General features: G+C 34.9%; 2 protein-coding genes and 1 pseudogene across 2 annotated transcripts; 2 read left to right on the top strand and 1 right to left on the bottom strand.

The window, feature by feature from the left end:
- The first annotated feature begins 12,657 nt into the window (after positions 1–12,657).
- On the top strand, positions 12,658–23,010 carry LOC132561169 (uncharacterized). Its single transcript, XM_060225896.1, has 8 exons — positions 12,658–12,983; positions 14,318–14,560; positions 15,713–15,843; positions 16,166–16,497; positions 18,103–19,057; positions 19,451–19,487; positions 19,843–20,163; positions 21,050–23,010. Exons 2-8 carry the CDS (start codon positions 14,374–14,376, stop codon positions 21,373–21,375), a joined length of 2,289 nt encoding a protein of 762 aa, XP_060081879.1. The 5' UTR covers positions 12,658–12,983; positions 14,318–14,373; the 3' UTR covers positions 21,376–23,010.
- Positions 23,011–31,896: 8,886 nt separating this feature from the next.
- On the bottom strand, positions 31,897–96,142 carry LOC132561177 (uncharacterized). Its single transcript, XM_060225903.1, has 7 exons — positions 96,124–96,142; positions 95,875–96,035; positions 49,265–49,455; positions 45,867–45,961; positions 45,327–45,427; positions 33,253–33,418; positions 31,897–32,394 (listed from the first exon to the last, which is right to left on the bottom strand). The coding sequence occupies exons 1-7, from the start codon at positions 96,140–96,142 to the stop codon at positions 32,174–32,176; spliced, it is 954 nt and encodes a 317-aa protein (XP_060081886.1). The 3' UTR covers positions 31,897–32,173.
- Positions 96,143–110,354: 14,212 nt separating this feature from the next.
- On the top strand, positions 110,355–111,078 carry LOC132561176 (putative nuclease HARBI1; annotated as a pseudogene).
- The last annotated feature ends 33,101 nt before the right edge of the window (positions 111,079–144,179 follow it).

The following is a 144,179-nucleotide window of genomic DNA, read 5'->3' as shown; positions in this document are numbered from 1 at the left end:
TCCGAGATATTTGGACATCTAACATATTTGTTATGCTACCAAAAATGCATAGTCTTATATTGTATTTTCCATTTTCATTCCATCTCTGGCTTGTTATGATTGGATCTGAAAACAGCTGGTAAGTAATAATTTCCTTATCATAGACCATGATAATATGATTCTGCTAATTCATTTGTTTCAGTTCTTCCTTTAATTTCTGTTTTGGTTATAACACCAACTAGACATGACATTAAAGTGTTATATCAGTAAGTTCTTCCGTATTACAAATATCCACAACATCTGATATAAGAGTAGAGTGGAATCCTCGTTATTGGGTGAATTGATTCAGGAATTGATGCTGAAGAAAATAAAGGCGATAAACTAAGGATATACTTTTTTATGAGAGATAATATTCTTAGAGTAATTATGACCTTCACAAACACCAGTTGATCCTTCTGTTTGTTTTCTTCTAGATATTATATGCTTTCTCGTAGTTTGTATATGTTTAAATTTAATGTCAAATCTTGCATACATTCGTACTCTTTAATCAACACCAAGACATGTTCAAGAATAGATAAATTAAGCTATTAAGATGTTTTGAATATAATCTCAACATGATCCAGTAACCAAAACATTTTCATTCTGTTAAATAAAACAGAAATAAAAAGATTCTTTATGACATTAAATAAATATAGAAGTTTATTTTGTTTCTAATACGACATAAAGATAGACTAATTTTATTCCAAAAATCAGAACATGTCTTTACTGTTGTTTTGGAAGACTTAAAATGCAATATTTCTGTTTCATGACATGTGTTAGACTTAATGTGAAAGGACCATGTCTCTTATTGTCCGAGATATTTGGACATCTAACATATTTGTTATGCTACCAAAAATGCATAGTCTTATATTGTATTTTCCATTTTCATTCCATCTCTGGCTTGTTATGATTGGATCTGAAAACAGTCTGTAAGTAATAATTTCCTTATCATAGACCATGATAATATGATTCTGCTAATTCATTTGTTTCAGTTCTTCCTTTAATTTCTGTTTTGGTTATAACACCAACTAGACATGACATTAAAGTGTTATATCAGTAAGTTCTTCCGTATTACAAATATCCACAACATCTGATATAAGAGTAGAGTGGAATCCTCGTTATTGGGTGAATTGATTCAGGAATTGATGCTGAAGAAAATAAAGGCGATAAACTAAGGATATACTTTTTTATGAGAGATAATATTCTTAGAGTAATTATGACCTTCACAAACACCAGTTGATCCTTCTGTTTGTTTTCTTCTAGATATTATATGCTTTCTCGTAGTTTGTATATGTTTAAATTTAATGTCAAATCTTGCATACATTCGTACTCTTTAATCAACACCAAGACATGTTCAAGAATAGATAAATTAAGCTATTATCATTTTTTGAATATAATCTCAACATGATCCAGTAAGCAAAACATTTTCATTCGGTTAAATAAAAGAGAAATAAAAAGATTCTTTATGACATTAAATAAATATAGAAGTTTATTTTGTTTCTAATACGACATAAAGATAGACTAATTTTATTCCAAAAATCAAAACATGTCTTTACTGTTGTTTTGGAAGACTTAAAATGCAATATTTCTGTTTCATGACATGTGTTAGACTTAATGTGAAAGGACCATGTCTCTTATTGTCCGAGATATTTGGACATCTAACATATTTGTTATGCTACCAAAAATGCATAGTCTTATATTGTATTTTCCATTTTCATTCCATCTCTGGCTTGTTATGATTGGATCTGAAAACAGACTGTAAGTAATCATTTCCTTATCATAGACCATGATAATATGATTCTGCTAATTCATTTGTTTCAGTTCTTCCTTTAATTTCTGTTTTGGTTATAACACCAACTAGACATGACATTAAAGTGTTATATCAGTAAGTTCTTCCGTATTACAAATATCCACAACATCTGATATAAGAGTAGAGTGGAATCCTCGTTATTGGGTGAATTGATTCAGGAATTGATGCTGAAGAAAATAAAGGCGATAAACTAAGGATATACTTTTTTATGAGAGATAATATTCTTAGAGTAATTATGACCTTCACAAACACCAGTTGATCCTTCTGTTTGTTTTCTTCTAGATATTATATGCTTTCTCGTAGTTTGTATATGTTTAAATTTAATGTCAAATCTTGCATACATTCGTACTCTTTAATCAACACCAAGACATGTTCAAGAATAGATAAATTAAGCTATTATCATTTTTTGAATATAATCTCAACATGATCCAGTAACCAAAACATTTTCATTCTGTTAAATAAAAGAGAAATAAAAAGATTCTTTATGACATTAAATAAATATAGAAGTTTATTTTGTTTCTAATACGACATAAAGATAGACTAATTTTATTCCAAAAATCAAAACATGTCTTTACTGTTGTTTTGGAAGACTTAAAATGCAATATTTCTGTTTCATGACATGTGTTAGACTTAATGTGAAAGGACCATGTCTCTTATTGTCCGAGATATTTGGACATCTAACATATTTGTTATGCTACCAAAAATGCATAGTCTTATATTGTATTTTCCATTTTCATTCCATCTCTGGCTTGTTATGATTGGATCTGAAAACAGACTGTAAGTAATCATTTCCTTATCATAGACCATGATAATATGATTCTGCTAATTCATTTGTTTCAGTTCTTCCTTTAATTTCTGTTTTGGTTATAACACCAACTAGACATGACATTAAAGTGTTATATCAGTAAGTTCTTCCGTATTACAAATATCCACAACATCTGATATAAGAGTAGAGTGGAATCCTCGTTATTGGGTGAATTGATTCAGGAATTGATGCTGAAGAAAATAAAGGCGATAAACTAAGGATATACTTTTTTATGAGAGATAATATTCTTAGAGTAATTATGACCTTCACAAACACCAGTTGATCCTTCTGTTTGTTTTCTTCTAGATATTATATGCTTTCTCGTAGTTTGTATATGTTTAAATTTAATGTCAAATCTTGCATACATTCGTACTCTTTAATCAACACCAAGACATGTTCAAGAATAGATAAATTAAGCTATTATGATGTTTTGAATATAATCTCAACATGATCCAGTAACCAAAACATTTTCATTCTGTTAAATAAAAGAGAAATAAAAAGATTCTTTATGACATTAAATAAATATAGAAGTTTATTTTGTTTCTAATACGACATAAAGATAGACTAATTTTATTCCAAAAATCAAAACATGTCTTTACTGTTGTTTTGGAAGACTTAAAATGCAATATTTCTGTTTCATGACATGTGTTAGACTTAATGTGAAAGGACCATGTCTCTTATTGTCCGAGATATTTGGACATCTAACATATTTGTTATGCTACCAAAAATGCATAGTCTTATATTGTATTTTCCATTTTCATTCCATCTCTGGCTTGTTATGATTGGATCTGAAAACAGTGGGTAAGTAATCATTTCCTTATCATAGACCATGATAATATGATTCTGCTAATTCATTTGTTTCAGTTCTTCCTTTAATTTCTGTTTTGGTTATAACACCAACTAGACATGACATTAAAGTGTTATATCAGTAAGTTCTTCCGTATTACAAATATCCACAACATCTGATATAAGAGTAGAGTGGAATCCTCGTTATTGGGTGAATTGATTCAGGAATTGATGCTGAAGAAAATAAAGGCGATAAACTAAGGATATACTTTTTTATGAGAGATAATATTCTTAGAGTAATTATGACCTTCACAAACACCAGTTGATCCTTCTGTTTGTTTTCTTCTAGATATTATATGCTTTCTCGTAGTTTGTATATGTTTAAATTTAATGTCAAATCTTGCATACATTCGTACTCTTTAATCAACACCAAGACATGTTCAAGAATAGATAAATTAAGCTATTAAGATGTTTTGAATATAATCTCAACATGATCCAGTAACCAAAACATTTTCATTCTGTTAAATAAAAGAGAAATAAAAAGATTCTTTATGACATTAAATAAATATAGAAGTTTATTTTGTTTCTAATACGACATAAAGATAGACTAATTTTATTCCAAAAATCAAAACATGTCTTTACTGTTGTTTTGGAAGACTTAAAATGCAATATTTCTGTTTCATGACATGTGTTAGACTTAATGTGAAAGGACCATGTCTCTTATTGTCCGAGATATTTGGACATCTAACATATTTGTTATGCTACCAAAAATGCATAGTCTTATATTGTATTTTCCATTTTCATTCCATCTCTGGCTTGTTATGATTGGATCTGAAAACAGACTGTAAGTAATCATTTCCTTATCATAGACCATGATAATATGATTCTGCTAATTCATTTGTTTCAGTTCTTCCTTTAATTTCTGTTTTGGTTATAACACCAACTAGACATGACATTAAAGTGTTATATCAGTAAGTTCTTCCGTATTACAAATATCCACAACATCTGATATAAGAGTAGAGTGGAATCCTCGTTATTGGGTGAATTGATTCAGGAATTGATGCTGAAGAAAATAAAAGCGATAAACTAAGGATATACTTTTTTATGAGAGATAATATTCTTAGAGTAATTATGACCTTCACAAACACCAGTTGATCCTTCTGTTTGTTTTCTTCTAGATATTATATGCTTTCTCGTAGTTTGTATATGTTTAAATTTAATGTCAAATCTTGCATACATTCGTACTCTTTAATCAACACCAAGACATGTTCAAGAATAGATAAATTAAGCTATTATGATGTTTTGAATATAATCTCAACATGATCCAGTAACCAAAACATTTTCATTCGGTTAAATAAAAGAGAAATAAAAAGATTCTTTATGACATTAAATAAATATAGAAGTTTATTTTGTTTCTAATACGACATAAAGATAGACTAATTTTATTCCAAAAATCAAAACATGTCTTTACTGTTGTTTTGGAAGACTTAAAATGCAATATTTCTGTTTCATGACATGTGTTAGACTTAATGTGAAAGGACCATGTCTCTTATTGTCCGAGATATTTGGACATCTAACATATTTGTTATGCTACCAAAAATGCATAGTCTTATATTGTATTTTCCATTTTCATTCCATCTCTGGCTTGTTATGATTGGATCTGAAAACAGCGAGTAAGTAATCATTTCCTTATCATAGACCATGATAATATGATTCTGCTAATTCATTTGTTTCAGTTCTTCCTTTAATTTCTGTTTTGGTTATAACACCAACTAGACATGACATTAAAGTGTTATATCAGTAAGTTCTTCCGTATTACAAATATCCATAACATCTGATATAAGAGTAGCGTGGAATCCTCGTTATTGGGTGAATTGATTCAGGAATTGATGCTGAAGAAAATAAAAGCGATAAACTAAGGATATACTTTTTTATGAGAGATAATATTCTTAGAGTAATTATGACCTTCACAAACACCAGTTGATCCTTCTGTTTGTTTTCTTCTAGATATTATATGCTTTCTCGTAGTTTGTATATGTTTAAATTTAATGTCAAATCTTGCATACATTCGTACTCTTTAATCAACACCAAGACATGTTCAAGAATAGATAAATTAAGCTATTATGATGTTTTGAATATAATCTCAACATGATCCAGTAACCAAAACATTTTCATTCGGTTAAATAAAAGAGAAATAAAAAGATTCTTTATGACATTAAATAAATATAGAAGTTTATTTTGTTTCTAATACGACATAAAGATAGACTAATTTTATTCCAAAAATCAAAACATGTCTTTACTGTTGTTTTGGAAGACTTAAAATGCAATATTTCTGTTTCATGACATGTGTTAGACTTAATGTGAAAGGGCCATGTCTCTTATTGTCCGAGATATTTGGACATCTAACATATTTGTTATGCTACCAAAAATGCATAGTCTTATATTGTATTTTCCATTTTCATTCCATCTCTGGCTTGTTATGATTGGATCTGAAAACAGACTGTAAGTAATCATTTCCTTATCATAGACCATGATAATATGATTCTGCTAATTCATTTGTTTCAGTTCTTCCTTTAATTTCTGTTTTGGTTATAACACCAACTAGACATGACATTAAAGTGTTATATCAGTAAGTTCTTCCGTATTACAAATATCCACAACATCTGATATAAGAGTAGAGTGGAATCCTCGTTATTGGGTGAATTGATTCAGGAATTGATGCTGAAGAAAATAAAAGCGATAAACTAAGGATATACTTTTTTATGAGAGATAATATTCTTAGAGTAATTATGACCTTCACAAACACCAGTTGATCCTTCTGTTTGTTTTCTTCTAGATATTATATGCTTTCTCGTAGTTTGTATATGTTTAAATTTAATGTCAAATCTTGCATACATTCGTACTCTTTAATCAACACCAAGACATGTTCAAGAATAGATAAATTAAGCTATTATGATGTTTTGAATATAATCTCAACATGATCCAGTAACCAAAACATTTTCATTCGGTTAAATAAAAGAGAAATAAAAAGATTCTTTATGACATTAAATAAATATAGAAGTTTATTTTGTTTCTAATACGACATAAAGATAGACTAATTTTATTCCAAAAATCAAAACATGTCTTTACTGTTGTTTTGGAAGACTTAAAATGCAATATTTCTGTTTCATGACATGTGTTAGACTTAATGTGAAAGGGCCATGTCTCTTATTGTCCGAGATATTTGGACATCTAACATATTTGTTATGCTACCAAAAATGCATAGTCTTATATTGTATTTTCCATTTTCATTCCATCTCTGGCTTGTTATGATTGGATCTGAAAACAGACCGTAAGTAATCATTTCCTTATCATAGACCATGAAAATACGATTCTGCTAATTCATTTGTTTCAGTTCTTCCTTTAATTTCTGTTTTGGTTATAACACCAACTAGACATGACATTAAAGTGTTATATCAGTAAGTTCTTCCGTATGACAAATATCCACAACATCTGATATAAGAGTAGCGTGGAATCCTCGTTATTGGGTGAATTGATTCAGGAATTGATGCTGAAGAAAATAAAAGCGATAAACTAAGGATATACTTTTTTATGAGAGATAATATTTCTTAGAGTAATTATGACCTTCACAAACACCAGTTGATCCTTCTGTTTGTTTTCTTCTAGATATTATATGCTTTCTCGTAGTTTGTATATGTTTAAATTTAATGTCAAATCTTGCATACATTCGTACTCTTTAATCAACACCAAGACATGTTCAAGAATAGATAAATTAAGCTATTATGATGTTTTGAATATAATCTCAACATGATCCAGTAACCAAAACATTTTCATTCGGTTAAATAAAAGAGAAATAAAAAGATTCTTTATGACATTAAATAAATATAGAAGTTTATTTTGTTTCTAATACGACATAAAGATAGACTAATTTTATTCCAAAAATCAAAACATGTCTTTACTGTTGTTTTGGAAGACTTAAAATGCAATATTTCTGTTTCATGACATGTGTTAGACTTAATGTGAAAGGGCCATGTCTCTTATTGTCCGAGATATTTGGACATCTAACATATTTGTTATGCTACCAAAAATGCATAGTCTTATATTGTATTTTCCATTTTCATTCCATCTCTGGCTTGTTATGATTGGATCTGAAAACAGCGAGTAAGTAATCATTTCCTTATCATAGACCATGATAATATGATTCTGCTAATTCATTTGTTTCAGTTCTGCCTTTAATTTCTGTTTTGGTTATAACACCAACTAGACATGACATTAAAGTGTTATATCAGTAAGTTCTTCCGTATGACAAATATCCACAACATCTGATATAAGAGTAGAGTGGAATCCTCGTTATTGGGTGAATTGATTCAGGAATTGATGCTGAAGAAAATAAAAGCGATAAACTAAGGATATACTTTTTTATGAGAGATAATATTCTTAGAGTAATTATGACCTTCACAAACACCAGTTGATCCTTCTGTTTGTTTTCTTCTAGATATTATATGCTTTCTCGTAGTTTGTATATGTTTAAATTTAATGTCAAATCTTGCATACATTCGTACTCTTTAATCAACACCAAGACATGTTCAAGAATAGATAAATTAAGCTATTATGATGTTTTGAATATAATCTCAACATGATCCAGTAACCAAAACATTTTCATTCGGTTAAATAAAAGAGAAATAAAAAGATTCTTTATGACATTAAATAAATATAGAAGTTTATTTTGTTTCTAATACGACATAAAGATAGACTAATTTTATTCCAAAAATCAAAACATGTCTTTACTGTTGTTTTGGAAGACTTAAAATGCAATATTTCTGTTTCATGACATGTGTTAGACTTAATGTGAAAGGGCCATGTCTCTTATTGTCCGAGATATTTGGACATCTAACATATTTGTTATGCTACCAAAAATGCATAGTCTTATATTGTATTTTCCATTTTCATTCCATCTCTGGCTTGTTATGATTGGATCTGAAAACAGACCGTAAGTAATCATTTCTTTATCATAGACCATGATAATATGATTCTGCTAATTCATTTGTTTCAGTTCTTCCTTTAATTTCTGTTTTGGTTATAACACCAACTAGACATGACATTAAAGTGTTATATCAGTAAGTTCTTCCGTATGACAAATATCCACAACATCTGATATAAGAGTAGAGTGGAATCCTCGTTATTGGGTGAATTGATTCAGGAATTGATGCTGAAGAAAATAAAAGCGATAAACTAAGGATAACCTTTTTATGAGAGATAATATTTCTTAGAGTAATTATGACCTTCAGTTCCTTCTGTTTGTTTTCTTTAATATTATATGCTGTTTTGGTTATAACACCAACTAGACATGACATTAAAGTGTTATATCAGTTTTCTTCCGAAAATAAAAGCATATTATAAATATCCACATCTGATATAAGATGTAAATCCTCGTTATTGGGTGAATTGATTCAGGAATTGAAGCTGAAGAAAATAAAAGCGATAAACTAAGGATAACCTTTTTATGAGAGATAATATTTCTTAGAGTAATTATGACCTGCACAAACACCAGTTGATTCTTCTGTTTGTTTTCTTCTAGATATTATATGCTTTCTCGTCGTTTGTATATGTTTAAATTTAATGTCAAATCTTGCATACATTCGTACTCTTTAATCAACACCAAGACATGTTCAAGAATAGATAAATTAAGCTATTATGATGTTTTGAATATAATCTCAACATGATCCAGTAACCAAAACATTTTCATTCGGTTAAATAAAAGAGAAATAAAAAGATTCTTTATGACATTAAATAAATATAGAAGTTTATTTTGTTTCTAATACGACATAAAGATAGACTAATTTTATTCCAAAAATCAAAACATGTCTTTACTGTTGTTTTGGAAGACTTAAAATGCAATATTTCTGTTTCATGACATGTGTTAGACTTAATGTGAAAGGGCCATGTCTCTTATTGTCCGAGATATTTGGACATCTAACATATTTGTTATGCTACCAAAAATGCATAGTCTTATATTGTATTTTCCATTTTCATTCCATCTCTGGCTTGTTATGATTGGATCTGAAAACAGCGAGTAAGTAATCATTTCCTTATCATAGACCATGATAATATGATTCTGCTAATTCATTTGTTTCAGTTCTTCCTTTAATTTCTGTTTTGGTTATAACACCAACTAGACATGACATTAAAGTGTTATATCAGTAAGTTCTTCCGTATGACAAATATCCATAACATCTGATATAAGAGTAGCGTGGAATCCTCGTTATTGGGTGAATTGATTCAGGAATTGAAGCTGAAGAAAATAAAAGCGATAAACTAAGGATGTACTTTTTTTATGAGAGATAATATTTCTTAGAGTAATTATGACCTTCACAAACACCAGTTGATCCTTCTGTTTGTTTTCTTCTAGATATTATATGCTTTCTCGTAGTTTGTATATGTTTAAATTTAATGTCAAATCTTGCATACATTCGTACTCTTTAATCAACACCAAGACATGTTCAAGAATAGATAAATTAAGCTATTATGATGTTTTGAATATAATCTCAACATGATCCAGTAACCAAAACATTTTCATTCGGTTAAATAAAAGAGAAATAAAAAGATTCTTTATGACATTAAATAAATATAGAAGTTTATTTTGTTTCTAATACGACATAAAGATAGACTAATTTTATTCCAAAAATCAAAACATGTCTTTACTGTTGTTTTGGAAGACTTAAAATGCAATATTTCTGTTTCATGACATGTGTTAGACTTAATGTGAAAGGGCCATGTCTCTTATTGTCCGAGATATTTGGACATCTAACATATTTGTTATGCTACCAAAAATGCATAGTCTTATATTGTATTTTCCATTTTCATTCCATCTCTGGCTTGTTATGATTGGATCTGAAAACAGACCGTAAGTAATCATTTCCTTATCATAGACCATGATAATATGATTCTGCTAATTCATTTGTTTCAGTTCTTCCTTTAATTTCTGTTTTGGTTATAACACCAACTAGACATGACATTAAAGTGTTATATCAGTAAGTTCTTCCGTATGACAAATATCCACAACATCTGATATAAGAGTAGAGTGGAATCCTCGTTATTGGGTGAATTGATTCAGGAATTGATGCTGAAGAAAATAAAAGCGATAAACTAAGGATAACCTTTTTTTGAGAGATAATATTCTAAGAGTAATTATGACCTGCACAAACACCAGTTGATTCTTCTGTTTGTTTTCTTCTAGATATTATATGCTTTCTCGTAGTTTGTATATGTTTAAATTTAATGTCAAATCTTGCATACATTCGTACTCTTTAATCAACACCAAGACATGTTCAAGAATAGATAAATTAAGCTATTATGATGTTTTGAATATAATCTCAACATGATCCAGTAACCAAAACATTTTCATTCGGTTAAATAAAAGAGAAATAAAAAGATTCTTTATGACATTAAATAAATATAGAAGTTTATTTTGTTTCTAATACGACATAAAGATAGACTAATTTTATTCCAAAAATCAAAACATGTCTTTACTTTTGTTTTGGAAGACTTAAAATGCAATATTTCTGTTTCATGACATGTGTTAGACTTAATGTGAAAGGGCCATGTCTCTTATTGTCCGAGATATTTGAACATCTAACATATTTGCCATGCTACCAAAAATGCATAGTATAATATTGAATTGTGTTTTCCATTTTCATTCCATCTCTGGCTTGTTATGATTGGATCTGAAAACAGACTGTAAGTAATCATTTCCTTATCATAGACCATGATAATATGAATGTGCTAAGTCATTTGTTTCAGTTCAGCCTTTAATTTAATAACACCAACTAGACATGACATTAAAGATTGGATCGGGAAACAGTAGTTCGAAAAGGTTAATTGATTTTGATTTATTATGACTTGACTTATTGTACATTTATCAACATTAGCACACTGTTAAAGGAGTAAGCTTATGAACATAAAATTTATATATTTACATATGTAGTAGTAATCAGGGGAAAGGGAATGGGGAAAGAGGGCGGTTTGGTGTTTGAAGAAAACCCATTTGGCAATGGATGGCTTTTAATAAATACAGAAATTAAAAAAAGATATATGTACATGTCAACTTTACGGGAACACGGATGAAGTTATTGCTTAAATGTCTTGTATTACTGATCATTTACTTCAACCCTTCTTATGTTAAGTCTGTGATTATAATGGTGTTACATTTCCTAGTCTTAAGCTTTTAATAGATGTTTCACAAAACCTATCTTGAAAATACTACGTTATGAATGTAGCGCAGAATGTGTTGACATTAACTGCAACTTAAATAAAAGCTTTCGACAGAATTAACATGCACAGGTTTTCTTTTTGTCCGAAATAATCAAATTAATATTGAAAGTCTTGAAGGCATTGAAGGACATCTGACTACTTTGTTCGGGTTCGCCTTTGTGCTTTTTTGGGAACCGCGGAGACCCCGGCCCCCAGGGCCCTATGGTTGGGACAATAAACGCTTGAATGATAACGAAAATATACTCGCTTTTACCTACACGTATGGGGTTCGATTCCCGACGCGAACATGAAAAGATGATGTCACCTTGCCGACCACGTACATTTCCCACCTGATTCTCCGATTTCCTCCCACAGTAAGACCTCTTACGTACTTCCATCTAGATCATTGGGAGCTTAAGTTAACACTAGCGATAACTTTAACAGCCTTTTAAGAATTACAAAATCTCAATACTTTACAGAACCACAACATACGTACTTTTACACTCTGTCCAGTAACGATTGCCGTCCTGTCTTCCTCCGGGCGATGAAACGAATCAACGAGCTCGAAATAATTATCCTTTCGAGCAAAGGATGAAAACACATATGGGAATTTAATTTCGCCTTTTTGATTCACAAAGAAAACATAACGAAATGACTTAAACCAGCTATTAGTATCCTTATTGATATACATTTCAACGACCTAGGATTGTCAGCTACATATATCATTACATAATACATTGGTGTTCAATAATGATGACGATATCAATAAAATGAGTGATGTGTACGCCGAAAATCAGGATGAAGCTTTTATTGATTGACAGAACAATGTTATTTTTACATTAAGAATTTATTTTTCAATACAACTTGTGATCTGATTCCAAACCTAGCACCGTGTCTTGAAACATTTTTACATATATAGCAAAATTTGTTTTGTTGTTGTTAAGGTATTGACTTTGAGATAACGGTGATATGGTGCATTATTTCTTTTCTCTCTCAATTTAGTTAAACGGCATTTTAATCAGTATCTAGCGTTATACGACGGACTCACGGAAAAATATCGACACATACGCGTGGTATTCACTGGCGCTGAAGGCGCCGGGAAAACTACCGTATGTCGTCGTCTCCAGAAAGAACCTGTCAACCTCGAGTCGAGAGAACCAACTGTAGGGGCTGTGTTACGTCCTGATTGTTTCTCAGTCAACTTGAATTCAAGAACATGGAAGCATGAAGGTAGTCGGTCACCAAATGATGTAGTGAGGACTCGTTTGGGAGCTGTGGTGAGAAACCAGGAAGCAAGGACTAGTTTGAGAAATGGTAATTTACAGTAGGTTTAGAGTGGTAAAGGTAATTAGCTCCAATCTTTTAACATAACTAAGCCACACTCATTTGTTGGCGTTGATCGGAGATCCGCCTGCAAAACGATTTAGCATATTGTAGCTACTAACACTGCTGATGTTAAACTTGAAGACATAATATTAATCAAGAACATATGTAATATGATCAGTCCGCAAGTATCCCGTACCATCAAAAAATATTAAATTGAAGAAAGACATATTATATGTCTTGATTTTGATTTTGAAATATGAATCGTATAGTTTCTGACCAGAGCAGACCTTTGTACACTATCTGCTTCAAATGCGGGTTCATAAAGGGAACATCAATATTCTCCATTACATTTCACATGATATTACTCTGATCAGCTGGTTGAATAAAATGTTCGAGATCTTTTGAAAAGTTTACGTTATCAGTTCTGTGATAAAACGCAAAATAGTAATTCCAAACTTGGAGTGTTAATTACCTCCCAACGTCGACAGCTTAAGAAAGAAGCAAATGTTCACCTGTACGTATTTATTATTTTTAGGAATATATAAATTCCACGAGATTAATGAATACTTTGTTATCATCATCTGAATAGATAAAAGTTATCCGTTTTAATAAAAGAAAGGGTCGTAATTAATACGAGAGACGTCCCTCTCAATAAGGTGTATGTGTACTTCTGAATGGACTAAGAAACACCGATACTTAAGTATTTTTCTTCCTTTTCTCAGATTTATATTGTATCATTTTGCACTAAATATGCCTTACTTCGTGGAGAAAATAACAAAGTTAGTTGAGTGTCGATGCTTTAACCCAGATACCTCTGAGGAAATGTAAAACAGGTGACACTAGATCATCTCTTTGAATTAAATATTTACAGCAAAATAAGCACAAGTAAGACCATTTCAAATTTTCGTAAAATGTTGTAAATCAATAAATTAATTTACATATAATACAGTTGGTTAAGCATACAATAAGAACTGAGAGCATTTCTTAAAATAACCACACAGGTGTGTAATTCACCATAAAATTTTGCTTTTCTTTTCTTATCCTTTCCGTACTTCGCAATTATTTGTTCAGTAATCAAAAGGCTTTGTATATAATCACAATGTCAGTTGTCGAGAAAATTAAAGTTAAAAAGGAATGGCTCAAACGGTTTTAGAAATGATGAATTTAAAACCAAAGAACGCTGAACATATGTCTTGTACGTTTAAACGGAGTACTTAAGATTGACATGTTGTTCAAATGCTCCGAATTTGCAACTGCGATGCCTACATGTGCTCAGACCACATTTGTAAAAACGATTACTGCTAAGTAATTTACTTTATTAGTGGCCGGAAGCAGCACAGGAATTCGAGAGCATTTATCATCACTATCAAAGGAACAAATGAAAGAGGCAATAGCAGTCTTACGGGCTTCACGATATGCTGACACTGACTTAGCGTTTCTCTCCCTGTGGGATATGGGTGGACACATGTCGTTCCAGGCTTCCCACAATGTTTTTATTTCGTCACATGGCGTGTATTTACTAGTCTTCAGATTGACAGATTTTCTCAGAAATAAGCTGGAAACGGGTAAGTGACTGAAAGGTGATTGTATACAACATGTATTAGTACAGGCCTGAATCATTTAACAAAACTACTTTATTGATACTGAATCGTCAAAAACCAGCAAATTCGCGGCTAGCAAATAAATCAACCCCCAACTGAGTGAAAAGGCCGTTTGATTAGCGGCTTAAAATATTAACCAAAGTTACCTAAGTTGGTCATCTACAGAACAATCATCCTACTAGTGACCCCAACAAAAAGAGCCTCGTATCTATTTATTACAAATCGACAATGTATTATAGAATTATTTATGTTCTCTGCTCTCGTGCTGTCTTTTTGTATCCTAGTTTTTCTGATTTAACATAAGAATATACAAGGGAGAATTCTGCTGAAGATCTATATTATATTTCTTTATTTATTTAATATATTTATATAAAAATGCGCGTGTTATTTTAATAATAGATTTTGAAACTTCTTATGATCTTTAAAATGTACCGTCAAAGCTTTACTTGGCAAAGACTATTTCGTAATCTTATCCTCATTTAATGATAAATGTTTTTTTCTGTTTTATATGGCCATATTTCTGTTTTCCACTTTTGTATGCTGCCGAACTAGCTCGTGTATATATTAAGTATTTATGTAGTTTGCAGATTATGTATGTGTATGTATGCTAAAGAGGTCTGAGGGATATTGTTGAATGGCCAGTCAGCATCTTCCTCGGAGAATGCTTCTCTTCTATCTTCGAGAGGCTAGCTAAGATATTTAGTTTCTTTCGTATTATTGAGATCCTTGCTAGTCACAAAATGGTCCAGCATTTATTTGCTTTGCGGTATCTAGGTCACCTCAGAGTCTGATTCTCATTTGAAAAGAATGTACTATTAAGAACGTGTAATTATTTTTAATAGAGCAGCACTTTCTACGCCAAACCTGTAGCTTTGATATATAACTGTGGTATGATAAACAGAGTCAAACTATACCTGCGTGTTTCGTTGTATAGTTACTGATATACATTCACGGTTTTACTTGAGAAACCGTCTCCGTCTCCTTTTTCCATCATATCTGTTCACTATATGTTCAAAATTACCACCATTTTCGTAGATTATGTTGTCTACTTTTGTTTGTTACTATTACGTGCAGATTATTGTTCCATTATCCGTCATTTATTTACTTTTTATACAGTCCGCCTGAAAAAATGGATCAGAATCATTGGCACGTTTTCTTCGTGTCAACTGAATGCACCACAAACGAGAACGTATGCTCCACCGATAATTTTCGTCGGTACATTTTTGGATAAATTGAAGGAAAACGAGGTATGTGATAAAAATATCAGTATATATCTGCTCTACTAAAACTCATTTGTTTTAGATAATTTTGTCGTTTGTTGTTTTTATGATGATGTTTAATTTGCGGTGCAAATCCTTATTCATATCTCTTTTCTGTAAGAAACGTTTGAGTGTTAACGTTCTCCACCATGACCAATCTTGATCCACAATGTGTCATTCAAAATAACCTTGATATTTTTCATTTCTGTTTGAAAAAAATGCCATTGTTAAATAACAATTGTCAATAATGGTGAAGTCACCAGACATGAATATTTTGAAAGTTACGTGTGTCGTACATTTTTCATTCTAGGACCACGACAAACAGATAGATATGATACGGTCAAGTATCTCAAAATTCCCTGAACTCTCAGTGCACCGATTTGTCAAGTTCTGTACAGTCGACAACAGCCTCGGCGATGAAGATAATGACCTAGAAATGTTAAGAGGTCTTATCACAGAGGCAGCTGTTCATCAGGATCAGTGGGACAGACAACTCCCTACAACGTGGTTAAAACTCGAGATGGACCTACATCAATTAAGAGAAAAAGGAAAAAGAATACTCACAATCGAAGAGATTATCGAGATGAACAAATCATCTCCAGCGCCATTGACCGATGTTAATGAGATCAAACTTGCCCTTGAGTAAGTATGTGTGAACCAATAATCAATAGATATATAAAACCTGCTTCCAATAATTGATGCTGAGAGCCAACATTCCTTTAAACAATCTTACGTTATCAAAGTTGTATACTGCATTATCCATTTATCGAATCTATGAAACAAATCTTATCCCATCAAGGCACGAATATATTGTAATCTAACTGTTAAACGCTGAATGCTTGATGTCTGAGATACAGGTAAGTACTGAAGATACTATTGTGTTAACTGTACTATAATTACTCGTCTCCTTTGGGTTATAACACACAAAAATAATAATTCTCGTAATAGAGAGCTCGAGTTGTTTCACTATAACTTTACCTTAGTCTCAGTAGGACATTGAGACTTCTTAATCACAAAACCCTATAGACCGGAGGGTATTTTGTATATAATTATCAAAGTTCATTCTTTGAACTGAAATCTGATATTGTGTCATTTTATACAATCATTCTAAGTAAGGTGATTCTGGGTTATACCTTAGCAATAATGACTGATAAAAAATATTTACACAAATGTCATGGAATGTTATAACTTAAATTCGTTCTCGTCGCATTAATGCAAATCGACCACACTTTTTGAGTACTTTGGTGGCATCCCCTGATTATGATACTGAATGAATTGTGATACAGTATTGTCCACAATTGTTGACAATACGGTTAGATGTGTTTTTTGTGCCTAGTGGTGATACTGTGTGATATTTGTCTGGTAGTGATACTGTCTGAGACGTGGCTCACACCTCACAGAGCAGCATCACCAAGCACGTCATACAGAATTATCATCAAGCACAGCTAACATGGTATCATCAACATGGTACCAGACAAATATCACATAGTATCACCACTAGGCACAAACACACATCTAACCACATCATCAACAATTGTGGACAATACTGTATCACAATCCATTCACTATCATAATCAGGAGATGCTATCAATGTACTTACACCAGGCACAGCTCAAACAGAATCATAACAAGGCAAAGCTCAGACGGTATCTTCAACAAGGACCGCTTACCCAGCATCACGACCATGCACAAATTACAGAGTGCGCAGCTCATACAGCACCAAGCATATCTCACACAGTATCCTTACCAGGCATGTCTCACACAGTATCAACACCAGGTAGGCCTTACAGGGTATGTTACCAGACACAGATCACACAGCATTATTATCAGGCACAGTTCACAGTATCATCGTCAGTAACAACTCACTCAGCATCGCATTGTGCACAGGTCATACAGCACTATCGCCAGGTACACCACCTCACACTCTATCATCACCAGACACAGTTCACACAGTATTACTCCCAGGCACAACTCACACAGCATCATCACTAAGTATAGCTCACAGTATCATTACCAGGAACAGCTCACAATCATCGCCATCGGGCACAGCTCATACAATATTATCACCAAGAAAAAAGTTAAGCTAGATAGTTATATGATATTCATAAAAAAACAAACAACAGTCAAAATTTGCTGTGCTTAAAAATAGGAAATCAACTTGATATTGCTCGATGTCGTCTTCATTCAGTACCTTCACTGCATCAGATCATTGGTTAATTTTGGGGTAAATTAATGCATTTCTTTTAGATATCTTCACTGCACGAGGTCAGTAATATATTTTCGGGAGTTTGACCACGTCATCAACGACCCCCAGTGGCTTGTCGATTTCTTCAGTATCCTGATTACCGATGACCAATTTCTCACTGAAGGCGACCTCTTAATGGCCAGGGACCAGGAACTGTACAAAACAAAGGGCGAGTTGACACAGGAACTGATTGAAGGCCTCTTACGTCTGGAGAAGAACCAAGATTTCATTCCACATAAATCCATTCTTCTGGCGCTGATGGAAAAATTTGGATTGATAGTAAAAATGCAGTTGTCAGGATCCGAATCTGAACATCGACGGTTCAGTGAGAAGTATACAATCCCCAGCAAACTTATGGAACTGCAGAACATCGATGTAATAACAAGAGAGGTCACCCGCCTAAAGAGAAGGTTCTTTGTTTCTAAGGCGTTATGCTTAGTATTCAACGATGTTTATGTACCTGATGAGTTGTTTCACAGAATCTTCGCCGAGATCCTCAGGACGTACACATCGACATCTTTGTCAACACAAAGCCTCGAAATAACGACTGAAATGGATCAGATGAGACCAGGAAGCGGTAACGCGTGTCTTTATAGAGGTTTCGGTTGTTTCGAGATCAACGACCTCTGCGGAATTATTCTGTCTATGCAGCCTGAGAGGTCCACCATTGCCGTGACAATATTCAGCCGAACGGAAACCGTTCTTCCCGAAGGATGCGGCAAACTTGTCAAGGTCTCGATCGAAAGGATTCTTCGTGACGCTTTAGAAATGAGTAACCAGCAACACTTTCAGCATACATACAAACTACACTGCAACTTCTTCCTGGGTCCATATGACACCCCTGTAGATCTGTTCGGCGTCATCCACTCAGAGAGGGGCGTTCCATGTAAAGGGGTAGAGTGTCTAGGGCAACACCTTCTGTCAAGAATAGACGCCAAATTTTGGGATATCACACAGGTATAAAACTTATTATTTAGTATTAACACGTCAGCGATCAAATCTTAATTACAGTTCCCTGTTGTATTGTTTTTATCTTTTTGTCTTACTTATGGACATGACTTCGTGATGGAGTGTTTCAGATAAAGAACCAATGCACCTGCATTAAAATTCTGGGTTTTATTACATCAAAACCTGTTATATTGTAGTAATTATATATATATTATTTGTGTTCATTGTGGATTGACTACGCGACATATTTGAGACATGCTTTCAATTTGTTTGTTTTCCTGCAAGAACACAATACGATATAGTCTACACATTTTTGCAACATTTCGGCCACACACTATCCACTACAACAAACTTCTGAAATGTATATACACGCAGTAAATTATCCATTAACGTTTGTTTTAGGATTCCGTACGAGTTCCAGTGCATAGATCGATAAGTGGTATGTATATATATATCTATAAATATGTATATAGCTACTAAACCATTACTGAAAGCGCTTAAGCTTCATGAAAACTACGTTTTTTGTGGATTTATTTTCAATATATCGAACCAGACGAATTGAGCAATCAGCATTTTCATATATTGTATATGTCTACATACAAACGATTATATTAATTCATTAACATGTCAGTTTAATGGCTCAACAATATTGCAAAACCTGTTAATTTTCGTCCTTGTTTATTTTACCATGTGCTGAATTATCTCTAAATTACCCTAAAAAGATTATTTATTAAAATCGTCATATTTTGGCCTTTATTTCAAGTTGAATAAATTATATTATGGTTATATTTCAGAACCGGCAAATGAGGACACAACGTTTCCTGACAGAAGGCCAACGCCGCGGGAACTTGGTCGTCTGTCCCGTCTAGTAAGCGCCTCGTCATATCAGCTGTTGTTTACAGAGCTTGGTGTTCCTATACCAGACATCGATTACGCTAAGAATGATTTGTTAAGCTTATCGACAGTAACTCTGATCACCAAACTGTTTCTGAATTGGTCCAATGCCTACCCGAATCAGACGTTTCAACACATCACACAGGCTATGAAGAACGTTGGCATGGCAACTGACCGCGTTGTTGAAATGGTCGAAACGGAAGCGGAACCACCAGGTGAAGGTACGGAGAAAATTACATCATTTTCATAGTACACCTGTACTTCCCTTTGATTTTAGACTGTTTTTTTTAGACTTCCAGTTTACGTATAGTTGATTCCGTCTTAGATTAGGTTATAATGGTTCGATTCAGACACTATCACAATGATTTTAACAGCTAACCCATTATAGTTTAGTCACGTTTGTTGTTGTCATGAGAAGTAGATATCTGCAAATAATGCAAATGTAGAACGGACCTTTTGGTAAGAAAATGTAGAACCATATTTATTGAATTCTAAATCTTTTAGATATAAGTATCCTTATATGCTTAATTGTAAAACCATCTGATTCAATCATACATAGCATTAACTAAGAAAATTGATCAAATTTGATGCCCTTTCCATTGACGATATCAATGAATAACGATAAAAATTTCCTGAAATATAACCTGATGTCAACACGCGTAAAGAGATAAGCCAAAACGTGGTATTTTCCATTAGGAATAATAATAATAATGTGATCATTTCCCGTTCCAAAAAAAGAACTGTTAGATCTTGGATTCAGAAGGTCAATATTGTGATAAAGCATTCCCAGCCCCCTCCTTCCATGAAAAATATTCCACCTGAGTTCGAGGAAGACTTACTCTCACTTTGCCCAGCATTTATGGCAGACATGAAGATATCTATATTTTGAAGGGTAGCGAAACATCAGAACATGAAAACTTATTTGAGAAACTATGTTTTCATAAGCCCACATCTCTTATTAAGATATGTAAAGAGATATTTTATTACCGGTGCTGGTTTTGTGGTTTTAATGATTTAGAAGATTTTATGTTATAGCTAAATATTACGCAATAGTTCCTGACTCCTTTTTTTATTTTTTCGTGTCATTATTTTCTTTGTTTTATATAGTACCATCAGAGGTTTTGGGTAGATCTCCAACTGATTCAGAAATCCAACAAATCATCAACTACATCGATATATCGTTCTACAACCTCTACTTAGAGATCGGATTATCACCTCCAATCATAGAGCAGCAAATGGTAAACTATCACCAAAACATCAGAGGAGTGTTGACAGCTCTTCTTCACTGTTGGAGAGATACTTTCCAAGAGGAGGCAACTATAGGCAGATTGTTGACAGCGATGAAAATGTGTGGGATGGACTGGTATACAACAGCAAAGATCTGGCCAAGATGTCAGGGAGAAGTTGTTACTAGACCAAAAAAAGAAAAATGAAGAAAAACGTAAATGTTCAGTCATGTGACATGATATACTGAAAAAAACAAAACACATCAGTACGGATCAACACGAGTACTCTACTCAATGTTATAAGTTAATCGATGAATCAAATCCAGGGAACATTTCTAATTATAGTTATTACCGTACGGCCTGTGGACTATTATCTGTGTTTTATTGTAAACATTAGGCGAATTTCTCGAAAGGTAAAACTCTTAACTCCACTGAAAGTAAAACAGAATATATGTTGTGAAAAGATATGGCTTGGAGTGAGAAGGTTGATAAAGTTCCATACATATTGTTTTATCACTAATATCAAAACAATCGACCAGAAATTTTTAACATTTTTGTTATATTTGTCACATGTTGTAGTTTTTACTTTTTTTACATAACAGTTTATTGATACATAACTTTTCTATTCTCGTGGTGACGAGAGTCCGAAACATTATCATTGTATACCTACATTTAGATACTTGTTGGGATTCACATTAATGTACTGTTACATGTAGAATCCCTACCTGTACAATGGAGTGGTATCTAAACAGAGAACAGTAGATAATTGGGATCATAGCGGTTGGTGAAATCATATCGGAGTTTGTAAATATTTCGTTTGTTCATATTTTGCCCTAGTTTCATTGAATTTGAGCTTGCATTATATTTATGTTCACATGTTGGTATTTTTTCATTTATCTGTTTACACCAGTGATGAGACAAAGTGTAGATCTATTTACGGTAGAAATCCAAAAAGAAAAAAGTACATGATTACTGGTATAGGTATATCAATCTCGGTTATGATACCAGGTCTTCGGAAATTCTGATTGCCAAAAATTTACGAAAATGATATAAAATATATTTATTTCTTATATTTTGTCGAAAATTAATCAACAACTGGCTAAAGTTTTGTAAGCTTGAGGAACAAATCACAGGATAGAGTTTTTATTTCGAATACTATCACATGATTAATGCATTTGTTGGTTGTTAACATGAACCAGATCCCTTCGCTGTGAAGTTTAATGTATAATCAACTTCTTGAGTTCGCCATATCAGGACGATATGCAGATGAATACTTCATTTGCTGGACCGCATTATTCATTAATCAAATATATTTTTATACGTGCAGGAATTGTGAAACAAATTTTTCTTTTATTTTCTACAGTACAAAATATGTATAAAATAATATATTGTAAATTAATATGTTTATAATTCCCTTGACATCCATTCTGCTTTGTGTTTGTCTATCTGGCTTTCATGAGATTTGAACCGAATTCAATTTATTGTTTTATATCAAAACAATTATTGGATTAGAAGGCGTTGTTCAAAATTATCTGACATGAAAATTACAAAATTTATCAAATGATGGAGCTAGTGCACCTCCCTGTCTAGATTTTGACTTTTCTTTCGATCACTTTGAATGTTCCTTAGTCGCCTCCTAGATTTCAACATTTATACCCTTAGCATCACTGCCGAGTTCCAGCTGCATGCTGAAGTTTAGATATTTTTTTGGCTCTAATCTAACTATAAATTTGTATTGAAAGGTGCGATTTACTTGTGTGTCTTTTATACAATATTCAATATCATTTAATATTTACAGGACTTGAAAAATAAATGCGTTTTCGTCAAATGAATTTTTATCTATATCGCAAGACTTAAACAATTTTTCATTTCTTTATGATATTGAGATCTAATATTAATTAATATTAATTGAGTATAGATGATATTTGGGGGAAATAAAGCTCCCCTCTTCCTTCATATGCTTTAGTTGCATTTCGCCTTCCACATTTAATAGAGTATATCCCATAGTCTCCATGCCAATCAATATCTAATACCTTTTCGTGTTAAGCACGCGCATTCCTAACGACGTTTTACTCGACTGTATCACGATTGTTCACCTACACCTTCACTTCAATGTCCTGTTTTCAACGTGAAATTTAAGTCGTGGATTAAATTTAGAAAATAAACTGTTCCTGTTATAATGTTACATGGTTTCATAAAAACTGACATGAAGTCTGTTTGGTGTGTCACACTGTTGTTAACTTGCTTGATTACACTTGCTTGATTACACTTGTGGACAAGTGTGCCTCTCAATTTAGATACAATAAGAAACAAATGCTAGAAGAGGAGGTTCAAACAACGTGGTTTATTTCAAGGGACACCCCTTGGAGAATCCCTTTTATTGCTTGTACAAATGTGTCAACTGTACGCTTTTTGCTTTGTCTTTTAATCAATAAAGATTTGTGTTTTTCCCATTTCAGAGTTGAGATGATTTTATTTTGCTTATTTACATATCTGACTAGATCACGTATTATACCCGATAAATCATATGGAATATACATACAGTTGAACAGGAAATTCTTTTACGCATCATTCTATTGGTGTATATATTATACGGATTTTTTTAGTATTGATTTAGGTCAATTTCTGATAAACTAAAAGCAGATTTACGTTTCACATAGATACGAATTCAATAGACCTAAGAATAATACGAATATTTTTTATTAAGATACGCTAAAATCAATATCTGAAATTTCATCTTTTTCATATTTATTTGGAAATTATTTCTTTACACAGCACGCATTTACATCGATTGCGCAATAAGTTTTGCTCGTTAATCACGAACCCCGAGTACCCAATATTTCCGAATCATAATACTGGTGATAAGTGTTACAAACCTTCCGATTACTATATCCTATAGAATTCAAAACACCTTCTGACCTGAAAAAATCTAAGTGCAATTCATAGAGCATCATTTTTAATGCTGAAAACATTTTCCGTAAAGAAAAATAGAATGCCACTGAAATTACATCAACATTCCAATAGCATTTGAAAGATTTGGTATAAACATATTCTAAAGATGGAGGCCATCTTGAATTTCATTTTCACTTAAAACATAATAGATATTGATCAGAATCCTGTATTTATTATTTGCATAAATTTTCACCATATCCTGCTGCGAAAAGTGTAGGAATGACTGACACGGACAACTGACACTCGACTACAGATGTCCATAGGGATCGCTTATTTTAGTCTTCTGTTCAGTTGAACTAAATAAAAAGCATAGATCATCCTTATTTAACTGTTTTAATACATATGAATAGAAATTGATAGTAACGGGGGATACAATTAAGTTTTTCTTGATATAATTGGTTTATATTATGTTAAAAAAAAAAAAAACAGATACAGATAAGTTTAAATGCAACTGTTAACTGATACGAAATACTGTGGAACGCCGAACTGTAATGGACAAGGACACAAAGTAACTGGCCTACACGTATATACATCCTCTGTTGGCTGACTTGCTTTGTTTTTATTCGGGCTTATCGAAACCGTCCACAAAGACCTTGACTAGTTGTTTGATTTCACCTTCAAATATTGTGATGACGCCTTGCCTTGAAATAACAAGAAATGTATTCACTACGTCCATGGGTTAACTGGAAATAAGAGAAACGATCGCTCCCTACAACCTTCCACCAAGCTGTTTGATAAACGTGATGATTTCAATTTCCCTATTATGAATTTTCCATTTCTGAATAGTAATATCCCTGCATCTCCAACCTGTGGTATTTACATGCCAAAGTTGATTCGATATTCAAGGGCCTGTTTCCATCGTTACGTTTTTCGTGCAAGAAGTCGTCAACTTACTGACATACTCGTAACACAAAGGATCAAAAGATGAAAATTGATGAAAATTATGGAGTGGCTTTTTATGGTCGCCATAGTGATCTCATTGAGGGACATTATATTTCTTTATGTGACATGAAGCTGGATGTGTTTGATGCTCTTTAGTGTGCATGTTGGTTCTGTTGTATATCCTGTTCTCAGTTGAGAACGTGACATTACTCACTTGGAATGACCAAGATTTTAATAGTGATGAAGCAGCAGACACTTACTCTTCCGGAACACCTGGTATTAATCTCCTTGTACTTTTTTCAGGAGTCTCCTGTGTAAGTCTTTCTTTTATTCATATGTTACTATAAAGTATATTGAACAGTTCATGGGGGTTTCTGACTACCTATATACATATGCTGATACGTTCCAGTGGGCATCTGACTGCATATTGCACCTGGCACAGATTATTTTAAAGTTCATGAAGACTAACTAATAGAGTTCATTTTTAAGGTAATTGATATATTCCTTCTCTGCCAGGTTACAGCATATGGATTCGTTCCTGGGGATATTTGACTACCTATATAAAGTATTGAGTAATTGTCTCCTAAGAAAATATGTAAATTATCTGGCTGTGAAGAAATGTCTTCACGGAAGCCAAGTATGTAGTCGGAATTTCAACATATTTCTTGTAATAAACATGAACTAATAGAATAGCCGCCGTTATCCTTACGTAGTTCTATGTCGAATGTTTTATCTGGTGTGGGTTTCAGGAGAAAGCAATCCAAATTATTTCTAGTGTACGGGTCTCTAGGTGGCCTAAATACGCGTACTCTTCCGGAACACATTATTATATTTTGTAAGGGTCTATTGAACAATAGTGGTATCAGTAATGTAAGCATAAAGAATCTGAAGGAAAAGCGAAACAACAGATATGGCCTTTAAAATCACGAGGGAGACGTCCACTTTCATCTGTAGCTGTGTATTGTTTCATAAATCAAGGACTACTTGTCTGAATGATAGTACCAGAGTCGTCTACATTAGCTCGACACTCTATAAACAGTTCTAAAACGATGCAGGGAGTTTCATCTCGTGTCTGAAAAGAATACATTGCCATCATTGTTAAAAACAAATACCAAATACCATTATGTCAAAATTACGAAAACCCAAACTCAAAGTCATTTAAACAATGGCAAAATATTACCAAATATTTATACGGAAAAAGTTCAAGGAGAATAAGACCACGTGTTCTGATAAAGTAAGTGTTCATCATCGACACCCGCCATGTAAACCTAGGTCAATTCAAGTTAATAATAGTCCGTTCTCAATGAGAACAAGGTAAACTAAGCATTGTACTCAGAATGGATATGAAGTGTTAGAATCCGGAATATCACAGCCAGCTAGTACTTGGAGAACTTCACAAATCCACGGATTTCATCAGACACTGGGCAGCATATAAAAGGAAACGGACTAGCTCAAATTTTGATTGAATCTAGCATTGAGTCATGTAGGGGACTCGTACCAGGCTTGTTGTGTTAAATGGCAATTCAACCGGCATTCGATATCGGGACGACATTTTAAGACCAGTGGTTCTGCCATTCTTAAGACGCCATGGCGTTGGCGCCATTTTTCAACAGGATAACGCACCAGCACACACCAGTCGCGTCAGCAGAACTTTCTTGCGGTAGAATAACGTACAGGTGTTAGATTGGCCATCTAAATCACCTGATTTATCACCGATTGAGCATGTCTGGGACGTTCTTGGGCGACGCGTGAGAGAACGTCAAAATCAGCCGTCAAACTTGCAGGAGCTGGCACAAGCCTTGATCGCTAAATGGAACAACATCTCTCCTCGAATTATCCGCCGCTTTACGAGTTCCATGGTGTTACCTTTGAAATTGACCCCAATGTCCTTTACAGTCGAATAAAATCAACTGAACGCAAAGTTTTATAATGAACCATGACTGCAGTTTTATCAGAATTGATCAATTACTTTATTCGTACATGATTGGTAAGGATTTATGAAGGGGTTAATTAATTAATCACAGAATAAAGTAGTGTTACCTTTCTTTTTTTGTTTAATATATACAGTAAACCTCGGATAAGTCGAAGTCGATGGGACCAAGTAAAATATTCGACTTATCCGATGGTTCGACTCAACCGTGTTTTTGTCTATCGCCTGTAATCGAGACATCGTATATTTAAACTGACCCTATGTTCGCCGATCGTGTCCGATAGCAAGGTATTAATGAAAAGAACAGTTACTGTAACCATCATTGTCACAAACACGTGGATAATGCATACAAGATTGAACAAAAGACACACGCTACACTGGGTACTTCGTGAAAACAATACTTAAAAATATACACGTACACATATTGTACTCATATTTATAGTATTTGGATCGTTGAGACAAATATTCTCACAACAACTCACGGGCAAAAAGTAAACATGAGATGTTTTATTTCAATGGCTGTTTGATCGCACAGTTCTTGGTTAAAGGAGATAATTACCTGTGCTGACTGATCACACTCGTTACCGACCAGGAAAATTTACCTGAGACAACGTGGCGTCTGAATGTTCAACACAAACATGGAATTTTTTGTACGATTTAGAAGGGACGGACCACAAAATATATTCGACACAACCACAGTATTCGATTCAACTGTGTTCGATTCATCCGTGTTTAATTTACTGAGATAAAGAGGAGAAAAAATCGGGACCGAACGAAACGTTCGACTCATCCAATGTATTCGAGTCATGCGTGTTTGACACAAGTGAGTTTTACTGTATATTTTTTGTAACTATGAGAATCAGCGTTCCTGATTCTCATTAACGTCGGTCTCATAAGTATTACTGGGTTTGGTAGGAAATGTCCTTATTCTTTCGTTTCTGATAGATAATTTTACGTCAGTAATCGTTAAATTGCATTCACTGAGATTTTGCAACTTCGGCAAAATAAATGAAAATCGTGAACTTTATTGAACCAGATTGTCAACGCAGGGTTAGGGTTAGGGTTAGGGTTAGGATTAGGGTTCGTTAAAGTCTAAGATAATTTCTTTCGCGGTTTCATTCATATATATAACACATTACAATTTTAATCTATATGATGTGGCCAGAGATTTAAAAGCATATCCGGCTCCACTATGTATTCACGTAAAATAATATCGTTGTCTTCTGTCAATGATTCTTTTTTCTGTATAAACTCATTTGTGCTTGAACGAGAAACAAGCGACTCAATGATTACCAATAGAGCAAATTCACATACTATGAAGTTAAGATATGAAAGCTTACTCCACTTTAAGATATTTGAAAGCTAGCCCAACTTTCAACATATACAATTGAAAGATCATGGAAACTCTATGTAGACAGTCTTCCCTGGAACATAATTTAACACAACGTGAAGTAACGGAGATGTCTGTGATAACAAACAGTCATGAGTCTTGGTTGAAAATAAAAACTAACAAGCCGGGTTTTTTTTTAAAATCAATTCTTTATCCCAAATAAGCATGGTCACCAACAATAAACACTTTGCCTCTAACTTACTACAGTAGTAGTTATTTATCCATTTGTTTCATGGACCGTTCGTTAATCTAAGATAAAAATATTTCGGACAAATATCATGATCGAATAATCTAAATATAACACAGGACATCTTATCACTTTGTATCTGTTGTCATTTTTTGAACACCAAAATTAATCTCGCTGTCGAACAGATAATTAAACATTTTCAACACATCGATATTAATAGCAAATTGTAATTACATTAACCGACTAGTCATATAACGACAAGTATGATGTAACATCACTGTCGCGTATAAAATAGACGAAACAGCTGTATTATATATCATCACTAACTATTTCTAAATGGACGAAAATCTGTGTGTGATGATGTCAATGTTGAGTCAAATAAGGATGAAACTGTATGATGCAGTTCCATTCCTTATTAAGCTCTGCTCTAATTTTAAGTTGTTTCTTTGGGTCAATGGTTTGACTAAACGACTGCTTTATGATGGCAGCTAACAATGGTAACGTATTTTCCAACTCCGCATATTGCTTTTACTGCTATGCTATTTTAACATGAAAATTTTAAATCTTATCAGCGATTGTTTTGATTTATTGATTTTTTAATGATTGCATATTGATGTTGTTTCACGAACACAACAATCCTAACCTTCTAAATGGATAATTAAACGGTAGATTAAAAGACAATTATAACTTTCTCCATTGGACAGATGAAAAACAGAGAAGTGTACTTTATCTGCTTGCGTTTTTACATGTATCATTTTAGTGAGATGATAAAATGACAAGAGCATATAGACAATTGACATTTCAGTATTGAATATCAGTATTCTTAATCTGTTAATCATTGATATGTAAATTAACTGCAATGATCATACTGGTATGTTTTAACATTTGAACACAAATACTTTGAGTTGTGTACTGTATGGTAATGGGGGATAATGGGGCAAATACTGTGCATTCAAAATCATTATTTTATAGAAGATAAATACATATCTATCTAATGTTTTCACAACCGTAATGATAATAATAGTTATCAACACACTTACAAAAGACAATTAACTCAATATAGGCGTGATTTTTTTTTTTTTTTTTTTTTTTTGTGAAAAGTAAAGCTTCCTGTATATGTATGTTCGACGTGAGTGGATTTCCAGAAATTACTATCGCTTTTGAAAGATGATCATCATTTTGTAAAGCCTCATTCCGCTTAATCATTTATTTTTTTCTCCTCTTCTTGATCTTAGTTTCTTGATTGGTTTAGTCATCAGGTGTATATACTGCTTGTATGTTGATCTTAGGATTACGTGAAAGCGATGATCACATTCATTGCGATTACAGTCGAAAATTCAAACTCCTATATCAAGAAATAAAACAATATAATCCGCTTCTCTTGGCTCTGTAACGAACATAATATACATTCACTGTGTCAAACACTGTAAATCAACATGTTACAACAGCTCATAAACTTCATTAAAAACAATAAAGTACAATCATATCTTATTGCTTATTCTCGCTTCTAGTTTCGAGAGAAACCGAGAAAGTAATTATTTCTTTCGAAAATCAAATTTACAAAGGTCGTTTACATCGACCGGATCTTAAAATAGTCCGGGATTCATATACACTCCAGACTTGTTGTTATTTACATTAATTTTATGTAAAACATATCATCACCAGGTCACTAATATTTTGTTTTTTATGTAACACATATCATCACCAGGTCAGTAATATTTTGTTTTTTATTTTGACATTACCATGGTAGAGAGTTCCACACTGTTCTCATCAACTGACAGTTCCTATTTCAATCTTTAGAACTTCTATATCACCCGAATGTGCATTGTAAACGCATGTAAACTTGTACCAAAGTTATTCCATGTAGATTAATTGTTTTTAAATTAAAAAGAAACTTTACTTAGGGAAAAATAACAACAATTAGGTACTCAATCACAGTGAATAATTGGTATTTCAATCAAATGAAATCAAACTTCTAGCTCGTTTGATAAGTATGAAGAGGTATCAACGACCAGTTATAAATATATATTAAATGTAATAACATTGTTAATTACTACTCTCCATATCTAGTAACCCAGAGTAGCAGCGCCACTAAACACAACCAGCGCATATATAATTATCTTCGAAACGATATTCTTAGATTAACAAGGACCTTTGATAACTAAAGGATAGGATTTAGATGTTTTTCGAAAGGATGAATGTTTACACCAAGAGTTACTTCCCCTCACACGGTGAAGTTACATCGATTGTAAATCGTGGTGTATCAATCTAGTAATTGATTGTGTTATTATCCACATTGTGTTGATAAGCGTGGTTCAATATTTTACATAAGAAAAGAAATTAATAAAAATAAGTAGATTAAAAAATAAATAAAAACTTTTTGGTGAATATCAACGACTTCACCATTCTACAAAGTACAGTTGTTATTTTTTAAATAAAACGGTTGACTTCGTTTCGTCAGTACAAATGTGTGTTCGTTAAAACCTCCGAGAATTTTAAGACATAAAACCATACAATAGTGGGTGTGCATTGTGTGTGTTCACCATATGATCTGTTTATTGTGTTTGAATGCGACGAACGATACACAACTGAATTCCCGACTCCTTCATTCATATAGGAGAGCGTAGTAGTTTACAATGCAAGATGTCAGCAGATTATTAAAGGTTTTTGTGTATGTCATCGAGTTGCGCTTATCTGATATTCCTTGGTAACCTTTCGATGTTGTTGGGGTTTTTTTAGTTTATTTATTTGTTTTTGCTTGTCTGTTCAACTTTTATGTTTATTTATGATTTTTATAAAGCTTGCTACGTACACAAACATCAAAATATGACTCAACAACACATAATAAGTAAATGTCCATGTCAATTATTAGTTGTTAAAAAAGCAAAAAATCAATATTTTGTAAACACACTTGATTAGTGGTTACTGGCGAAGTATTGCTGTGTACCGCAAATACGTGCTATTAACTACGCTCTATTGAAGAGGAGTTACCACGATAGTGGGAAGAGTTATTTCTCTTCATTGAATCTCGTGTGCCGGAGTTAAAAAACTGAAATCTACGGTCTATTTACCGCGAGATCACGAGTGTCATAGTATACTGTAGCAGTGGAATTGGTGTATGAAAGACGAAAATAAAAACTTTCATTTTTTTTTTTCATCTTTTACAACTACTCTCATTATGAAAAAACTATTTCAAAGCAGTAAGAAGGTATAAACTAAGCTGAAAGAAGCACTTGATCGAATATTGGTCACTTCGTTGTTTTCTTTACTTGTTCGTTAATGAGGGGTTTAAAATTCACTTACAGAAATTCCTGCCAAAATAATATACACGTGAAGAAAGTGTAATAATATTAAACAGCACCAACCTGTAGTTTGATATTTGTCTCCATGCTCGAGTTGCAGATATGACAAAAAGACGTGTCTAAAATCGCCTCCATTTAAAAAGAATTCTCTGTCAAGATCAGTATTAATAGAGATGTACTTATCGATTGTTTTGGTAATTATCAACTTTAAAACAAATGTTGTCGAAATCGCACTCTGTTACGTTAGTGTTAAGTGTCTTTGAACAAGGTTCAGGCCGTCAATCATTACACCACTTCCCTGTTTTCATCCCATTGTCCGAATGTCATATCATTAACATGACTATAGTCAGGCCATCTCTTCCTTACTTTGAGTATGGTTTGCGAGAATGGATGCAGGTCCGGGTAAGTGTCATTATAGACTGGAATATCCTCTCTGCCGGCTGACTGTCGTAGGATCGGAAAGAGAAAGCTGAACAGGAAGTGAAGTCCGTGACTGCGTCACATGACTTCCTGTCATCCAGTAATTCTCGATACGTTCTTGCCATGCATTCTAGTAAATTAACCACGCAACAGGGCGAATAATCTGCAACATACAATATAAAAACGATGTTAATATTTGAGTCAAAACATCATTAAATTTCTAAAGATTCGATATAAAAAGACATTTAATTAATATGAAAAAACAAATCCTTGAAAGATATAAGCATTTGCTTACGTATTGCATATGTGCATGAGTTCCTGAAACAACAAGATGTATCGGGCTAGAACAAGGTATTAAAAGGAAAAGGAAATGAAAAGTAGGTGATATCAATCTACACTTCTATCAAGGAGATTTTTTGGTATCGCTATAGCTGTTCTAAAGTCCGTCGAATTACCTTGCATTATATTTATATTTATCTATTACCAATTCAACAAACACAAGGATTCAGGGTTCACTTACAGAACAGTTATCAACAACACAACACAAGAATAAGATATCACGGTCAGTTATGCGTGTAACACAGCCTAAACGATACACTTGTAAATGTAAATGGAACTAGTGATAAAAAAAAAATGCTTTCAATTTTTCCTTCGACTCTGCCAGAGATAAATAAAAATTTCACAGTCTGGTTCATAATCAAGAAAGTTAAAATTGCATTAAATCCTGTTCAAAATATTGTTCTTTCTAACGTTTATTCGACTTTTCTGGCAGTAAAACTGATTAGAATGAATTGACCATAACCGGGATCTAAAAACCACATTTGTCTGATTAAATATAAACAGTCACAATGCATATATTTACAGATTTGAACGAAGAATCAAGAATGAATTTCATTACCTAGGAGACTGAATATCTAGAGGAAAGTAAAACGCAAAGCACAAGCTAAAATATAACACAGCAATAAGACAGGAACACCATTATTTGTCCTGTACTGTAGTCAATGTTTGTCTGAGGTCATACTTAGTTTATTGTCTAAGGACTTTGGTAGAGCATGAGTCGACCTTCCACATGCATGATGCCCTGATATAGGTATCAAAGCCTTCACGTTATTGAGTATGATGTACGCTTGACGGGAAGCCACCAGGTCACATGCTTCTATCTTTTCCAATACGCATGTCTCCAGTTCCTGAAACATTGCAATCAGAATGAAATATCTGTATTTGTATCTTATTAACATGGAAAATGTTTAAAGTTTAAGGAGGAACCAACAAAATACACCAACTTGTGCCTTATCAAATTAGACTATGGTTGTTTTCAGAACATATTTAAAACAAAAAAACAAGAAAATAACAATATGGCAACATAATTATAATTCAAACTCGAATTCCATAAAACTAGTGCAAAATATGAACAAAAGAAAGATTTACACTGAGACCCCTGAAAAAGTACAAGGATAATAGTATCATGTGTTCCGGAAGAGTAATCATCTTTTGCTTCACCGACGACACCCGCCATTTAAGCATTAGTCAATCCAAGTAAGTTATATCACGTTTTCAAGCGATAGCAGGGTACATAACAACGGAACCAACAGGCAAACTCACACTGTCCATTTACAGCTTCTTACGGTCTTGTTGTTTGTATTTCGGTAAACTTGGCATTTCATAAAATTTGAAAGCTCAGTGTGCAGATACCACGGATTGATACTATCAAGAACAAGACGCCCTTCTCTGATTGCTTCCTCAATGGCGAGTCGTGTTTAACAATCTGAATATCACTGTGGCAAATTTTGTAATGCTCATTATTTTGGAATATTAAACGTTCTAGCTTTAGTTCATTCTAAGGTATAAAGTTGTCCCGGTACGGTGATTTCATTCTACAAAATTACAAACAAAAGGTGCTCATGAATAAGATCTTGAGCACAAGAACAGAGTGACAGCTTTATTATCTTCATTCATTTTTCTGTTTAGATCATTCCTATATAGTTTATGTGATATAATCGTTTTGCTGACAATCTATTTAGAGCCTCGTCATCAAGCTTTGAGAGTTCGCGATGATACCTGACGTAGAGGTCTGTCCAAGCTTCTTTAAAACACGAAAGAATCTGTGTGTAATATAGCAGTAAGGATTGGGTTTCATCCTTTCCTATCCAGGTTTTGATAATCTAATTAGGAAGGGTGCCAAAAACAACATAATACATGTGTAGATAAAAAAATACAGAGAAAAAAGAAAGATTTATGATCCCTTATCTTGCAAGAAGAAATGTAGCTTTTGGATCCTACGACCATGAAGTATAATGCAGACCCTTTTCCTGGGCTCGGCTTTCTGATATGCACTGAACAAAATATACCAGAGTAATTACCGACTAGTAAGGGATTCCCACAATAAGTCAATACTCACGACATACAGTGATATATAGCAAGCATATTCCTTCCAAACTGACCTCAGAGTTATTGTACTTTAGAACGCAACACATACAAACGCTGACAAAGATCGACTTAAGAAATATCATGATTTTCTGCATGATCTAATCATTGTATTAAGGATTATTTTTACCATTACATATATAGTCAAGGGAAATGTTTGATTAGATGTGGATCTCTGGACGACCAGTTTAAAGAAAAATGTGTATTTATTACTCCCAACAAAATCGACACAGGAATTGAAACCTAATAGGCATGAACATTGATATCGTCTAATCCATCCAAAGCAACCAATCACGAAGGCGAAAGAACAATTAGGGCTGGGAAGGCAGGATACTGAAGGAAGTCAATTACCGGTAGAATATTTAAATAAAATACATCTTAAGAAAAACAATTCGAAAATACAGAGATACGACAAAAGGCATACCAAGCACTAAACATAAGCTTATGTGTTCTGTGTCGTCAATCATACGTTGATTTCTTCATGGTTGAATTGTTTACGTGCATCATGTTAATAGCAAAACGATATGAAGCAAAAAAACAAACAAACAAACAAAAAACAAATCAAAGTCTGCTTATGTTGAAAATGGTTGAATTCACCTCAGAGGACGTGTTACCTAAGTTGACCTTCTTGGTATTCCTATGTAATAAAGTAAAAGTTCTATGTAATAAAGTAAACCAGCTACAGTCGGAATGTACGGAAAATTGAATCATCATTTGGCAGCTTCCGTGGAAATCAAATTAGAACTCATATAATTGTGCTCTCTTCTACGATCCCATACCGAGGGTTATCGATTTCTGAAATCAATCAGGTCTGCGATCGCCCGACGTATTAATAATTCATTGAATTACCGGTGTTTTCATCTACTCTCACTTGCAGCAAGTATACGGCATTACGATATAACGATATTACCGAGGGGATTCATGAGCTGAGGATGTTTTGATTGTGTCATATCACAGGAAATCCATTTTTATCTGTCTCGTTATACACACAACGACTGCTTTGATTTTGTCCTGTTGTTTACATTTTACATGCAGCTTTAGCGAAATAAAAGATAACGGCTTAAAAAGATTAAAAAGAATGTAAATTAATAAAAGATAACAGCTTAAAAACATTCAAAAGAATGTAAATTAATTTTTTCAAACGTTTCTGAGATATTTTTTTCAAAACATGTGTTCTGCTTCGCGGAAGTATTTTTATTGCACAATTAATGAAGAATTTGCATACATCTGTCAACAATGCATAGACTTGTCATACTCATAGAGGTGTGTTTGGTTTCAATGTTGTTGGAACAGCTTGGGTTATGTAACATTATCTCAAAACCTGGACACCTGACAACAAATCTACAAAGTTTACTATTTTGTATTTTTTTACTGTTCAGTCGAGTGGCGCATTCATAACGCACTCGCCATTAACCTAGTGGTCCAAGGTTCGATTCTTGGAATGGACGTGAAAAGGTATGGGGGTCACCTGCCCGACCACGTGGACTTGTCCTTGATCTCCGGTTTTCCTCCCAGAGTAAGACCCCCGCGCGCTTCAATCCGGGCCAACAAGAGTGAATAATATAAGCAAGCTTTAAGCTTGTCTCGCAATTGTTGTAAAATGAATAAAGTTTATTTATCTATTACAAACTGCGTCCCTCTATTGGCTGACTTGTTTTTGTTTTCATACGAGGCAAACTTTATTGAAGAGTTTATCGATTCAGTCACAAAGACCTTGCAAAGTCGTTTAATTTCATCTTCAGATATATTGATAACGTCTTGTCTTTAAAATTCATTGACTACGTCCATCGTTTATATTCACAAGAACTTGAAACAAAGATACGACAGACTCTTCTACATCAGCTTCTTATCTCGATCACTCCCTACAACGAAATCAACATGACCAGCTTTCCATCAAACTGTATAATAAACGTGATGATTTCAATGTCCCTTTTGTGAATTTTCCATTTCTAGATAGTAGTATACCTGCATCTCCAACCTATGGTGTCTACATGTCACAGTTGATTCGATATTCAAGAGCCTGTTCCTATTATCACGAATCTCGTGCAAGAAGTAGTCAACTGCCTGACAAACTTGTAACACAAGGGTTCAAAAGATGAAGATTGATGAAAGTTATGGGGAAGTGTTATGGTCGCCATAATGAGAAATACTCCATTTCTGTGAGTGACATGAAGCTGGACATATTTCATACTCATTAGTTTGCCTGTTGCTTCCGTTGTTTTCATTTGAGAACGTGTCATTACTTACTTGGATTGACTAAGATTTACATGGCTGATGTCGTTGATGAAGAAGACGGAGCTAATTTTGGAACACCTGGTCTTATTCCCCTTGTACTTTTTTTTACGTAGTTCTGTTTAAATCTTTCTTTTGTCTATATTTTGCCCTAGTTTTATGGAATTTGAGTTTGAATTTTGTTGCCATATTAGTATTTTCTTAGTGTTTTTTTTTAAAAGAGAGGATAGATTGACGATATACTGCACACCAACACAGGAAATAACTTCAAGGTCAAATATAGTTGAAGAAAACCTACAAAACAAGCGGAAAAGTAAAAGATCACATCCAAATACATATCAAGTTGTAAATTAAAACAAAAGTGACATTGAATAAGAATCTTGTGGAACAAACCAACAACTCTGGGATCATTTACTTATCTAATTTAAAAAAAAAAAAATAGATGAAAGTAAAGACATTCAGTCGGTCATATTGTTCTGACATCCGACTTTCAAGGTCTTGTCGCTAGCTCATGTTATGCATCAGTCAGGTAAAATGAAAATAAAGTGATATATTTTCAGACATACCTGCTATGTATATATTCTAAATAGTAACCCACACCCCGTTTAGAATACGTATAATTATGTGTTTCCATAGCGGATGGTTAAAATAGTGGGTGAGACTTTGTAACATCCCATAACGGTCATTCCAGGAGAGTGAAAAGAATCCAATTACGAAATGTTTTCGACTGTTATTACGAAGTGTTGCTTTGCATGTTCATTTTCAAGACATTCATCAAAACTCTTTTCATTCATGCAATGATGGAGATATTACGGTATTGAAAGTCAGAATGAGGGAAATACTTATATGCCTTGTGTAAAGGCCAACGTGACAAATGCTGTAGTTTTCAGGTTTGGAGCAATAAGGTCAAACGTGAAGCAATCTCCATCGAACCATTACATCAAAAATTGTAAATAGCAAAATATACAAGACGAAAATCGAAAGCCAAATGCTTTAGTGTTATATAATGTAAGTTGTGAATGTTAAAAAGAGTAATCTTAGATGTGGTCTATACTTAGCCGATCACTCGAAGTCCTGATTTCACAGTCTTTGTTGTACCAAGATCCAACTCCTCCACCAATGACGTAATAGTCAATATGTTAATGATTCAATTAAGGCTCATAAGCCGTTCCAAATCTAATTTAACGTCTTTAATTAAAACATTTCCTCAAGCAGCGAAACTGAGATTTTTTGTGTTTTCCTTTAATCAAGCAAGTATTAGAAATAGTTCAGGAATCTCCACCAGTGCCCATCACTCCCTAACATTTACAACGTTCCTGTTTAGATTTCTTTGATGTTTCAGTTAGACATTAATTACCTCTGATAACCACAAGGAAAATGTAATGTTCCCGTACGAGGCCTCGAAAAACGTTAATGTTTTCAGAATACGCAGCCAGTGGTAGGCACTGCAGGTACGCCATAATCTGCGTGGTACGGTATAATTCACTCGAATAGTGGCACGGTTCTGAATATACACATAATTGGTGATGTTCGAAAATTATCAAATAAATGAAATTTAAGGAATTTACTTTTTTAGATCTTACTCAGTCGCCACCTAGGCTTAAAAAATTACGCTTTCAGCATATTTTGCTTATTTGATTATATTTTTAACAGTCCATCATTACATATAACCGTCAGTAGAGCAAAAAAAAAAAAAAAAAAATGAAACAGCCGAAAAAAGATCAAACCATTTTATTTTCTCTATTGTTTGTTTCGGTTTGAGAGTTTTCGTACAATTTACAAGACCCGATACAATGTATATCGATTTGTCACTCAAGATTAGTTGTTTCTAGTTGATTCACTTCCCCTAAGACATGTGTAATAGGTCTAATTATTAAAAGGTTATAAATCTGTAATCCAGGTAAGTTATGTCATGTTCTTGAATAAAAACAATGTATATAACAACGAAACCTAAGTCCAAATGACGAGCATCAAACACGTCAAGCTTCATATTGTACAAAGAAACCCTGTTTTGCGGTTTTAGGTCAATTCAAAACACAGCACGGAAATCGCGGACAGACAAGTAAACAAAGAATCAACTGCGACATGTATACACCGTTAATTTTAATGCAGGTTTATCGCTATCAAAAAAAAAATAAAAATAAAATGGTAAAAAAGTTCAAAAGGGCAATTGAAATCGAGACGCTTGGTGAAAAGCTGTCCGCGTTTATCTCGTTGTAGGAAAACATCCCAATAAGCGGATCATGTAGAAGAGTAAGTCGTGTCCTAGATTCTAGTGTTTATTTACGATGAGCGATCATGTAGAAGAGTAAGTCGTGTCCTAGATTTCCAATTCTAGTGTTTATTTACGATGAGCGTTGTCAATAAATATCTTGTTAATTAAAGAGAAGACGTCATCAATATATCTGAAAGTGAGAATGAAGGATTTTACAATATGTTTATTAAAATAACAAACGGGAGGGGTGCGCCATAAGATAGACACAAAGCTGCTCTATTGCATATGAATAAAAACGAAGTCAGCAGGGGCTCACATACATGCCTCAATTCGCAATCTCTAAGCAGGTGTAGATCTTGGTGGCATGCCGCAATGGAGTGAATATGAGATACTTCGTTAACAATGTTTACAGGGACGCACACACGCACAAAGTAAATACAGATACAGTGCACCTAATTTGAAATAGAGTTTGGATTAAAGTATACTCAAGGGATAAAGAAACACTTGTATATTGATTTTACAATAACAACAAGAAAATACCAACATGGGAAGCATAACCATAATCCAAATTCAAAGTCAATAAACAAGGACAAATATAAACTAATGAAATTCTGGGGGCCGCCAGCAAAACCATATGACGCTAACGACGAGCAGCGGTAATGGGTAGATCTACAAACGGGCGAAGTGCACACAGACCAACTTCCCCTTTCGTTTCCTTACAGGTTGTGCATGGATAGGACGGTCATGAGTACCTATGGTATGAAGGACAGATTCAGTTGCAGTAAGGTGCAGATAGCGAAATACGGGATATAGAAATAAACCTGTCCTAACGTTGTGACATCACGCGCGGATGCCCAGACCTAGGTCTGTCAACAACCCGCCCAGTTTCCCTTAGACGTCCTACAAGACGTTCTTTAGTGCAAAAATGGACACCAAAATGTCTTGCAACCTGTATCTGCTTTTACCTTGCATAACCATCGCAATGGTCTGAACCCTCTGAACTTCCGTCAGCCGTGCCATTGTTAAATGCCATCAGAAATTAATAAAAATATCGGAAAATGATGTGTCTGTATGAATACTATCTAATGGTATGACGAACAGTGTAATTCTATGTCACAGCACTGTTGTGCACTAGATTTTCCCGTTTCGTTTTCTCTCCGGATGCTTCGTCACGCAATACCATAATGCAACATTCTATACTGATCCACGTCCACTGTAATCTAGAGAGTCGCTTGGCCGATTTTCATTGTTTAAAAACAACGCATTCGCAAGATATTGCAACTCATCCATTAAGTATATAAAAGTTGATTTTACAAGATTTGGAACAGATATATCTACAAGGACGAGCCGGACAGCACAAAACATTGATGTAAGCATTCTAAGTTTGACAGAGATCGGTATAAAAAAGCGTAGATTTCCGAGCAAGATTTAACATGAGGCATTAAACAATTTGCAAAAACACATCTAAAATCTGTTAATAAAATGCCATAGACGAAAACAGTTTCATGCCAAGGTTGAAAAGACAACAAACAAATTGGATTAAAGTTAATTAAAAAGTAAGGAATTATGCAAAGTAGTACTGTAAAACACTTTCATCGAGCATCGAGAGAGGAGATCCTAAGGTAAGATTGTGAATATTTAAAAACGGGCACAACTCCTCAAAACAGCGTTGAATCAAAATGTCATTTAGGAAAGATAACTTCAGTTAAATTTTCAAACTAAGTTTCGAAGGAATTGGTCGAAAACGAAGCGAGAAGACATATGCTGATAAGGTCAGTAATTTCCCTAAAAAGTGTGTAATCAATTTTCCGTCGAGGAAAACTCAATTTCAAGCTATAGTCATACAACAAACCTAGTTGAAAGAGATCGGTTGAAAACGGAGGGAGGGTATCTCCGAACTTGATTCAGAAGAAAATGTCTAGTACATGTAACCCTTAAGAATACAGTTATAACAAACTGCAGTACCGAATAACATAACTGGATGTCGTTATTATAAAGCCTTTGGAGTTTTAAAGAGATGGATTAAAATATATAGGATATCCCGGACAAGTTTACGACGGAAAATTGGACAATGCCATACCATAATACTTCCCAACAAAATGATTTTGATAAACGCATAAAAATGTTGTTAACTGGCACAAAGAAGTTCCCATTCAAAGTAAAATAATTAAACTACGAAAGCGTTTATCGGACGTTAAACAGAGCACCAATTATTCACATGACAATTTAATAACTACTAATTATAATGAAAGATGCACAAAGTAAACCTGAGCGAATATGGACGCTTGCCTAAAAGTATGTTGTGTGGCAAATTTAAAGAGAAAAAAATGCATTCAATTTTTATTCTCGCAAACTTTTTAAAACCAATTTTGCGCCTGGTATTATTTTCCGGAAATGAGAAAATTTGTATCGATTTGAATGAAAAGGTTCATGAGCACTCTACACATGGAATGCTGTCCGACAGGAAGTTATCGGTATGATAATCTGAACGACAGTGCGGGATTGATTTTAGAGGTAGGATTTCCTCGGCGCCAAATGCTTGTTATTAAGCAATTCAAAACCAATAGAAACACTCAGTACATCCACGCTACATGTATGAATCAACATCAACATTGCAAATCAGCATCACTAAAACGTTTAATTTCCGTTTTTCTCAGATGAAGATTTTTGTTCCGTAGAACTTGAAGACGCCCTACGTATTGGCTTAAAAGAGCTTCATCTCGGCCGCTTCTACTCATCTGTTGACATAAAAGAGCTCCATATTTTATTCGAAATCATTTAAAGTACATAAGAGGCATGTTTATGATACAGCAGAGTTAATAATCTAAACTAAAATTTGTACTGAAAGGGCCTATTCACTTGTGGGTGTTTTGTACAATCTTTAAAATTACAATATTTACTGATGGTGCACTCTATTAGTTCCGAAGTATAGAATATACATGTAATTGGCCACTCTCTTGTAGTAATTCAATTGTTAAAAGACAAGGTTTGTTTAGAAATCTAAACCTATTTATGAAATGTAAAAACAAAAGGAAATCATAGCTGTGAAATGTAACACGTGAATATCGACATTTCTGTCAATAAAGCGCTTATGAACTCACTAGTTATATTTGCATTGTAGATTTTACAAAAAAAAATAATCTTTCTTGAATTTACCAACTAAAATCTACTTGTCATTGCGCGATATCGGCTTAAGAGATATGTAATCAGCGCAAAACCAAGAATAAAAAACCAGAATATCAACATCATCACTATTCAGACTCAAATTAAATAACCCCAGTGCAAAGGATGAACAACAAATATATGGAAACTACTTGAAAAATAACAAAGAGAATACAAACACGTGTTCGGAAGAGTTAGCGTAATCTGCCTCATCGACGACACCCACCATGTAATTCATGATCAATCAAAGTAGGTAATGTCACGTTTCCAAATTGGAACAAACTATACAACGGGACCAACAGGCAAACTAACGTGTTTTAAACTAGCTGTAGAAAACAAAGTTTTAAAAAAAATACATCATCTTGTCACTATTCATGTAAACAATAAACACGCTTTTATAGTGGAATAACAGCATAGCATCACCAAATGTTATCTTTTATTATAGTGTACAAGAAATTTCTCTCTTTCAAAGTTACCCAAACTTACAAGAAGACGAGTCAAATGAATAGGAAGCACGTGCACTTTTCCTGAAGACAAATATGACAAGTTAGGAATCCCATTATGAGATGCAATGTGTCATGGGAATAGCCGTTTCAGCAAAATCGTCAAATGTCAGCCGATTTCCCCTATGTTCGTCTTCCTTTATTACGACTTAGTGAGAATATCTATTTTGTTGGAAAAGATATATACAGCTAATTGATTGTTCGAGCCTGTGGCCAATTTTACAACAGGACAAAGCTGTCTGTTACACACAATAAGGATGCGACGATAACATGGTGTAGCCAGAAGTCATATGTTATCAGATGCTCTTTGAAACTAACGAGGAGAAAAGGAGACTGGCGTATAGTACATTATCTTTGAAAACATGGGTTTAGACCAAAGGCAATTTTTCTTAAAAGGCTTTAGTGAAATTGGCATGTGAACTTTAAGATGATCATTTTTACTAAAATGTCCTGTCGATATATATTAAAGCAGCTAGAATCGGTAAAACTTATGTTTAATTAAACCAAACATTTATACGATGACAATTATATAGCAGGTGATGACACTTCAGTGGAGACACGGGGGCTCTTGTTGATGCACTTTACTGTTCATATATCATTATTATCTTAGTAATTATTATTTTTGTACTCTTATGTTCTAACATTATTTCCTATTGTTTTATTTACATTTTAAACACTCTCCATAGGTGTCTTTTAGGTGTTAACATTTGTAAACACTAACATCATTTTTAATCACATGTAACGTTAGGTGCTCTATCATACAACTGTAATAGTTTATACAAAGCTGCCAGATTAACTTCGAATAAAAAGCATCGCTTTCTCAACACTTTTTCGTAGACTTGACATCTTGCAATTCTTCTCTGAAAAGGCGAGCACATGTCTGTGAATGAATTACATTAATTTAACGATATTTGGGTATGATTCCAGACATCTACCTCCTCTGCCTTATGTAAAGGTTGGTATTACCATCCATTAAGCTGTCGACAAATGTCAATGACAAGGGGACGTATTAACCATGTATATAGTCACTGGTCATAGATGTGTAACTAGTGTTTGCTTAAACTATCCACTTCACACATTCCAGAAGAGAAGGCTAGACAAATACTAAACGGAGCGTATATGTACTTCTCTTCCACTTTAGCTTATTACCTATACACTGTAATTTCCTATTTAAAATCATTTCAATTCCTTTCCATGATTAAAAACTACCCTCCATATAATGAAGTTACACAATTGTAAGGCATTATAAGCAATTTTCGTTAGTGAAATTTTCAAGAAGGCATGTGTTAACAAATTGGAGAAGAGGTGCGTTCCGAAAACTTAATCAAAAGAATAGGTCGAAGCAGGTCAGAAAATACATCAGTCTGGTATGCAGCGTACTATAAATGCATATGAATGTAGCGGCTGATGAAAAAGGTGGTGAAAAAATTGCATACAAAATCTTTTTCATGTTTCTTTTCAGCTAAGAAGAAATGTTAAAATTATTGTAAGGAACAATAGTTGTTACATGATAGGCCAAATCGGATGTAGCCAGATAACCCCTTTTTTCACACTGCTTTACTACATTACTTTATTATCACTATATTTAGGCACAACACAATGGTACCTCCTCTGGTACGCAAAAATCCCTTCTTGGGTGGTACCTACATACCAAGTCAATATATCAAAGTTAAATATTTGCAATATCTTTATTAATTTTTACTCTATTTAATTATGTTTTTTTCCCTCTCAATTTCGTTTTTCTCATCGTCATCGTCATCTTTAACTTACTTGGATTGTCCACGATTTACATAACAGATGTAGTTGATAAAGCAGAAGACCTTTTATGAACAAAATGATTCTCCTTGTACATTCTGTTGTCCATATATGTTGATAGTTTCTACGAATTTGAGTATCAATTAAAACTGACCGAATCGAATTTTCTTTGTTTGTTTTCGCTTTGTATTAGCCTTTTCGATGTATTGTGTTGGTGGAAATTTAAAGACATATAGATAAATATATTACTTGTTTGTCCTATTTTATTGAAAAGCACGCAATATGACCATTAAGGCCCTCGTCAACAAGATTTTGGTTATTAGATTTGCTGTTACTTTGACTTCCTTGAAGCAGTGAAACTTGCGTGGAAATTTAGTCATTAATTTGTCTATACTCATAAATATCATAATGTAACCGGGAAAAGTAACGCCCTATCAAATCATGACATCGAGATTAAAAAACGAAAGTGCGGAAAAAAAACCCAGAAAATACCAACACGGTAACATCATCGAAATCAAATCTTAAATTTCATAAAACTAGGATAAAATATGAACAAAAGAACGAATCACACTGAAGCTCCTCAACAATTGCAAGGAGAATAAGACCTGGTGTTCCTGAAGCATATTCTACTTGTGAACATCGAGGCAGCAAGTAAAATTCATTCATACCATTCTGTCGGAAGGAAATTATCATAAAGGCGGACATAGTGACTACACAATATACGATGATGTTAAGTGACCGTATCACATGTTTACTGTATTGTAACGATCTCACACAGGCAGCTGTTTAGCAGGGACAAAATACCTCGATATGCTGGCAGATGGTAGTGTTATTTCTTAAGTAGTCCTTGAGGAAGCGAATGGTACATTTCAGCACAGCTGATGGTCTACAACTCCCAGCTAATCCTATAAGGCAACGTCATGTCAATCAACAAGCGCAGACGTCAGAACATAAAAAAAAGAAAAATATAATTCTGAATTACCACTAAAGCAGATAGGAAAACTAATAGCATTATCAACACAAAAAATTCGTTAGAGCTAACACCTGTACAAGAATGGCGAACCAACAGGCGTTAGTGAAACACTCATATATATGCTCATATCTTGTAATAAAGACTGACTGCTTTCAAATAGTCCAGCATTTTATATATATATTTTATGTTTCAAAAAAAAAAAAAAAAAAAAATTATAGAATCGCTATGCAACAATAAAATGATCTTGCAATTACCGTCAAATTAAACATGCTTTATTATTCCATTAAATTCAAAAAGAGAATCGATGTTAGTCGTAGTTTTAGATAAAAATTATATTAACAAATTGGCAACATTGTTCATTGATAACTGACCTTTAAGCTTTGGAGCGACTTCCGGTGGTGTCTGGTGTTGGAGAGCCGTAACCTTGTCTATGACCTCTTGTCTGACGGGAGAGTGCGGGCGTGACCTGTCAAAGGGAGGACGTCTTAATGACAAAATTATCATGAATACTGCTTGGCGAGTGTTTCTGCTAGCGGGCATTGTTTCCCATCAGGAGTATGGATCATGTTCAATGTTATATAAACAAGTAACAGATAGCAATATATATATATATTTTATCATAGTTTACGAAGTAAACCTTGTAAATCTAATCGTGTCATTTGTTTAGGTATTCCAAACGTCTGCTTCTTCAACATATATTCCTGAATTTTCACAGCATTTTATTTTTGTTTTATTCTTATCATTTGGAAGTAATGCCGGTTACCTAATGATGAGTTGCAAACTATAAATTGTGTGAAATTCCACAAGTTTGTTTCCATATTTATTCTTTAATTCAAACCTGAATGAATGTATCTATTCTTTCTCAAAAAATCAAGACACACTCACTAGCCAAGCAAGCCCAAAATAAATATGAAATTGACCAAATGTGTTTTCTATTCTGTGACCAGTGTTATTGATAAAATGTATCGGTATAAAATATTATATCAGTAAAGAAAATCTTGTTCTTTCTTCAAATGAGCAACAACAAATTAAATCTCCGAATTCGAATCTTCGTTTTCCTCTCCTAAGTCTGGAGATTAGCAGTGACCGAAAAACTCTCCCCGATTACAGAGTTAACCTGTCGTTTATAGTTTTATCATTAGTCAACTCAGCCTAGACCTTTGCATTGTTTACTTGTAAACGTTGAGTACTACACGGCTATGTTTTCCCGGGAAATAATTCCTCTTTTCCTGGTGGGAATAATTACCGTTTCAACGATGACTGATACAAGCAAATGCTTAACGGTGACTCAAATGTTGATTTTACGAAATAATTCTGAACAAATCACAAACGTTCTCTTCCTAGATGACACCAACCTTCCTTCCAGTAATATTTGATGTACTACAATTAGATCGTGTTGTAGTTAGTGTTTGTTTAATGTTTGTCCTGAATTTATTCCCAGATATATTCCCTTAAATTTTGAAACCTTATAATCATGCATAACTCATTTTGTTGCATAATGTTTCAATATTTCTTAAAATTTGTTTTTTAGTAAAAAAGCAGGAAAACCCGTTTTGGTACCTTTTTATCCCTGAACTTGTTAACACGTTTTCTACAACATTTCATTATTTGTCGTACACTGCATGGTAACTAAAATGTTAGTTTGAGCAAATTTTCAATGTAATTAAACAAAAATTTTCAAACGAATACATATGTCAACTTGTTTCATTAAACGATGAAAAGGGAAAATGTACTTTTGTCCCTGTATAGGTAATAAAAGAGTTTTCAGAAACAATACTGTGACATGTTAATTCTGAAATAAGCCAACGGATATAAAAAACGAAGAAAAAAGTTCTCCTGTTAATACACAATCATACACTATTATTACAAATTGAAAGAAAATATGATATTTCGGTTAAAAAAAAAGTCTATAGCCTTCATGTAAATCAGTGCATCGCTCTGTTATATTCTGTCGTCGATCTTTGAACTAATTAATTACAGAAGGGAATGGCGCAACATTAAGTCGCACATATCACTATGGAATTGTAAAACAAGGTTTAATACATACTGAAAAAATGAACTCTAAAGATTCAAGCATCGACATAACTAAACGTATACATATTTAGACCAATACAGGATTTGATATGGTTAACAGAGAAATACAAGAAGGAACCCTGTTTTATCCATTTAAATGAAATCATGACTAAAATACCCGCAACATTTTGAAGACGTATCACTATTAAATCTGAAGGTGTCACAAAACATCACTTCCATTTACTATCCAATTTTCATCATCACACTTCCCAGTCATGACTTCTGATCCCGACATATACAGAGATTACAAGGCGACGGTAATGAAAAAAGGGTGTACTGTGTTGGGTTGACCAAATCCCTAACTGACTAGAATACAGTCCAGACGAAATAGGCAAATTCCAATTGTTTTCGGTATTGATGTATTTCCACGGCAACGCCATTTCGTGTGTTCAAAGCGTAATTGCATTAGACAAGAATGCTCTCTTAGAAAAGGAAATTACCATCGTAAGGTTTAAAATAGGAACCCGAGCGCTCACTGGCTGATTTATGCCGACACGTCGAGAGTCTTTTGGTAAGAAAGAGTTTATTTAGACAGTGAAAACATGTGTTTACCATTTTCTGGTTTGTTTCAAAGTCTTTTAAGACAAAGAAAATTGAAAGTTGTCTTAATTTGTTTTGTCACTAAATTATCAATTTTTAAAAAAAATGTTAAGTTTTGTTAAAGCTTCTTCAATGAGAGTTTGTGTTGTTGTTATGATACATTCTAAATATTGAACAAGGACGAGAAAAACTTAAGTTAAGGCCAAAACAAATGATGAGGTTTTGTGGATTTAGTCATTTACATCTGCACATGTTTCTAAGGATATTAATACCGACCTTAATTAACATGTTTCGGATATTGCGTCACCTTTGTTTACATTTTTTCATGCCATTGTCTCCATAGAGATTCAAAATTTAATTACTTTACTGATTATATCTCAACTGAACGAAACCATGAATCATGATAAGTTCCTTCAACTTTAGATTGTATGTCTTGAATCATGACTTAGGCTCCTCGGAATGGCCGGCGTATACAGATTACGTACAAAAATGATAAAGCAAAACCCTAGTATCATCACACTTAAATGACATACAGTTGACAGGACAGCAAGGCATCTGCCTTATCACCTTGACAATTAACGAGCCGCCTTCCTTACCGAATCATCATTTCAAGTTGAACATCGAACATTTCCTGCCTACGTTAACGTTCAACATTAATGTAAGGCTATATAATACAAACATGAAGCTTCTTATTGTTGGAAATAATATATTTTTAATAAACCACAAAGGACGTTATAACTGCAATATGTTAAGGGGTGAGACGATACACTTCTCATGGTTCTCAAGCAGGGACGGCTTAATTACATTATAACGGATGAATACAAGTTTGAAACAAAAAGAAAATGATGAAACAGTAATTACGTTGTTTCTTTTGATACTATTTTACCTAACTATGTTGAATTTGAGTTTGAATACTGATAACGTTCACACGTTACATTTTCACCAATGTCCATGTTGGACCTTCATGAAATGATTCAAAGATTCCAAGCATTAATGTTTGTGATGCATTGATCGTGGCAGTGATTTGATTTCTTTTATTTTATTCAATTTATAGTTTGTCTTTGATCTTATTTTTGATCTTACGATATATTCGTGGTTGCGCGATCCCCGTGAATGTCTCTATTCTAACTTAATATGAAATATCGCTATACTTTACCTTTGAAGAATGAATAATTTGATATCATCATCACTATTGTATCCGTCAGTCACGCGACGATCATGGATTACAGGTTTATTTCCGGCTACAGGTCGAACCGGATGTGGCGAGTAGGTAGCGGATGGGGGTCGAAGCCCTATAAGTCCATCAACAGTGTCGCAGTAAATGAAAATCAACAGCAGGTTAAACACCTATAAATGGAATAATACAAACTGTCAGTCAAACATGTTGAAAATGAAGATTGTACAGAAGGCACACAAGTAAATAACACCTTCAGGTAAATTTTAGAGTTAGATTCAGTACAGCAAAATAATGATATGAACTACATCATACAGTTGTCTTTTATGACTTTTCTGCGGTACTGCATCATACAGTTGATTGTCCTTTTAGAACACGTCAGTAATGCTACATCATACAGCTGTTTCGTCTTCTAGGACTCGTCAGTGATGCTACACCATACAGCTGATTGTCCTTCTAGGACACGTCAGTGATGCTACACCATACAGCTGTTTCGTCTTCTAGGACTCGTCAGTGATGCTACATCATACAGCTGATTGTCCTTCTAGGACACGTCAGTGATGCTACACCATACAGCTGTTTGTCCTTCTTGGACTCATCAGTGGGGCTACATCATGCAGTTGTTTCGTTTTCTAGGATTCGTCAGTGATGCTACATTATACAGCTGAATATCCTTCTAGGACTCATCAGTGGGGCTACATCCTACAACTGTTTCGTCTTCTAGGATTCGTCAGTGATGCTACATCATACAGCTGTTTGTCCTTCTTGGACTCATCAGTGGGGCTACATCATGCAGTTGTTTCGTTTTCTAGGACTCGTTAGTGATGCTACATCATACAGCTGTTTGTCCTTCTAGGACTCATCAGTGGGGCTACATCATACAGCTGTTTCGTCTTCTAGGACTCGTCAGTGATGCTACACCATACAGCTGATTCTCCTTCTAGGACACGTCAGTGATGCTACACCATACAGCTGTTTCGTCTTCTAGGACTCGTCAGTGATGCTACATCATACAGCTGATTGTCCTTCTAGGACACGTCAGTGATGCTACACCATACAGCTGTTTCGTCTTCTAGGACTCGTCAGTGATGCTACATCATACAGCTGATTGTCCTTCTAGGACACGTCAGTGATGCTACACCATACAGCTGTTTCGTCTTCTAGGACTCGTCAGTGATGCTACATCATACAGCTGTTTGTCCTTCTAGGACTCATCAGTGGGGCTACATCATGCAGTTGTTTCGTTTTCTAGGATTCGTCAGTGATGCTACATCATACAGCTGATTGTCCTTCTTGCACTCATCAGTGGGGCTACATCATGCAGTTGTTTCGTTTTCTAGGACTCGTTAGTGATGCCACATCATACAGCTGTTTCATGATGCAAAAGGCCGAAAGATAGACGCCTATTAGATGACTGAGGAAAACGGAAAGGAAAGCCAAAAAAAGGATGGGAATGTGCACTAGGCCCTTATTTCTAGTACGCGTGTATATTCTGAACTGTGTAACTATCAGAATGATTTACAACATTAAATCTGTTTGATATAGCAGTGACAAACAATAATTCAAATTATATCATACGGCTGTTTCGTCTTAATGAACTATATCAAAAATGTTTTATTTCCTTACATTTTTCTCGATTATTGGACCTCAACTTAGGGGGATTAATGTTGTAATCGCCCTTCCTTGCGTGCGTCCGAAGTTTGATTAATATAAGTGATGAACATTTGTGATCTTGATTTTATTTTGATACTTATAAGTCGATGTGATGCGGTCAAAGATCAAACCTGGCCACGTTCGAGATAAACATAGTATATCACTATAATCAAAGTTCAACGAAGAAATCTTTGTAATCTATGGACGAATTTATCATAAATACATATATACAAGAAAACCAAAAGCTCAAGCTGTCATAATTGTTAAATGCAAAACTTTTCGAAACATTGTTTATAATATGTAAATAGACACGTACGTATAATGTATTTCACTCTGTCTGAAGCAAAGTCAAAATACATCAAAGGTTTGATATGCACAAAGATATATCAATTACTAGTATCGATTCAACGCCACAACATATTGGCGCGTATAGATATGGTAAAATCACAGCTGGTGGAAGATACAAACGCTATCCTGTCATGAATTAACAATGACGTCAGATTAGTGGAGATATTCTCCTAAGCCCGAGCGTCTAGATGGAAACTATTCAATAATCTATAAACACATTGCAAAGGAAAGAGAAAAAACTCTTGTTCGGTCTTGTTGAATAATTAATGTACAGGTCGTGACGTTATGCATGAACGTCTTCATGTACGCGTTATAGGAAATCAGTAGAGAGAGAGAGAGAGAGAGAGAGAGAGAGAGAGAGAGAGAGAGAGAGAGAGAGAGAGAGAGAGCAAAATCTCAATTTATACTTAAAAAGTAGGACAATTGTTTTTTTAGTTTTGTATTGATAAAAATGAATAAATAGCAGATATAATGACTTAAGCTCAATTGTTATAATCTTTAATATCTACCACAAAAATGTCAGACATCGCAAGTATCCAAACACATCACTTCAAAATTGATTATAATGTAAACAATTCTAGAAGTCTTCATTAACCACACTGTAGTGGCCGGTTAGATTCCAATATGCCCTAGCTCCTAATCAATTTAATCAAAATACAGCATTATCGTATGTTCTATAAACAGTAGGACAGTATCTAGTGCAATTTCTAACACAATCCGTTAGCAGTGGCCACTCCAGATTTCAATTTCAGATATTTAATATTGGCCAACAAGAGTCGCATCATAACTTCCACTTAAATGATAATTAACCATTGAATGAAAGCTAGGATCTTACAAAGACAAATCCAGATTGTAGTACTAAGCATGATTTTGGACTGAATAAAATGGTTTTCATACATTCCTAATGTACCGATAATTACTGTTTTAAGTTTACGTGTTCTTATTTCAAGATGTGGATAGTACACATCTATGCATGAACAGAATTCTGACGCGAATATACGAACGTTTAGAGATGTCGATTTATTCAACGCGTGCGGGTTTTCCGGTGTGACGGACGAATCGGTATTAAATCGTACAAAAATAAGTGTTGCATGAGTAAACACAAGAATTAGATCTGACTGAGAATCTTCAAAAACATGTGCCGTAGGCAGAAGGATGACATTCAATGGGTTTTAGATATTCCATGGTATGTTGTTTTTAAAGACGATTAAGGCAATACCAGTGTGACGTTTGCATATTGACTCTTGGTAATCGATGATACATTAATCTGTTTTAAAACAGTAATTCCTTGGCCCAGCTGTCCACACTGCATGATTCGTCGGGAACTGATGCTTTCTCCTTTCTCAAAGGCACTATTTGTTCCAGGAATTATATTATACAAGTCCATCGTATATAACTACCAAAATTGATAACCAAGGACATGACAAACTCGACATCTTTTCCTACAACGAAATCAACAAAAACAGCTTTCCACGAAACTATATCATAAGCGTGATAATTTCGATGTCCCTATTGTGAATTTTCCATTTCTGGATAGCAACACCCCATCATCCCCAACACATGGTGTTTACATGTCGCAGGTAATTTGATATTCAAGGGCATATTTCCATTATCACTATTTTCGTGCATGTAGCCGTCAACTGAGAGGCAGTGTGTCACGGGGTTTCAAAAGATGAAGGTTTCCGAAAATTTTGGGAACGTTTTACAGTCGACATAGTGATTTCATTGAGACATATTCTACTTCTTTATACGATAGTAAGCTGGATATGTTTGATGCTCCGTTATTTTCGTGTTGGTTCCGTTGTCGTATACCTTGCTTCAGTTGAGAACGTAATATTACTTACTTTGAATGATCAAGATAAACATGGCAGGTTTCGCACTAGCACGATGAGGCTTTCATATCGCAACTTCCCACAACCACACGCTCTCAACACACGCAACCCCTCGTAAACATAGGAAGACCATATATATTGATGGGACTTTGAGCAAAACAAAACTTCTATTCAAACGAAATTTATTTATTAACCAACTTACTAAGGGTTGATCAAATTTAATCAATAATGCGTTCAGAACGTTACACAGGAAACAGAAACGACTGTAAGATTTCTCTCTCCCAGAGTCAGGTGTTGTCTTCCATCTTTTCTAGGAAAGGGAACGTTGAAGACGCTAACCCAGATATGTGGCCAATATTGCAACACTTGGTGTGCTCTGTTTTCCATTTTAGAAAGAGTTGTTTCATCTGTCATTGTGGAAAAATATTGATGATTTTCAAAGATGAGTCACAGGTTACTGACACACTCCTTCCATACACATGTACTTGTGGTTCTTCTAAAGTGATCAAACATGCGCTTGTACACCTCCTCTTCTAGATTTCGTCATTTTTCTCGATTACTTTAGAATACCCTTAGTAGCCGCCTAGGTTTAACAAAATGGCCATTAACATCACGAATGTGTGATAAACGGACGAAACAGCTATATGATGCAATTTGATTCTTAATTTAGCAATACTATATTTAGCTCTATTTTTTAAAGTTACTATTCACTTGTTTGCCTTTAGTACAACATTTAAAATAAATCAATCTAACGTTCGTCCATAATGAATGGCAGGTGCGATTTGTGAAGTTGCAATTCAAAAACAAAATATCTGCAAAAATGACAATTCGTAATGCAAGTGGTCATTAGGATTTAACGTCTTAACAATTTCGGTGAATTACAAACGATCTCCCCAGTATTTGACAGAATGGCGCTATTTGGCGACTAAGTAAGTCATATTGCAAAGAATCCATGACGAGCTGGCATCAGGTTAAATTGTTTCTCTATGAATGTGGTTTCATGACCTGATATGGTGTCGGTAGCGGTGCTGTGGATATCCATAAAAAATCAACCAAATCCTAAAATGCCAACATAACCACAATCTAAACTCAAATTCAATGAAACTAGCGCAACATATAAACAAAAGAAAGATTTACACGGAGACTCTGAGAATATGACCAGGTGTTCCAGAAGAGTAAGCACCTTCTGCTTCATCGATGACACCCGCAATGTAAAGCTTGGTCATGTTACATTCTTGAATGAGAGCAAGGTATACAACAACGGAACGAACAGGTACACTTTCGAGAATCAAACACGTCTTGGTTCATTTCGGACAAAGAAATTTCATATGTCTCAATGAGATTACCATGACCACCATAAACCCTATAATTTTTAACCTGCATCATTTGAAACCCTGTGTTACGAGTTTGACCGTCATTTGAAGACTTCTCGCACGAAGATCGTGATAACTGGAACAGACCCTCGAGTATCGAATTTACTACAGCATATTAGGTTGAGGATGCAGTAATATTACTATCCAGAAATGGCAAATTCAAGATAGGATAATTTAAATCTTATCATACAGCTTGGTGGTAAGCTGTCAATGTTGGTTTCGTTGTAAGAGCGATATACGTATCTGATGCAGACGAGTCGATCGTGTACTTGATTGGATATAAACGATGGATGTGGTAATTAAATTCCATGTTATTTAAAAACAAGACGTCATCAGTTTATCTTAAGTTGACATTGAATGGCTTTGCAGGGTTTATGTGATTTTAATAACTTTTCGATAGATTAAGCAACATATGAAAACAAAAAAACAAATCGGCCAACAGAGATGTCCCTGTGAATTGGGTGCGAATCATTATGTTCTTAAGAATACTGCTTTACGCGATTAGAACATTCTCCTCGCCTTAATTCCTTTGAAAAAACTCATCAGAGGACAGCGAAATCATCAACTAATTCAGATCAATTGCACGAGGGCAATCATGACAGCTGGACGTTACGACTTGTATTAAGAGCAAACGCTTCCTGATGAATATTAAGGAAACATGTTTGATATTTTGCTATCAAATAGAGCAGTGCTCGTTGGAAAACATCCTTCTAGAAACAAGGTACATTGTATGTCACAACACTGCATTTTTGAGTCATATTGTTATTATAACTACCTGAACACATTCATATTTTAGTAAAATATGTACATATTACTTTAATTGTGAAGTAGTGGGTAAGCAGCAGCATACACCAGTGACACATCTTATTACTAGTATGCAGTAAACCAAAAATAAAAAATATTCGCTAATTTGACACAGTGATTATAAAATATCCGTATCATATGAGCTATAAAATTAATAAAGTTAAAAGAAACTTTTTATCCATTCCTATTTCCCTACATATTTACCTAAAGTTCGAGGAGACATGATATTTTCGCAATTGGTAGACGACGTACACTCATTGAAGTGGTCAACACTTTGTCTCTATATAGTTCATGTTATTTGCTTTGATATCTTTATATTGACGAACGTGCTGTAGTGTTCCCAATATTTAATTAGGCATATTTGCTTACGAACATTTTATAAAATAATACATGTATATGTATTGATATGTTAATCCATACAGTTTCGATTCTGGGAGTTTTTTCACTCATGACTGCATAAGTCCGGTCTTACATACAGATTGTGCCTACCAAACAAGTTGCTGCTTCTGCTCCGTTAGTTCGGCCGCTTGACCAGTTTAGTGGGTAAAAAGACTAATCAATACAAGAACATGGCTATGAATGCAGTGGTAGCCCTAAGCAAACGCCTGGATGATACTTAGGTTGTTTGTTTCGGATGTTACTTCCTGGCAGAATAAAGGGATTCAACATTACCCGAAAGCTGTCATTCTGTTCCCTAAGATATGAACATTTATAACGATATACAATGTATATATTTATGTGTGTATATATGTTCGTTAGAATTAATCTTTGTACCAAACGTCTATTCATCTCTAAGACATGTTGTATTACATTGATATTTCTTACACAAAGTTCACCCTTTGATCCATTCATCCCTTTGATCTTTAATGGTAATAGATTAATGTACCGTTTGCAGCTAAATAAGATAAAAAAGGAGCGACGTGGAAAATACTCAAAGGATATGTTTAAGTGTTATCAGACTGAAATGTCACATTATATACACTTCACTCCATGTGGTCACGTTACACAAACAACAGGCAATGTACATCAGACCAGGACACTAGCTTATTGTCAAATATTACCAATTGACAATTGTATTATATACTTACTTACTGGTCAAGCATCACCTAGTTACCAACAGTCAAGTCTCACTTATTTACTAAAGGAAAGACGCTGAGGTTGTCTGATGCCATCTAATTTGTTAAGGTTTTAACAATACATATAATGGTTGCTATGGAAAATGTGCGCTCTCGTAAATTCGGAATAGAATGCATTCTGCATGGTTCGTGTGAGTAGTTGATTGTAATCAATCATTACCAATGAGTCGTTGACAGGTAATATATCATACTCTACTCAATCATTTATAACCCTTCAAACTGAAAAAGACAGCTCCTACCAATGAAACCATCAATAGAAAAAAATACCTTGCTCGCCGTCGAACATGTACCGGTTTTAATTTGGACACGAAATCAACCACTAATAATTTTCATATATTCTGTTATGAGACGGCATACAACTTCATTTATTTGACCAAGCTATAGCACCCTGTAGTACTCATGTTTTGTTTGAACGAATATAAATGTAAGTTGTCTTACTGTGAAAGGGAACCAGAGTACCATTTCACATCCTATCAAAACTCAAACAGACTAAAGTAAAATGTGGAACGCTCTGTGTCAAGGCGACTTTGAAATGCCTGTTGACTAGTTCTAGTATCCATTGTCAATATTTTCATTTAATCTTAACTCTAAGGACATTTCAACCACCTGAAAATATTGTTCCGTATTTGTTTCTTCTGATAACAATGAATCTTATAATTTAAATGGTGTGTAATTTCACCAGATTGCAATACCTTCCTCGACAGTATCAACGCATTCATGTTTTAAGCTAGCTTCTGTCTACAGACTAACAGGAAGTGTCTGAAGGAGGCAACCGAAAAGTGAAAGTAAACGTTTGTCATCCCTGGCAGAAGTTTTGGTTGTGACGTGAAGACGGCGAGCAGCCAGAAGGAGATCTGTTTAGCTATATGGATTATTACTCATGTTTCCGAATAAGGCACTCTCTTTTTTCTTGTTCGTACCTTTTCAAAGGTTGGTTTAATTTGGTTTTTTGTATTATTAAACGTCTATATCAACAGATATAGTCATTTGCGTGTATTTTTGGAAGCCTGTGGTATGCCCTGGTAAGCCATCTTGTTTTAGTACGGAAATAAAGCCGACTTTATAATGTTCCATGTATCGCACTGGAGTATAATGCCGCAGGCAACCAGCAGGACACTCCATCCTGACACAATATATTGACAGCGGCCAAACCTGTCGTTAAAACCACCACAGTGTGAGGTGTCAAGCAGGCAGAATTAATTACCATTTCTAAAGTTTCAAGTATAACTCGATCGGGAACAACAGTGAAAGGCGTCCTCACGTAGGCAAAAGTTTAACTTAAGGATAACTTTGTTGCAGTTATATTTCAGATATCAGGGAAAGTAGTTGAAAAAGATGAGAAAAATCTTATCTGAAGTTCGTCCTCCTCTTGTGGTCATGCAATGGAGATAGTAATTACAAATCTTACGCCTTACCTCCAAGGCAGCTATATTTGTTCATCAGTGCCATGTGTAATTTTGCTCCCTTTAAATATCTTGTTCTGACCTCTGCTTCTTTCAAGATCCTCAATATATATCCCTTTTTTCAGTGATTCAAAACCATAGACATTGAGCATCCGTTGAACAAATGTTAATCAATATTGTTCCGGAAGAGTTAGCACCTTCAGCTTCATCGACCACACCCTGCCAGCCTGTAAATCTTGGTAAATGGCACGGTGCACAAGGCAAACAACAACAGAACCAACAGCAATCCTTTCGAGCATCAAAACATGTCAAACTTCAAACGCAAATTGACTTCTAGTTAATATCTTTTTTATATGCATTTAAATGAATTACACATTTATGTTATCTAAAATTTCGAAATTCAATCGTATATCATCCATTCATCAAACAACTATATACTTGCGAAAGGAAACACATGTAAGGTTGGTAATGTTATCTGAATTATGTGATTATATGATTAATATTGAAAACTGTTAGAACATTAGTGGTAGTCTGTATTACTTTTAAGGATAACAACAAATAGCCCTAACTATACACACTATGACCTCGTTCACTTAATTTCTGCAACTGTCACGACAAGCTGACAGTTTAAAGAACCCGCCAATCTTTCCTTGTGTATGCTTAATAGTATATTTTGTAATGGAAATACAAAGAATGCCACATTACAACCTGTGAAACTCATGAATACAAAACAGCTCGGGGAATTACAAACGTGGCCACTGCAATATCTTTTGCACACCCGGATATATTTTATGTGTCAATTTCGATAACAATGCCATTTGAATAAAACTCTAGGCAGTCGGCTGTCGATGTTAGACAACATAGCACGCACTCACGCATTCTTTTCAATTTAAATGGCCTCGGCCCTTTACTTTTATGCATTAGCATGTACTTATTTTTCTGGGAAGATAGCTAGAGGGAGGATGCTTAGACTTGATAAAATCTCTGTCATCTGTATTGTAGGTTAATTTGCAATATAGTCATCACACCGCAATAGCACATCCGCATATAAATAATATTGCTTGAATTATTATACCTTCTGATACTAATATTAGAATGATGTCATCCTTACTGCTATGTTCACCCCTCAAGTTTGTCTCGTCTTGGGCTGGTAAGAAATTATATAGCCGAACGTCTTTTGCCTTGGAAATGATAATGAGTGTCGTACAAGTCGGTTATGAAAAGAATACTCAATTTCTGAAAAAAATTGTATTAAAGACATTCAAGTGAAATAATTGTAGTAACTGCAGATTGTGATCCTCGAGCTTCTTGTGCTTCAATCGTTGAAGAAATATGCAAAGATAACAGTTTGCAATGACAATGTCAAACTAAATAAGTAATCCATTTCAGAAGATAAATTCATAAAACATCCTCGCAAATGCGTGAGCAATACCTTACTAAATCGAGCGTTAATCAAAACTTCATCAATTTTGTCTCTTAACGTCAATATTCAGGGCATCGAATGACATTTCCCTAAACAACAATGACCAGACTGCCTTAAAGCACCACGTAAACTAATTACTTCGTTTAATGGAAATAGATGAAAACATTAATTTCTCCATTACAAGATTACATTAAAATAGCTTGTTATAAATATTAAGAGTTATGGAAATTAATCTATGGATCAATCCTTCTATAACGAGATTATATGCAATGTAATCGATTGAGATAGCTCTCTGGTAACAGTGGTAACACCATAATCGTCGTATAAATTATGAATCCCGCCGAATACGTTGAAGTTACCAAAGTTGCAGCGACGGCTATAGATTCCATTCAAGTATTCCATTTAAATGGGTATCACTATGTTCGCGGTGACCACTCAACACAATGAACGTTATTTGGGCAAAGAAATGATAAACAAATATTGTCATTAATTAACCGATCTCAAACAACCAATCACGTGGAAGCCAAAAATACTCACATATACAAACAGCAAATTTATCATTGAAGTCATATAACGTTCAAAACTTTCAGAAAAACAAAAAATTAGATATAATTACTGTATCTATACGAATGAAATGCTCTAGCATATAAACATTCGGGCTGGAAGCAAGGTAAATAAGGTCCAATGAATTGTCTTGTTATGCCTCGAGGCCTTTCTTCGCTTTCTCTCAGACAAACTACAAAATCATTTGAAGGTAAAACAATTAATCTGTAACAGTGTCAATTGCAAATTAAGATATTGTCAAGGTTTTATCAGGACTTTGTACGACAGATCAAGGATCGGATTGAATTACTTTTCTCGGCATATTAGAAGCTTTTATTTATTCGAGGGTTTGGAAGATATCGCATACTTTTGTGGAAAGTAATAAATCACTGTGTAATAATCGGCATCCAAAGCCTGCATCTTGTACAACCAAGGCTGTGGCAGGCTAACACTTTCTCATTATCATTAAAATTCAATATACCAAAAGTCTACATGAGACACAAATGTCATTGTTATGACCGACAAGTCTTACCGTAACTATGTTCTGTGCTGGCGTTCACTTGTTTTAACCCTTGCTTTGTGAGATATTTCCAAGTTGTATGTATTTAATGTATTTACTGTTGTTCACTTCGTTCCTTACATAATTTATTTTTCTCTATTTCAATGGCTTGTTGACGTAAAAAATACTTAATATAAATATAAACTTTTTTCATTTTACAACAATAGTGAAACAAGCTTTAAGCTGATATCAATCACTCTTGTTGGCTTCAATGGAAGAGCGTGAGGGGTTTTACTGTGGGAGGAAAGCGGAGTAACCGGGCAAAATCTACGTGGTCAGGCAGGTCTCCTCATACATTTTCACGTCCGTGCCATGAATCAAACCCCGGGCGTCTAGGTGAACGCCTAAATTATTTAAACCCTGAGGACGACCGAGGAAAATTAAAATTAGTCAGCATATATGTTAAAAACCAAATGGTAAGATGTAGAAGCACTAATATCCAATGAATTTCATAGAATTAATTTTACTGGGTGAATGTTTAGTATATTTGTAGTTTCTCAACCGTGCCACAATTTGAAAGACATACAAGTAACGGGAAACCTCTGCGACTGAAATCCAACAGAAGTTTGATCACTTGACAAATACAAATAGAAAAACGACATATCGTTTAACGTCATATCAACATCTTAAGTCATTTGAAGACAGATTCAACATATTTGTTCCTGTCTTTATGGGAGGCTGTATTATGGTCTTGTAAACCTCCTGATGATATTAGGAAACCGATGTCAACTTTATAGTGTCACTACACCGTAACATACTAAGAAAGGAACATAGCCGGTCAGGCCATACATTGTACCGACCACAGGCAAACCAGTCGTAACCTAAATAATTGAATGACTATCATACTCATGTATGTCCCGTCTAAAGCCTTGCCATAGGTTCAAAAGATTTATTTTGTATACACATTCAAATTATGTTGGTTTAGGTTCCCACTTTGTCTGAAAGTGGTCCTTTTAAAGAGCATTTAGAAAACAAATGGGTTTGACTTAGTAGGGAATGATAAACAAAACACTTAGAACAACCAATGACAACGAAAAGCCTTCTGTAAAGCTATACATGAATGGAATGTCGGAACTTCCTATATATAGAGATTAGCTGTATGCGGCAAGCTTACGTATACACCAAAAATAGAAAGAACATTAATACATTTTCTTTTCAAAACTTCCATAGTTTTATTAGATATATGACACAAAGAATTTCAAAGACTGTGTACTGATATGTTTCAAGTAAACAAATGTACTCGCTCAACTAATTTTTTTTGTGACACTATAAAACATATATTTCGAATATGCGTACATGTCCATGCGTCAATAAATGAACAAATATATTGCTATATAATACAGCCAATATAACGCCTTTTGAAAACCATGGCTAGATTATTTGTGTCACCGGACAATCCTACATGCTTTCACGGATTAAAATATTGATGCTTTCTCTGCAGTCAACACGAACACATCGTCTGTGTTACACCTACCGGAGTTCGCCGAGACGACCCACTGTTCGTTCGATAATTTATAATTGACTATCATGTTGAGGCATATTACAAAGCTTTTAGTAAAAATGTGTCGGCTACCTTTAATCGAATAGCGCCGACCTAAGGATATATTCACTTTATGGATAAGTTCATGAATGTATATGACCTTAAGAACGTTCATAAATATCTTACCTTATACAGTATTCGTCTGGTCTGTAGTAAACTATTTCCGCCTGGTAGACCAACGCAAACCAAATGTGTCCATAACAGGCTATCCCTGACATTACTTTTTACCAAACAGATTTCTTTGTAAGTGTAAAAAATCGATAACCGATTACCTCTGAAAAATATACAGGTGCATTTTAGCGATAATTATTAAATGAACTTCCGATGACGACATTGATGATAATGATAAAGAGCCTCAGTTTTTAGATGCATATTTTACATCGATCTACAATATGATTTCATTGCTGGCGTTATATAATATACATTACATACAGTCTACCTAGTTTCAGGGCAATCAGAAAGTACCTGTTGTGCTCAATCGTTCAGTTAATCAGGTGAGTAAAACGATTCCACTACATGTACTCCTGTATGGAAATACCTGAATACACTAATAGTACTTTGTATTACATCAGCATAAAGAATGGCTTGGCAACAGTCCAAACGTTTTTGGCTATAATTCGGAGAACGAAACTTCTCGTGGAATGAAAACAATAAGAACAAGAAGGTCCCAGTGTCATAACGGTCAAACGAGTTAAATAACAGTTCCAACACATGTCATAGAAAGGATATTGTCAATAAAGTAGTATAATTACATTATACATGTTATCCAAGTGCAAATGACCAATTTTGAACCCCTCCCATCTGCCCCTGTGGGTGAGACATTGTCAATATGTGCATACATTCATACGTTCATCACACACTTATAATTTTTACCAGGTTTGAGTTGCTCAAAAAGAAAATTCCTTCCATAAAATATCGTAAGTTTTCCTACTTCTCGTAAGACCTAAGGTCAAGAAATTAACATTTTTGGTTAAGCGCCTATTAACTTTTCCATCTATGAAGAGTTTAGGATTTTCGAAGTTTTTTCACGGACGCTCGACAGAAGCAAAAGGTCGCAGTTGACCTAAGACTTCTAAAAGGAACAACATCAAACACATATGTTGGAGTTAAATGTCAAGCTAACAGGACAATATTCATAATTATACTCGCAAGCAATCCATTATTTGTATATTGATTGTTTCTAATCGATATTTTTTACTAGCGATAGTAATATAAAAAGGTATTTTACCGTAAACTATTCACTGCGTGGTATACAGTACACCATCACAGTGTAATAGACAGGAATCTATGAAAACTGAATTACCAATTGGTAGACAGATTAGAACAACCTCGTATCGAAACCTTTCTCCATAGCTTCAATAACATTCCCTGATTTAGGCTTCACCGAATGCAATTTGCTTTTTACACAATCATTCTGCCACATTTGCATTAAAGTCGTCTTATAACAGGTGTAAAACCTGTATGATTGAGTTAAAACTGAATATATGGTAGCATCAGGGCCGTGTTGGTGCACGATCTGCCTTGTCTGGGATTCCAACATGTCAAGGTCTGATGAGAACATACAGCTTTAACTAATACACCTTCGTTTTTGAACGACTTATCTCAAAATATTTTCGTGTGAAGTTTCCTTTGTGAACAAGATACAACAAAACTTTTAAATGGTATAACAGATTAAACAAAAGATACACCAAAAATCAAGAAGAATAGCTTAAAGATTTCAATCTTTCCGAACTGCATATTGCTACAAGGGTGTCGTAAAATGACACATGTACAAGCATATTTGAAGGTTTAACTTTGACATATCCGATACCCCGACATACATAAAAAATCAATTTACTTCAATCGAGATTAACATATGCTGTCGTTAAACGCAAGAACATACACACATCTGAAATCGGATGTTCGAGTGTTTTATATCATGGAAGCAACATAAAACTAGCATCCTTATCGTGGATTGATTTTGTTTTCAGAAGAGAAAGTATAGAAATACATTTGTTACAGTCAGGGTATATTCTAAGTGTCAAAAAAAGGGAAGATATGTTGTTCAGCACTCTGGTTGACGTTATCTCAGACAGTTTATAAACCAATTAAAAGTAAATCAGTGTACAGCTGTACCTGTTTTGTGTAAAAAGTTAATGACTTTCAAGTCCTATTAGTACCTATTATTTATAGTTCATGTTTGTATTATTCCACCTTAATTTTTTAAAATTTCTTTTGGAAGATGTCCTTATGGTATAACTAATTTATCACGTGGTAGTTTTGCGGTCATCATAGTGACCTCATTGAAGACTATTCTATTGTTTTGTGCATATTAACCTGGAAGTGCTAATTTGCCTGTTGGTTCCGTTGTTGTATATCTTGTTCTCATATGAGAACGTGACATTACTTACTTGGATTGACCAAGGTTAACATGGCGGTTGTCGTCGTTGAAGCAAAAGCTGCTTACTTTTCCGGGACAAATGGTATTATTCTACTTGTACATTGTCGGGAGTATCCGTGTCTTTCTTTTGTTCATATTCTGCCCTAGTTTTGTTTAGTTTGAATTACGCTGACGTGTCGGTATCTTTCTGTTGATTATTATTTAAGTCACTACGATTAAATACAAACACTGTATATGTGCTCAGCAGGCTTAGCGGAAGAATTGAACTTGTTTGCCCCATTGCATGATCGAAAGAGTATACGACATTTTGATAGCACTATATCAAGTCAGCATCAGCGCTACACTATCACAAGAAGACTCGGACTAACAAACCGTAGCCTCCATGTACTCGCCTCCTGTACTTCGGGAGGACTCCGTTACCACAGTTGTTGGTGGGAAGTTATAATTAAATTGAATTTTTTGTGTACATTGTGTCAATAGGGATTTGTCTTAACCAGATGGTAGTTTAAAAGCTAAGTATTTTCTATTTCTAATGACACTATGACAAGTTTAGAAGATTAATTTGGTAAGGTAGCATGTTAATTTTAAATACCATTAAAATGTTCCTGGTTATTTCCATTCCTCCTGTTTCTCACTTCTACAAAACTAAAAAGATACATGTAAAAATATCATCAATTGCTACCAATTTCCCCAATTTTCAACAGTCTTCCAACTCTTACTTTACAGTACATGGATACGGACTTGATGTATTGAGTCTGATAGAGATTCTTTAGTCTGAGGATTTTCGGTAAACGCTATTATTCGTTCGGCCCTACCGACTTCCATAGCATGTGACCTTGTATTGGTGGAGCCATTGAATTTTATACATGTCTGTCTGATTATCAGTCGTACACGCCGTGCAATCAAAGAGTCATGTGGATAATGTTTCATGACAGTGTATAGTGATATCATCCAGATGCTTACTTCCACACGTAGCGTGTTTTCAAAGTTGATAACAGCTAATGAATCTATGATCTACACATGGAATATTTGAACGTGACAGAATTTTACGATCCGTTCATCTAACAAATGTGGACCTCTCAAGACATATTTTTTATACGATATGTGATATCACGCATGTTTTCTAATGGCCTCTTGCTAGTAACTCTGTGAGAGGCTAGAAAACGATAAAACATATTCAATTATACATATTGTCACCGTGTTATTTAAAATCAAACCATGCTCGATATTTATACACTAAGCCAGCAACACTGAGTACCCTGAGTAAACTTATCCATAAAACTCTTTCAGGAATTTTCCATCTTGGAGAGTATAGGGCAACTGCTACGTTGAACATAAAGTGTGCCTCAAGACAAATTATTCGTCTTCCAGTTATTTCTGATTCATCTGTGAAACTAATTGACGTACTTACTTCCCACAATTTTTCATTAAAGCCAAATTAAAAGATCATAAAATATCGATGTGTCTAATTAAACTTTATTCTTTGACAATAATTTGACGTTTTCCCAGAGTTTGCACCTTCTATGATTTAATACTTCTTACATTCAGGAATATATTCTTTGCATGGAGAAAAGTAGAAATATAATTCAGACATTGAAAGCAGCATTTTAGTGGACCCCTCTGGCGGCGTTATCTAAGTGTAACGTTACTTGTTCAAAGATATCAATAAACCGATAATAAATTGCATTCCGTAAAACCTATCATCGGTGAATGGCATCCATGCTATAGAGACAACCACCGAGACGAAGCTGTCCTTGCCAGTCTTCATACACTACACATTCATATATGTTGAAAGGCGAAGAAAACTCTCGGTGTATAGGATGTGATCAAGCATTCACCGTTAAACATGTTACTGGACTGCATTGACCTTCAGTCTTCTCGAGAATTTTTTATCGTAACATTACAGGTCTTAAGACCCTTTTTGAAACTGTACAGGTTTATAAAAACTATACGTTATCTGAAAGATGGTGGTCTATATTATAGAATATCACTTACCATTTTAATCTTTTTAGATAATACAATCATTGAAGTTTTCCAGCATTTGTCATTTATCTTTAAGTTTGTTTGATTTCCTTTTTGATCGCTAGGTCTTTCATCTGTTAAAGGCTATGATGACCTTTATGTGTTGACGGACCGTTAACGTTGTCATAATAGTTATTATTGTTCAAAGATACTCAGATGTAATTCTTCGATAAATTAAGATTAATCTTTATCATAAATGTTATTCTGTCAAAGTTCATTAATTCTCCGAAATTAAATACTTGTAGTTTGGGAATTTCAAGTCTTTGCATCAGCCAGAGTATATAATTCAATTTGATTACATGGTTCATTATAACATTAACGGGGGCAACAAGAAGTCAACTCTCACTTGTTAAAAGGTGAACCGAAAACGACGCTATCATTATCATATGTTATGCAGTTTTTAAAAGGGTTACTTTATTGTTTTTTATGTTATCGAACACCAGCATATCTTGATATCATTGATGTCAATGAATTCTAATAGAATGTATCATATATAGGCTCGGCACGTTAATTGGTGAGGTATAAGGTCATGAACATGAAATATTATAACCATGGACACGACAGCACGACACATACCCAGTCAGAACATACTGTCAAAGGGCTTGCTAATCCTCTTTGATGTCATTCAATGTTGAAGGACAAGGACAAGTAGGGAGAAGAGAGTACCACTCAGGTTTAAGATATCATGATAAAACCTTCATTTTGGTGGACGGTCAATAGAAAGGTGCATACAGTGTAATTCATGAGAGACGTCTTTATGTAGATGTTCTACATACCTATCAGCAGGTGTGTTGGTTGGATTGTTCCAAATTGTAAAGCTGCTAAATTAATAAAAGAAAGGGAGAAATAAAAAAATAACGCAATCATGAATGAGAAAGTAAATGAAATAAATACGGTACGGTTTTCAGACATGGTGTAATAATTGGTTTGAGACTATTTTGACAAGATGAAATACTCCTTGTGTCCCGCAAATTACAATCGTAATTCAAGTTTTGACGTTACCCTATAATGAGATTTTTGCAAGTGCCCTGCATCCGTCACAGAAGTTGCATAATCTCCCTAGGGCACTGACGCTGACATGATTTGGTCAGGATCAAGACGCCCTGTCGTAAAGAGTACTGCAATGACTGAAAGAACATAGGTATACAGGTAGAAAAGGATGTTCTCAGGAAGGATTTTCACAAAAAATATACATAAAAAACACCAGAACCATTACATATACATTGAATAAGTACAGTTTAAGTTTAGTTAAAACAAACTTGCGAGCGGAGCTTTGGGACATGTCCTCGAACGAAAACACACCAAAGTACAATGTATATGATGTTAGGTTTTACTGGTCTCTGTCTAATGCCAAGTTTTAACTATGTGATGAGCTGAAAAGGTCTCTTTTGTAAAATTTCAATGCCGTAAAGAGTAAGGACAAAGCAGCTGGCTATCTGGGGAGCCATTGTACTGTTCAAATGTTTTGATATTTCACCGTGATGCCCTATAAAATCAGCCATGATGTTTATCCCATCATCCGATGGTCCTGTCTTCTGTATTCTTGAATTTTGCGCGAGGATTTAGAACGCTAAATAAATACACAGAATAAAAGGAAACTAACATTTTACCATATTGCAAATTTGACATGAAATGAAATGAAGGTATGAAGCTCAACAACCAAGCACTATTGAAGTGGTAAATGCAACTATAAAAATACGCGGAGATAACATTCCCGCATTGGTCTGAATGTCAAAGTATACTAACCAGGTCAGTACCTTTTAAACAAAACATATCGATATTTACTGTTGCAACTGCACTTTTCCGATATCATCCATAATATAGACTTGTATTATCATTTTACAGGAATCAATTACTTAAATTGTACAAAAAACAGCTTATCTTAATTACTGTGTATGGAAATTGATTGTAAAAAAGCCTTGACAATGATTTAGTAGCAAGCTTACTTGTATGTGCAATTGTCGTAATATCAATTTCACAATTATGACAACCTACCCAAAATTTGACCTCAGGGAGACATCTTAATATGTAAAATCACGAAACGTATGCTGGTTCTTTTTTAAACGTTGTACACAATGATTTAAGTAGCAGAGATATCAGTTGTTATGGTGCAAAAACGCCGTCACAGCAGACCTTGAGATTACTCGTAGATGTCTATTCCTGTTTTCTTTACCATATTTGACAAGTGAGTGCTCGGCTTGACCAGGATAATATTTCCTTGACAATAGAGCTATCTCGAAGTTTATTTAGAACAGTGGCAATATGTATTGAAAACAATGCAACATCAACAAAACAAAAAGCGTGAATTTGATTTAATTTAAGCGTAGATATCGCAAAGGATTGTGGGATTCAAAGGCTTCATGGCTGCCTGATTTGCATGTTATATAATCAGTCTGTCGAGTTCGATAAGGTTTTCTCGTTAGTTAGATAATTAGACATTTTTGGAGATTACAAAATTAAAACTGCACTTTGTTTGGAAAATTCACATTTTCTTCAGCAGTGACCATCTTTAAGCAAATATCTGACAAATTACAAGACATTTCATACAGTTTCTCTGATTATGTAACGGACTTCTGTTGTAGATCTGGTGTATCACTGTTAATCAACCAATTCAACTATAATCAATAGCTTCTAAAATTTTCATTTCATTACAAACTTTTGGCTTTTATCGTAGTTCCTGTTACGCATGTCTTCATAAATATTCGGTACGATATTTCTTTCATTTACAACAGATCTGAGGGGGCTTCAAAATCTACTAACAATATGACACCCACAATGTAGCCATCTGAAGCGAGAGTTCTATGATGAATTAGATACAAAGTACTCATTCTAAAACCTGAAGGACAAGCTAACTTTTCAAATTAGTCTACATGTTTACATATCAAGATAAGGTAAAATTCAGGAATATGGAAGTAGCTATTGACTTTAATACGATGATTTGCTATCGTGTATCATTATTACCTACAATCGGATAAGTTGATATTTCTGAACACGAGATCATTCAGCGAACCCTGGCTGTTATATTATTCCTAGATGATACGATAATCGCTACGGCAAATCTGTATACTGTGAACGAAGTACAAAAAATATTTTGTCGATTTTGACATGGAAAAAAGATTGTCGATAAGATCAAACACTCATTCGATGTTGTGAAAGGTTTTCAGCATTAATTTTTGATGAATTTTCTATTGATTTTTTTTTCTAATTCCTTCTCTTACGTTGGTGTAGCTGAAATCGGTCCTGATGAAAGGAATAGGCACAATAAAGATTTTGAAAGAAACGGTTTGTTTTGTTGATATTCTGTTGGGTTCGATCAGTTCTCTAAACGTGTTTTCTGCTTCATTTTACTATTATATTCGTCATTTTATCGTATTAGAATGTAATTCAGTTTTTAACAAGTGTACCATGGTGAAATCATTCCAATTTAAATTCCAACAATAATGGAATTGGTATTTGATAATTACATTTTACAATTGATTTTTCGTTGATTAGGCTTACATTATACAAGTAAAGTTTAAATTCCTTTAGCAATAAATCTAATGTTGACCTGTATCTTTTTTTCTCCCCCCCCCCCACCTTTTTTTTTTATTGTAATACAACACCATTGACTCGAAATTTCAAATTTTGCCCGAGAGGTCTTGCATAAATACAAAAATTTCCTTTGAAATAACAACTTATGTAATATCACACATAGATATGTATATCCGGCCAATAAACAACAGAAATAGCAATGCAAAATATTGCCAACAAAACACCGATACAAGGGGAAAAGGTGTGGGCAACAGCGTTCACATTCATATGACAACACTTTCATTTCTCCTCTTTTAGTAAGTGTCACGCCATTATATTGTAGCAAAATGAAAACATTGATAACGCTAGACCTCAAAATTATTAACTGAAAGTCATTTATTAAGAATAAAGTATCCCAATCTCCTGGAGATCAAGTCTTGTATTATATTTGAAATTAATATTTCCATAATGACACAAGCACATATGCATTTCTAAAAGTACACTCAGCGCAAATATAAAGCAATGCCAATTTCATCAACGCATTTCCGTACCTACCAAACTTTACTGAACCAAAGCATTAATCAGAAATCCATCAAAAGATAGCCTCATTAATAAAAGGCAATTCAGCACATGGCAAGGCATGTTCGCGTTCGATTCTAGGTACTTAAATTATTTGCTAACTTAGGTGAAACAAACACATCGTATGCGATTGAAACGTTTTGTTCAATTAATATCGTCATAATGAGTTCCTTTAGATATTTGATGTAAATGTCGATAACACAGACAGTTTTTTTCCTGGTAAAGAAGAGCGTCATGTAATGATAAAGACATTTAGCGACACTGTCTTCATTATTTCAAAAAGTTTGAATTAATCGTTTTATCTGAAAATGAGAGAAGCCGCCTGACAATTAAAGCATTTTGATTTGTTCGCTTTCACATATCTTGGTTTGGATTTTAATTGTTTGAGGTTCTACTTCCATGGTTTTCCTGTGGTCAGTTGAATGGCATGGAAAGGTATCCAGCTGGACTCTATAAACAGTATACTTCAGTGTGACAACGCTATAAAATTAGATTCAGTTCCACATTTTCACAATGAGGTTTAAATAAAAAGAACATACAGCCACCCGAAAACACTTTCGATACAAACACTCACTTCACTTAGGGAGGCTGTCTTTAAGTTTGTTTTGATATGTTTGCGGGACATTAAATATGATGTTACTTATGTAAAACTGTTAAACAATTGAGTGTAACTTTTTTTATTGTTTATGACGTCCACACAACGTAAAATTCCAAACGCAATTTAAACGAACACAAAAACATAGTTTCCATACGTCGTTATGGAATATACTTCACATTACAAGACTTTGACGAACTTGAGGCCAGAAAACCCTACTGATGGTTACAGTATTGGTTTTATGATTCTAATGAATAATTATTGAACTACGATCGAACGTCCTCTTTAAAAAAAATCAAAACATGTATATGTTGTAGTGCAAGCAAACTATAGCATATCTTCAAATCCTCCTGCAACATTTAGGATAATACTGAGCAATATAACATTGAGTGTACATGTATAAGGTAAAAACATATTTTAACAAAATAGTATCCATAGTTTTACACAGAAAAATAAGTATTTACTTACAGGTAATGAAGTCATCATGGCCGAGCTTTCCGAACAGTTTATCCAGGTATGATCGCTCCAGCTATGTCAAGACCAACACTCCGGGTAGCCCATTCACGAGCTATATGTGAATCCTGTTTAATTTGTATCATATAAATCTATATATTTATGCTATTATTTTTATCTGTCTGCTCACGTTCTTATTTAGGAACCAAGGTTTCAAACATGACATAAAATAACTGCGTCTTTTTAATGTAATTCAAGATATATAAATCACATGGAATTAGTATACTTGTTTTAACCAACCATACGTCACATTTCACTTAAGAAAAAATACTTCTGTGCAAAGATTAATCTAATTACGACTAATCATATAAGGAGCCTTGGTACTTGAAAAACGATTCGCGAGTGTTCTGTAAATGATGGATACACAGTAGGTGTTATGTAGACCGCTCCATAGGAAGAGAATATGTGAAATGACCAGTTCAGACACAAGCAGTGATGGAATTGCCAAGCCCACGAGTTCACCGCACTGCTCACTCGATCGTATCCATCGGCTACTGTGCTCTTAGTCTCAGGCGCAATCAGACTCAGCGACAGAGGCCTTCCGCTGATAGCTCGGGATACCTCTGTAATTAAACGTAAAACCCACAACGCCTTAGTCCTCGTCAATTACAAACTAAGTAGGGTAAGAGAGACATGAAAGAGGACAACGAGGGGAGAGAAACACGGGGAAATATTTGTATGGGTTTATATTATGATATCGTAACATTTTTGAAAAAGGGACTTTTTGGGTTTTATTTTTTTGTTTTTTGTTGTTGTTGCTGGCTTTTACATTACATTAAACGTCATTGCAACAACCGATGTAACACACAACAACAAAAAATACCAACATAATCATAATTTAAACTCAAATTCAACAAAACTAGGACAAAAATTAACGAGAGACTACTGACAAGGAGCAAGGACTAGGTGTTCCAGGTGTGCTAGAAGAGTAAGCGTCTTCTGTGTCATCGGCGACATCCGCCATGTAAACTGGTCAATTCAAGTAAGCACAATCAAGTTCTCAACGAGAACAAGATATCATCAACGGAACATACAGAAAAACTTACGAGAACCAAACACGTCAAGCTTCATAACGCATACAGAAATAAAATATTTCTGAATGAAATCACAATGACAACTGTAAATCTTCCCCATCATTTTTATCAACCTGCATTCTTTGAAAACCTGTGTTACGGTTGTGTTCGTCAGTTGATGAGTTTTGTACAAAAATCGTGATAATGGGGACAGATCTTAACATATGGAATCGACTGCGACATGCAAACACCACAGGTTGGTTATGCAGAGACGTTGCAATCCAGATATGAAAAATAGGGAAATGGATATCATCATGTTTTTCATACAGCTGTCCATTTTGGTTTCGGAAAAGATATAGATTAGCGACTAATGTCATGTTTTTATGATTCTGATCGGCACATACTTTCTTATTATTTAAAGACGTCATCAATTATCTGAATGTGAAATTTAACGACATTGCAATGTCTTTGCGACCTGTTTTGATTAGATCTTCAAAATTTTCAGCCTGGTATGAAAACAAGAATGAGTCAGCAAACACAGGGACACAGTTCCCACAGGTATGTCAATAGTCTGTTGGAAAATCTTTCCACCAACCCTGTTGAAGATGCTGTCAAACAGTGAGACAAAAGACATAAGTGAAGTTACAGGTGAATAAAGACAACAAATTAGATTCAAAACAAAATTCAAACGATTTGTGTTACTTTTGCATAGTTTGATATCCACGTAAAACCCACAATCATATAGAGGGCGGGGCGAAAGTTGAAAATAAAGAAAAAAGCAAGAAAAGAAAAATCCTACGTATTTTCATGAGTGAGAATCTATTTCAATCTGTTCAATGTCCCTTCGAAAACGGACAGAAGAAACCCATCGATTATGAAAACGATAATTTTTATTTCCCTCCTACGATCATGCCATGGCATACAGCAGACCCTATTCTTTGACTCTCCATTGTCCCCCTACCTTGAGCCATCGGAGAAAACCCGTATATGCAAGACGTCTCCAAAATCCAATCATTCTTACAGGAGATGGATTTCATAAACTAGCTTATTATTTCCCTTTGTAAAGGATTTCAATGCGTGCTGTACCGAGCAGAATATTGCAGCAGATGTTAAGCCCTAGTAATGATAGAAATTGCCCTAAATGCAGTTTTCTACATAGAACTATACTAAATACAACTACTGACCGATATATCTTACGGAACAAATCAATACCAAATTTCTCACACTGACCGCGGGTGTATCTTGTATATTACAGTAGTATAATTACTTGTGAATGTATATCTAATTTGTACGCATCAACGACCCACGGGAATATCGGCTCATACTGTTTTTCTTCCAGCAGCCAAAAAAAGAAATATATGAAATTATGAATAATCTTACTCGTACGAAATGCAATGGTGATCATAGTACTGAATTGCTTTTAAGGTGGTAATGCCCAACAAAACCAATCATTTTACTGTATATTAAATATCTTGCCAATTCTTCTTCATTCGAAAATTTAAAGCTTTTTTTTTTGTTTGTATATACGTTATAGAAATGAAATTGTATCCGAAAGTTGCTGCAATTATTACAACATGGAAATTGGGAAATATGAAGGATATTTAATAGTGTCTTGGCGAACACTACTCGCTCATTATAACTTCTAAATATACGATAAAATATAGTCTTTTTTTAATCCGTAAAATATGTTAACATAAAACAAATTTCAATGTAACTTTTAATCTTAATATTAACATAAAAAGGTATCACTTATTCATGTTACTAACAGACACTATTCGCTGGAAAGCGAGCGTTTAACCTGTAACAAGTTATTACGCAACCGAAAAATCGCGGCAACCTAAAGCTATCGCTTTTGATGACACAAATCCTCTTGAAATCACAGGCACTCGAGGCCAGGATATTATTTTTTAAACGTTGATTTTTGTTTTAGCACTCATGACTGACGTTATTTAAACGAAATATCAGCAGAATTCAAGTTTATGTGCCGGTTGACAAATCCGAGGTCCACGGTCATTAAAAATACACAAGGCAAGCAACTCCAGATTTTAAAAAATCGACCCCTCGCTTGGAAATTGACTCTAAAAAAGTAGTTATGATAAGTTCCTTGTAAAAGAATATGTATCCGTAGGTAGTGTGTATATTTACCTTTTATTTGGTGCATAACATTACAGGCAACGAGAAATTCACAATACGTACATGAGATTAACATCTCAATAATCGGAGATTTTATCGTCCATGTAATTATCTTTGACGGAAGTAACATGCCATTTCAAGGGCGGTCACTCCGACTTTTTGGGAGAGGAGTTCCGGATAGCACTATACCAGTGAACAGGTAAGAAAGGTTCCGATGTCATTACGCGCGTAACTTCAAAATAGATATTTTTATTTCTACAAATACATTTGCGGGGATGGAAAAATAATGGCTGGGCATTTAAAAAAAAATAGAAAAAAAATCATTTAATTTCCAATTTCTAAGTTAATATATTTCCCCCACGATATTTTTCATAAATTGCGCCCTTTTTTCATTATCTGCATGATTTTTTTTTTCTATTTTTTTTTTGAAAAAAAATTCTCATTACCGCCAGCTTGATTGAAATTTGATGCATTCTGTATAATCCCTTACCATGATATTGTATCCGAGTTGGCAACTGTGGACTTTCTTTGCCCAGCCATTATTTTTCCATCCCTGCAAATGTATTTGTAGAAATAAAAATATCTATTTTGAAGTTACGCGCGTAATGACATCGGAACCTTTCTTACCTGTTCACTGGTATAGTGCTATCCGGAACTCCTCTCCCAAAAAGTCGGAGTGACCGCCCTTGAAATGGCATGTTACTTCCGTCAAAGATAATTACATGGACGATAAAATCTCCGATTATTGAGATGTTAATCTCATGTACGTATTGTGAATTTCTCGTTGCCTGTAATGTTATGCACCAAATAAAAGGTAAATATACACACTACCTACGGATACATATTCTTTTACAAGGAACTTATCATAACTACTTTTTTTGAGCCAGTTTCCAAGCGAGGGGTCGATTTTTTTAAAATCTGGAGTTGCTTGCCTTGTGTATTTTTAATGACCGTGGACCTCGGATTTGTCAACCGGCACATAAACTTGAATTCTGCTGATATTTCGTTTAAATAACGTCAGTCATGAGTGCTAAAACAAAAATCAACGTTTAAAAAATAATATCCTGGCCTCGAGTGCCTGTGCTTGAAATATCACAGATCATTCACCATCAAACCAACCACCGAAAACAGCGTCAGGTTGAGCTGAAATCAACAACCTTGGCTACCCTTTATCTTATACGTAGTTCTTATTGGCCCGGGTCGCAGCACGCAAAGGGTCTTACTGAGAAAGGCAGGCAGTTGACCCATACTTTTTTTTTTATATCCTTTCGGTAATTAAAGATCCTGGACGTTGATGTGAAGAAGAGCGTAATCACTGCGCCACCTCACCACCCATTTATAGGCATGCCATTTTCATAATGATTTCACAATTGAATAATCCTGATCATCAAAGCTTTTCCTTGTCCAAATGCTACCGAAGTTATACAAAGAATATTGCAGATGTTTGGATTATTCGAATGCGCTTTTCCGTTATCGTCACACTGACATAGCGTAATCAGGACACAGCAGGACGCCAACCCGAATTACTAGATACAACTGACCATGAACTGACCATTTATTAGCATTTAAAGCCGAACATCAAGCAAAGAGCAATAAGCATCCGTTTTATTGACTCTGTCACGTCGAGTAATCAATAGTCTTCCTTTGGAGGACAGACATTTCTAACGTCCAAAGTTACCTTTACCTGTACTTAGGTACCCCGAACTATCAAACTAACGGAGCTCCCTTCTCTCTACACATCGATTCTTCATCTGACTTGCATCTCACATCTCCTAATGTTGAGTTTGTTGTTGTGTTTGTTTTGTTTTGTTTTGTTTTTGTTTTTGTTTTTGGTGGTTTTTTTGTAACTTTTCTACATCCCTTATCGAATGATCGAAAGAATCTTTCGAATTACCCGTTATCTGTCTATCCGAAATCAAGCTGACAAAACCTTTGATTAACTAAACAGCGTCAACTGATCTGAAAAAAATGCGTGTTGTATTGGCTTGTATAGTATGACTCATGGAAAAAATCCATCAGGGGCGAACACCTGCAGGGCACAATCAATAATTGGAGAAATTGATCTATATATAATTGTCCAATTAGTAATAAATTGTATATTTCCATTGACATTTCAATTACGTGTTTGGGGATCGAATTATGTGTTCTATTCCACTGTATATTAATCGAAGACGCGACTTCGATTGGGCCCCTGGAAAATTCAGAACATTTTCTCGACCTATCACAAATATGCTAATCTTACGATGTTGCGAGTGGATATCACCAGATCAATATAACTGTTTGAGTAAGATAGGCTTACAAACAATACCCATTGTTGTCTGAAACGACACACATATTGTATTTTGAGCGAAATCTTATACCATAAAACGTATGTAATCACATTTAAGTCAAGACTCTCTGTACATACTCGGAAAACGATAAATCATTTGCAAGCTCATTAAAAAAGGAATATATCTTTTCGGTAACAATTATCTAATATTGGCAATAAATATCTTGTCAGGATTAATTTTATACGATAACAACGTGATCACAGTATCATTAGAATGACTCAGTTATTGACTGTGATGACATACTCTGTCTCATGCATATCCAGCCAAGTTCTAAAGATGATAGGTGATGCTATTGATCATAATTACTGTACTTCGGTTTGACTTGAAGTAGGATGAAGTTCAATAACCATTGGATTTCAGTTGATAGCTAAGGGCCTTTTGCGTTTATTATGCTTTGTTATCTATGGATGTGCAGAAATGACTTTTTCTATATTTTACGGGCTACATTTGTGACGTTGTGGACGTCGTAATTCGGTTAATAGTTTTAAAACTTTCTACATAATCCCGTGGCTGAGGGACTTATCTTGACTACAAGTTTGCTACTCACCAGAATGTTAACATAAATTATCAAAACAAATCAAAACATTTTAAAGTTGATGAGGTATTAAACATGTTGATTTTCAACAAATATGTAACCAGTTTTTTTTTTTAGACTTTTATGCATAATCTCAAAAAAATGAATTCGATGTCTATGAAAGTTTAGGTTTTTTAAATAGCGTTTATATAGTGTATTTACACTTCAATTGCATTTATATTATGTCGCGTTGGCATGGCAGCCCGTTCGGTCACATTATATCTTCAAGACGCCTCTTATCTTCATCGTTCATTTCATCCTTTCACTTAAAAACGCCATTCCAACTTTTACAACCTCAGATGTGAACTGATCCAGTTACATCTTGTGTAACCTTTCATAATTTCATCAGCCGAATGCATTTTTATGCAAAAACCTGATCACCTTGGAGAGTAACCTTCTCGAGTTTCAAAACAAAATTTAATGAGTTGGGTTTTCATCAATATAATCTCGTCTGTGTTTGAGTTGGAAATCCAACCAGTTCTAAGAATTAGCAATAGCAACAACAAACAGAACCCATTGCGTTTATAAGACCTGTGAACGGTTTTGTTTTGTTTTTTGTTTGTTTTTTTTTCAGTGGCAGTAATGGAAATACGGTAAACGTCCAACGATTCCGTTTGAGAAGTGTTTCATTTGATTAGTGTCCTTGGCATCTTTGAAATAATTACATTGATCCTATTGCCGAAAGGCCAATAGTTATATTAACTCAGCGTCATTCCATTCCGTGCCAATGCGGAGAATATCCAGTAATAGTTTTGAAATTATAGTCTTATTTGGTCAGGAGATGACTATTTTAAACCGCTTTGGTGTTAATGTAACTTGAAATACTGGTTAGTCTGATTGATTAAACACATGAAATAAATGCATAGCATTACCAATATGATATCCCTTAACTTGTGCTACTTTTAAATTTTACCATAGCCTGTCTCCTAACGGGTCATTTATACAGTACCCATTCCTATTCATCGAAACACAACCTCAGTTTTATGCCTTGAATAATTCAACATATTCTGTTGCACTATGTTGTCCTCCGAACTATAGCAGATGATTTTATAACCTAGTAAGGCGACAATCTTAATCTGAAACTGTTATAATACACATATCGGTAGGATACCAATTATCAAGCGAATATATTTCATGAAAGGTGAATACATTTAATGAGGGGTGGACACATTTGATGAAAGGTGAATACATTTGATGAAAGGTGAATACATTTGATGAAAGGTGAATACATTTGATGAGGGGTGAATACATTTAATGAGGGGTGAATACATTTGATGAGAGGTGAATATATTTAATGAGTTTGAATACATTTGATGAGATGTGAATACATTTGATGAAAGGTGAATACATTTGATGAAAGGTGAATACATTGGATGAAAGGTGAATACATTTGATGAGGGGTGAATACATTAAATGAGGGGTGAATATATTTGATGAGAGGTGAATATATTTAATGAGTTTGAATACATTTGATAAGCTGTGAATACATTTAATGAGGGGTGAATACATTTGATGAAAGGTGAATGCATTTGATGAAAGGTGAATACATTTGATGAGAGATGAATACATTTAATGAGAGGTGAACACATTTGATGAAAGGTGAATGCATTTGATGAGAGGTGAAAACATTTAATGAGAGGTGAACACATTTGATGAAAGGTGAATACATTTGATGAGAGGTGGATACATTTGATGAAAGGTGAATACATTTGATGAGAGGTGAATACATTTGATGAAAGGTGAATACATTTGATGAGAGATGATTACATTTGATAATAGAGGTAAAGAGAAGAAACTCCTTAGAAAAGCATTCCATGTTATTTCAACCACTAGACTGATCTATATATAATATATATATATATATAATAATAACTATGCAACTACCCTTCCTCGGCCAGAAACAAACGCCGACAACAATCTGAGTAGTGTAAGTAAAAAGTATGGAACACGCACAAAATAGGAAGGTTATATGTCCATAAAATCATTGAACACAGTGCATTTGATGAGATGGGTAAATGCAAGACAATCAGGCAATATCAATTAAAAGTTTGATAGATCTGATGAGAGGTTTAGAGGAGAGAGATAACAGTGTCATATCAATTAAAAGATGAATACATCTGATGAGAGGTTTAGAGGATATAACAGTGTCATATCAATTAAAAGATAAATACATCTGATGAGAGGTTTAGAGGAGATAACAGTGTCATATCTATCAAAAGATAAATACATGTAATGAGAAATTTAGAGGAGAGAGATAACAGTGTCATATCAATTAAAAGATCAATACATCTGATGAGAGGTTTAGAGGAGAGAGATAACAGTGTCTTATCAATTAAAAGATGAATACATCTGATGAGAGGTGTTGAGGATATAGCAGTGTCATATCAATTAAAAGATGAATACATCTGATGAGAGTTTTAGAGGAGATAACAGTATCTTATCTATTAAAAGATGAATACATCTGATGAGAGGTTTAGAGGAGAGAAATAACAGTGTCTTATCAATTAAAAGATGAATACATCTGATGAGAGATTTAGAGGAGAGAGATGACAGTGTCATATCAATTAAAAGATGAATATATCTGATGAGAAGTGTTGAGGATATAGCAGTGTCATATCAATTAAAAGATGAATACATCCGATGAGAGGTTTAGAGGAGATAACAGTGTCATATCAATCAAAATATGAATACATCTGATGAGAGATTTAGAGGAGAGAAATGAAAGTGTCATATCAATTAAAAGATGAAAACATCCGATGAGAGGTTTAGAGGAGATAACAGTGTCATATCTATCAAAAGATGAATACATCTGATGAGAGGTTTAGAGGAGAGAGATAACAGTGTCATATTAATCAAAAGATGAATACATCTGATGAGAGGTTTAGAGGAGAGAGATAACAGTGTCATATCAGTCAAAAGATGAATACATCTGATGACAGGTTTAGAGGAGATAACAGTGTCATATCAATTAAAAGATGAATACATCTGATCAGAGGTTTAGAGGAGATAGCAGTGTCATATCAATTAAAAGATGAATACATCCGATGAGAGGTTTAGAGGAGATAACAGTGTCATATCAATCAAAATATGAATACATCTGATGAGAGATTTAGAGGAGAGAAATGAAAGTGTCATATCAATTAAAAGATGAAAACATCCGATGAGAGGTTTAGAGGAGATAACAGTGTCATATCTATCAAAAGATGAATACATCTGATGAGAGGTTTAGAGGAGAGAGATAACAGTGTCATATTAATCAAAAGATGAATACATCTGATGAGAGGTTTAGAGGAGAGAGATAACAGTGTCATATCAGTCAAAAGATGAATACATCTGATGACAGGTTTAGAGGATATAGCAGTGTCATATCAATCGAAAGATGAATACATCTGATGAGAGGTTTAAAGGAAAAAGATTGCAGTGTCATATTAATCAATAGGTGAATACATCTGATGGAAGGTTTAGAGGAGATAACAGTGTCATATCAATTAAAAGATGAATACATCCGATGAGAGGTTTAGAGGAGATAACAGTGTCATATCAATCAAAATATGAATACATCTGATGAGAGATTTAGAGGAGAGAAATGAAAGTGTCATATCAATTAAAAGATGAAAACATCCGATGAGAGATAAAGAGGAGATAACAGTGCCTTATCAACTAAAAGATGAATACATCTGATGAGAGGTTTTAGAGGAGATACCAGTGTCTTATCAATCAATAGGTGAATACATCTTCTGAGAGGTTTAGAGGAGATAACAGTGTCATATCAATCAAAAGAGGAATACATCTGATGAGAGATTTAGAGGAGAGAGATAACAGTGTCATATCAATTAAAAGATGAATATATCCGATGAGAGGTTTAGAGGAGATAACAGTGTCATATCAATTAAAAGATGAATACATCTGAACAGAATTTTAGAGGAGATAACAGTGTCATACCAATTAAAAGATGAATACATCTGATGAGAGATTTAGAGGAGAGAGATGACAGTGTCATATCAATTAACAGATGAATACATCTGATGAGAGGATTAGAGGATATAACAGTGTCATATCAATTAAAAGATCAATACATCCGATGAGAGGTTTAGAGGAGATAACAGTGTCATATCAATCAAAAGATGAATACATCTGATGAGAGATTTAGAGGAGAGAGATGACAGTGTCATATCAATTAAAAGATGAATACATCTGATGAGAGGATTAGAGGATATAACAGTGTCATATCAATTAAATGATGAATACATCCGATGAGAGGTTTAGAGGAGATAACAGTGTCATATCAATCAAAAGATAAATACATCTGATGAGAGATTTTAAGGAGAGAGATGACAGTGTCATATCAATTAAAAGATGAATATATCTGATGAGAGGTTTAGAGGATATAACAGTGTCATATCAATTAAAAGATGAATACATCCGATGAGAGGTTTAGAGGAGATAACAGAATCTTATCAATTAAAAGATGAATACATCTGATGAGAGATTTAGAGGAGAGAGATGACAGTGTCATATCAATTAAAAGATGAATACATCTGATGAGAGGTTTAGAGGATATAACAGTGTCATATCAATTAAAAGATGAATACATCCGATGAGAGGTTTAGAGGAGATAACAGTGTCTTATCAACTAAAAGATGAATACATCTGATGAGAGGTTTTAGAGGAGATACCAGTGTCTTATCAATTAAAAGATGAATACATCTGATGACAGGTTTAGAGGAGAGAGATACCATTGTTACATCAATTAAATGATGAATACATCCGATGAGAGGTTTAGAGGAGATGACAGTGTCATGTCAATCAAAAGATGAATACATCTGATGAGAGATTTAGAGGAGAGAGATGAAAGTGTCATATCAATTAAAAGATGAAAACATCCGATGAGAGGTTTAGTGGAGATAACAGTGTCTTATCAACTAAAAGATGAATACATCTGATGAGAGGTTTTAGAGGAGATACCAGTGTCTTATCAATCAATAGGTGAATACATCTTATGAGAGGTTTAGAGGAGATAACAGTGTCATATCAATCAAAAGATGAATACATCTGATGAGAGGTTAAGAAGAGATAACAGTGTCATATCAATTAAAAGATGAATATAACTGATGAGAGGTTTAGAGGAGATAACAGTGTCTTATCAATTAAAAGATGAATACATCTGATGAAAGGTTTAGAGGAGATAACAGTATCTTATCAATCAATAGGTGAATACATCTAATCAGAGGTTTAGAGGAGATAACATTGTCATATCAATTAAAAGATGAATACATCCGATGAGAGGTTTAGAGGAGATAACATTGTCATATCAATTAAAAGATGAATACATCTGATGAGAGGTTTAGAGGAAAAAGATTGCAGTGTCATATTAATCAATAGGTGAATACATCTGATGGAAGGTTTAGAGGAGATAACAGTGTCATATCAATCAAAAGAGGAATACATATGAGGAGAGGTTTCGAGGAGATAACAGTGTCATATCAATTAAAAGATGAATACATATGAGGAGAGGTTTCGAGGAGATAACAGTGTCATATCAATTAAAAGATGAATACACCTGATGAGAGGTTTATAGGAGATAACAGTGTCATATCAATTAAAAGATGAATACATCCGATAAGAGGTTTATAGGAGATAACAGTGTCATATTAATCAAAAGATAAATACATCCGATAAGAGGTTTATAGGAGATAACAGTGTCATGTCAATTAAAAGATGAATACATCCGATGAGAGGTTTATAGGAGATAACAGTGTCATATCAATTAAAAGATGAATACATCCGATAAGAGGTTTATAGGAGATAACAGTGTCATATTAATCAAAAGATAAATACATCCGATAAGAGGTTTATAGGAGATAACAGTGTCATATTAATCAAAAGATAAATACATCCGATAAGAGGTTTATAGGAGATAACAGTGTCATATTAATCAAAAGATAAATACATCCGATAAGAGGTTTATAGGAGATAACAGTGTCATATCAATTAAAAGATGAATACACCTGATGAGAGGTTTAGAGGAGATGACAGTGTCATGTCAATCAAAAGATAAATACATCTGATGAGAGATTTAGAGGAGAAAGATGACAGTGTCATATCAATTAAAAGATGAAAACATCCGATGAGAGGTTTAGAGGAGATAACAGTGTCTTATCAATTAAAAGATGAATACATCTGATGAGAGGTTTAGAGGAGAAAGATGACAGTGTCATATCAATTAAAAGATGAAAACATCCGATGAGAGGTTTAGAGGAGATAACAGTGTCTTATCAATTAAAAGATGAATACATCTGATGAGAGGTTTAGAGGAGAAAGATGACAGTGTCTTATCAATCAAAAGATGAAAACATCCGATGAGAGGTTTAGAGAAGATAACTGTGTCATGTCAATTAAAAGATGAATACATCTGATGAGAGATAAAGAGTAGAGTAGCATTTAATAGATCAATAGAGCTGAAATGAGGTAAAAAGAAGATAGCTGTTGACGTTTTGATGATGAAAATCCTTAGGAAGGTTATGGCTGTAAATGAATTCTTCTAAAATTAGGATTAAGATCGACAATCTTTATAAATCCTTGCTCCCCTTCATTTGTATTTTGTTAAACAGCATTCCATGTTATTTCAACCACTAGTCTGATATATATATAATGATTATGCAACTACTCTTCCTCGGCCAGAAACAGACACCGACAACAGATTGATCTGAGTAGTGTAAGTAAAAATTATGGAACACGCACAAAATAGGTAGGTTATATGTCCATACACCAATGGACAAAATGTGTTAGGGACTTACTGAGAATAAGGGACAACGTGCTTTTCGACGGTTTATGTTCCCTTAAGGAGCTCGAATTAACATTATATAAAGAGCGTTGGTGTATCGCGGTTTGCGACAGAACCAACATATTTCTTCATTTGGGTGAACACTAAAAGCAAACGCAAAGCTAGTGGCAGTGTTAACAGATACCTAAGGAAAATGTTTTTGTTTTGACGAACGCTGCGAGTGATAGCATTAGATATACAGAATACTAGCTTGATATTAAAGATAATGGCTAAAGGAGATTGACTAGTTATTTGCAGCGTCAAAATCATAATCGAGTGAATCAGTTGATATCGTATGCTTTGGGTGTGGTTTTTATACTGTTTTATGTCACGCCGACAATTATATGCATTTTACTGTAAGTGTTCAAATATCAAATAAATACAAAAATGGAGAGATAAATATTCGAGGTGAGCATGTATGTTTTCGTGATGGTGTGGAACTGATGTCGACTGTATAGTGCTAACATACTGAAACATGATGCCCATACACGTAGATGCACTATCACTGAACGAAGAGAGTACCACAACGAATATAAGAATTAAGTAAATTCCAACTCAAGATAATGTAGGACTGGTTCGCTCCTAAATAGTTCTTAGGTAAAAAACTAAAAGACACCAAAAGCTTATGGTTTTTACGATACATGTACATTTTAAAGTATAGTGACGAAATTTAACGTTGAAAAATCAAAAGTTGAACACGTAGTAAGTATCCACATATCTGGCTCAATGTGAAAAAATACTCACGGAAAAAAAGAAATATGCAGATTGCACAAAATCGAGAAGCCATCTATCAGTTTTCAATTTTGAATATATATTACGAACATATAAAAAAAAAATCGATCAGAAAAAGTAGGCTGGACCTAAATGTTTCCGTGCATACAAGTACCAAAGTATGTTGAATTGGCAGAAGTTGTTAAATGTAACTTTTATTATGTAAGGATGCTATACAGTAACTAGGAACACAATCTGTTGAGAGTTTCTTGAGAAAAGACGATAACGCGGAACGGGAATGGCGAACATTTGTCGCACTTTGTAATGTACAACATGCCCTAGATAAGTGGAGAGGGACACACAAAGCCATGCGAGTCTGACAATTCTTTAAATTGTATTTCAAATTAAAGTATACTGGCTGTCATCCACGTAACAATCTTTGTATTCTACTATATATTAACATTTGACTATTGAATATTACAGCATCAGGGTTCGTCTGGAATCTGCAAATCTTGATTACCCGTTCAATGTGCTTGTTTAATGAAACAATTCTACGCGTCCGCCAGATGACAAGGGATTTTCAGGCAACGTGCTTCGTATTATACTACCAACACTCCATAGAAATTAGAAATAGCTCTATATTGCGTCAGAACTGAACGTTAAAAAAGTTCTTCGGAATTGAAATGTTCCATCAACAGGAATTTAAATTAAGCTGATTCCACATTTCCTGACTGTTTGCCAATAAACTCAATAAAATGAAGCTGGGCGCAGTGAATAAGATTTCGTTTTCAAACAACCCCGTCGTCACATTTTCAATAAAATTCTCTTAAACTGAGATCCAAAAATGTTTACCAGTGTGTAAATCTACAGGAACAAATACAATCGATACGTCAACCTTGAATGCTGGTGACGACACGGTAAATAGAAGCTATCAACCGTGCTATACATACTAATTAGATTTACGGGAATCTATTGTGATTCAGTTTTGTTTCACAACCCACAACGTCGCCAACTACTGATCCAAATTACACTAACAATGCCTACAACCCTTATCAGTCTTTATTTAAATTTTTCAGAATGCTTACCATGCAAGACTTTTGTCAGAAGCCCGCTACATGCACGCAATAGTGGATAGAAATCTGGTTCAGGTTATATGGAGTCTGGCATCTTGAAGCCAGTAAGATGCAGCCATACCTACACTTCATATATACAGTGTATGTGTTAAATACGCATAAATCAGATATCACAAATGTTAGTTTTATTTTATTTAAGAATTTGTGATCACATAAATACATTTTTCTTCCTTCTCAACATGCGGAATGAACAACTGGATCTGCTGTAGTCACACACCTTGACAGCTCATTGTGATATACTATTCATAAAGAGAATGATTTTGTCGAATGACTTTTGTTTAAAACATACCTATATAGAAACGTTAATGGTGGGGTTCCGGTTGTAACTTGGGATCATTAAATCTCCTTTTCTTAGTTTCTTTGTTGATACGGTCTATCATGTGGCATTCTAGTTGAATGTTCACTCGTAAGAAAAGTTTTGGACACGAGAAACGATCCTTGAGATGTTACAGTTTATTTCTCTCTTTGACAGCAAAACTCATTCAGCAAGACAACAAGAGGTTTCAAAGGCGTAACCAACAATATCGATGAAATTCTTCGACTGTGTCAAGAACATAACTTTAGTGTAATCTGTCTCCAAGAAACGTTCACCAGAGCCGAAACAGATTTCAATTTCAGAAAATATTCAAAGTTTCTTTACTTCGGTCCTGTTAGCAACAAAGCAACCCATGGAGTTGCTATCCTGGTTGACAACCAAGTTCCTCACAGAAGTATACCGTGAAATACAGACCTTAAGGCAACTGCTGTTGGTGTTACGCTCCATAGAACGCGTACAGTATGCGCTATCTATCTCCCTTCAAACTCTAATTTTAGGAACAACCAGATAGACGATCTGCCTCCCCAATTCATACTTTTAGGTGACTTTAATGGCCATAACAACCTTTGAGCTTCAACCGACACTGATGGCAGAGGAACAAAAATTGAAAAAAAAATGTATTGGAAAATAACCTTTGTCTTTACAATAATAAATCTTATTGACATCCCTTTCTCAAACAATCATTAACAGCTCAGTGGCGTGAGGAATGGAATCAATATACTAATAATAACTTGCACTCAGTAACACCTATCATCGGTGAATGGTCTCCATGCGATAGAGACAACCACCGAGATGAAGTTTTCATTGCCCGTCTTCGGATGGGCCACACATACCTTACGCATTCATATATGTTGAAAGGCGAAGATAATCCTCGGTGCATAGGATGTGATGAGGCATTCACCGTTACACATTTTTTATTGGACTGCATTAAACTTCTGTCTTCTCGAGATTTTTTTATCGTTACGTTACAAGTCTAAAGACCCTTTTTGAAACCGTTGAGATTAATAAAATTCTATGTTATCTGAATAATGTTGGTCTGTATTATAGAATATGACATACCATTTTATTTTATTTATTTATTTATTTATTTTTTTGTGATATTATAACGATTTAAGCTTTTTATTTATTTTTTTTTTGTGATATTATAACGATTTAAGCTTTTTATTTATTTTTTTTTGTGATATTATAACGATTTAAGCTTTTTAGTATTTTTTTTGTGATATTATAACGATTTAAGCTTTTTATTTATTTTTTTTTTGTGATATTATAACGATTTAAGCTTTTTAGTATTTTTTTTGTGATATTATAACGATTTAAGCTTTTTAGTATTTTTTTTTGTGTGATATTATAACGATTTAAGCTTTTTAGTATTTTTTTTGTGATATTATAACGATTTAAGCTTTTTAGTATTTTTTTTTTATTATAACGATTTAAGCTTTTTAGTATTTTTTTTGGTGATATTATAACGATTTAAGCTTTTTAGTATTTTTTTTTTTTTTGTGATATTATAACGATTTAAGCTTTTTAGTATTTTTTTTGTTTTTTGTGATATTATAACGATTTAAGCTTTTTAGTATTTATTTTTTTGTGATATTATAACGATTTAAGCTTTTTAGTATTTTCTTTTTTTTTTGTGATATTATAACGATTTAAGCTTTTTAGTATTTTTTTTTGTGATATTATAACGATTTAAGCTTTTTAGTATTTTTTTTTGTGTGATATTATAACGATTTAAGCTTTTTAGTATTTTTTTTTTGTGATATTATAACGATTTAAGCTTTTTAGTATTTTTTTTTTTTGTGATATTATAACGATTTAAGCTTTTTAGTATTTTTTTTGTTTTTTGTGATATTATAACGATTTAAGCTTTTTAGTATTTATTTTTTTGTGATATTATAACGATTTAAGCTTTTTAGTATTTTCTTTTTTTTTTTGTGATATTATAACGATTTAAGCTTTTTAGTATTTATTTTTTGTGATATTATAACGATTTAAGCTTTTTAGTATTTGTCAAATACCTTTTTGTTTGTTTGGTGTTATTTACTTCATGGACCACTGTGTGTTTCACCAGCTAATGACGCTAATGACCTTTTATGTGTTGACAAGCCGTTAAGATTGTAATAATAATCATCTTCCTGGACCTTCTCGCACCTTGATTTAACTTTATGTCACCCATCGTTGTTACTCGATTTCGTATGGACGGTGCATGACGATCTGTGTGGAAGTGACCACTTTCCAATATTTCTAAGGAATTCTGGATCCACAGAGAGCGATCATGTACCCAATTGAAAATTATATAAAGCAGATTGGAGTAAATTTTAACATCTCGGTACCAAAATTCTCAATACCATTAATTTCCTGAATTTAGAAGACCCGATAAAATCCTTTACTATCGAACTTCTTGAGATAGCCGAAGAAAATATACCAAAGTCCAAAAGAAAACATAACAAAAACCTCTGATTTATTTGAGATAAAGCTATTAGAAAAGGAAAACCGCGTTAAGGCAATTCAAAACCAATCCCACAAGCGATAAAATCATCAAGCCCGTCGTGCTATACGCTTACACAAACAATGTCTTTGAGATCTTATGTGTCCAAGTTGAATTCCAATACATCCACCAAAAAGGTATGGCATATCATTAAACGCATCAGCGGTAAAACACCATTCAAAATAACGGGACATCTGAAAACAAATTGAAAACTAACCACATGGAAATGTAAATTGCATATGCTCTAGCATCTGCTGTTTCCAAAATTTCGTCTGCATATAATCATTCTAAAAAATTTAAAACATTTAAGACCAGTCGAGGAAAAAATCAGTTGAAATTCTCTTCCTAAAAATACGAAATTTACAATTAACCTTCCTCAATGTTGAAACTGTTGAATAAATCACATGACACTGTAGCAGGACCTGGTGATATTCACTTTCAGTTCCTAAAACATGTACTAGAATCATCATCAGAAAAAAAATCTTCGATATTTTTAATTGCATTTTTAGATCGCGTAATGTCCCAAAGTCATAGAAAAAGGCAACTGTAATTCCTGTTGTTAACTGACAAGCACTCATAACACAAGAGATGCAGGTTGACGAAGATTATGGTTTAATCCATTATGGTTCTCGAAGTGATCTCTTTACTATTTCTTTGTACTATATAACGCAGGGCATGATAGATGCTCGTTACTTTGCCTGTTGTTTATGCTGTTGTATATCTTCTTCTCATTTGAAAATGTAGCTTACTTGGACTGGCCAAGATTTACATGGCGGATGCTGTCGATGATGCAGTAGTCACTAATTTTTCAGGAAAACCTGGTCTTATTCTCAATGTCCTTTTCAGGAGTCTCCTTGTAAATATTTTTCTCTTCTAATTTGCATTAGTTTTATTGAATATGAGTTTGGATTGTGACTTTTTAAAATCAGAAAGCGAGTGATTTGAAGTAAATGTGCGGAACGCCCAATGTTTGGAAGAATTACATTTGTGTTTGAACTCACATGGAAAGCGGAACGGATAAGAAAATACCTTTGCACTTGACTTTTTTTATTATGCAACATTAGAAACTGTGATAATATCAATAATAACAACATGTGGACTGAGCATCACGGACTGATCTTGAAGTCCCATAGGTATGGTGAAGTTACAATTATTGCTAGGTTGCTTCTGCTATTCACTTGTGGATTTGGTTATTTGTTAGCAAAAAAGACATAACAGATATGATACCTTATAGTAGGCTAACATTTTTACTAAAACGCTTTTGCTATAATTTGGCTTATTATAGTACAAATGGACCATTATGTGTTTTTAATGTGACAAGATGTGCCAACGTCATCGGATTTGGTTATGAAAGGTTTCTGTTGTTCTGTAATGCGTATTAATATATAGCCTTCGTTGGATAGTATCGGTGTTAAAAGGTTTCTTTTACGACTGGCTTAGTTTGTCGCTTAGATATTTAATCAAAGTCATAAAAGTGCAGGACTGTCTGATGATGAAGAAATATGCCTCACTAGATACCATGATGGCAATACGGCCAGATTGTACCCTGTATCGCTATACAGTCTGCACATGTATGATACAGCAGCATTTTCAACGGTAACACAGTTATGTTGCAGCCTTTTCAGTGGTAACACAGTTATGTTGCAGCCTTTTCAGTGGTAACACAGTTATGTTGCAGCCTTTTCAGTGGTAACACAGTTATGTTGCAGCCTTTTCAGTGGTAACACAGTTATGTTGCAGCCTTTTCAGTGGTAACAATAAGTGATAGCAATAATAGACTCTTGCTTCTTTTTATGTATTTTAGCGGAGTATTTTCAGTCTTGCCATCGATAGTGCTACTTGTTCAGTGATAGCACTGCTTCACGTTAGCCTTTTTAGTAACAAAAGTACTCACTTTCAGCTTTTCTGGCGATGACCTTACGTTGAGCTACAATATTGTTAAGGCGCACCCTGACGGCGGTGGTCATTCAACAGATAATAACAGGTTGTTGCTGTAGAGGAATACTGCGAGGTGACATTATACTAATAGATGTCAGCGTAACAATAAGGATGCTTGGTTGCTGACTTTTTAGATAACAATTATAGGTTGTAACCTTTTCAGTAATATCAATGCTAGGTTAGCGTCGTCTAGGTTTAGCCTCTATAGTAATAACTATGCTACTTTAGAGCATTTTACATGAAAACCATGCTAGATTGCAGCCTTTCTAGTAATAGCAATGCACCTTTGGAGCCTTTTAAGTGATACCGATGCTAAACTGTAGACTTTTTGATGATAACTATGCTAAATTGTAGCCTTTCTTGCGAAAGGAATGTTGGGTTGACGCCCTCCGAGAAATAATAACAATGCAAGGCTGTAGATTTATAGCAGTATATGTGGAAATCAACTTCATATAACCTGGCTGTCACCAGAACACGTAAAAATATTTCGTATGTGCTTACGTCACAGGAATAAACTTGATACTGCAAGAGGTACGAAGGGCTTGCGTGAATGTTTGCGCTTACGTCACAGGAATAAACCAGATGCACAAAGTAGGGGACTTGCGGGGATGTTTGTGTTTACGTCACAGGAGTAAACCAGATACTGCACGAGGTAAGGGGATGTTTGTGATAATGTCGTTATTATGGTAATTCATTTTCATTTAAAAGTCTTTAAACAAAATGGGATTCTCAAGAAGGCATAAGTGGCCAATTCTAGTCCAGTCCAATAGGTTGATGCGTCCGGTAAATAATTGTTTTGAATTGCAAAGCTAGAATTCAAAACATATTTGTTACTTAGACAATGTACTGAGATTAAAACGAAATAGAAGTAGATTGAAATATTTAACCACTTGAAATGCATAGTGTCAGGAAATTGTCCTATTTTCAGCAGAATCATTCGGAACATCCCATGGAAAGCTACAAATTTGTCGTTTTGACTTGGTTTAACTCTCCGATCATATGGAATGTGACAAGAGGGGAAATGAAATGAAGGAAAAAGTGCAAGATGGGAAAGGACGAAGAATATCAAGATTACAAGTGTTGCAATCAATGCGGCATATATGGTTTCTTCAATGTACATGTTCCCATAGTAAAAGATATGGAAGGAATTTCCGAATATGAAAGGAAGTATTTGGCATATCCTTTTTAACATACATGTGATATCGTCTTCATTTGACTCATTTAATGACACGTACAATCATAATTCAAACACAAATTTAATAAATATTAACAAAAAGAAAGATTTACACGGAGGCCGTTGACAAAATGCAAAGCCAATAAAACCAGGTGTTCTGGAGAGGTCCTCAGCTTAATCGTCGTCACCGGCCATGTAAAGTTCATTCAGTCCAAGTAAGTAGTGTTATATTCTCCAACAAGAACAACAACGGAACAATCAAGAAAACTTACCCAACACATCGATCTTCATATTGTATACAATATATTTCTAAATGATATCACTATGACGACTGTAAACCTTCCTCCTAATTTTCATCAGCCTGCATCTCTGGAAACTGTGTTATGAGTTTGTCGGTAGGTTGATATCTGGCACGAAAATCGTGGAACTGGCCCTTACATATCAAATCAACCTAAGCATTTGAACACTGTGGGGATGCAGAAATGTTGCTGTTCAGAAATGGAAGATAAAATGATATTAGCGTTTGTGATGCATTTCATCCCCACACACCTGTCAAGTTGCTAGTTACACCGCAGTTAACACTGTGGCTGTAAAAGGTAGTTTGTTGTCTGGTAAAGAAGGGACAAAGAGCTACACTACCGTCTTTACGAAATTCCGCATTGTTCTAACTATGCTATATGTGCAGTTCAAAGAAATCTTTTCAAGAACACTTGATGAATACTGATTATACTTCAAACATCAGTCAGTAATAAGTTGTATGACTATATTACGCTACATTTCCAGGACATTTAAATCGATGACAGTATTGAAGTGCTCGTGAGGAATCCATCATCCTTGGAGAATGTACAAAAGACATACAAGTGAACAGCACCTTCAAGTGTAAAATTAGAGTTAGATGCAGTAGAGCCAAATGAAGATACTATCTTTATATGATCTGAAACAAACCAACATTTGTTTTCAAAATGGACAAAGTCAGGGTGTGCCATTAAAACTATTTTAATGATACGGGCTACAAAGGCGTTACTTCTTCGCGTTCATGATTTTTTTCCCTTGTTAGCTTTGTATTAATTGTACCCGCATCTTGTGTCCCTGCTTGGTTGCTTTCCTTTAAATCGTTTTTTGAGGTAATGTAATCCAATAATGATTCTATAGAAAATTCTTAAACAATTTGAAATTGAAAAGAAACAGCTCTTGTGTTAGATTTTTAGGCTGATACTGTTTGTATTTTGTTTGAGGTCTGCTGTCAGAGTATATTTTAAAATATCGTCGTAGCAAGTTTTTATCACATAATGTCTGTAATTGATTGACAACCTCCATGAATTTAAATGTACATTGATAGATCTACCGATACGTATTTTATGAAAATCTATGATGTATATCAACACGTGATTTCAACTTTTTTAAGCTATTGAACTCACCATTGAAAGATATAATTAATTTGCATTGACCTGTGCGCGAACCAAATGATGTAATCATGCCAAAAAATCAAAACAGAATCCACCGTATACACATAAGCATCCTCAAAGGACATGTTTTAATATTATTAATATTATTATTTTTGGGAAATCATGGAGCGGAGTACAATAGCGGGATCAAGTATCCCCGTGTGGAGTATACAAAAAAATCACTTAAATTTTGGCGTATATGAACACGGGTGTCCGAGGCGAAACTATCAAGTTAACGAAGCAAACGCTAAAAGATTGGAGGAAAAGGAAAAATAATCCGAAATGTTACAATGACTACAATAAATAAATTGTGGTTTCATAAAAAAAAACCCTGATTCTGCATGACCATGACATGATTGGATTTTACACCATATTCGAGTTTATACTTAATTCTTTTGACAAAGCATATTCATAGTGCACACATTGCTTCGTGTACAATTTTCATAGTCAATTTTCATGAACTGGTATTTTTGTCTTTACATAATTTTGACAGTCATTACGACACGTGATTACAGTTTAACCTCTACAGGGACGCTCTCATCGGTCAAATATGACATGACCGACAAAGGCTCATTCCTAAATCAATACATTTTAATATTACAAAGAACGCTCCATCCATCTTAATGAGAAATTCATGTCTCATTTACTAGGGAGTGGTTGACATTCGCATATCCAAAAATATCCCATTTACTCCTACCCTCCCAAATCATCAATTCTATGGAATAAGTACTATGAAGTTAATTGTTACTTAATGCATTTTACTTCGACCATAGCTCAAATGGTATCATATCTAGACATAACGTTTCTTTAGTATGAATCATTTTCTACTTGTTAACAATACAGACGAGCACACAATTTGGACTCAATGTTAATCAAGCATTGTATCAGACATGCTGACAACGTTCAAGGTTGCTCAGCTATATAATGGTTTTTATACTAATCTTTTCTTCGAATTGTAATTTATAACATTGTCCCAGTTGCGTTTATAAACAAAGTCCCTGGATAAAGGCATTCTATATTGTGAACGTCTGGTGCAAGTTCTAAATCATTGACGAAATTTGACTCTGGATTTGGTGTTTTAAATCCAACAGATTGATCAAAACACCATCGCATGTACACCTCTTCTGATTATACATCAATAAAACGTTAATATTCAATTGTATCTGTGTAAAGATATATATGTACAATAAGAAAGCTGTTCAGTCAAGATTAAACTTATGTTTATTCATACCAACGTTGTGTCATATAATCATAATGGGAAACGATGTTGTCCAACAGAGACTGGATCGCGTCAGAATGAGTCTGAAGTTCCATTGTAAATCCTGCTGTTCTGTTAACTTAAGCTGCTTTACGTTAGTATGCGTGTGCTCATGCTTAACGACCCTTTCACACGATCTGTTTCATTTAATAGAATGTGCGATTAGGTTGGTTATTGATCACGTGATCTATTTCTTTGGGTTTAATACGTTGTATCGGTTATACGTTACTACGGTACCCTCACTTGAAATGATGGCTTTATAGATTTTCGAAACGGAAAATATTAGCAAATAATAGATATATCACTCACATATTGTAACCAAAATCCTATATTTTGACAAAGAAATTCGAATGGCGGTAAGGACTTTAAATTTTACATTTTTATGTTTTCCAAATCGTCCCGTGTTGTTATACTCGATAATCGTTGATTTTGTTTATGTATTTGAGAATGGTCTTCATGGATGTCTATAAAATTGCTGCAAAAATATAGTGATGTCATTCAGTTCCAATGAAAAAGAAACAAATGTAGAGTATGTTGTTTTGTTAGATACATCACACTCTTTTGTTTAAAAACATTTTGGTCGCAGTTTTATAAACATTCCTACCAGTTTATTTTAAGCACAATTTTATTAGAATATGAAGTCAAATAAAATCATGCTGGTTTCTACGCTTATCTTTTAGAAAATTTCTTTCTTTTCTTTTTTTTAGCTATTTTTGTTTCGTAATAGCTGTCGAATGTACATGGTATTAAACCATTTGACATCCTCCATATGCTTAAGTTAGATTTAAGTTAGACCAAAAGGCTATGCTGCCATCACAGTATTTATGATACAGTCATCGATAATTTCCATGAAAGTGTTCTTGGCAATGCCTCAGGGTTCAGTCAGGCGGCGCCTTCGTATGGTAACACTACGTAAAAGCTAGCATGACTTGGTATCAGTACAATAGTTTGGAAACACTTCGGGACACGGAATGGTTCACAAGAGAAATACTCTCTTCTTATATCGGGCATTGTTTCTACATTAGTATTTGTTTTACAATCACCTTAGTAAATGTCGGAAGTGTACAGGCGTATAAATCTTTACCATTGATTTTGGCAACGAAGACTACATCTGCTGGCATATTGTGTGATAAAGCGTGTTGTTTTCTCCTGTTGTCGGGTTGGTACCGCATGTAGTAGCCAATATTCCAGTCCAACGCCTTACCTAAAACCAACAGGCATTTTTTTGTATACTAAACTTAATTCCCATCACCCATATTTTGTTACACTTTCTGAACATGGTATTAACTTACCTTCCTCTTTCTTTCCCATTTTTTCCTGAATTTTCCCATTTTTTTTTTTTTTTTTACATTCCTCTATTTCAAACTAAAATGTGAAACCTTGCATTACTTTCTTCCCCTCAATGTTTCAGAGTCAAACATCACACATCGAATAAGAGGTCCAAGAACCTTAATCCTCAGCGAGTTCTACAAATCGTTTTGTGGTGACATGTAGTAGAAAGTATCTTGTTAACACAGTTAATTAAATTACATTGCAGGTGTAATGAATGTGACACGATGTGCGATTTTTGAATGGATTCTGAAGAATGCATCTAGGTTTAATGATGCCTAATCCTGCCAGTGGGGTAGAAGGCGCATAGACCAGTTGTCTCTTGTCTGTCTGGGCGGCAAGAGGTGAGGGGTTTGGTGGGTATGGACGGTCATTGTTATCTAGATGCCCGTCGAATTTTCTGATTAAGATGTATTCACATACCCTAAGGACTGTACAAAAATACTTCAGTGAATAACATCTTTTACTACGAATTTAGAGCTGGAGCCTCTGAATCGACGTTATCAAGGCTTCTCTTCATTGAATCTTTATTGTAAAAAATAATGCAGTCCTTTTACGGACCGCCTTGTAATTTTCCGTCCACCGGATCAGAACTTAGTTGGGAAACACGATTTCAGTCAGACTGCTTACATCTGTTCAGAATTCTTGCTTTAAAGTTTAAAATGTGTGATTTGTTTGAACGTGCTCATTTCGAAGAGTTATAAAATGCTAAAACAAGATGAATTACGATGAAATGAAAAATGTTATGGAAGGATTGGATAGAAAAGAATAAATAGGGTTTGAAAAAGCAATATTTGAATCGGTTAAATGTGTAAGCTATCAAGTATTGTTTATGTTTTAAGAAGAAAGAGTTGTCTTAACTACATATATATCGTAAACATTTTGGATTTTTTCCTGAGATTCGTATAAGTGATGTATGTTATGGTGGGCAGAGGTGAGATAAGGTGTTAAGGTGATCGTGGTCTTGTATGGTATGTATGTGTCTCGTAAATATCCTTCCACTCTATTGACTCAAGATAATTGTAGTTTGAGCTAACAGAATATTAACACCCAAACTTAGATCAGAAGTAAGATGTTGGTGCAGTGAGCAATCCTTTGTCGTTAGAGTGATCTTGGAGTGGATAAAAAAGTATGTTTCACGACAATAGAATAAGTAACATGTGCAAACAATGAATTAAAAATAATACTAGGTAGGATGTTTCTAGCGAATATAATTACGTTCTATGTTATGTATTGTAACAAAGTCATGGGCATTTAACTGATTATGTAATGGACTAATTGACTTCTAATAATTATTGGGGTTATTTGGTTTTAGAAGTAATGCTATGTTAGAAACCTGTATATTCATGTTCGGGAATAGGGCAATGTTATCGTGGGGGAGGATTAACGTTACGGGGGTGCTATCTCACATTATCAATAGTCTTGCCGGTAGACTATTGATAGGGGAGGTACAAGCTGGAAGAGAGAATTACCGAACAGATTAGAATTATACCATAAGGATCTCAAGTAAACATCCCGATAGGGTTACGTAATACTAACACAAGATAATCAGGTACCCGACACACGGGGCAGTTAGTGATTGGATACATCTAGTTTACAGAGAGGATAAAAGACAGGGTTTTATAGTACAGAGGGGGGAGTGGAGAAGAGTAAGAGGAGAGTCGAGTAAGGTACGAGTTGGGAGCTGGGGAGTTATCAGTACCAGCTAAGAGTTGGGCAGTGATGAGAAACCCTGAGTGCCTATGATGGTGCCTCAGGACAGACGACGCCAAGAGGCCAGTAATGTCAGACATTAGAAAGTTGTACTTGATTAACTTACAGAGAGTACTAGGCCATTGTAACAGAAGACACTATACGATCACGATGCGTGTGTATATAGAACGTTGATGCTGTTAATAAACTATGTTATCAAATATGAAGCAAGAGTTCACGCCTTGTTGTGTTACAGTATATTTAAAAGCAATAACATTACGTCTATAGACTATCTACCAAATGGTATTCTCCACTACATTATGTACAGATCCAAGCAGATCAAAATAAGTCATCGTTGTCCTACGGAACTTAACTCGGTACTCAGTCGGATATGAGTTTCTGATCTTAAATAGAAAACGTCTAATAACTACTTTTAGTTTATGATGATACCAGTAATTTGCATATTAGCACTTCTTATTCAAACATGTCAACCAAAATGCTTGTTAAAGGACGGTAAATTAAACTCGTGAGCATGATCGCTCGACTGTCATTAGCATAAAAATACATTCTTAACGGTCCACTAACAATGAGGCAGAATTAGTCCAAAATGAAAACGATATTAAACAAAAGAATGAGGTTGAAAGATGTTTCCAAACAATTTACATGCAGTTCAAAATAACAAAACTATAAAAGTTTGGAAATTTGATATCGATTTGCCTCTCCACTTGAGACCCAGGAGGTCAGCCAAAAAAGTACCTATTCCCACAATACACTATTCATGAACCAGGTTGAAGAATAAGGGAGGTAACTATCAAGACTAGGATAATGCATATAAGGAAAATCACTTCCTCACTTTTGGCCAGTTAATTATGCGTTCGAGCCTGCAAGGAAGATTTTGTGTTCTTGTGTTCTGTGGCCTCGGCGAGACATACCAGAATCTTAAATTGTTTTTGTATACGCTTTACTGCTTCCCATGTGCTCTGTGTTGGTATAAATAAAAATGAATATTTTATCGATTTCCTAACAATTGAAGTATTATTACTGTTGCTAGGGAAATCAAGAGACATCTACTTAATAAAAAAATCACTAACAAGTTACATAAATACATTCTGTGATGTACTAAGAAGGTCAAGGTCATAATCTGCCTTCTATCCAGTTTGTATGACTTCCTATCAACTGGAATTTTAATAATTATTAGGTTTTTCAAACCCCCCCCCCCCCCCCCCCCCCCCCCCCCCCCCCCCCCCCCCCCGATTTCGTTATAAAATCTGTAAAAAGACAACAAAGAAGAATATATATTTCTTAACGGATAATTCAATCACAAAGAAAAAAAACGTCAAAAAATGAACAAAAGAGAGATTTACACTTTTGAAAGCGTTGAAGTGGAATAAGACTAGGTGTTTCAGAATTGCAAGCATCTTCTGCTTCATCGATAACATCTACCATGTAAATGATCAATACAAATAACAAGTGTTGCGTTCCTAAATAAGAACAAGCTAAACGGCAAATGGGCTGTCTGGTATTCTTACAACTTTCAAGAAAGTCCATTTTCATGTCGCACGAGTAATTATGGATGAGAATATATATATATATATATATATATATAATCTTACTCTCAACCTGCATATCTCGAAACCTTGCGATGCGAGTTCATCATTTGCTGGCATCTTGCACAAAAATTGTGATACAGGGAATAGACCCTAGAATATCGAAGCAACTACAACATATCATTACCATAGGTTGGGGATGCAAGGGAAACCAAAAAACCTCTTGAGAGAAAATGAAGTCTGCACTCTCATCGTACATTTTGAGGAATGGCAGTATTTGTGAGCTTCGTTCTCGGAAAAGATCGCGGAAGCGCCTGATGTTGAAGAGCAGAAGGGTATTAAACAGTTATCCATGTACCCCATATCATTTTTACTTATTTTTGCAAAATATGTTAAGGTATATACACGTACATAGTTAAAGGTATGATGGAATTACTCAAGGATGCTTTCAAATGAATTCACAATAGCGTAAAAATAACGTGTCCTGCAAAATTGTCTCGTTCAGGGTACAAACCTCAAAACCTTTAGGATCTCACTTTACGATTATGCAATGAAAGGCAGAAAGTCTCGTACTCATTACCCGCTTACCTGACACACCATCCTATCAATGTGTTATGTTGAATACTGTTGGTCGGTTAGATAAAGACGCACTCTCGACATGTTCAGATAATGAACTGTGCAGTGCCGTGCCAACTCTCTTGACACTGTGGAGACGAATTAGCGTTTAAAAAAATTTCACTGGCTTTTGACTTGATAAGACTGATAATGTTTTAAAAATGTTACAATTGTTTCTGTATATATTACTTAGCCTGTTGACTTGTTTTTAAAGTACAAAACGTATACACCCGGTCAATCCTGATATTTAGAACTTTTGAGAAACGAGTGCGAAAATATAACCTTTAAGCACCGAAGGCTGCTATAATTATTACGTCAGAAAGGAGAGTTAATTATTGGGGACTAATTAGTATAGATAAATGTCAAGGTGGTAGGAAGCTAACGAACCAACGGTATATACTGACGATGGATCCATTTCAGTTCTATTTATAGCATCATGCAGCACTGAAATGTCACACTGATAGGTACTCGTGCAAATAGCGTGAAATAAATATCTCTGATGTTGCAATGGATGTAAACAAATCAATCATGGCCACTTTAATGCCTGTCGTGAGGAAAAGTGGACAATGCTGTGGAACAAATTGATTTCTAATCTGGGATTACGTTTTATCTCATACCAACATTTACCAGATCTAGATCAATGATAAAAAAATTGTCATTTGGCTCTACAGTATCTGATTATAAATTCATATTAAGAGGTGCTATTCACGTGTGACTTATGTATCAAATATCTTCACACAAATAATTTGGCTTTGGTGTGAAGCGCCCTGTATGGGTCTGTAATTATACGAGTACTTTGTACGTGCTTTCTATTTGTTGCAAAGCCTTGAACTGAACATAAAATTCAAATAACTGTATAACTCAAACTTCCCTTTATGCATTTCGCCCTTGATTAAAACAGTAGATGTTGTTACCACGAAAACAGCAAGAGAATGCCGACAATTTAACCAAGAAATACCAAGCGTTGCGTAGTTAAACTTTCTCTCGTGTTGTGACATATTATCAAAGCAGTTTATCTGGTTTTTGTCTGCAAACAGTAACAATGAAACCATTTTTATCCTTATCACTGGGACAGGAAACGATGCGATGAAGACTATAAATGTTGACCTACCTTGAATAACCAGTGGTCTCTGAAGATAATTGAAATTATCCAGTTGTCTTTTACCATTAACACATTAAATATAAATTCTCGAATCAGCCGTCCATTTGTTTCATTTAATTTGTCCATTTTTCATATGTATCGTCGTCTCTTGAAAATTCAGTCGTTTAAATATTGTAATTTGGCGAAGTTTCTTATGAACAGTCTAAACTGCATTCACGTTTAAATCACCATCAACATAGGCAGATCACCAAAAGTCATAGGCATCGTATCCATACTCTCAAAATCTCTTTTTCTTATGGATTTTCCCCCCAATATTCGGTTGAAGACTTTCGAAACGTTTTACAACTTCGAACTAACAAATTATTACGTTCCATTAATCTAAATTCCAGCTAGGCGAATCATTAAATTCTCCAATCTCCAATCTCCATGCCAGTTACAAATAGTAATTATGCTTTCAGGCATATCAATAATGTTGAGACACAGCGACCTCTTTCAAGTTTGGAATTTATCCGCTTCAAACTTTTGGTTTCTAATTCAGGCCATGATGTTCTACCGGTTTATTTATCCAGTTTTGTTCAAATATTTTTTTTCTGTCATAACTTTGACGTTTTCCTGTCAACAGATAGATACAACTTTCAATATACTCCCTTCTATCCGAAGACTTGAAGATGTCCATGTTAATATTCATGATCACAATGCACTATTTGAAAGAAAACGATATCGGTTGTCTTCAGAACATGCAGTGAAGTATCTACATTAACATCCGAATAGTCATTACTCATTGATACATGTACAATGTATGAATATGTACCCCTACATTATGTATACTCCATTGGAAGATTAAACGTATTGCCTGCGGGCAATGTGCCAATGCGGGCTTTCGTAATTTAATGTTTTAGATACCGCGGTCTATACCCCGGTGCGGGTAATACATGAGCATAGACAACTTGAGTACAAACATCAATTATGAAATTACAATCGTCTTTTCTCCAGCACTGAAAACAACTACAAAGCAATATTGAATATCAATAAGAAAATCTCATTTATCGAATACGCCTATGTCAAACATTGAATTATTAAAGTCAGCCATTGCTGATTTATTTTCCTGACAAATGCGCATGCCTTCACAGTGGTTTGCGATGTGGTATGCAAAATAATGGATATATATCATTGAAGATTTTGTTTTTATCGCCATTAATATCATCAGTATGTAAGCGAGGTGAATGTATGTGTTGAGACTGTGATATATTTGTGATAGTGCCGATGTGACCTTAGAAACACGTTACCGATATAACAGAAAATATTGATAGAGATTGATATATCAGATACCTGTCGACCTGACAGAGAATATCAATATAAAGATGCTGAATTATTCAGACAATCGCATAAACTTTCAGACAAAAGAAAGATGTCTACATAAGCATCGACGTACGATCGACATCTTGTCTAAACAATAAGTTTTGATATCTTTAGACCTGTTTTTATCATAATCTGAACATATTTTAAATGTGCATTTTTGTTGCAAATGTAAAATGACCGACAATTTTGCGAGATAGATTTTTGTATTTTTCTCCTCCATTCCGGAAATAAGACTAGCAAATCATTGGCGTTGTAGGCGGTGTAACAAACTTTTTTGTCCTGTTCATTTTCCCTAGGCGACTGCAAGTGAGTTCTCAGCAGAATCAGTATCTCTTTCAAGATGACACGAGGTGACCAAAATGTATTTGTTACCCAAATCACAATTGCTGGATTCCCTCTCTTTTCTTATCTATCCTGTGCAATAGTTTCTGTGGTTTTCAGATGTGAGTGCCTTGCTTGGCATTCATCTTCATATGACCCTAGCAGTTGCGAAGATGTTAATTTTTTGACACTGTGTCGCATTATTTAACACTCCAGTACCTTGTAGTAAAACCAAACTGAGTGTTGGAGGTCAGAACGGATTATACTGACATGCATTGAGATGCAGCAGACATATTTGTTGCCTTCCATGTACAAAACGACCAGTACACTGGTGTCTTTTGCGCCAAACGTGTTTCTGTCATCTATAAACCAAAACATTCAACATCAAAACTGATCATTCATCTGCAGAACAAACAAAGTAAAGATATATGGATATATACCCTTCTTTCAAGTAATATGAATAAATTAACTTTGTGATTTCGGGAAACTCCGGTTGGTCTGCTGCCTGTTAACTAAACGGTTTGTTCAATCAATCATTTACTGGAACACCTTTTTAATATATAACAACCCATTAAATAAAGCGAGTTCACTAATTTAACAGTCTTAGAAGTCCACACGGTCAGTTGTTGCTACGTAATAATCCATGTTTCAGTTAAACCTCGCCCACTCAGTGGTTGGTTGGTCTTTACAAGAACAGATCGCATTGCTATTAATCTGAAATGCATACCTTTTTTTTCGTGTGATAATGGCACGCTTATCAACACTGTTATCATTCTGTCGTAACTTTTCAGAAAAAAACGAACAGCATCAAATATGAATATCTAAGATATTTTCTGCATAAAAAATATGCAAATATTATAATTTACATATATATCTGACAGCTTCATGATAACAAGCTGTGTCCTTGCGCAAAATTGCTATGTTACGTGCATGTTTGAAGAGATATTGACGGGTATGACTCGTGAGCAATCAAAGCTGTCGTCATTTGTTGGTTGTGAACATTCAATTAGAATTACACACTGTGAAGTGGGAGCAATTCTTCACAAAATTTCTCGGTTTTGGTGAGTGAATCAATTGCGACAAGTGCAACGTATTGTATTTAGATTCGTGTTTATTTTCAAACTTTTACTTTAAAAGATTAATATGTATATTTTAGCCCTTAATTGCCACATAAATCCATTGCAACATGTATGTTTTAAAGTTACGCTCTGTTATACAATGTTTTACAGCGGACGGAGTATTGCTTTGTGTTATAACAGGAATAGTATACACATCTTAATGGATTTAATTGTTTTAATAATTATTTCTGTAGCATTATTGTGCGAAATCTTAAATCAATGGCCCATTGTGCTCAATGGGATCCTTTCGCCTGTCATTAGCTCTACTGTAGTAGCCAGCAACGAAGGAATAGGCGATATCAAGAACGACAATATTATGCCACGTAACATTTTAAGGATAATGCTGACACTATAATAACATAGACAGTATCCAGCAGTATGAGTCGTGCCAGATTCTTTTAGGGAGTGAGTTTAACTGAAACCAAACAGACGACTCGAGAGTAGCAAAGACTGGTAGCATTGAATAAGTTTCTAAGTATTGAATTTCTCGAATAAACGAGTTTTGATGAAAACTGAACAGAACAGCTCGCAATGCCGTTGATAAAGATTGATTTGTTTTGTATAAAAAAAACTTATTTTTGTATACATTATACTGAGAACTATATTATGTAGTTGAACTTCTTGCTAGAATGTTTATATTCTAAGGTAAAGGTACCGAATATGACACTCCAAAGTTGGTGTCTGCCATATTTGATAAATAATATGATGTACTACATATCTATCATGGAGATATATTGATGGCATTGCGCAATCAACAGCAGAATACCGACAGTTAAAACATCGATTTTATTTATAGGACTTGGTGTATACATATCGCAGTTTATTTGATATTCAATGGCATGTGTCTAATATCACGGTTTTCGTGCAAGATGTAGTCAACTGACAAATTTATAACACTGAATTTCAAAAGACGATGGGTAGTAAAAATAATTGCCAGGTTTACCGCCGTCAGAGTGACCACATAGAGAAATATTCTACTTCTTTGAACGATATGAAGCTGGGTGTGTTTAATACTTGTTAGTTTGGCTATTTATTTGGTTGTTGTTTACCTTGTTCTCAGTTGAGAATGTGACTTACTTAGATTGACCAAGATTTACATGGCGTCAATGGAGCAGAAGAGGCTTAATCTTGGTTCTTTTTTCTTTGCATTTCTTATAAGACTCCGTGTAAATCTTTCTTTCGCTAATCGTTTGAATTAGTTTGATTGAATTTGAGTTTGGATTATGATTATGTGGACATGTTGGTATTTTTTTTTCTTGTTTTTTTTATGAGAAACTAAATTAAATCATGAAAAATACCTGATCAAGTCTTCCGATTATCTAGATTACTTGAGGGGGAAAATGTACGCAGGAAATTCATATACGAATTTTAAATATGCAAAATGTCATTCAAATACAAATCCGCCTTCCACAAAAAATATTGACGTGATTTCAGAAAAGTATGGACTGGAATGGGAAATGATTGCAAATAAAACTACATTTGCGCTTTAATAGGAGGCACGGATTACAGCGCTAAAAAGCAATTAACATTTCTCTGTATTACGTATGATCCTTATCTCTGTCCACACATTTATAAAATTCCCTATTAGAAGGCTAATGTATGAAATTCAAAGACTTATCTGAGACTTTGAAATAAAGAGATGTACTCGTCGCAAAAGGAATGATCGTTATCATCAAGTTTGACTTTCATCGAACGGGTCATTCGTGTCTATAAAAACAAGAGCTATGTGTTTGGTAACTCTGTTTCGATTCAAATAGGTAAGGTAAACTGGCTAAATTTTTGGTATCCTAAAAGATAAAAATCATTTACAAAGATAACTAAATTCGGTGATATATTGTTTGGATTTGAACTACTGAAAATTGACCTATATATTTTTTCCTTTTAAACTGTCAACCAATATTTCAAGAGACTATAAGGTTTGAATCCAGAACAACGCATAATTTAGAAGTATGACAAAATGATAGAAATGTACTTACCAGATCTGAGTTTTCTCCTTGTGTCAGCCGCTGTAACGAAAACAAATACATTTGTGCGTAGTTTGATCAATACATGTGTCCTGGCGTGCCCTTAATGCTGCATCTGTAAATTGTTATAAATAAATCAAGATCGTTTCCCGTGGGAGCATGAATACCCGCCTTTGTGTAACTTAAACGGTCACAACGTCTCGTGGAAATCTTGCAAATCGTTTGACGGAGATGCCAATCATTTGAAAATCGATGTAATCACACTCTACATATTGTTAAGGATAACTGTAAATACACTCCTGAAGATTCCAATCACCTTGTAGTCCCCTGCGCTGAGACATTATTAGATGAATGCCATTCATTTGATGGCCTACACGATACTATCGTCTAGATTAGTTTTGTTTCATCATCAATGTTGATGACAAGAGCTGCTGCAGCTATATATATGTATGATTGTATTGCATAAGAAAACACGTAGTATGTGGCTAATTCAGCATACTAAAATGCATAACCATCTGAAGAGAACTATGACGATAATATGTTTACATACACATGAAGGCCGTGCATTAATTAGCTTAGTTGTTGAAAGGATGTTAAATAACATAAAAACCATGCAATTCTTGGCCAAAAAATAAAAGTTCCCAAATGAGAAAAATATAAATAATTGAACCACAAGGCATACTTATTTATCTCTGAATTTGTATTAAAAGGAGCTAATCACTGTGTCGTTTGTATAATGAGATAATAGGTGGTATACACTGCTGAAACTTAATGTATTTGTCGTAACCTGCATGTCGCGTATCAATTTATCCGGCTAGTAGTACGGTTCAGAATATACACACGTAAAAAATTATTCTCAACTTTCCCGTCTACCATTTGCCTTTTCATTCGATCACTTGGGATTTTTCTCTTTAGCTTCAAAATTTAAGCCCTTGTCTTCACTGACGAGTCCTAGAAGTACGAAACAGCTCTGTGATGCAGTCCCATTCATTTTCGGCTCTACGGTATCTAACGCTTTTGTTTAGAAGGTGTTTTTCACTTGTGAGTCTTTTGTACAGCGGGTATCAAAGATGTCAAACATCATATCGCGAAGAAATATTACCTGTTATACCATTTGACGATCGTAAAAATAGGACTTTATCTGTTGAAATTCAGTGACACGTGTTTTCCTGTTAAATGTCGACATAATGCACGAAAAATGCGAAACCCCATGCGACATATTAAGCAGGGAGCTGAGAGGCTGATTTCAATAAATCTAAAATTAACCATCGGTGAATTGAAATCATTACCCATAGTTGTTGGTTTCGTTGTAGGAAGAGATCGAGGAAAGCGGCTGATGAAGAGGAGTCTGTCGTGTCCTTGAGTTCTTGCCGATACAAAGAAAACTCACGCATCAAAAGGACGAAGACTTGGAATTGGGTAAGATATTGCACGGAATAGAAAAAGCAAATGTTCATATAGATATGTTTTTAAATGGTGTTCAAGATTGACCAAAAACTCTTTTGAGTTCTTTCAAATCTACATACCATTAACTCCATATCTTGAGTGAATAGTACCACATTAAGATACATAATACATATATAAACTGTACTAGGACTAATGATAAGAAGTTAGACGAGGCAGTAATAAAACTTTTAGCATGGATTGTTCCAAATGTTACGCGTCGAGGACTTTGCTCCAATTTAACGTTGAAATTGTCCACACTTCGATCTTCAATGCAGAGCTTTGCTCCACCGGTATTACAAAAGTCTTTATCAGTCCTATCATGAAATAATCTATATATATGTATGTGTTATTATTATCATTATTAAATTCTTATTGGCCTGTCAACACAAAAAAGGTCATTAGGGCCATCAATCGGTGATCCAAAAGGAAATAACACCAAACGAACTAAAGGCAATATGACAACTGCTATTTTTTTATAGTAACAACGTACAAAATATAAAAGTGGTAATACAGTTCATATAATAATGACCAACATCTTTCTGACAATCAATTTTTTTTATCAATCTGAGCAGTTTTAAAAAGGTCTTTAGATTTGAAACATAAACGATTTTTTTTCTCGAGTGGACAGATGGTCAATGCAGTCCAATAAAAATGTGTAACTGTACGTAGTGCATCACAACGGCGGTTATCTTCGTCTTTCAAAATGTACTCTATCTTTCATCATTGTAGGGGTCCATCTATTATTTTATTAATGTTTGTTTTGTATTTTTGTGATATCTCGTAGCTGAATGAAGAAGAATATGTGATTCGCCCGTGACATTATCATAATCTATCCCTTTTCTTGCTGTTTTGGGGTCAAACAGAAGCACTCGTCTATGTATACTCGATTCCAGAAGACACGTGCAAAACTTGACAAGGTCAGATTGACTGTAACATGCGAAACATCAATGCGTTTCTTGTATGATCACAGCAAAATGGCCGAAGGAATCGTTTGAAATCCAACCATCGTTATAGTAATACAGTTGCCCAGGTAATCACGTTCATGGCAGAACATGAGAATAAGTCAACAGTCTGGATAATAACGGTAGACGAATCAAGGACGAGCTTAATCGATCGTGTTTACCACAATACAAGTTTTAAGGTTAATAAGGCGGACATGTCTTACTGACAGGTTGTCAGTTTTACGGCTACATATTCAGTACAGGGAAATAATGACAGCTATCGTTAAATAACCCACTACACCGGTAACGTAATCGTAACCATGACAAGACAAGCCGTGCATATCGCGCACTATATAAACGCAAAAAGAGACGTTCTAATTATATGAGACCGTAGATTAAAGAAGTCTATAGGAAAGGATTTGTTATAAAGATCTAAATTTCTACGTGTTATCGGGAAGCTGCTTGTTTTAATCCAGAGTTTTCTTTTTCTCTTCTTCCTAACAACGGTTTCCTAAATTTTATATTAACATTACGTCGAGATGGCCTTTGATCTACCGCCAAGGTTAATGGATCTGTCACCCGAGACTTGAGACTAGCAAAAGCCGCCTGCAAAATGGGTACTTGCTGCCTTCAGCTTGATATTCAAATTGATTCGTCTAGCCGGTCGTCAGCTGAATCTGATCTATGGACGTCATCTGAATTTCTATTGTAATTATACTGACTTTTTGTTTATGCTACTGTTTATTTTGATTTCGCTATTTAGGTCATCTTGTGTGACCCTCATTAACGTGTACCCAACCAAAACATTGAAACAAAATTAATCAGCTGACCTCACTACAACATATATATCATTATGTTTCATTTTTTTTGCATCTAATTGTTGTATACCTTGTTCCAATGACATTACTAACTTCGGTTGACCAAGGTCAACATGGCGGATGTCGTCGATGCAGCAGAAGACGCCAACTCTTCAGGAACGTCTGATCTTATACTCCTTGTACTCTTTTAGAAGTCGCCGTGTAAATCGTTCTTAGTTCATGTTTTCTCCTAGTTTTATTGAATTCGAACTTGGATTATGATAAGTTGACATGTCGGTATTTTTTCCCCCTTTCTATGTAGTACGTCATCACGGACATTATTATCACAGAAGGACAGTATTACATGAACAAATGAAAACATTACTTTGAACAGGACGAACTATGATTGATAAGGTTGTTGGCACAATGTCATCGGAATGATCATATTACTATCATGTCCATGTTATGACATTACGGTTTGATAGCACTATAAAAACGTCCGTCCGTGGTTCTATCATTCAAGAACACTCCGTTTTATTGGCCAGGCTGGTTCGAGGACACAAAACTCCAGAGAGCTCAAAATATAGTTTCTGAAATATATTGAGTTGATGTACAAGTATTTGTAATTGTCATTTTAAAGTAAAGGTCATATGCTTTGATTAATGAATCCTTTAACATGATTTTATGACATGACATTTGGATGTTGTGTTTTTTTTTTGTCAAGTCTGTTGCCTTATCAGAGAAGCCAGGGGCCTGTAACTAGAAGCCCCTTAATACTTAAGTTTGCCTTAACATTACCTTTGTGTGTTAAGGTGTAACTAGAAGGGATCTTAAGTATACCGCTAAGGGTATAACGGTAAAAAGATACAAATAACTGTGCATCTCTTAACGCTGACGTAAAGGAATCTTACGATTGCCTTAACTAAGTGGGTAACTCGATGTCCTCGTTAGTCCAAAGAGTAAACAAAGATCACCTTAGGCATTTTTAACGGATGATTTCCTGTAACTAGAAGCTCTCGTTCGACTTTGTGCTTGCTCTTAAGCTAAGGAAACTACTAGGCTACCTTAGAGTAAACAAAATGGCGATTTTAGACCTTCTGAACCGCGATCAGGACGTTCCGAGACGTTTATTTCGCGACTGAAGACATCCGCTGGATTACCTGAGCGATGATGCAGTTATTTCAGACTATCGCTTAGACAGACGAACAATTTATGAGCTGTGTAATACTTTTGAAGAGGAACTCGAGAGACCTACCAGGAGAAGTATGTCTCTTCCAGTTTCACTTCAAATCATGATTGGATTAAGATATTTTGCTAGTGGTGGTTATAAGTCGGTAATCGGTGAAGCACATGGGGTCAGTAAAATGACAGTATCTCGAACAATTAAAACCTTTACTGGTTTGATTACCTTGCATTTGGACAAATATATAACATTCCCCATGGATATACAGAAACAGCTGAAGGTTAAACGAGATTTCTACAATATCCATGGATTTCCGAGTATCTTGGGAGCTGTAGACGGTACTTTGATACCCATTGAAACACCTTCCATTGATGAATACCACTGTGTTTGTTGAAAAGGATTTCACGCCTTGAACATCCAAGGAGTGTGTGACGCTAAACTGAAATTTCTCAATATTGTGGCAAAATGGCACACGACTCATTTATATGGACAAATTGTGGTCTCTCTGCTGCGTTTGAAGACAAAGAAATAACTGGAGGATGGTTGTGGGGTGACAGTGGTTACGGCTTGCGACCATGGTTACTTACTCCAAAATTGAATCCAAGAGCCCCCGCCGACAGAAAGTATAATGTCTTCATTTGGCAACGGAGAGAGCAGTTGCTGTTGTGATTGCAACCGCAATTTTGCACAATATCTGCATAGAGAAAAATCTCCCTTAGCCCGAGATCGACGACATGGATGATGATGACAACGACGAGACAATCTACAACCTCGATGATAATGACAGTGGGATTAACGTAAGGGAACAACTAATTAACAGAGTGTTTTCTTGATTTAAACTTTATTTCAAAAACAAACATTGTCTTTTATAATTTATGAAAACGTAATCAAGGACACAATTTCTTACAAACATTTCAAAAAGTATTCAAAATAAAGATTCAAAAATATATAATTATTTAGATATTTATACCAAGCTACTTTGCTTGATAGGGATATCAATATCACAAAATAGACTTTTTTAAATACAAATAAATCTACCTTACTGTTTTAATTATCAAATGTTGACGTCATTGTTTATTATAAGTATGATATAATAGCTCGGTGATAGAATTACTACACAGTTGTATACAGTTTAACGCGTACTAGATCATTGCTTTTAACATTTCACCAACCTCTGTGCATCGAATGTGTCATTGATGTCGCCACTGTTGCCGTGTACTACTGTAACTCCAAGAACCTCAATCACTTCATCCTCTAGTTCACTCAGTTCATTTCCGTCAATTGTTCCGCCACCTGTGTTAGCTCTTTCTCTTTTCAGTTTGGCCTCTTGACAACACTGGCCCAATTTTACCACTTCTTCCCGACATCTTCTACCGTTCTGAGACTGTTGCTTACCGCGTTGACTGCTTTAGTAATATTCACCCATTCTCGTTTGATACTGTGTCAGAAAATTTACCAAGTATAACCTCCCTGTTGTTCATCACTCCTTCTACTAATGCTGTAAGTTCAGTCACAGAAAAATTGGGTTTTCGCGTTCGCTTATTGGAAGCCATGTTGTTGATGTATCCAGATAGAAATATAATCAGTTGAAAGCTTTGATAAATTCTCTGCGTCCTTAAACGCACAGAAGATTCAGAGCTGGTAAAATTCATTGTAGGAAAGAAACCAACACCTGGACTCCGGAAATTTCTCCCTTATCGTTCTCGCAAAATCTTGTCTTAAGGGATTGTTACGAGATATAAAAATTCTCCAAAGCAAAAAGTTAGTGGCTCGCTAAGGAACTTTCGAGTTACACCCATATTTTTTACGTAACGTCCCCTTAAATTGTTCCCTTACCCTTAGTGTTAAGGTGGTTTTCTAGTTACAGGCCCCAGCACGATAAAAATTGACAGCATCAGCTGTTGCAGTTTTCCTCCTTTGAACCCTGATGTATAACAGGGTTTTAGATGGAATACACAAAGACTTAAAGTTAAGAATTGCTAACAAAAGAGACGGAGTTATCATGCCAAGCGAAAATTCAATAAATGAAACTGTTTTAATAATCAATTTATAGAATCAATGTTTTGGCTTAGCAAGTTTGGGGTGACGGATGTTTTAAAACTTTCCTATCGTTGTATACTGCAAAATGTCGTGTACTGAAAACATCACACCCTCCTCCATTGCAAACGGTTTGTTCTTATTATTAAATGTCCTATCATCATCTAAGGTTATGCAAGGTGTTTGTGTTCCTGGAAGCATGAAATAGTGCTGTACTAAGCTGACTTTAAAGTGTTATCGCTCTGCAGTTTAATGCCGACGCAAAGCCGCATTTTAACCATGACACCTCCCTGCAAATAAAAACAAAGTTATGTCTGAAATGACGTTATAAAATTGCGACTAATTACACAAGATCAAGTGATGACACAGCCTTGTTGTCAGTACTGAGGTTTTTAGAATCGAACCGTTTGTTAAAGATGTACTCTTTGACGGTTGACCAGAAGTAAGCCACAATGCAATATAAAACGAATTTCAAAAAGATATGTTGGAATTTTGCGTTATTGTACTGTTGTATCTATATGCATGAAACTGCAATTTTCATAACTTTTTAAAGACGATTTTGCTTGTGATTCGGTTAACAACGTTAACAATTTCGTTTTGTTTCTGCATATATCAACTAAATTTTGCATGAACAACCACCACAAATGACAGAGTTCAAATTCCGGAATCGCCACGTGGTGGACCACTTTCCATAGGATTCAAGTCATTTTGAAACATTTTCAATTTTTTGGTGCTGCGCTGTTTAAAGCTCGTTAAATCAAGTTAACACTAAGCATTTTCATTTTTTTTATAATCAAAGAATAATACCCTGAACTTGTAATGAAAGACGAAAATTTATTGTAAAAAAGATAACCGCGAAAATGATATCGAACATCCAATATTCTGGAAAATAAGGTAAAAATAATTTCCTGTTACACATATTCTATGTATCGGAAAATAGTGTGTCAACATATTCAATTTTTCGCTTCTAATCTACTCTCTAAAATCAAATCTTTCAAAAAAAAAATCATAATCAAGAAAAATTGACGACTGGATTTTTCTCCATCTGAGAAGAGTCCATCCTTCGGAGAAATAGAGGAAATAAATTATATCTTTTCTCAGGGAGGGAATGTGGATGCAGATGAAATGGTCGGCTAGGTGGTGCAGTGGGAACTCGCTCACTTCCCACCTTGAAGTCCGATGTTCGATTCCTCCAACTCTCTTTCCTTTCCATTCTGTCCAACAAGTGATTAATATAACCATGTTACAAGTGACATTCTCTAAACAAATGGACATTTAAATGGTACGTTAATATAAGACAAGAATTATGTGTTTGTCTGATCACCATTTAGATCACCTCCTAGACACGATAACTCACTTTCATTAATAGGTACTTCTAAATATAAACCAGTGTCTAGACGTAGGTCAGCTGAACCTTTATTGATTGGCCCTAAGGCCAAACTATTACCAACTTGTTAATTTTAGATAATGGAAGACAGCGGAGTTAAACTAAATAAGGTGCTGATCAGCAAGGGAAATTGTAGAATATCGAAGCGTTTACATTAGCAAAACCAGATAAAACAAATGTCTTTACCAAGCTGTTCATCAAAAAATGTGCAATCTGACAATTATAGCGATCAATCTTCTAGAGATTTGAGCAGGAGCAAGGAAAGCTAATGCCTGCTATTATATAACTGCATGTCGTTAATGGGCCTTCATCCTGAATTGGAAGTTTCATATATCTTAAATTTTGGAAAATTGATTATTGGTCTTTCATGTCTTTCCTTGCTTGCTGATGACTTTAAATGTAATTATCTAAAACATCAACATCACCTCCTATAAGATTATACTAAGGATGTAGAAATGAAAAACACCTTTTATTTAATTAGAGTTAGATACATTGTGGCTTAACCATGAATTAATCTGCATCATACAGATGTTTCGTCCTTCTAGGACTCGTCAGTGATGCTACATCATACAGCTGTTTCGTCCTTCTAGGACTCGTCAGTGATGCTACATCATACAGATGTTTCGTCCTTCTAGGACTCGTCAGTGATGCTGCATCACACAGCTGTTTCGTCCTTCTAGGACTCGTCAGTGATACTGCATCACGCAGCTGTTTCGTCCTTCTAGGACTCGTCAGTGATGCTACATCATACAGCTGTCTGTCCTTCTAGGACTCATCAGTGATGCTACATCATACAACTGTTTCGTCCTTCTAGGACTCGTCAGTTATGCTGCATCATACAGCTGTTTCGTCCTTCTAGGACTCGTCAGTGATGCTACATCATACCGCTGTCTGTCCTTCTAGGACTCGTCAGTGATGCTACATCATACCGCTGTCTGTCCTTCTAGGACTCGTCAGTGATACTACATCATACAGCTGTTTCGTCCTTCTAGGACTCGTCAGTGATGCTACATCATACCGCTGTCTGTCCTTCTAGGACTCGTCAGTGATGCTACATCATACCGCTGTCTGTCCTTCTAGGACTCGTCAGTGATGCTACATCATACCGCTGTCTGTCCTTCTAGGACTCGTCAGTGATACTACATCACACAGCTGTTTGTCCTTCTAGGACTCGTCAGTGATGCTACATCATACCGCTGTTTCGTCCTTCTAGGACTCATCAGTGATGCTACATCATACAGTTGTTTCGTTTTTAGGACTCGTCAGTGATGCTACATCATACAGCTGTTTCGTCCTTCTAGGACTCGTCAGTGATGCTACATCATACCGCTGTTTCGTCCTTCTAGGACTCGTCAGTGATGCAGCATCATACAGCTGTTTCGTCCTTCTAGGACTTGTCAGTGATGCTACATCATACAGCTGTTTCGTCCTTCTAGGAGTCGTCTGTTATACTACATCATACAGTTGTTCCGTACTTTTAGGACTCGTCAGTGATACTACATCACACAGCTGTTTGTCCTTCTAGGAGTCGTCTGTGATACTGCATCATACAGCTGTTTGTCCTTCTAGGAGTCGTCTGTGATACTACATCATACGGCTGTTTGTCCTTCTAGGAGTCGTCTGTGATACTAAGGGACTCAATTTTTGAGTCTAGGCGGAGACTTAGGAAAGTGATTAAAAGCAAAGTCAAAATCTAGCCGGGGAGATGCGGCAGACACGTAATGAAATGAATTTCGTAATGAGATAATTTTAGAACAGCGGCAAATACTTGTGTATATTCTGAACCGTGTAACTATTTAAATGTGGCATTACTCGGATCAATTCCAACAATTCTATAAAAAAAAATATTGAGTTGCGTCCGCTGTTTGTAAATAATTTGCAAAGTTGGGGTTTCGAAATGGAAAAGAAAAATGAATCAAGTACAACAGAATGAATGCGCTATTTGTAGCCTCTTTTCGTATGTTTACAAATAGGTATTGAAGTCCAAACATGTACGTGAAAAGATATACGGTTTTTGGGGAAAAACTACAATATCATTTCTTCATTTTCTATTTAGAAAACTAAACATGAACATGGTGGTAATATAATGTCAGATATGTGTGCAAAGCAAGAAGTCACAGTTGTAAATAGATTGGGATTAAGGGATGAAAATGTGATGGATTTTCAGAAAATAAATTCCCCAAAAGTAGTACTTAGGGGTTGTCGTTGTCTCGAAATCGCTTGAGTCAGAGTGATTTTCAGTCCCTTCTACTATAAAGCAAGTTGATTTTGGCAAAACATCGGTGCATAACATATGGCTAATTACGGCGTATCGGTCGATTAATTACCAGTTTAATTGTCCAAGTACGGGTTGGCTTCGTAATTAGTGTCACTATCTTGTGGGAGTGACTTATCTGTGCGTTAAAAAAGTAGCACGTTTACTTAAAAACAGGAAAACATTAAGCTTGATTGCGTGCATCTTCGGGAAGAAAAAAAACGAAACAGTCAAACCAATAGGAATTTTTTTTACGAAATTTCATACCCACAATTCCGAGAGAAACCAAGTTTGAGCTTGTTTACTAATGGACTGTAATCGGGCACTTTGTCAGATTTACTATTTGTAAATGCTGAAAGTATTTTTCATTGATAGAGTCTATATCTGTGTGTAATTTGTTAAGTCTAGTGCATGTACAATGTTTTCTGTAACAGGTAAAAACTTTCTAGCGCTGCGTTTTTCATTTGTTTATTTATTCATAATAAAGTTATATTGATATGTTTTGTAGTTCCATGCCTCTTTTCTTGTAGCGTATCAAAAGCAAATTTTAATTTCGTTTTATTGTCATTCCGTAAAATATATGATGTATATGTGCTATGTCAGTAAGGGTATTGTACACCCGTGTGGGACGGAACGACGTGAGTACAAATGCATTTGATTGGAGTTGTTATTACACGTTTTATTGTTTGGATGAAGAAACAATAAAAGAAGAAAGTAGAATTAAATTCATTTGTTTATTCACTGCCATTTCAAAAATCCGATTTAGCTTCGCTGTTTGCTTGCTAATCATAGCCCTTCTTCATTCAACCGTAATCAAAGTCAGGAAACTGACATCGTCAACCTTGTTTATACACTTCGTTTGAGTGGAAAATCGGATATGTCGAAATATTTTCCACGGACCCTTTAATTTCGAGATATTGAGTTTCGACTGTAATTAAAATTGACTGACACTATAACTATGTATTTTTCTTAAGAAAAACGAACAAAGGAGAAATCTGTTTTGGATTGAAGTATTGTATAGTGAACTGAAATATATTGTTTACACTTGATTTCATCAGTACAAAGAGACTTACACAAATATCTCACTAAACAAGAATGCCAAATGATAGATTTCAGTCTATTTACACATTAAACCACTAAATCTTGAATCCAATAAGGCTTCTTTGTTTTGATTGAGTTTTTATTGAAACTCTTCATACATTGTGTGCAGAGTGGCCAAAAAAATAAAACCCGTATGGATGATAGTTGGATGGTTTACCATGTATCATCATCAACACCAACGTTTTCACCATCAGAATGCGACTTTCTTTTCTGACAATTCTAAAAAAATTAGCACACATACCAATATCTTAGTAAAGTTATAACCATCTGCTTTTAAAACATCAAACAACCAATTGTGTTTGGAAAGTCTTATATTTCTTGCAGATTTCTTGGTTTTATATTTCTCCTAAAGACAACTTTACAAACCGCACCTACTTGCACATCTACCTCTCACTGTGAGAACGGTACTGTATTATATGTTTAAAGTCTCCGTCTTAGTAGAAATGTAGAAAGTACTGCCAACAGAACAATTGGTGATATTGGGGTATATGGGGTTTATAACATATTGTTAGAAGATTTGTATAGAAACTATCGATCATATCATATATTTAACTTCCTGGTTGTAATTGACAGGTATAGTCATTCAAGGACATGTCGGCATTACTTGTATGCGTGCTATGGATTGTTATATATTAGGAAAGGTACATGTTTCCAGGAAGGATTGGCGTGTGACAGGGTGATCTCCTATGTCCACTATCGTTCAACAAGTCATTTTTGTTATGCACATAAAGTCAAAAACCGACGCTTTGCACAAATTGGTAAAGTTTCGATCTTTTTTGCAGGGTTAGGGTAAGAGATAAAGCTATCTATATGTTCAATAATTTTTAATGGATTGAATATGGAAGATATTTCAAATGTCACAAAAAATGACGTTTTTATTACAAAATGCTTAACAACCAATAATATCGGCGGCATACTTACTGCTTTAGAATTTTGGTATTTAGTTTATGGTTCGAACTTTCCTATTTCGTTAAAATATAACTAGGCAATTGTGTCATCGTTTAATTTGGATTAACTGTAAAGCCAAGAGATTCGGCTTTGATGGCACAAAGCATCGGAGAGTGGTCTCGAAGGACGAAAAAATATTTAGGATGACCTATATAGGACATAAGGATAGCTGTAACCCCCACTTTTACACTGATGTCAAATTTGACAAAGTATCGGTGTCGATAAGCAGAAATGATGTAGTTGAGGAGTGGGTCCAATTGTACCGTATTTTTGTGCTAATGAAATGAAAACGTTATTCAAAACATATCAAGTTGTTTGATTTATATCGCTGAACGTCCTATGAACAGCTCGTTTAAGTATGAACTCACAGTTGGTTCGTGTTTGTGACGACTGTGATATAATCATGTAAACGTTCCTGTGGAACTGATCGTACCATTATATTGTCGGAGGCATTCATCACAACGACAACCTGACACTGGGCAAACAAGTCTCTACATTACCTTAGAGTCGATCGTTAAGCAATTAGTAATAAATATTACGACATGTGATGTAGGGTTGTGCAGCCATGAAGAGGTTCGTGGGCTCCGGGTTTAAACCTGTCGACGAACGATTGATACGCTGCGGAGTAAGTAAAGGATTCAATAGCTGTTCAAAATTTGATCAGCAAGTATGTTACATAAATTTTGTATTTGAAATATAATTTCGATAAGTATTTAGTTTAAAAGGATTACTGATGTTTATCGCATTACTGTGCCCTTATATTTCAGATAATTTTTGTGATCGGCGATTAGGACATTTCCAATGCAAGTACTGATTATTTATCAGAACAATATTTTCAAAGTTTAAACATGTTGCAACAACCAGTATTATTAAAAGGACAGAAAAAGGCCAGTTGTGCAGATATTGGCAACAGATCAAAAATATTTATTTCTCGGGTACATTGAAAAGAAACTTATCTTGCCCGAATACTATTCTGTTCAGGTCACTGATAATTGATTTCCAAACATCATCCATACACTATAATTAATCAGTACATACATAATTTTCTTCAAATGCTTTAATTTCAAAATGTCGTGCTGGTGTCTGTCTTTATGTGGGTGGATGGGCGTGCGTGCGTGCCTGCATGCCTGCTTGCTGAACGCAATGTGAAAGATAATTGACGATGATATTGAGAGACAGTAAATTGTTGTTCGGTGCAATTCAAAATTAATCGTACACCAAATGAAATCAGAGCTAGGTTTTAACATGGCGGCTATCAATGAAGAAACATAAGACGCTCTCATATCCCGAAAGCCTGGTCTTCTTATGTCTTATCTATGTAAATGCGGTATCACACTGTGCTTTCTTTGGTGTTTTTCATTCAGGGGATATCCGAGAGCCTAAGGATACAGTTTACTATATTCCACTGCGGGATCCTAAGAGAAGGTATCTGCAGAAATGAAGTTTTTTCTCAGTGTCTACTGCTGAGGTGACATTGGAGTGACTAAAGTCGATCCGCTGTCCCCTTCCCAACACTTGGAATATATACAATTTTTCCCTATCATCTCTATGATTTTGTGTTTTATTTTGCACACTTCATGTCCTTGATATCCGTCCTCATATGGACGTTACACCCCGTAAAAAATAAGGAACAATCGGATTCACTTCGCGGTTGATGCATCATCTTGTAACCAGAGCTCAAAAGTGGAATATTTCGTAACGATTGTTACAGTGATCTTGTTCTCATTAAATCCCGTCAACTACAAATCAATCTTTCACTTTCACGTCTCATTATGTATGGATTTCCATATCTCTAGTGTGATCGGTTTGTTTGCCGGCAGCTTGGGATGGTAATTTTGACATGATTTTTTAAGGAAAAAATATTAACAAGAAAATATCAATATGTCAATATAATCATCATCCAAACTCGAGTTCAATAAAACTAGGACATTCAATAGGGACGAGGGGGGCTATCCAAGTGTTAAACAAAGCGTATCCGGATTGACTACAGAGCATTGTTACCATCTGCAGTTTTATTTATCTATAATTTGTTTACCATCTCGTCACACTATTTTCGACTTTAGTGTACATAGGATTATAGTGCAGCCGAAAATGTCTCATACACTACGTCCGGCGGTGCTAGTACGCTCCACACTGGTCATTTGTCTGATGAAGGTGACCGTGTAGATCTCGTACACTACGTACGTCAGTGATAGTTCGCTCCACACTTGTCATTTGTCTGATGAAGGTGACCGTGTAGATCTTGCACACTACTTACGTCAATGCTAGTACGCTCCACACTGGTCATTTGTCTGATGACGGTGACCTTGTAGATCTCGTACACCACACTGGTCATTTGTGTAATGAAGGTGACCGTGTAGATCTCGGACACTACTTACGTCAGAGCTAGTACGCTCCATGCTGGCCATTTGTCTGATGAAGGTGACCGTGTAGATTTCGCACACTACTTACGTCAGAGCTAGTACGCTCCACACTGGCCATTTGTCTGATGAAAATGACCGTGTAGATCTCGCACACTACTTACGTCAATGCTAGTACGCTCCGCACTTGTCATTTGTCTGATGAAGGTGACCGTGTAATCGTCGGAACGTCACACTTTCATCTTCTACTGGTTGTGTCATAAGAACTTCTTCTATTCTGTAAATAACTTTAAATGACCAGGGAGCGATGGCTTTACAAGTGACATTATCAAATACTTTTGCATAAATCTAAATATTTTATTCTCAGATCTTTGAGTTTTAGGTATATAAGGATGAGTTTTCAAAGGCAGGAAGTCATAACTTTTATTCGAAAAGGGGACATGATGAGGAATTTGTTTTTAAAAACTGGAGGCCAATCACCTTGCAAAATGTTATCAACAAATTAGCATGTGCTTGTATAGCCAATAGACTGACGTTCGTTGTTGATATCCTTATTTAATAATTAGAAACTGGCGTTTTAAGTAGAAGGTATATAGGGTGAAAACATTATATTAGTTTATGATATCATAAATTGTACCGAATTAAACAATTTCTCAAGGCTTTATGAGAAAGCTTTGGGTTTCGTTTCATATTTTCATATTTAATTTAAACAACGTAATTGATTGTTTTAATTTAAGCGAGGGGACCAAAAGATTGATCACAACTTTATATCAATCTTCTTTCTCTGCAATAAGTCAAAATTGTAGTCGACAAGGTCTTCGAATCTAAGGAATCCTTGTAAAAACGATGTAAAAATCAAAGATATTCAAACAAAACTTCAGGATTATAGAATGCAAGTTTGTCTAAAAAACACAAAACATCTCCATAACTCTACAGTAAAGTAAATGCATCGCGATGATTTCATACCAAAAACATCCAGTGCAAATAAACCCATCTTGGAATTTAACCTGGTTTACAACACAACAGTGTTCTAGATTTCAAACTTTTGAACTTTCGTGTTACGTATTAATCTTCACCCAACTGTGTCCTCTACTGCCGTTGCTACAGTGACATGCTTTCTTTCAAAATATAACGTTCCTGCTACTAATGTACATCATCCGACATTTCCGTGATTGTTATATGATGGTATACGTGTTGTAATGATGATACCCGCTGTTGATAGTGTTATGTAACCTAGGGTAGCAGGGAACAGTTAATTTGCATTTTTCTTGAATTTATTGGTTATATACAGGTAAAGGGGATTGGTTAGGAAATATACATTCTTACATGTTTATATATATTTATAAACTACACAACAACTGCATCAATAGCAGAAAAAAATATTTGTGTTAATCAAAACTTTCCTCTGATTTCTAAAATGTGATTGCCTTGGTTACCAACTCAAAAAATGCTAAAAATGCAAAAATACTGCTAATCCAACCTAACACTACAACTTTGTTGGAAAAAAAATTTATCTCTGAACACCTGTTTTAAAATCAACAACACTGTCCAGGTAACAAAGTACTTACAATTCAGCAAATTTCAACCCGAAAGTCCATCACAACATGAGCACGTGTAAACACTATCAAAACTTTACTTCCTGTAAACCTAGACACAGATTAGGGTAAGGGTTACTTCAACATGACAAGACCACTTTTAGCAAGGATTTATTTTTTTACATTTAAATTAAAACCTTTACAATGGGGTAAACTAATGAACAGCTAATAAACACACCGTGCTAGTCGAGCATCAGAATCTGCAGATTCCTAATATATCTCAAAAAAAGGGGGGTTATTTTTCCCACTTACTGCCTCCTTTGCAAACTTTCTGGGTTAAATTGAGCTTTCGTCTCTTTGAGGAAGAATCTGGACTAAGTCCCCTGCACATTCTCGACTGTATAAAAATGGTAGTTACTACTACTTCGCTTAACGACGGCATTGTGGTAGTGTAGTAACTGCTGGTTTGTCCGTTGTAATGTAACTGGCTGTGATGTCCTACCTCGGCAGTATATTCGGTGTTTTGGCAATATAAAGTTGGCTTCATTTCCGCACTACCACGAGAATGCTTGCACGTATACACAGAGACTCCGTTCGTCACTGATAATTGACGTTAAGCAATATAAAACAACACCACCCCACTCTATGGTAGCCTTCCATGTCATTTCTCTATATAAATGGTGCGAATCCAACCAGTGACATCCACAATCCTACAGGGGTACCTCTACTTTCGTTCTTTACACCCCTAGGACATATCATGGCAAAATGTAAGGTTCCATGTGCGGCAGTGGTGGATAAGTGTAAATGTAGAGGCCGTAAAAAGGTATGTTGTACTGACTTTGAAGTTGGATGTCGCTCTGTAATATTCAAAGGAGCGTACCAATCTGTGATTGGTCAGTTTGTTTCCCCTGAAACCTGCTGTAGACCAATCAAATAACTTCACTTGTGCCATCAATATTGGCATGAAATGTTCCAGGGCTCAGAGAGTGACAGTGATATCCCCTGGAGTACCGAGAATGAACAAATTCTGGTTAGGTGAGATCTGTGTCTATATCTGACAATGTTGTAGTTATTATTATGTAGGGACCATTATATATATATATAGAAGTTATTAGAACAACATTAACCGCCATTTCTATCAATCCAGCAAATAGACGATGTATGGTATTGGCATCAGTTTGATTTTTTGTTTTCTTCCTTTCGGAAAATGTCGATATAAATCAAATTATTTGCAGCTGAATAGGACATATTGACATCTTCGTAGGTATGCATTTCGTTCTAGTCGCAAACATGTATTTCATGATTGTCATTTATAGACAGAAGTGTACTTTAGCGTAAGATGCAGTTCTAAGACACCGTAATTCTGTCACTCCAAGCATATACACAGCGGCTGAGTTACGATGATGGCGAATAAAAGCTACACAGAATGACAAATTTGATGCAGCAGTTTGTAACAAAACACACATAATTCAACATAATTGTTAATCCTTAAATTGGTAATATTAGAACAAAACGCCTTTCACAGTGGCATCTGCTTTGTATTAAGAAACATGTACATTTAGACTTTTTAAAATTATTTTAAGATTCTTATATATATATATATGTGTGTGTGTGTGTGTGTGTGTGTGTGTGTGTGTGTGTGTGTGTGTGTGTGTGTGTGTGTGTGTGTGTGTGTGTGTGTGTGAGGGTGTGTGTGTGTGTTTGTGTGTGTGTGTGTGTGTGTGTGTGTGTGTGTGTGTGTGTGTGTGTATGTGTGTGTGTGTTTGTGTGCTTATACAAATACTTACAATCGATTTTTATAATTTATTTTCAAGGCCGCAATAAATCTTAAGAAGAATTGAAGCTATTGCGTTTGATCAGCAGACATTGTGTACCATCGTTTTAAATACTACTTTGAAATGTATATTACACGGCATTTTCCTCCTTTTTTATCTGCATTGCTGTTTAATGTTTGGATAATCCCGTGGGTCTCGTTCCAATGACGGAACAGAAACAGATATATGGCTTGTCATTAGGGGCATCTGAAGGGAAGTTTGAAGGAACCATCGGGAAAAAATCGTTTGGAAAGCATTGATGTTAAATAATTGTAAATTATGATAAACTGTTTGTGTCGTCATTTTACTGATATTATGACAAAAATATTGCTAAATGATCCCAAAAGTATGATGACACACATGAAACCTGAGCTACTGGTTTTCATCTTATATCTCAAAAAAATGTTTGACCTCATCACTTCTTCATATGGTGTACCAGTACTGCAAAAATCTGTTCAGCAGTTGTGAAGTAGTAGTTATAGAAGGGACTTCAGCCCCGTATAAAAAAGGATGTTACAAAGGTTTATAATGTGATTATAATCTTATCCGAATAAAAACACTTCCGAAACAATCATACCAAGTTCTGGCATTAGAACCTGATATTAATTTTCTGAATGCGAACATTAATAAAAAAATACCTTAAAACAATCGTTAGAACGTGTTGCTTTAAAATATTTGCCCCAGTGTGAAAGGTATAGTTAAGCCACTCTTAGCATTATTGTCGTGTAACGAATGGTTTGCACGTTGTCAGCATTATGTAATTAGATCTAGTATCCTGTTGTGTGTCCTGTGAGTATGTGTCACTGTCGCAGTATATGTCAGTGTAACAGTATATGTCAGTGTAATAGTATATGTCAGTGTAACAGTATATGTCAGTGTAACAGTATATGCCAGTGTATATGTCAGTGTAACAGTATATGTCAGTGTAACAGTATATGTCAGTGTAACAGTATATGTCAGTGTAACAGTATATGTCAGTGTAACAGTATATGTCAGTGTGGCAGTATATGTCAGTGTAATAGTATATGTCAGTGTAACAGTATATGTCAGTGTAACAGTATATGTCAGTGTAACGGTATATGTCAGTGTAACAGTATATGACAGTGTAACAGTATAAGACAGTGTAAAAGTATATGACAGTGTAACAGTATATGTCAGTGTAATAGTATATGTCAGTGTAACAGTGTAACAGTATATGCCAGTGTATATGTCAGTGTAACAGTATATGTCAGTGTAACAGTATATGTCAGTGTAGCACTATATGTCAGTGTAGCAGTATATGTCAGTGTAACAGTATATGTCAGTGTAACAGTATGTGTCAGTGTATATGTCAGTGTAACAGTATATGTAGCAGTATATGTCAGTGTAACAGTATATGTCAGTGTATATGTCAGTGTAACAGTATATGTCAGTGTATATGCCAGTGTAACAGTATATGTCAGTGTTTATGTCAGTGTAACAGTATATGTCAGTGTAACAGTATATGACAGTGTAACAGTATATGTCAGTGTAACAGTATAAGTTAGTGTATATGACAGTGTAACAGTATATGTCAGTGTAGCAGTATATGTCAGTGTAACAGTATAAGTCAGTGTATATGCCAGTGTAACAGTATATGTCAGTGTAACAGTATATGTCAGTGTATATGTCAGTGTAACAGTATATGTCAGTGTTTATGTCAATGTAACAGTATATTGCAGTGTGTCGGTATCTGTCAGTGTAACGGTATATGTCAGTGTAACAGTATAAGTCAGTGTAACGGTATATGTCAGTGTGTATATGTCAGTGTAACACTATATGTCAGTGTAACAGTATAAGTCATTGTAACAGTATATGTCAGTGTATATGTCAGTGTAACAGTATATGTCAGTGTATATGTCAGTGTAACAGTATATGTCAGTGTGTATATGTCAGTGTAACAATATATGTCAGTGTGTATATGTCAGTGCAACAGTATATGTCAGTGTTTATGTCAGTGTAACAGTATATGACAGTGTAACAGTGTATGACAGTGTTTATGTCAGTATAACAGTATATGTCAGTGTAACAGTATATGTCAGTGTAACAGTGTATGACAGTGTTTATGTCAGTGTAACAGTATATGTCAGTGTAACAGTATATGTCAGTGTAACAATATATGTCAGTGTAACAGTGTATGACAGTGTTTATGTCAGTGTAACAGTATATGTCAGTGTAATAGTATATGTCAGTGTAACAGTATATGTCAGTGTAATAGTATATGTCAGTGTACAGTATATGTCAGTGTAACAGTATATGCCAGTGTATATGTCAGTGTAACAGTATATGTCAGTGTAACAGTATATGTCAGTGTAGCACTATATGTCAGTGTAGCAGTATATGTCAGTGTAACAGTATATGTCAGTGTAACAGTATGTGTCAGTGTATATGTCAGTGTAACAGTATATGTCAGTGTAACAGTATATGTCAGTGTAGCAGTATATGTCAGTGTAACAGTATATGTCAGTGTATATGTCAGTGTAACAGTATATGTCAGTGTATATGCCAGTGTAACAGTATATGTCAGTGTTTATGTCAGTGTAACAGTATATGTCAGTGTAACAGTATATGACAGTGTAACAGTATATGACAGTGTAGCAGTATATGTCAGTGTAACAGTATGTGTCAGTGTATATGTCAGTGTAACAGTATATGTCAGTGTAACAGTATATGTCAGTGTAGCAGTATATGTCAGTGTAACAGTATATGTCAGTGTAGCAGTATATGTCAGTGTAACAGTATAAGTCAGTGTATATGCCAGTGTAACAGTATATGTCAGTGTAACAGTATATGTCAGTGTTTATGTCAATGTAACAGTATATTGCAGTGTGTCGGTATCTGTCAGTGTAACGGTATATGTCAGTGTAACAGTATAAGTCAGTGTAACGGTATATGTCAGTGTGTATATGTCAGTGTAACACTATATGTCAGTGTAACAGTATAAGTCATTGTAACAGTATATGTCAGTGTTTATGTCAGTGTAACAGTATATGTCAGTGTATATGTCAGTGTAACAGTATATGTCAGTGTGTATATGTCAGTGTAACAATATATGTCAGTGTGTATATGTCAGTGCAACAGTATATGTCAGTGTTTATGTCAGTGTAACAGTATATGACAGTGTAACAGTGTATGACAGTGTTTATGTCAGTATAACAGTATATGTCAGTGTAACAGTATATGTCAGTGTAACAGTGTATGACAGTGTTTATGTCAGTGTAACAGTATATGTCAGTGTAACAGTATATGTCAGTGTAACAATATATGTCAGTGTAACAGTGTATGACAGTGTTTAAGTCAGTGTAACAGTATATGTCAGTGTAACAGTATATGTCAGTGTAACAGTGTATGACAGTGTTTATGTCATTGTAACAGTATATGTCAGTGTAACAGTGTATGACAGTGTTTATGTCAGTGTAACAGTATATGACAGTGTAACAGTATATTTCAGTGTAACAGTATATGTCAGTGTAACAGTATATGTCAGTGTAGCAGTATATGTCAGTGTAACAGTATATGTCAGTGTAGCAGTATATGTCAGTGTAACAGTATATGTCAGTGTATATGTCAGTGTATATGTCAATGTAACAGTATATGACAATGTAACAGTATATGTCAATGTAACAGTATATGACAGTGTAACAGTATATGACAATGTAACAGTATATTTCAGTGTAACAGTATATGTCAGTGTAACAGTATATGTCAGTGTAGCAGTATATGTCAGTGTAACAGTATATGTCAGTGTAGCATTATATGTCAGTGTAACAGTATATGTCAGTGTATATGTCAGTGTATATGACAGTGTAACAGTATATGTCAATGTAACAGTATATGACAGTGTAACAGTATATGTCAATGTAACAGTATATGACAGTGTAACAGTATATGACAATGTAACAGTATATGTCAGTGTAACAGTATATGTCAGTGTAACAGTATATGTCAGTGTATATGTCAGTGTATATGACAGTGTAACAGTATATGTCAATGTAACAGTATATGACAATGTAACAGTATATGTCAATGTAACAGTATATGACAGTGTAACAGTATATGTCAATGTAACAGTATATGACAGTGTAACAGTATATGACAATGTAACAGTATATGACAGTGTAACAGTATATGTCAGTGTAGCAGTATATGTCAGTGTAACAGTATATGTCAGTGTAGCAGTATATGTCAGTGTAACAGTATATGTCAGTGTATATGTCAGTGTATATATGTCAATGTAACAGTATATGACAGTGTAACAGTATATGTCAATGTAACAGTATATGACAGTGTAACAGTATATGACAATGTAACAGTATATGTCAGTGTAACAGTATATGACAGTGTAACAGTATATGACAGTGTAGCAGTATATGACAGTGTAACAGTATATGTCAATGTAACAGTATATGACAGTGTAACAGTATATGACAGTGTAATAGTATATGTCAGTGTACAGTATATGTCAGTGTAACAGTATATGCCAGTGTAACAGTATATGTCAGTGTAACAGTATATGCCAGTGTATATGTCAGTGTAACAGTATATGTCAGTGTAGCAGTATATGTCAGTGTAGCAGTGTATGTCAGTGTAACAGTATATGTCAGTGTAACAGTATATGCCAGTGTATATGTCAGTGTAACAGTATATGTCAGTGTATATGTCAGTGTAACAGTATATGTCAGTGTAACAGTATATGTCAGTGTAACGGTATATGTCAGTGTAACAGTATATGTCAGTGTAACGGTATATGTCGGTGTAACAGTATATGTCAGTGTAACAGTATATGTCAGTGTAACAGCACGAAAGACGTCTTCAGATCCCCACTACCAGTTTGGCACTCGCTCTTGAAGCCAATTTATATTACTATATTAATAATATTTGATTATGACAACAAGTCTGTAGTGAGAAAAGACAAAGTTTGAAATGTTGCTTTTCACGATTATTGATTTCATCGATCCTCCTTGAGAAATACAGAATAAAAGCTGAAATTTTTAAATGTTCCATTTTGATAGACTTCGATAAGCAGATTCAAGTTATTAATCAACAATCATCAACCCTAGGATTGAATATAAATTCTTAGTCTGATTAGAGTTACAGTGTAGTCATCCAAACATCAAAGACAATTTCTAACTAGTTCGCAGAACTTCAATATACGTTACCAACCTGAAGACATTAGGCCATACCAATTTGATTTATAGTTCGTCGGATTTACCGCTCCTATTTTATCGTCAATCAAAATTAACGAATCCGGACTTATTTTGCATGGGTTCAAAACTTAGAAATTGCCCTATTTCCGGATCACAGTGGCGTTTGTCACAAATGTCGCAATTATAGAAAGCTTTTTTCTGCGTCTGATCTACATTCGACCGGGAAAAAAACTAGCTAATAACATGGGAATAATCGTCGTTTCTGTAACGACTGAGACTGGCCGTTATAATGTCATGCCAAACACAGCAATGGAGACAGCTGACAACATTTTGTTTTATGATCTGTACGATCAGTTAGAACTATCGCATCAAATATTTGAAATAAGAATTTTCGCTACTCGTCCTCCCTGTCCAAACAACATAGTCGTCTTCTCGCCGACCATGCTTGTATCGGTATGTGCGGATTTGAACATGAGATTCGTTGGATTTTTAGTCAGTTCTTACCATAAATCAGAAGACACAAATTCCGATAAATGTAAACAATCCGCATTTTCCGTGCTCATGGGGTCACGTTTTTTCAATATTTTTTATATCGTTTTACTTGTTTTTCTTTCAAGCAAGTGTTGAATACAATACAGTTATCATGTTTTGAAAATGTGTTTTGTTGATAATTTCCGTCTGATTAACATAATTGGTGTGTCCATTTTGGAATTCTGTTCCAGTGCATGTCTTCTTCAGATATTCTGTCTTTCTCTACCAAAATGATCTGCTGAACTTGATGCAATTGGCCATGGATAAATGCAATTACATTACAAATTAATGGTTTACTGTGAGATATTTTGTTGGGTAGCCCTTGAAAACTACCATTTCTTTTTATAAAAGGGCTATCAAGTAAAATGTGTACTCCAATCTAGGACTTCAGAATTCTTTTTGGGTATCATGCATACAATTCTTTTTTAACATATTTTCCTTATATGATACAATATAAATATGGATAAAATGATTTATTACTGGAGTCCTCGATCATTAGAAGTTTTACTTTAAAAGATCTGTCATAATCACTTAGAAACAACATTAAAAACCAAAAGGATAATTTAATTCCAACATAAAAACATTGCTATCAGTCGCTCCCTCCAATTTTGGAAGAATTGGATTTTTTTTTAATATTAAAAAAATTTCGCTCGCTCGCTCCACTTTTAAATCCTAAAATCCCGAAGAACTATAAATCAAATTGGTATGGCCTTAAAAGGTTTGACTTTTGTCGGACATATTGCATTGTTTTTGTAACTCCCCTTTCAGTATCTATACACTTTTGGTAGCGATGTTTGAGGGCCTCAATACCACTTTTAAAGTCCTTTCTTGATCGTTTAGAAAGTCCTACAATCATGTAGGACAGCATCGTCTGACCAAAGGTAGGTTCCGGAAATAGACATTTTTGAAAAGGATGAAAGTCTGATAGCAGGCTAAAGGCGTACATAAGTCGAGATCAGGCGAATCAATTCAACGTGACAGTTGTTGGTCGCAGCCAAGACAATGACGGACCTGTGAACTTGGGAATTGTCCTAGTGGAAAAACATACCTTTTTTCCGGGGCGCTTGAGTTTAATGTTTTTCTCTTAATTTGTCTTCCAATGATAGGACCCTTTATTATCATGTTTATTTTTAAAAGATGTGTTCCGAAGTGTGGGTGGAGCCTTTGTCTAGTAGTTCACTGGTAACAAATCGTATCTATTTAATGCATTTAAGAGATATTTATTGAATTTCGTATCTGAAATAAAAATATATAGCCAAGATAACTATATTGATACTGTACCCGCAGAGGTAATCTGACATTTAGTTTCCATTCTGTCACTTGTTTAACATAAGTGTCTAGTTTTCTCGCGATCCAGAAAACATTGTTTTAAACGGTGATATCACATAGAAGCTTCAGAGCACATAAATCAAGTCTTACGTAATCTATCTTTCAAAAGTCGGTACTGCGCTATGGTGTCTAGACATGTGTATTACAGTCTAACTCTTCCAAGTTTGGTGCTGCTGTTGAAAGGCCGCCAGCGCATTATTGATGTCCAAGTTTGCCAGAGTCAGAATAATACATTTACCTGCTGAGACTTGAAAGGAGACCGCCGCCAGCCTTTAAAGAGACTTATTAGCCTTTAAAGAGACTTACCTGTCGCCAGCCTTTAAAGAGACTAACCCTTCACCAAGTCTGTAGAGACTTAGGAACTTTAAAGAGACTTAACTTATCAATGCCAGCCTTTAAAGAGACTTACCTCGACCGACAGTCTGTAAAGAGACTTACCTCGACCGCCAGCCTTTAAAGAGACTTACCTCGATCGCCAGCCTTTAAAGAGACCTCGACCGACAGTCTGTAAAGAGACTTACCTCGACCGCCAGCCTTTAAAGAGACTTACCTCGATCGCCAGCCTTTAAAGAGACTTACCTCGACCGCCAGCCTTTAAAGAGACTTACCTCGATCGCCAGCCTTTAAAGAGACTTACCTCGACCGCCAGCCTGTAAAGAGACTTACTTCGACAGCCAGCCTTTAAAGAGATTAACCTCGATCGCCAGCCTGTAAAGAGATTTACCTCGACCGCCAGCCTGTAACGAGACTTACTTCGACAGCCTGCCTATAATGAGACTTACGTCGACCGCCAGCCTGTAAAGAGACTTACCTCGACCGCCAGCCTTTTAAGAGACTAACCTCGACCGCCAGCCTGTAACGAGACTTACCTCGATTTGTCAAAGTTTTAGGTGTGAAAATAACATGGACGGAATATCTGGCCAAGATGAGATGACTATTGAATTGTAAAACATTTGTACAGGTAGTTACATGGATTATATCGAGGAAAAAACTAATTGGGTTGATAGCAACACAAATTAGGTGTTTAGCATTTAATTCTTCTCCGATGTAACCAATCGGAGATTTTTTGCAATGATTAAATATTTCAAATAAAATTCATTATTAATAATAAGTCAACAAAATATTTCCGTCAAGTGCGTAAATACACGTATTTATAGAAAACGCGGGTCAGGCGTTTATTCGTTTATTTTTTTTTTATATATATAATGGTTTATTCACAAACAAAATCTTGAATAATTACTGTATAAAAACATCATAACCCAAACTCACAGAAAAATGATCTTGTTTCTATTCATATTTTGAGAGTTAAATAGGTTAGAGCTAAATCTCATAATGGGAGTAACTGGCCAGACACGCACTAGATAGTCACCTAATATTCATTCTTAAGATGATCAAAGCTGTTGATAGGACGTTAAACAGTGAGAAAACCTTGATTAAAGATAATATTACGAAAATGTTTTCATTATTTTGTTCGGTTCTTATATTTGAATGTCATGAATTCTTTAAACGATAAACGACAGTAAAAACAGTGAATGCTAAATGGTAGATTTTAGTGTCTAGTGAGTGAGACTTTTAGATCACCATTCCTGTGATGATACGTGTAATGTTGTTAGTGTCTAGTGAGACTTTTAGATCACCATTCCTGTGATGATACGTGTAATGTTGTTAGTGTCTAGTGAGACATTTAGATCACCATTCCTGTGATGATACGTGTAATGTTGTTAGTGTCTAGTGAGTGAAACTTTTAGATCACCAGTCCTGTGATGATACGTGTAATGTTGTTAGTGTCTAGTGAGTGAGACTTTCAGATCACCAGTCCTGTGTTGATATGTGTTTCCTAGGATCACTGTCTATGAATTCCTTGTGTTACAGTTATGGGACAATTTACAGGTCGTCAGTCCACCAGTATTCCAATGGTGTTTGCGATAGGTGCGGGTGTAAGAATGTTATCAGCAAAATGACAAGATGAAACAGAAAATCAATTATTGGTGGTGTTAGGTCTGAGGATAAATAGGAGTCTCAAATTAGCATTACAGCTTGTCTAGATAACGTTTGTTGAATGCTGAAAATGAGTTGATATGGGCGGGTTTTTTTTGGTCTCATCACGTTTGCTTCTCATACCAGTATCAATATCTTTATATGTTCCTAAAAAGTAATTTCTGACCACACCCTTTGTAAGCAGCAAGATCATCCTCTTTATGTGTATAGCATTTTTTCCAGATCCACGGGGTCGATCATTGACTTCCGGAAAGGAACGTTTACCCGATATGTCTTTCACGTGATGTTTTTGGCAGTCTTGTCTTGTTTCTTATGCATGAGAACTATTCGCAACCATCTTGTTCACTATACCTCACCAAAGTATGCCTAAACATTGAATATAACCAGCCTGTGTTACATTTGCGCATTATGTTGGCATTGCATTACATAAGATAATTAAGCAAAACAGTCATCTCAACGGAAACTAAGATTTTATTTATCATGTCGTCAAATCATAGAATTATCTTTCACATATCGGACCGTGATACGTGGTCGTTATAGGCGTGTATTTGCTGCAAAACGCAGTTACCGTGTCTTCCGATGGGTCACGTGACCTAGAAATGAAGCAGCACAGCCGTATATGGGAACATCAGCAACTCGCCATGTAAGTTATTATATATATCAACCAGATATCCAGTATGGAGACATTTTTTCAATAAGTAAATACAATTTACGTAATCCGGGAATTTCAAAATAGATCCGTTAATTAATCATCATGAATACAGATTCCATTCAAGTGTCCAGTTCACATGGGAATACCAAGAAACGAAAAAGCAGATCGTGCCCGCAAGGCAGCTTTATCGCTACCAACTGTCGTTTTTAAACATTATTTAACTTATTTTAAACCATTCATTAAACAATTTTTCACAGCTTAGTGGCAGGAGGAATGGAATCATTATATATCTCAATAATAAATTGCATTCCGTAAAACCTATCATCGATGAATGGTCTCCATGCTATGAAACTTGAGATTTATCAAATTTTAGGTTGTCTGATAGATGTTGATCTATGTAATAGAATATGACTTACCATTTTAATATTTTGTGATAATATAACCATTAAGATTTTCAGCATTTGTCTTTAACCTTTTTAGTTTGTTTGATTTCCTTTTTGGATTGTTGTGTCTTTCACTGGCTGATGACCCTAATGACCTTTTATGTGTTGACGGACCATTGTAATAATGAGAGTGTCCAGTAGAGTGTCAAACGGCCTGGGAAAGGATGAGCCGGCACAATTTTCAGAGTAGTATTAAAGTGACTCTGAAATTTCTTCACTTTTAATAAACACATCACAAAAATAGCATCGGTGCTATGCATTATCTATGATTTTATTCTCGTCACTGAATGCATAATTATCTCAAGGAATATAGCATGTGTCGAGGATAAAACCTCTCAAATGATGACAGCTGATGTTATTGGAGATGATGATGAATCGCTACGAACAGTAAAAGCTGTAGTGACAAATTTTCCGTGTATTCGATTGTTTATGCTAAAACTGCGGTGACTCTTACATTAATATTAGAAATGACGAGATATGATTAAAGATTGAACAACACACAAATATACCGACATTTCAGCCGGCACAGACTTCAGACGGTTGTTTCAAACTATATGACATTATTGGAATTTCGATATTGCAACAATGTTACTTTTTATAAATACACTGCGGACTTGGGAGTGTGGATATTTCGGAAAGCAAAGCCATTTGCGTCTCCGACATTAAAACTTCGAAATTTAAACAAAATAATTTCAGAAAACTGACTCCCTGTAAATCGATTGTTGTTCATGCTTGTCCTTGTTTTATGAAGCGCCTGAAGACTGTCAGTATTCTGTTTTTATTCTGGTGAATTGGTTACAAAAAACAGTCTCCGATTTAGTTTGTTCGAGTAAAGCTTTAAAACTGCATCCCTGACATGATTCGTAAGGGGCTAACAAAATTTGGGATCTGATGTTTTATCTTCTTTGTAATAAGTTATTGTTCTCGTGTCTCTTTTGTTTCTGGCATTGACTGCTGGTTGTCTGTTCAATGGGACCGGATGTGGTTTTCTGCAGTGTTATAGCACTATAATCGGCGTAGGTTCTGTGCTAACAAGGAGAGACTTGTAAGGACATATTGCAGGCTCCTAAAACGAACGTTTACCTCTGACACACCGAGAGGCCATCCTTAAATGACCTTAGTTTTTCATACGATTTCGACCAATTTAAAAGCAAGTCGAATCCATACTTAAATGTTCACGCATGGTAATATCTCAGCAGTGAGTGTCGTTTATGATACAGGGAATCTAACACCATGAACGAATTAATATTTTAGAGTATTTTGTTATTTGATTCTTTTACAAAGATTATACAAAAGACACACTAGAAAACTCACCTTTCAAACCAAAATTAGAATATCATACAGTGGAGCCAAATAATGGCTTGAACAGTCCCATACAGATGTTTTGTCCATCAATGATTCGTCTGTGATGCGAAGGGAATGTATTTGAAGGTGACTGAGAAAATAAAAACTGACTGATCAAATAAGAAAATGTAGAAGCGCACTTGCCTTAAACGCAATAAATCACATAATGTTTATTTATCCGGTAAATTCAGAACGAACGCCAAATTTATATGTATGTCCTTAACCGTGCCAAAGCTACTCTAACATTCTTGACGGTGTGCGACATTGCCGTGTGATATCACTGTAACGGAAATCATTCGATACAACGTCTTTATATGAGCCTGACTGAGACAAATGCACTGTGACATCCCTTTATAAAACATTAGTCTTACTTAGATTGACCAAGGCTTACATGGCGGGTTTTTTGTCGATGAAGCAGAATACGTTTACTCTTCCGGAACACCTGGTCTAATTTTCCTTTTACTTTTTCAGGAGTCTACTTGTAACTTTGTCTTTTGCTGATACGTTGCACTTGTTTTTGGAATTTGAGTTTGAATTATGTTGCCATGTTGGTATTTTCTTCGTGTTGTAATCATCATATACAGTACAAATTCCGTTTTCCAGATATTGATTTATCTGAAACGCACGCCTTTCACTCGGAGGTGATTTCCTCGATATGGTTAGACAGCGTTATAGGAATATATCAGGTAACGTCTATCGAATGCTCGAAGGTTTTAGATACTTTTGTGATATATTCCATTCACTCTTTCTTCTGTAGGTTATATTTAAAATACTACATACATAGAACATATGAAAATGACTTTCTCCAATATTAATTTTGAAATTATCTTAGGTAGAAAAACGATGCATTGTATGCGGGTGTTTGAACATGCCGATGACACATATGTATCTAAATTAATCAATGTTTTTATTTGATTTGTGAGTTAATGACTGTAAACATTATATTTTCTATATTATCCAGTCTGTTTCTAGAAAATAATGCGAATTTATACAACACCAACCAACAGTCGATTAAAACTTCGGTCAAATTAACGAAGCGCACCGCCACCCTTTCCTGTACAGATGGGGATATATTATTGGAACAAATACTACAGAAAAAAAGTCCATCCTTATAAGGACCAGCATCATTTTGACTGGAGTTAGAAAGGCCGCAAACAACGTCAATTAGTATGTAGCATTTGTGACAGAAGTTATCTTGAATAGTTGCATTAATTAGAAGTATGGGGAAGGGATCATTTCGTTATTTTTGCGCTTTATACAATTCAGTGATTTTAGAAAGTGTTAAATGTGCAAACCAAATTTGGGAATTTAGCAGAGTGAGAATTGTATGTCTCACAAAGTGTCAATGAACCATGTTATCAGGCTAACATATCTTACTCATTGATATCTTCCTGCTTATCCTAACATGAGAAATGTATTATGACGTCAATATGTCATAATATATATATGTGTGTGTATGTTATACATACTCTCATTATTCAAACGCAACACACATCAACGTTTAAGTTATTTTGTAAATAACTTTGGGATATAGAAATTCTGGCACGAAATACGGCAAATTCCTCTTCAGTGCTCAAGCTTGGTTACCATGGAGTCGTTTGGTTACAATTAATCTCACACGTAAATGATGCTTTGTGTACTTGTGGTAATCACTGTGAAAACATCGTTTACTCCTTTTATAATATAATCTTTATACCAATTTAAGGAATATTTTCATAAAATTTCATTACTTTTAATGTTGCGATCAACTTGGATACCATTTTGTTCGGAAATCCTCATTTCACCGTCAGCCTTAACGCAAATATACTCATATATAGTCATTCATCTAGCCTAGTAACGGATTTAGATTTCAATAGTAATGATAACTGTAGATATTGGCATGTTTCCGCGATAGTAATTGCTTTCCATATGTAAATATATATTGGGAGATGTAAAGTTACAACAACTTGTATGTTTTTCTAAGGTTGACAATAAATATGGTTAAATCAGTCACTGTCTGAAACTTTTGACAAATTTTCGCTGGATACTGTCTGTATCGACAGAATTATCTATTTCACCAAAACTTTTGATATTCCTTTGCAGTCTTACGTTGTACAGTACCGTTATTCTCTATTTCGCTCAGTCCTTCCATTGCGACTGCTACCTGTCGTTGAACTTGTAAAGTCACATCCGACAAGGTCCCATTTAGCGCGAGTAATGCTTATGCTGATTAGCAGTAGAAGACAAAAAAAGTACTCTTTACACGACAATATACCCGTATTGGGCAGGCCGTTTTTGAACCAGTTTTCAGCCCTTTTTATCTTGGATCATAAATAACTATATTCTAATTTCTATATTCATTCAAGGTGCACTTTGAAATTAATCAGTTTTACAATGCTTGTTCTTAACACTAAAATCAAATGAATCTCTTGCTGTAGAGCAGCACAGTTCTAACATTACCAGTTTGTAGACACAAAGTGTGAATCCTATATAAAATCAATACCGTGTACATGCACCTGTCAGCAGATGAACACTATTGTCATAGGCAGAACAATAATAGACAATTTAGCAACCAATTTCTCTGAAATCGATTTCACTGCAAAACTTCGTTTTCGTTAATTTGCGTTCTGTCAAGCATATTTTTGTTTTAAATTTATGGATGATTTTGACGGTTTTTGTCGATGTTTCTGCTGTCCTGGACTACATTGTATCATGCTGTGGTATCGAATGTGACATGCCTGCAATACGGGACGTACATGTAACAGAGAGTTGGGGCGTCTATACACTTCTGCTTTCAGAAATCCTAGGTTTGCTTTATTTCACAACATGACCGAAGGATACGAAGAACGCAGCCTCCTTTCTACAGAGTGGAAATGAAATTATTGAATGTATTGACGCTTTTTCTGTTAAGAGGACACTGTGTATAGAAAACCATGGATATGCTTTGTCCCACTGCAAAGTTAAGGTGTCTGTCCAGTGCTACGAAATATCGATCATTATAACGTTGTACAAAAGACATAAATCAATGCATTTATAATAGAGTATAGTTGTACATTGAATTCAACTGTACCATACAGCTTCTAGGACTCGTAAGTGATGATAGGGTCCTAAATTGCTGGAGCCTAAAAAGCGACTGAGCAACGAAGTAAATGTCAAAAACCGGGATGGAAATAAGCCCTTCCTCTATCATTATCAATGTGATTTCAGAAGGATATAAAGTACAGGTATACATTTTAAACCGTGCCATGCGTTTTACGGTTAAAGTCAACAAGCCGTGTCTAAACCATGCGACCGCGAAGCTGATACAAAAATCACACAAGCATATGAAGCGACTGACACAAATCAGAAGCGTTCGAATTTTATGTTTTGTGTTTAAAGTCTTATCAGCAGCTATGGTGTTGATTAGTTTTAAGGGCTGCGTAGTTTTTGTGATATCTTTCGTGTGATGGTGCGGAACAGTAGCCGACTTTAAAGTCCTACCACACGGACGTATACTGTCGAATGCACCTAATAAAGAAGATGGAGAGGTCTACAACGAGACAGCTTTGCCGGAAAGTACACTTAGCTGCCTTTCTTTTCGTAGTTTATGGTCGTTAATAAAACTGAAACACGAATTCCATATTTTAAACAGAGAAACAAACACGCTTATAATTAGGTCAGTGTAGGAAAACAACAAAGAAACTACCAACATGTTAACGGAAGCATGTTTCTGGTTCAAATATGAACAAAAGAAATTGCAAAGCCATTAGTCCCAGAAGTGAAAGCATCTTCTCCTTCATCGACGATACCTGTCATGTTAATCTTTGTCAGAGCTAATCAGTAATGTCACGTTCCCAAATTAGAACAAGGTCAATAAGAACAAAACCACTTAATAGAATCTTTCACCTCCTTGAAAGTGATATAGATGAATCTCCCTCCCCGGATCAACCCCTAGGATGAGGATCTAAGCCCGAGAATGAGATACCCCGATCTCACTCAGTTACAGGTAATAGATTGTTTTTCTAGCACCTACCACTCATTACATTACTTAATATTTCATCAGAGTTTGGCGTATCGCGTGGGAACCTCAAACTACCCACACAGTCTCTCCACTTTTAAACACTGTTTGGATAGTGCTGCGTAAGCAATGTAGGGCGCACTTACAATAAATACATTTTTCAGTGAAGATGTTATTTCATCTACAACATCTGAAATTTTAACATCAACATAACCTACGTTTTTGGTGAAAAGCACTGGTATAGGTGCCACCTACGTTTACACGCGGATGAATACACCGATGCTTAAAATTTCCGCGCAAACGCACGTAAAGGTACTAGACACATTGGGTGAGATAGAAAAATCTAGGACGGGGTTTTACGTGGAATATCCCTGTCTAAGGTGCGAGGAAAGAAAATCTCATACCAGTAAAAAGCGCTCATTTACTTGTTTACGTAAGAGAAAAAGATATTCAACACGTACAGGTTCATTTCTCCTCATATTCCTTAATGACATCATTATAACAACCGTAAGCATTCCCTCAATACCAATTAACCTGCATCTCTCGAAAAATGTGATGCGGGTTTGTCAGTTTTAGACATCTTATAATATAGAAACTATAGAATATGGAATGTTAACACCATTGATGTGGGTTGTTGGAGTGTTCCTATCCAGAAATGGAAAATTCACAATTGTGAAATGGCAATCATCATGCTTATCATACAGGTTGGTGGAAAGTTGCTCCTGTTCTTTTTGTTGCTAGAAAAGATCGAGGTTAGCTTCTGATCCAGAACAGTCTGTCGTGTCATTCCTTTCCATTCCTGGTGGATGACTTTATCTTGTGTATTGTATTATATTTATATAGAAATGGTACGGTTAGATACAGATGTATGTCGTTTGAAACAACCGACATTTTAGACGTAGCCGGTATTTCTCAAAATATTCTGCCTGAGGATTGTTGTATCATTAAAAACATGCTACTCATAGGAAATTGTGTGTCTCTTGGTTTTTCAAAGAAATCAGTTTACGTCAAGCAGAAGACACACAGAAGACGTTTCATGGTAAAAGCCCTTTGGGAAGGTTAGAGAAAATCGAAGTTTTAGTTTCTCACTGAAAAAAAAAGATAATTTCATTTCGGATTTCTTGTCATGTCATGTACGCAGAAATGAGAAAGTTAATGAGGTTCCCAAAGCGCCATTATCCAACAACCAAATGATGCTGAAGTGTGTAACTCAAATTCTAAAATTCTATAGCTTATTTCATTCAAAATAATTAGCCACACCATAAAATTCAGGAAATAAACATGTTAACTGCATTTCAACTTACGTGGAAAGATGTGTAACCAGTGGATTAGAAGATAGAGCGGACGTTGTCCTCGCATGTATGCATGTATAGATACAAAATAAAGGAAATTTCATTGCTATGCTTGAGATTCATCTCAACATTTTGGAGCTTAATATTTGAACTTTAAACAAAAACATGACGGATTTTATAAGCTTCGGTCTAGCAAAAGACAATCTTGAAGACGGACACCAGTATCTATAAAATTACGTGTCAAAATAAGAATAACTCGTATCGATACGCGTTACTCAAAATGTGTTCCAAAATATATGCACACCAGACCTTTATTCTGGTGAAAAACAACATAATTTGTAGACTTACTGATAAAGAATATGAGATTGCAGAAAAAAGGTCGAGAAAACTTTAATTCCAATTCAATGTTTAGCGAACGAAAATGCAAAGATATTTGATAGAATAAAAAGAAGGTGTCGAAGACTCCGCCACTACTTCCTGCTTATATACTTCTATCTAATAAAAATGTTTCTTTCCATATCAGAATCGCATGCTTATTGTTTATGTACATCATTTTTTAATTTTACATTTCCTTGTCGCGAAAATATTATTTTGGCGAGTATAACATAAAAAAACCTCCAAAAACTACGTTCATTGACTTTTTCTTGCTTTCCACATTTCTTGAGATCACTATAGAGTCTAATGATAGGAAAGATGTAACGAAAAGATGTTTTTTGATTTTAATACCCCGAAGTTTTAATCACATGTTTGTTGTTAAAGTATGCCATTCACTTGTGTAACTTTGTGTAATCTATGAAATATCAGGTGGTGGAAAATGCTGGTGGACTTCAATTCCCGAAAGTTTGCCGTAACCAGCATGCCACGTTTTAATTCATATAATGGCACGGTTCAGAATATAAACTTGGACTTGAGTCTGCTCTAAAATGTTTTATAAATTAGCATTATGAAATTTGTTTCAAGATAGTGCTATTAAACCTCCCCGTCTAGACTTTGGATTTTCCTCATTAGCTTCTTAGTCTTCAAAATTTAGGCCTCTAGCATCACCGACGAGTCCTAGAAGGACGAAACGGCTGTATGATGTAGCATCACTGATGAGTTCTAGAAGGACGAAACGGCTGTATGATGTAGCATCACTGACGAGTTCTAGAAGGACGAAACGGCTGTACGATGTAGTTTAATTCACTGTCTGTTTCTACTGTATCGTCTCATGAATTTGTATTAAAAGACAAAAGAAAATTCCAACATGTCAACATAATCATAAGCCAAGCTCAAATCTAAAACCAAATAGGACAAATCATGGTTAAAAGTAAGATTATTTACACAGAGACTTCTGCAAAATACAGGGAGAATAAGGACAGGTGTTCCGGACGAGTAAGTATCTTCTGCTTCATCGGCGACACATAAACCTGGGTAAATCCAAGTAAGTAATGTCACGTTCTCAAATGAGAACTACATTATAGGTATAAAGCAAGGGAACTAACAGGGAAACTTACGAGCATCACGCACGAGAAAATATCCGATATTCTCGATAGTATAACCTTTAAATACAGGTCTACTTTAAGTTCACTTACATTATCTTCACATTTCTCACGATCATTTTAGTGTCTAATGATAGAAAAGAGTTTTTGTTTTAGTAAAGTGCTTCCATTTAAAAGACAGATTTGCGGAACCTTTAACACGTTATGATAAATATTTAACACTGCGCTACAGTTCAGCTCCGTACATATCACAGTGAAGCTCCGTGCGTGTCGGATAGATCGATCACAATGACCGGAGGTAGAAATCTACGGACTGCCAATGCTGGACGAACGTAAGCCTGTTATCTTCTAGAGACATACTATTGTCTTCGTATCAGTAGCCTACCACAAAAATAGACCAGTTATCTTTAGCTCAATGATCAGACTATGTTCTTACTTCAACTGTTTCCCCTGTATACATATTTTTTTTTCTAATATACTGACTCACCCACCATTTGTTTTTATTTTTTTATTATATTGTAAAATTATGTACCAGTTAGCTAGTGAATGACATGAATGTTCACATTAGTTTCCCGGATCTACAAAATAACTTTTAAATTCTAACTTTTGTTTTTCAAACAACATCTGACAACATTTCCTCAAAAGCCATGGTATCGTCGCATCTTTTCTTCTTTCGATGGTACATGTACCACAAGCCCTTAAGACAATACGAAACGTCTACAAAGTAACGTAAACGTGGTCGGTTCTTTTGTAAAATCAGAATTGATAAAACAAAACAACAGATGTCAACAAAATCACAATCCAAACTCGAAATTCAACAAACCTTACGCAAAATTTGAACAAAGAAAGATCTTCACGGGGACATCCTGAAAATGTTCAATTAGAATAAGACCCGGTGTTGACCCGATCTCAACATGGTATTTAGATAATTTGTTAACAATGAAAGTAACCAATATCTTTAGTGACAGACAATTTTCAGTACGAATCAAATAATCGCTGATACGTCATGAACTTTTCTTTTCTTCGTCGTGTTTCATTTTAATCAAATGATGTAGCCCACATCGCTTTTAATAGTGACTTTGAACAATGTGATATCGCCCCTTTTGTTGCTGAGGCAAATGATTCCATGGGTATCGGTAAGTAGAGCTGTGTATACGTGTCTCAGTTGATATAATGTGGTTTAGGTAACTTCCATGGGTATCGGTAAGTAGAGCTGTGTATACGTGTCTCAGTTGATATAATGTGGTTTAGGTAACTTCCATGGGTATCGGTAAGTAGAGCTGTGTATACGTGTCTCAGTTGATATAATGTGGTTTAGGTAACTTCCATGGGTATCGGTAAGTAGAGCTGTGTATACGTGTCTCAGTTGATATAATGTGGTTTAGGTAACTTCCATGGGTATCGGTAAGTAGAGCTGTGTATACGTGTCTCAGTTGATATAATGTGGTTTAGGTAACTTCCATGGGTATCGGTAAGTAGAGCTGTTTATACGTGTCTCAGTTGATATAATGTGGTTTAGGTAACTTCCATGGGTATCGGTAAGTAGAGCTGTGTATACGTGTCTCAGTTGATATAATGTGGTTTAGGTAACTTCCATGGGTATCGGTAAGTAGAACTGTGTATACGTGTCTCAGTTGATATAATGTGGTTTAGGTAACTTCCATGGGTATCGGTAAGTAGAACTGTGTATACGTGTCTCAGTTGATATAATGTGGTTTAGGTTACTCTCAGTTTTACTTTTTATCAATTATTTGTTAGATGACCCAAAATCAAACTAACCGATATTGGGGCGTGCGTATTTCTGTTTCATGAAAGTGGGACCAAAAGGATATTAAGGAGACTGGACATGCAGCATCGGGATGTTGATTTTACCTTTGTTTGCTGTCTTTTTTCCCTGAGCGTCATATTTAACTCTTCATGATACCTCTCTCTATATGCCTCTGCTTGTTGTGAGGACGTTAAACAACGCTAAAAACACATCCATTTCCTCGCTGCTCGCTAGGTCTACTTCAACTGTATATGAGAACTATCTTATTTCGAGGAAAACTATGCTATTGCTGATTCTGAGTATGTAAAGAGCAATAACTCTCATCTATGTTCCACTAAAATACTGGTGTTTGAATTCCTCTTATGGGCACACATGTTTGCTTATATCATATTCTTTTGAATTTCGCACCAGTCAAGTAGCGAAGCATACGCGTGAACGTAAACGCGTGTTTCTTCGCTGACTTTCGAAAGACCATTTTGAAACGTGTTTCCTTGTAGTTGATGCCTCACTTAGAAAGTTGCA

Source organism: Ylistrum balloti, unplaced genomic scaffold (genome assembly GCF_031769215.1).
Source record: "Ylistrum balloti isolate Yb309-2 unplaced genomic scaffold, AGI_CSIRO_Ybal_v1 Utg371162, whole genome shotgun sequence".
Lineage (NCBI taxonomy): Eukaryota > Metazoa > Mollusca > Bivalvia > Pectinida > Pectinidae > Ylistrum > Ylistrum balloti.
Note: the sequence above shows the minus strand (reverse complement) of the source record. Positions and strands in the feature narration are given on the sequence as shown.

Coding starts and splice junctions, on each gene's coding strand:
- LOC132561169 (XM_060225896.1), top strand. CDS start 14,374: ATGAAAGAGGCAATAGCAGTCTTACGGGCTTCACGATATGCTGACACT. Junction 14,561..15,712: donor CAGAAATAAGCTGGAAACGG/GTAAGTGACTGA, acceptor CTTTTTATACAG/TCCGCCTGAAAAAATGGATC. Junction 20,164..21,049: donor AGCGGAACCACCAGGTGAAG/GTACGGAGAAAA, acceptor TGTTTTATATAG/TACCATCAGAGGTTTTGGGT.
- LOC132561177 (XM_060225903.1), bottom strand. Junction 45,962..49,264: donor AAATTATTCATTCTTCAAAG/GTAAAGTATAGC, acceptor TCCCTTTGACAG/GTCACGCCCGCACTCTCCCG. Junction 45,428..45,866: donor AGTCGCTCCAAAGCTTAAAG/GTCAGTTATCAA, acceptor GTTGCCTTATAG/GATTAGCTGGGAGTTGTAGA.